The sequence below is a fragment of the Astatotilapia calliptera genome, chromosome 4 (assembly GCF_964374335.1).
Source record: "Astatotilapia calliptera chromosome 4, fAstCal68.1, whole genome shotgun sequence".
Lineage (NCBI taxonomy): Eukaryota > Metazoa > Chordata > Actinopteri > Cichliformes > Cichlidae > Astatotilapia > Astatotilapia calliptera.
In genome coordinates this window covers 20,256,877-20,397,106 of record NC_137425.1, presented here as the reverse complement: position 1 = coordinate 20,397,106, position 140,230 = coordinate 20,256,877, and the positions used below count along the sequence as shown (strand labels likewise).

Here is a 140,230-nt window from a genome sequence, read left to right as displayed (position 1 = left end):
GGTGATTTTGAAATCAATGTGCTCAAGTGTGAATATTTTATAAGCAATTATGGAATCGCACCATTTACTGGCACGAAGGCTGACGTTTATTTACACGGGATAAATTAGAACGTGACAGTTATTTGCAGGTAAGATGATTATATTTTTATCAAATATTGCCATCTTTAAACTAGAAGGTTATCCCGAGGACATGAGCTCTGCTGAGGCAAAAGGTCTGTTTAACAATTTTAAATTAAAGAGGATTTGCACAGAAATTTAACGGATATTTGCTCATCCCTTGCCCCAATGCATCACCTCTTCATCTTGGTGTTTCATGCACAGTCTTGCTGACAAAGCTGCACCTCCAGTTCTTGCCTTGGCAGAGGACTACAGTGTTAGAAGGTTTTGGGCAGGTTTTAACAAGGTTTCTGGCCTGACTGTGACAGCAGCAGTCCACGTGGTGACGTACACCATTTGCAGACACAAAATATATAAAGACTGTGAATCTCTTAACAGAAAAACATGAAATTAAATTGTGTTAAAATCAGCTCAGTGTTAAACAAAAACACTTTAAAAGATTTGTTACGCGGTCGTGCAGCAGGAATAGCAATCCTGTGATGTAACTGCACTATTGTAAAACTAAAATCTACATTAATCTGATTCTTTTTAATATGCAATGGCGATACTTAAAAGAAACGCTCCTTCTGAGGGCATAAACTGGGACTTTGCTTGTGTTGGATACTCAGTTTTATGGACAAACATTTGCCAGAAATGAAAAGAATTTATTAAATAAACACGGGATCCTTATAACTGCTCCAAGCGGCAATTCTTCCAACAACACCGGGACATATCAACCATTAAAACCGGACTAATTCTGATAGATAAAATAAAAACCTGATTAATAACACATCTGTAGCACTAATGAGCAGTACGGATGCTAGTTAAGCGCCAGATTAGACTATGTATTACAGCACTTTGCGTCTGCTGGTCACTTACCTCGATAGTTGGATCGTATTCATCCACAAAGTGGTTCTGGATGAGCTGGATGGTGAGAGCGCTCTTGCCCACACCTCCTGCCCCGACCACCACAAGTTTGTACTCGGTCATACCTGCAGAGAATGAAGCCAACAGGTGACCATTAAGACATCTAATAATTTGCCCCCTTCCTCACTGAGCTGACATGGCGAAGAAGACACTGACTGCCCCAGATTTATCGGCAGACATTTAAAGTCTTTCTTTTTTTCTTTTTTTTTTGCAAAAATGTAGAGTCGACTGAAATGATTACCAAATGGAGACATAAACTGCTTGGCTTACCTTTGTGAAGAAGTTATAACGGCGTAAAATGAAAACGGAGTTTTGGACTAGATAAATGAGATTAGCTCGCTACATAACGTTAGCCTGATTTCCTTGTTTTAGACACTTGTAGAAACACTTAAGGATGTGTCCAGAACTTTCTTATCTGACCCGCGCGTCCAAAAAATATTGAAGTAAAACTGTTGAGCCACTAGTAAAAATCAAAATTTATGTTATTAAATAATTAAAATCCCAGATTCGTTCGAGTTCCTACTTATTCTTCATTGTCGTTCATTGGAAGTAGAGCGTTTTTTCTTTACGTTAATCCCCGGGTGAAGCAGCCTATGAGACCACAGCACGAAGACTGACATCTTAACTGTCCAATCACAGCAGGGAACTGGTTCGTGACCTCGCCCAGAGTTGCTGCGGTCCAATTATAAAAAGGTACGGCTTAAAACGGGCGTGGTATTTAAAAGGCAATCTTCCTCGAAATGCTCACAAAGAGAACTAAATTTAATTTGAATACCGAACAATACAACGTTATACGTCCAAAAAACAAGTTTGAAGCAAACAGCAGCTTTGTAAATGCTCAAAGTGCTTATGGGAAGTGTTACGATATTTAACTCGGCACTATACAGTACATGTGTGGTCATTGCCCCCTTGTGGCCATATTGAGGAACTGCAACAGCAAATTAGTTAATGCACAATAACTATGTAATTATTAATACAGCAATTATTATATTAATAAAATCCTTTAAAAACCATAGTTAAAAACAGCAATATAAATAAAATAAAATAATAGTAATATGGGAATATTATTTTTATGTCTCCCAAATGACATTTGGATTTCGCAGACCTGTTGCAGTTCAACCTGGATAAAAACTTTTAATTTTAGGTTTATAGGGAGAGTTACAGACAGACAAGAACTGCACAGCCCACTCAACAAATCATCAAGTGGGATAGAGACACATATTCTTTTACTTGCCTTTAAAGCGCTTTACTTCATGCAATACCTTTCTTTAGGAACACTTAGATTTTTTTTTTCGATTTTTTTATTAGTGGTGTGTCATGGTGTTGATTTGTTTTACGTTTTATTATCTCGTCTTATTATCTATATTACACACCTACACAAAAATATTTTATTTATTTCTCGGGTAAAGCTGGGGGAGTCACTGCTGATTGTCAAATCACTGGTAGTAGCTATAATCATTGCTAGTCTTTATAATTTCAAAATTAAATTATCAAAGACAACCAGCAGTACCATGTGGCAATAACTTTTAACTGCTGGTAATCTCCAAAGTTGAAAAATATGGGTCTTCACAGCAGGTTGCTTTCCTGTCTGACATCCCCAAGGGGAATTTCTGTCTCTTGCAGGAATTGAGCTAGCAACCGTTTACTTGGTAAGCAAACGTGTGTTAACCACTACTCTATCCCTAAAGCTGGAGTCACTGAACTGGATTTCTAGCCATGTTTGTAGTGGCATTTAATGGATCATCTGACAATTATTTATGATTTGCTGCGTGGTACAGCTAGTCCAAGAACTTCGCACTAGTGGTTTCATATTTCCATGTTTTATATTCTTTGTTTTACACCCTTACCATCTGTAGTACAACCCCAATTGCACTTTTTTTTTTTAAATGTGACACTGTGTAAACTATGGATGAAAAATGGAAGGCAATAATTTGCAGATCATCACCCCCAAATTCTGAGAAACAAGAGAAATCTCTGTGTGCAAAGAACAAGACCAAAAGTCAAAGTTGATCAAGACCACAGGTTGCACTGCATTAAAAACAGGCATGATTCTGTCATTGATATCACTGCATGGACCCAGAAACACGTACAGAAACCATTGTCTTTGAACACAGTTGGCATCCAAAAATGCAATTTAAAGCAAAGAAGAAGCCACTGAAAGTGAAATTCTTTGTGGAAAACATTTGCATCTCAGACTAAAGAGGAGAAGGACCTCCAATAGTATGGAGTAACATTGTAAATCCTGTGGAATTACACATCTAGAATGGCATCATCAGTGCTAAAAGGCAGGCTTCACAGCAACATCCAGATGATATTCTTTTAAGGGATGTATGTTTCAGCAAAACAATGCTAAACCGCGCACTGCATCTATTTCAGCAGCATGGGTTCCTAGCAGTGTTGGTCAAGTTACTTGAAAAAAGTAATCAGTAACTAATTACTGATTACTTCCCCAAAAAAGTAATCCTGTTACTTTACTGATTACTTATTTTCAAAAGTAATTAATTACTTAGTTACTTTTTAAAAACACGATTTACAACCTGAATAGGTGATAAAGTGATAGATCTTTCAGCCCAATTCTACTTTTTCTGCATAATCCATCATACAAAATGTAATCAAATGGAAAAGTCTCTTTTTTAACTTGTTTTATCAGTTTTAATCTTTTAACTTTATGCATCAAGTGAAAATTTAATTATATGCAACATTCTGACTTGAATAAATTAGTTTAACATTGAAACCTATTTTCTACACATTCCAGCACATAAAATAAAATGTTTTTTGTGTTTACACTCAGTCTTTCAAATAGATGCAAGTAAAACACAGCAGAAAATAAATAATGTCAAAGACTCAGCGGTCCTTTTGCTCTATTTTCACCTGTAAAGCAGGAGTAGGGTAGGCGGAGGTTTACCCTGGTGCAGGTGTGCCGCGGTCAGTTGAAGAATCCGCGAGTTTCTCTGTGAGTTTCCCATTACGTTGTTGCGCACTCGGTGCTTGCTTGGAAGTTTAGGGGGTTTTTTTGGTGTAAAAAGAAGTTTTCTTCCCACGCAGTGAGCAGCGGACGCTAATGTTTTTGTCACTTTTTATGGAATCAAACTCAAAGTAAGGTCAGTACTTCCACGCTTTAAACGCCGCACGCTCATACTCTCTCCCACAATCGATATGATCTGCACACAGCTGTTGTCACTAACAACGCACTCGCTTACGTCACTGTCGTGAGACATTCTCGCAAAAAATCACGGTTTTAGTAACGCAGTAACGCAGCGTTCCTACGGGAAAGTAACCTAATTACCGTTTTTGCAATAGTAATCCCTTACTTTACTCGTTACTTGAAAAAAGTAATCAGATTACACCATCTTTGGTTCCTAGTAGAAGAGTATGGGTGTTGAACTGGTCTGTGTGCTGTCCAGATCAGCTGAAAACATCAGGAGCATTAAACAAGAAATACAACAAAGAAGATCCAAGTCTGTTGCATAGCTAGAATCTTATTTTAAACAAGAATGGGACATCATTCCTCATCTGGAAGTCTAGCAGCGGATCTTTCAGTTTCCAGATGTTTATCGATTGTTGTTAAAAAAAGAGGTGGTAAACATGGCCCTGCCCCAACCTTTTTTCAAATTCTACATTCAAAATTGCCCTATTGTGTTTGTTAAAATGGTACATGAGATTTTTTTTAAATAAGATTTGCAAATCATTGCATTCACTTTTCATTTACATTTTACACAGAGTCCAACCTTTGTTTTGGAGTCAGGGTTGTAGAATTTTGGACCTGATTATTAAAAATCACGAATCTTTACTGCCCTCTAGTGTTCAAAGCAACTTTTAAACCCTTGAGTTATGTCAATGTAGGCAATACTTCCGGTAAATTCTTTTCAAAATAAAGAACCAACTGAACCGTTAATAAAGGCGCTGACTGAGTGGATTTTAAATTATTAAAAGATGACGATGAAAATCGCTTGGGGAGATTATTTCAGCTCCGTTGGAAACAGAATGATTTTATAATTGTAACAATAAAAAATGCAGAACTCAATTCTTTCAATAGAGCAAAAATAAATACGTTATTGCGGCGAATCGTTAATTTTTTTTATTTTTTATTTACAAGCGCTTTAGAGGAAGCGGCACCGCACATACAAACAGGCGTGGACAGGCCCTGCCTGATCCATCATGCTCACTTCCCTTGTCTGTGACGTCCATGTTTCCCCCTCACTCTCCCACTGAGTGCATCTGCTGTCCTATCTAATCTTTGCCTAAAATCACAGCGATAATCCTGCATCCATCTGTTCCGAGAGAAAGAGAGAGAGTGAAAGACAAAGCACCGACAATCTGAAAACCAACACCATTTTAATGCGTCATCATGTTTTAGGTGATAAAATCCCGATGACACAATTGCACTGAAATAGTGACATCATCTTAAATTGCTTGAATTTTATTATACACAAGGTTATCTCACATGTACACTTTTTTACATAAAATATTTTCCATATATTTGCATTTTTAAATACAGATCTTTTCTTGTCTTTTTAAATTTTTTTTTTACACCAAATCCCACCAGATAACCACACATTTCATTGAGGATGGGAAGGAAAACATTGGAGCAGCCATAAACTGAGACAAAGAAGAAAAAAGCAGATCAAAGATACACTGATACAACACGCACAAAATGAACTTGTTCACAGTTATCATCATTCACGTCTTTAAGACTTTTCACTCAAAAAATGGCAACTGACCTTTTGCACTTTTTTTCTTGTAATTATTCGACACAGCAACACATTTAAAAACTAAACCCCCAAGTGAATCAAACACGTCCTTTTTAAACAGTCCAGCACTGCAGTTTTATCTCGCAAACATGACCCACTGAGTACCACCAACAGATGTACTGTCTGTCAGCACGAACAGATGCAGGAGTGGTGTGTGTGTGTGTGTCTGTGTGTACACAAGTCCAGTACTACTACAGATTACCTCGCCCGTATGTGACTGTACTCCATTTCCCAGCTGCCAGTGCGCTTGACAGGCAGGAAGCTGAGGTTCTCTACTCTTACAAGATATAAGTGAAGCTGAACTTCACACATTCTCTAATAATGTTCGCCTATCAAACTCTGTCTGCACGATTCACTGTGCACTCGCATGAAATTAGCCCCCCTGTGTGTGTTTGTGTGTAAAAGGGAAAATATGAGGGCTGGCACAGTACTGCACCACTGTGTCCATTAAATATGCTCACTGCACAACTTTTCAGCACCTGCACCCAACACAACAGCACACTTGCTGTCACACACACACAGACACACACAGTCGATCTGAAAAGCTTGGATTTACCCGCACAAACACGACTGATGTTGAGAGAAAGATAAGACAAGGAGGAAAAATGGAGGGAGAGGCTGCCAGAGAAACAAGAAAAGGCATAAACAGAAAGTGCTGGGAGGCCTGGGAGTGTTATAAATATGTACCAAGCTGAGGGAGACTATACACACTGAATAGAAAGTGGGAATTGTCAGATGATTACTGGCGACTGTGACCTGTAAGCGTGGCTGGACATGAGATGCAGTGAGAAACTGTAGGCGGCAAAGTCAAGCACACAGGTGAAGGGAAGTTTTACAGCTTTACACTCATCTACGTACGACTTTACAACACCTAAGCACCTTTTTTCTTTTCACTTTGATTAGGAAGTTTGAAAGTTAAACTCAGTGGCGTCGTGGCTGGTGGCGTCTGTTTAGTTTATCTGGGAGCTTTGAGAGCTTGGATTTGGTGATGAATTCTGCATTGAATAGAAGTGTGAGGTTTTTAAAACTGAGGCTCTGAAGGTGCTTTCCCAGCAAAATAAAAGTAAATGCATGACTCACACATAAAAAATTAAAAACAACACAATCCCAGTGGCTTCAGCAAGTTGCTATACAGGCCCACAACTCTCTCGCTCTTTCTGTCTCTCTCTCTCTCTCACACACACACACACACACACACACACACACACACACACACACACACACACACTCGCTTAAGTCCCGTTTGGGGTCGCATATCTTAACTCCCCCCCTTTGGGGACACCACTTTCTGTATGGTTTAGAAGCAAGCTGGCAACTCAGTTTCACTCCTCCAAGACCACAGAAATAAAAAATCACTTGAGATTTTAATTTTAAGCAACTTTTGTCCAGACAGTATTTTTACCTTCCCATTGGGGACTTGGAATGTTTAATGTCCCCTTTGGGGTCTTCAGCGATACACAGATAAAAAAAACTATTTTATGCCACTTTTGGGGACCTTACTTCCATTTGGGGTCTTCGGCGACACACACATACACAAACTATTTTATGCCACTTTTGGGGACCTTACTTCCATTCGGGGTCTTCAGCAATACACACATACACAAGTTATTTTATGTCAGTTTTGGGGACCATACTTCCCTTAAAGGCAATTCCTTCAAAGTACAATGTAATGTTAACTACCCAATCTAACAATAATCTAAACAATAATTAAGGTCTCTATTTATCTTGAAGAAATCAAAACTATGTCCAATGTCTCGGCCACAGAACAATTTAAATTTTTGACTGCATTTATTACTACTGTGTTGTTTTGGGAGTTTATATGCACATCATTAATGCAGAGAAACTTGGATAAAAAAAAAATCATCTGTACTATTGAGTGTTTGTTACCAGCAAATTGTAAGGCAAGAACTTTGCTTCCAAATATGTTCACTGGGAAGAAGTCCCTGGTCCCCTGTCTTCATCTTGATCCGTTTTCTTGTTCTATTGTGTTTTTGTTGGCTCCATACCTGACAGAAGAGACTCAATCTCATTGCTTGAGGAATCTGGATTTTGCAGATCAATTTTTTTTTACATTTCAGGCATTTCTCATGATGCTGCTTCAGCTTGGTTAGTCTTGAGTAGATAAACATCAGTTAAATAGGCAAACATTAGACAGTTAAACTAGTTTTTATATTCTATTTAAACTAAAAGAAATTTCTAATTTCACCTATGAATTGTTAACACAGATAATTTGAACACAATTACCAAGAGTTCATTTGATTTTCAGAAACTATCCAAACCTATCATAAAAGATTTAATTTAATTATTAATAAACACACTACTTTAACCTACATTAGAAGCAATCAAAATATCCTTTACATCAGGGCACCAATAAGTACAGTATTAAAGATCTGTGAGTGATAAGACAAGCTGTACGATTTTAGAATGGATATCTTAATTTTAGTTTTCACTGATGTTACGAGTAGATTTAACATGAATAACAAATAGACAAGCGACAATTAAAAACTGCCAAAGAAGATGACTCTTATGACTTCCGGGGACATTTCTAACAAAAATGCACTGCGTTAACCTGAATGAGGACAATCAAAAGGATATACATAAATGAAATTGAATTGATATAGTACCAGAGTACAGTGATCATTAACTGATCGTCATTAACGATCAGTGACCATTAACGGTTTTGTCACTGATCTCAAGGGTAGATTAATACTAAATACAGAAATATACCTCCATTTAAAAATTGCAAAAACATATGCAACAATAGTTATTGGTATACCTGACTCTTATGACTTTTGGGGACGTTTCTAACACAAAAACACTCCGCTTTAACGTAAATGGGGACATTCAATGGGAAACTTTCCTTAGGAAACTGGTTAATACAATAAACTCTGATTATTAAACATCTGCATATGTTAAGGTATGTGTAACTACTTTTCGGATGGATTTCTTTATCTTAGTCCTCATTCTGATTGGTATTTGTTCCGTATTATTAAATCTTAGACATAGTGAAGGTTTTTTTTTTAACATAACCCTTGCTTGAGTGTGGGGATCATTGATAAATTGTTTACAGACTTCATGGATAGATTTATACTGAAAAAGGGACATGATACTATTTTTAGAAAAAAAATCCCGCAACATATTCAACTATAGTCATTAGTATGCCATATGCTTATGACTTTTGGGGACGTTTCTAACACAAATACACTCCGCTTTAACCTAAATGGGGACATTCAATGAGAAACTTTCCTTAGGGAACTGGTAAATACAACGAACTCATTACACATACCTCAACATATGCATATGTTTCATAATGAAAACATAACCCTTGCTTGACTGTGGGGATCATTGATAAATTGTTTACAGACTTCATGGATAGATTTATACTGCAAAAAGGACATGATACTATTTTTAAAAAAATTACAAAGCATATCCAACTATAGTCATTAGTATGCCATATGCTTATGACTTTTGGGGACGTTTTTAACACAAATGATTTGGGGGATGGATTGCTTTAGCTTAGTCCTCATTCTGATTGGTATTTGTTCCATATTTTCATATCTTTGACATAATGAAGGATTTTACAACATAACTCTTGAGTGTGGTGATCACTGATAAATTGTTCTCGAACTTCATGTATTGAGTTATACTGAAAAAGGGACATGACACTATTTTTAAAAAACAATACAAAAACATATCTGACTATAGTCATAGGTATGCCGTACAGTATACTTATGACTTTTGGGGATGTTTCTAACACAAATACACTCCTCTTTAACCTAAATGGGGACATTCAGTGGGAAACTTTCCTTAGGGAACTGGTAAATACAATGAACTCTGATCATTAAACACATGCATATGTTAAGGTATGTGTAACTACTTTTCGGATTGATTTCTTTATCTTAGTCCTCATTCTGATTGGTATTTGTTCTGTATTTTTAAATCTTAGACATAATGAAGGGGTTGTTCTTTTTTTTTAACATAACCCTTGCTAGAGTGTGGGGATCATTGATAAATTGTTTACAGACTTCATGGATAGATTTATACTGAAAAAGGGACATGATACTATTTTTAGAAAAAAAATCCCGCAACATATCCAACTATAGTCATTAGTATGCCATATGCTTATGACTTTTGGGGACGTTTCTAACACAAATACACTCCGCTTTAACCTAAATGGGGACATTCAATGGGAAACTTTCCTTAGGGAACTGGTTAATACAATGAACTCTGATTATTAAACATCTGCATATATTAAGATATGTGTAATGATTTGGGGGATGGATTGCTTTATCTTAGTCCTCATTCTGATTGGTATTTGTTCCATATTTTCAAATCTTAGACATAATGAAGGATTTTACAACAATAAACCTTACTTGAGTGAGGAGATCACTGATAAATTGTTTGTTGACTTTATAGGTAGATTTATACAGAAAAAATGAACATGATAACATCTTTTAAAAAAATCCCAAAGCATATCCAACTATAGTCATTAGAATGCCATATACTTATGACTTTTGGGGACGTTTCTAACACAAATACACTCCGCTTTAACCTAAATGGGGACATTCAATGAGAAACTTTCCTTAGGGAACTGGTAAATACAACGAACTCATTACACATACCTCAACATATGCATATGTTTCATTATGAAACATATGCATATGTTGAGGTATGTGTAATGATTTGGGGGATGGATTACTTTATCTTAATCCTCCTTCTGATTGGTATTTGTTCCATATTTTCATATCTTTGACATAATGAAGGATTTTACAACATAACTCTTGAGTGTGGTGATCACTGATAAATTGTTCTCGAACTTCATGTATGGAGTTATACTGAAAAAGGGACATGACACTATTTTTAAAAAACAATACAAAAACATATCCGACTATAGTCATAGGTATGCCATATACTTATGACTTTTGGGGATGTTTCTAACACAAATACACTCCTCTTTAACCTAAATGGGGACATTCAATGGGAAACTTTCCTTAGGGAACTGGTTAATACAATGAACTCGGATTATTAAACATCTGCATATATTAAGATATGTGTAATGATTTGGGGGATGGATTGCTTTATCTTAGTCCTCATTCTGATTGGTATTTGTTCCATATTTTCAAATCTTAGACATAATGAAGGATTTTACAACAATAACCCTTACTTGAGTGAGGAGATCACTGATAAATTGTTTGTTGACTTTATAGGTAGATTTATACAGAAAAAAGGAACATGATAACATCTTTTAAAAAAATCCCAAGGCATATCCAACTATAGTCATTAGAATGCCATAAACGTCTGACTTTTGGGGACGTTTCTAAGGCAAGGCAAGGCAAGGCAAGGCAAGTTTATTTGTATAGCACAATTCAACAACAAGGTGATTCAAAGTGCTTTACAGAGACATTAGAAACAAGAACAAATAAAAAGCATGATTTAAAATTGAATAAAACAAGCAAATAAACTAACTAACTAGTTAACAAACAAACAAACAAACAAACAACAGTATATAAAATCAAAACAGATAAAATCAGAACAGTAGATAAAATCAGTAGTTAAATGTAAGTTTTGAAATTTAAGCTTAAAGTGTGGATTTGGTGCTTTATTCAAATGCAGCTGAGAACAGGTGAGTCTTCAACCTGGATTTAAATAAACTGAGTGTTTCAGCTGATCTGAGGCTTTCTGGGAGTTTGTTCCAGATATAAGGAGCATAAAAGCTGAATGCAGCTTCTCCGTGTCTGGTTCTGACTCTGGGAACTGATAAAAGACCGGATCCAGATGACCTGAGGGATCTGGATGGTTCATACTGGGTCAGGAGGTCATTGATGTATTTTGGTCCTAAACCATTCAGAGCTTTATAGGCCAGCATCAGAACTTTAAAGTCTATCCTCTGACGGACAGGCAGCCAGTGTAAGGACCTCAGAGCTGGACTGATGTGGTCCACTTTTTTGGTCTTAGTGAGGACTCGAGCAGCAGAGTTCTGAATGAGCTGTAGTTGTCTGACTGATTTTTTAGGTAGACCTGTAAAGATGCTGTTACAGTAATCAAGCCTACTAAAGATGAATGCATGGACTAGTTTTTCCAGGTCCTGTTGAGACATCAGATCTTTTATCCTTGATATATTCTTGAGGTGATAGTAAGCTGACTTTGTTATTGTCTTAATGTGTTTTTCTAAGTTTAGGTCTGCATCCATCACTACACCCAAATTTCTCGCCTGGTTTGTGGTTTTTAGATGTATAGATTGAAGTTCTCTGGTGACCTGTAATCGTTTTTCTTTGGCACCAAAGACTATTACCTCAGTTTTGTTTTTGTTTAGCTGGAGGAAATTGTGGCACAACCAGTCATTGATTTCCTCAATGCATTTACCAAGAGCCTGTACAGGGCCTCTGTCTCCTGGTGACATTGTGATATATATTTGTGTGTCATCTGCATAGCTGTGATAGTTTATTTTGTTGTTGTTTATAATCTGTGCCAGTGGGAGCATGTAGATGTTAAACAGAAGGGGTCCCAAGATGGAACCTTGGGGAACTCCACATGTGATACTTGTCTGCTCAGATGTGAAGTTACCTATTGATACAAAGTATTTCCTGTTTTCTACGTATGTTTTGAACCAGTTTAGTACAGTTCCTGAAAGACCTGTCCAGTTCTCCAGTCGTTTGAGTAATATGTTGTGGTCAACTGTATCAAATGCTGCACTGAGATCCAGTAAAACTAGGACTGACATTTTTCCACTGTCTGTATTCAGACATATGTCATTAAACACTTTGGTCAGAGCGGTTTCAGTGCTGTGGTTCTGTCTAAAACCTGACTGGAAGGCATCGTAGCAATTATTCTGTTTTAAGAAGTAACTGAGCTGTTGAGAAACTGCTTTTTCAATGATCTTACTTAAAAACGGGAGATTTGAGATCGGCCTGTAGTTGTTCATTTGTGTCTTGTCAAGATTGTCCTTTTTCAGTATAGGTTTGATTACAGCAGTTTTTAGTGATTCTGGAAACACACCTGATAATAAAGAAAAGTTGACGATCTGTAACAGGTCTGACTCTAAAGTCTTTGAGACCTTTTTGACACAAATACACTCCGCTTTAACCTAAATGGGGACATTCAATGAGAAACCTTCCTTAGGGAACTGGTAAATACAACGAACTCATTACACATACCTCAACATATGCATATGTTGAGGTATGTGTAATGATTTGGGGGATGGATTACTTTATCTTAATCCTCCTTCTGATTGGTATTTGTTCCATATTTTCATATCTTTGACATAATGAAGGATTTTACAACATAACTCTTGAGTGTGGTGATCACTGATAAATTGTTCTCGAACTTCATGTATGGAGTTATACTGAAAAAGGGACATGACACTATTTTTAAAAAACAATACAAAAACATATCCGACTATAGTCATAGGTATGCCATATACTTATGACTTTTGGGGATGTTTCTAACACAAATACACTCCTCTTTAACCTAAATGGGGACATTCAATGGGAAACTTTCCTTAGGGAACTGGTTAATACAATGAACTCGGATTATTAAACATCTGCATATATTAAGATATGTGTAATGATTTGGGGGATGGATTGCTTTGTCTTAGTCCTTATTCTGATTGGTAACTGTTCCATATTTTCAAATCTTAGACATAATGAAGGATTTTACAAAACTCTTGAGTGTGGTGATCACTGATAAATTGTTCTCGAACTTCATCTATTGAGTTATACTGAAAAAGGGACATGACACTATTTGTAAAAAACAATACAAAAACATATCTGACTATAGTCATAGGTATGCCGTACAGTATACTTATGACTTTTGGGGATGTTTCTAACACAAATACACTCCTCTTTAACCTAAATGGGGACATTCAGTGGGAAACTTTCCTTAGGGAACTGGTAAATACAATGAACTCTGATCAATAAACACATGCATATGTTAAGGTATGTGTAACTACTTTTCGGATTGATTTCTTTATCTTAGTCCTCATTCTGATTGGTATTTGTTCTGTATTTTTAAATCTTAGACATAATGAAGGGGTTGTTCTTTTTTTTAACATAACCCTTGCTTGAGTGTGGGGATCATTGATAAATTGTTTACAGACTTCATGGATAGATTTATACTGAAAAAGGGACATGATACTATTTTTAGAAAAAAAATCCCGCAACATATCCAACTATAGTCTATGCCATATGCTTATGACTTTTGGGGACGTTTCTAACACAAATACACTCCGCTTTAACCTAAATGGGGACATTCAATGGGAAACTTTCCTTAGGGAACTGGTTAATACAATGAACTCTGATTATTAAACATCTGCATATATTAAGATATGTGTAATGATTTGGGGGATGGATTGCTTTATCTTAGTCCTCATTCTGATTGGTATTTGTTCTGTATTTTTTAAATCTTAGACATAATGAAGGGGTTGAGTTTTTTTTAACATAACCCTTACTTGAGTGTGGGGATCATTGATAAATTGTTCTCGAACTTCATGTATGGAGTTATACTGAAAAAGGGACATGACATTATTTTTAAAAATACAATAACTGGTAAATAACTGGAACTGGTAAATACAATGAACTCTGATTATTAAACATATGCATATGTTGAGGTATGTGTAATGATGTGGGGGATGGATTGCTTTATCTTAGTCCTCATTCTGATTGGTATTTGTTCCATATTTTCAAATCTTAGACATAATGAAGGATTTTACAACAATAACCCTTACTTGAGTGAGGAGATCACTGATAAATTGTTTGTTGACTTTATAGGTAGATTTATACAGAAAAAAGGAACATGATAACATCTTTTAAAAAATCCCAAAGCATATCCAACTATAGTCATCAGAATGCCATATACTTATGACTTTTGGGGACGTTTCTAACACAAATACACTGCTTTAACCTAAATGGGGACATTCAATGAGAAACTTTCCTTAGGGAACTGGTAAATACAACGAACTCATTACACATACCTCAACATATGCATATGTTTCATAATGAAAACATAACCCTTGCTTGACTGTGGGGATCATTGACAAATTGTTTACAGACTTCATGGATAGATTTATACTGCAAAAGGGACATGATACTATTTTTAAAAAAATTACAAAGCATATCCAACTATAGTCATTAGTATGCCATATGCTTATGACTTTTGGGGACGTTTTTAACACAAATGATTTGGGGGATGGATTGCTTTAGCTTAGTCCTCATTCTGATTGGTATTTGTTCCATATTTTCAAATCTTAGACATAATGAAGGATTTTACAACATAACTCTTGAGTGTGGTGATCACTGATAAATTGTTCTCGAACTTCATCTATTGAGTTATACTGAAAAAGGGACATGACACTATTTGTAAAAAACAATACAAAAACATATCTGACTATAGTCATAGGTATGCCGTACAGTATACTTGTGACTTTTGGGGATATTTCTAACAAATACACTCCTCTTTAACCTAAATGGGGACATTCAGTGGGAAACTTTCCTTAGGGAACTGGTAAATACAATGAACTCTGATCATTAAACACATGCATATGTTAAGGTATGTGTAACTACTTTTCGGATTGATTTCTTTATCTTAGTCCTCATTCTGATTGGTATTTGTTCTGTATTTTTAAATCTTAGACATAATGAAGGGGTTGTTCTTTTTTTTAACATAACCCTTGCTTGAGTGTGGGGATCATTGATAAATTGTTTACAGACTTCATGGATAGATTTATACTGAAAAAGGGACATGATACTATTTTTAGAAAAAAAATCCCGCAACATATCCAACTATAGTCTATGCCATATGCTTATGACTTTTGGGGACGTTTCTAACACAAATACACTCCGCTTTAACCTAAATGGGGACATTCAATGGGAAACTTTCCTTAGGGAACTGGTTAATACAATGAACTCTGATTATTAAACATCTGCATATATTAAGATATGTGTAATGATTTGGGGGATGGATTGCTTTATCTTAGTCCTCATTCTGATTGGTATTTGTTCCATATTTTCAAATCTTAGACATAATGAAGGATTTTACAACAATAACCCTTACTTGAGTGAGGAGATCACTGATAAATTGTTTGTTGACTTTATAGGTAGATTTATACAGAAAAAAGGAACATGATAACATCTTTTAAAAAAATCCCAAGGCATATCCAACTATAGTCATTAGAATGCCATAAACGTCTGACTTTTGGGGACGTTTCTAACACAAATACACTCCGCTTTAACCTAAATGGGGACATTCAATGAGAAACCTTCCTTAGGGAACTGGTAAATACAACGAACTCATTACACATACCTCAACATATGCATATGTTGAGGTATGTGTAATGATTTGGGGGATGGATTACTTTATCTTAATCCTCCTTCTGATTGGTATTTGTTCCATATTTTCATATCTTTGACATAATGAAGGATTTTACAACATAACTCTTGAGTGTGGTGATCACTGATAAATTGTTCTCGAACTTCATGTATGGAGTTATACTGAAAAAGGGACATGACACTATTTTTAAAAAACAATACAAAAACATATCCGACTATAGTCATAGGTATGCCATATACTTATGACTTTTGGGGATGTTTCTAACACAAATACACTCCTCTTTAACCTAAATGGGGACATTCAATGGGAAACTTTCCTTAGGGAACTGGTTAATACAATGAACTCGGATTATTAAACATCTGCATATATTAAGATATGTGTAATGATTTGGGGGATGGATTGCTTTGTCTTAGTCCTTATTCTGATTGGTAACTGTTCCATATTTTCAAATCTTAGACATAATGAAGGATTTTACAACATAACTCTTGAGTGTGGTGATCACTGATAAATTGTTCTCGAACTTCATCTATTGAGTTATACTGAAAAAGGGACATGACACTATTTGTAAAAAACAATACAAAAACATATCTGACTATAGTCATAGGTATGCCGTACAGTATACTTATGACTTTTGGGGATGTTTCTAACACAAATACACTCCTCTTTAACCTAAATGGGGACATTCAGTGGGAAACTTTCCTTAGGGAACTGGTAAATACAATGAACTCTGATCAATAAACACATGCATATGTTAAGGTATGTGTAACTACTTTTCGGATTGATTTCTTTATCTTAGTCCTCATTCTGATTGGTATTTGTTCTGTATTTTTAAATCTTAGACATAATGAAGGGGTTGTTCTTTTTTTTAACATAACCCTTGCTTGAGTGTGGGGATCATTGATAAATTGTTTACAGACTTCATGGATAGATTTATACTGAAAAAGGGACATGATACTATTTTTAGAAAAAAAATCCCGCAACATATCCAACTATAGTCTATGCCATATGCTTATGACTTTTGGGGACGTTTCTAACACAAATACACTCCGCTTTAACCTAAATGGGGACATTCAATGGGAAACTTTCCTTAGGGAACTGGTTAATACAATGAACTCTGATTATTAAACATCTGCATATATTAAGATATGTGTAATGATTTGGGGGATGGATTGCTTTATCTTAGTCCTCATTCTGATTGGTATTTGTTCTGTATTTTTAAATCTTAGACATAATGAAGGGGTTGAGTTTTTTTTAACATAACCCTTACTTGAGTGTGGGGATCATTGATAAATTGTTCTCGAACTTCATGTATGGAGTTATACTGAAAAAGGGACATGACATTATTTTTAAAAATACAATAACTGGTAAATAACTGGAACTGGTAAATACAATGAACTCTGATTATTAAACATATGCATATGTTGAGGTATGTGTAATGATGTGGGGGATGGATTGCTTTATCTTAGTCCTCATTCTGATTGGTATTTGTTCCATATTTTCAAATCTTAGACATAATGAAGGATTTTACAACAATAACCCTTACTTGAGTGAGGAGATCACTGATAAATTGTTTGTTGACTTTATAGGTAGATTTATACAGAAAAAAGGAACATGATAACATCTTTTAAAAAATCCCAAAGCATATCCAACTATAGTCATCAGAATGCCATATACTTATGACTTTTGGGGACGTTTCTAACACAAATACACTGCTTTAACCTAAATGGGGACATTCAATGAGAAACTTTCCTTAGGGAACTGGTAAATACAACGAACTCATTACACATACCTCAACATATGCATATGTTTCATAATGAAAACATAACCCTTGCTTGACTGTGGGGATCATTGACAAATTGTTTACAGACTTCATGGATAGATTTATACTGCAAAAGGGACATGATACTATTTTTAAAAAAATTACAAAGCATATCCAACTATAGTCATTAGTATGCCATATGCTTATGACTTTTGGGGACGTTTTTAACACAAATGATTTGGGGGATGGATTGCTTTAGCTTAGTCCTCATTCTGATTGGTATTTGTTCCATATTTTCAAATCTTAGACATAATGAAGGATTTTACAACATAACTCTTGAGTGTGGTGATCACTGATAAATTGTTCTCGAACTTCATCTATTGAGTTATACTGAAAAAGGGACATGACACTATTTGTAAAAAACAATACAAAAACATATCTGACTATAGTCATAGGTATGCCGTACAGTATACTTGTGACTTTTGGGGATATTTCTAACAAATACACTCCTCTTTAACCTAAATGGGGACATTCAGTGGGAAACTTTCCTTAGGGAACTGGTAAATACAATGAACTCTGATCATTAAACACATGCATATGTTAAGGTATGTGTAACTACTTTTCGGATTGATTTCTTTATCTTAGTCCTCATTCTGATTGGTATTTGTTCTGTATTTTTAAATCTTAGACATAATGAAGGGGTTGTTCTTTTTTTTAACATAACCCTTGCTTGAGTGTGGGGATCATTGATAAATTGTTTACAGACTTCATGGATAGATTTATACTGAAAAAGGGACATGATACTATTTTTAGGAAAAAAATCCCGCAACATATCCAACTATAGTCATTAGTATGCCATATGCTTATGACTTTTGGGGACGTTTCTAACACAAATACACTCCGCTTTAACCTAAATGGGGACATTCAATGGGAAACTTTCCTTAGGGAACTGGTTAATACAATGAACTCTGATTATTAAACATCTGCATATATTAAGATATGTGTAATGATTTGGGGGATGGATTGCTTTATCTTAGTCCTCATTCTGATTGGTATTTGTTCCATATTTTCAAATCTTAGACATAATGAAGGATTTTATAAATATAACCCTTACTTGAGTGAGGAGATCACTGATAAATTGTTTGTTGACTTTATAGGTAGATTTATACAGAAAAAAGGAACATGATAACATCTTTTAAAAAAATCCCAAAGCATATCCAACTATAGTCATTAGAATGCCATAAACTTCTGACTTTTGGGGACGTTTCTAACACAAATACACTCCGGTTTAACCTAAATGGGGACATTCAATGAGAAACTTTCCTTAGGGAACTGGTAAATACAACGAACTCATTACACATACCTCAACATATGCATATGTTTCATTATGAAACATATGCATATGTTGAGGTATGTGTAATGATTTGGGGGATGGATTACTTTATCTTAATCCTCCTTCTGATTGGTATTTGTTCCATATTTTCATATCTTTGACATAATGAAGGATTTTACAACATAACTCTTGAGTGTGGTGATCACTGATAAATTGTTCTCGAACTTCATGTATGGAGTTATACTGAAAAAGGGACATGACACTATTTTTAAAAAAACAATACAAAAACATTTTCGACTATAGTCATAGGTATGCCATATACTTATGACTTTTGGGGATGTTTCTAACACAAATACACTCCTCTTTAACCTAAATGGGGACATTCAATGGGAAACTTTCCTTAGGGAACTGGTAAATACAATGAAATCTGATTATTAAACACACGCATATATTAAGGTATTTGTTCTGTATTTTTAAATCTTAGACATAATGAAGGGGTTGGTTTTTTTTTAACATAACCCTTACTTGAGTGTGGGGATCATTGATAAATTGTTCTCGAACTTCATGTATGGAGTTATACTGAAAAAGGGACATGACATCATTTTTAAAAATACAATAACTGGTAAATAACTGGAACTGGTAAATACAATGAACTCTGATTATTAAACATATGCATATGTTGAGGTATGTGTAATGATGTGGGGGATGGATTGCTTTATCTTAATCCTCATTCTGATTGGTATTTGTTCCATATTTTCAAATCTTAGACATAATGAAGGATTTTACAACATAGCCCTTACTTGAGTGTGGGAATCATTGATAAATTGTTCTCTGACTTCATGGATAGTTTTATACAGAAAATAGGGACATGATATCAAAAAAAAAAATACAAAACTATATCCAACTATAGTCACTAGTATGCCATATTCTTATGACTTTTGGGGACGTTTCTAACACAAATACACTCCACTTTAACCTAAATGGGGACATTCAAAATCCTGCAGTTTATTTATGTTTCTTTGTTTCAGAATAATAAATTAATTAATTAAACAAATAGCATAATATTCCTCTTTATAAAGCTTATTTATTTTTTCCGTTTCATTAGCCTCTCTTAATTAACAAGATAATCCTCATTGTTAGCTTGCACATGAAAAACTTAAGGATGCTAATAAACATCCTTTATTATTTTAGAATCATAAAAGCATAAAAAAAATTAAATCCCCTAAAATATTGAATGTTTGGTTCATTCAAACATCCCTTGATGTTTAATCCAAGATGGCTCTGAATGTGTAACTTATATGTGGCTAGCTTTTTCGGGCTAATTAGCTCGAATCTTTTTTTTCCCAAATCATCAAGGGCACATCTAGCAAGCCAGTATTAGCAGTTATTACTAAATAACTTTCTTACATTCAAACAGAAAATGCTGAAACTTGTCAGCAGAACCCTTAAGATTTAGGTATAAAAAACTAAAAAAGTTTTAATCACTTTTCATACCTTTAAAGCTGCTCTACATGCTGCTGCTTGCACACACCTCTATGGCTGCGATCAAGGCCTATGGTGACATAGAGGTCTTACCTCCCCTATCTTTAGGCTGTCCCTGCTCTGTGCCTCTTCACTCTCACACACACACGAACTCCAGACCTGCATTCATCTCTTTCCTCTGAGCCCCCCCACCCGACAGACATAAAAAACTCTAAACATTGCCCTTTGACTTACTGCCCCACCCCCACTTGCACACAAACTCTTTCCCGAAAGCACTCTGATTGTATGACACTAGTGTTCATTGTATTATGTTGTACATAGGACTTTTGTTTTGTTTTTATCTTTAAGGTTTTCACTGTACACTGTAGACCGTGGGAGCATTACAATTTAAAATTCCTGTGTATCATCTGTACATGTGGGTTTTCACAATAAAGCTGACTTTGAACTTGACTTGAGTCAAGCTCTGCACATATCTCTAAGACCCAGTCAACCATGCTACAGAAGCTAATCTTTCCCACTTGTATCCAGGATATAATTTTTTTTTCTGTCATGATCCATATGTAATGACCATTGTCTTACACAGTTTTTGATCAGCTCTTAAAGAAACTTTGGTGAGAATTAAGTTTTATGCCATATGCTTGTGACTTTTTATGCTTTTTAGGTATTAACATTGAAATTTAAATTTAGCTCAGCTGTTTCACCAAATTTTGGATCCCTGCACCATCCAACAGAAATTCAAGAAACATCTTAAATATTTTGCACTAAAAGTATCAAGAATTTAGAGTAATTTATGTCAAGCTGCAGTTCAGAAAGCAAATATGAACCTAAAGTGCTACATTATTTCATGCATCTGCTTCACATCATGCCAAATAATTCTTTAAAAAAATATTAAAACTATTTATATCATAATTACGTGAAATATGACTCTTTTGTATTTTCTAGTGTCTTCTTTACCCTTTAAAAATATAATCTACTAAATAGTCTACTGATTTCTATTATTTAGTCAAGAGAACAAATGTTTGTTTATATAAAACCATTCATACAGAAGAATGTTGAATAAGATTTTCAAAAAAGATCAATATATTAAAAGAAATCTTACACTTTAATAATATAAGGGTTAGGGAGAGGTAATACACACACAAAAAAATCCAAGATATGTCACTTTTGGGGACAGTGGAAATTCTTGCAATTTCACACACTTCCACTAGGGGCAACATAGAGTTATACACAGATTGCAAAAATTTTTGGGGGCAATGTCATACACATACACAAAAAATCTAAAAAATGTCACTTTTGGGGACAGGTGAGATTTTTGGATTAAAATATGTTTTAAAGCATGCTGAACGTTGTTAGAGGTAAATCTAATTGGGGACGGTGGTTTTGGTCCCCAAAGGTAGAGGTGTCCCCAATTGACTGGTGTGTGAGCTGACAGAAGTCCCCAATTTTGACACAAGCAAACTCACACACACACACACACACACACACACACACACACACACACACACACACACACAGGATCTCCTAGTTGCGGATACAGAACTCCTGACCAATCACAATGAGCATCAGCATCAGGATGTAAGATGAGTTCTGATGAAGATGAAATCAGTTTTTTTGTGTAAATTTAGCACTCTGCATGCACATGCTTGCACACGCACACTGTCTCTCTCTCTCTCACACACACACAAACACACACACCTACAGTGGAATGAATCTGATCCACTCTTTTGATATGTGCTGCTATAAATTTTAAGAAGCACACAGCAGGTCTGTTCAGTGACTCTCTTGCAGTCGTTCTCCAGAAACACCCTTCCTCTTTCATTTTTTTTATCTTGTTATTATTATTTTTTAAAACTTGTGTCACGTCAGTCTTCTATGTGAGCTCCTTCTCTATTTCTCCCCCGTACATGTAGGAGTTATATCCGGGCGGCTGCACATACTCCTCAGACTTATCCCAGTCTGTCACCCATCCTGACCCTGCTCCTCCTCCTCCTCCTCCACCGTTGAAACCAGCCCCCGATTGGCTTATGGCTCCGTACTGCCCCCCTCCACGGTACATCTCTTCTGTTTCATTGGCCAGTTCATCCTCGTCGATTATACCGCACTTCTCCTCACTTGTGTCCTCTATGTCTGCCCAAGGCTGCTTTTCTCCTGATGCAAAGAGTCCTAGTGAAGAAGAAAACAGATCAGCAATGAAACTGCGATATTTTAGAGATGCGTTACAAAACACTGTAGAGCCAAAGTCCTACCATAGAAAACCACTCCTCCATAATGAACAAGTGAGGCTATAAGGAAGACGTACTGCCACTCCTCACGCGTCTGAAATGATTCAAAAGGTATTTTAGCACAAGAAAGAGCAAGAACAAGTCTCCCTGGTGTGTCTTTACTCATTAAACATCTTGAGCTTTATGCTCAGCTTTGTTGATACACGTGAATGAGTCACCTTGTGTTTGGTCATGGCACCAACTATGAGAGGACACACCATTCCAGATAACGTTCCCACTCCGTTCGAAATGCCCATCAGTATGCTGGCATATCGAGGCGCAATATCCAAGTGATTGACATTAAACCCTGAGTGAAAGAGCAAAAACACAGAATGATTTTTACACTTAGGGGATAGAAAAAATGATATCATTTTTTAAAAACACATTTTCGTCTTAACGACGTTCACTTCAAACAGTTTAATAAGATAATGATCTAATATCTGTCTGTGTGTGAAATATAAAGCCATTTCCAGGTAGTAGCGGGCACAGCTTGTCATCCACAAACCAACTGGGGATGCCATGTCCATCTTTGATATACAGTCTATGCTGCCAATGAAAACACTACAGCTGACTGACAGACTCATGTTTGCAAATTAGGTCATATTTTAAAGTCCTATCAATGTCAAGTTTTATTCTCATTATGTAGCTTTATTGTAATCAAACTGTCAAAACTCATTAATTTTGATTGGTAAATTACCATTAAACAAACTTAACCTAGCTAACTAATATGGCAAATTCATTTACAGTCATGTAAATTGGAACATTTTTAACAGGATTTTATAATACTGTAAAAACCTTCAAAAGCAATAACATGAAATAACAATTTTCTTATGACTTCATCAGTCTCTCACATCAATGTGGAGGAATTTTGGCCCAACTGTTCTTTATAACTTTACAAAGTTAATTGTGATTCGCATCAACTGATTCATACACACCTCTCCTAATGTCTCACCACAGCAATGCTTTCAGGTTGAAGCGTGGACTTTGACTGAACCATTCAAGATCATTTCTTTCTTTATTTTTCAGCCATTCTGTTGCAGATTTTCTGTTCATTGTCCTGTTGCATGACACAATTTTAGCCAAGCTTCATCTATCAAACAGATGGCCCCAAATTTCACTCTGTATACTTTGTTATACAGAGGAGCTCGTGGTTGACTCTATGACTGCAAAGTTCCCAGGTGCTGTGACTATAAAACAATGGCTGGGATGAGTAAAGGGGAGATGACACACAACAAAATTAAATAAACCATTGTGCAGATTTCTTTGTTTTTAAATATTGTTGGAAACATTTGGGAAAATGTAAGTAGGGCAACACATGTCAACAGAATCTAGAAAATGTGTCATTTTCATACTTTTAAGTTAAAACTTTAACGGGAACTCAGTAGTTGAGCAGGTTAACACACCCCACGAGGCCTGGGCTTGATTCTGACCCTTGGTCCTTTGCAGTGTGTCTGCCCTGTTCTCTTTCCAGTCTCTTCCTCACTTATAACTATCCAAAACACTTGATTTACCGGTGTCCTGCTCACATTTAAAGCAATACTTAAAATTCCATTGTCTCTCATTAAACCTTACTATCACCTTCATGTAGCAACAGTAACACGACAAGTCAGGTTTTCGCCTTACATGTTTAGAACATAGATTACCTGAGATAGCAAATCCACTGAATCCCACCGCCAGGACCAAGAAGGAGATGGCAATACCCTTTGTGTGAGAGAAGCCCACCACCAGCAGGAGGGTGGCTTCCATCCCAAAACCTGTGGAAATTCCAAAGAAATCCACATCAACACAAAGGAATTACGAACACTAATAACAAACCCTGTTGTTACAGTCAAGGTAGTGCCAATATGCCGTAATTTTCAGTGTTTGAAGCTGTACACGTGTTTATGCACACGCTGATTTGACCTTTAAGTTGTGCTGAAATATTAATTTGCTTCTAATGCTGGCAGCTACTGCACTTTAAATATTCTAACTGCAAGCTGCTAAATGCCCCACAACTGACAGCATAGTTTCATATGTTTAATTTTAGGAGAACTACAGCATCATTAATAAGTTCATCTTTACACATTTATTTATTTATTTTTGCAATGCTTCTAATTTAGCTTTAATCACTGTGATGTGTCAGAAAGTACTGAAAGAATTGTTTAACTTTTTGCAGCCATTTCTGCAGCAAAAATGAAATGCTATTATAATTTCCAGCTGATAATAGGATGAAGTTTTAGTGAAATAATAATTTGTCAGTTTTCTGAGCCACGGTCTAAAGATATTTAAGAGCAGTTGGTTCGTAGACCTTGGTGCTCTGGGAGGAGTGTCAGATGACAATTGCAGAGTCAGAGAATTATGGTACCCTCATACCCATTTAATAGGCTCTGTTGGCCAACTAAGACGGTTCACCAGAGCTGTATAGAGTTATTTAGTTTCTGCTCATAAACCATAAGCCATGCTCTTATGTTTGATAGCCTCACCTCCACAGTTCATGAGCTTCCTGACGTTGGTGGTGGACATCAGGTTGTGGGTTCTCAAGTAGTCAGCCAACTGGCCCCCAATAGGCACGATGATTGTCATCACCAGATGGGGCAAAGCTGACACTATGCCCACCTGAAAGTCATGTATAGGAGAGGCAGACAGTGTGTACATGTGCGTGAAAAAGGCAAAAATAGTGTTTTTGGGGGGAAAATGAAGGGAGGATGATGAGATGTTCAAATTTGTCCTGACCAAGTGGGAAAATTACAGTTTTACTTGCTTTGACCCTACAGCTTGGATGCCATGCTAACTCACCTTGCTGATCTCAAAGCCAAAGACTTCTTCAAAGTAGGCCGGCTGGCTGATGAGCAGCAGGTAGAAGGTCCAGCTCCTGCAGAAGTTGGCCACAATAATGGCATAGACTGGCATGGAGGTGAAGAAGTGTTTCCACGGGGTTTTAAATTTCTACCACAAAAAGTAATAAGATATTAATGATATGCACCAACTCCACCAATTAAGAACTGCAGACTCAGCCAAGTGCATGGGTCTAAATACACATACTTGAAGGGGATTGAGAAATGATGCAGACTCTCCGATCGCATCTTCAATGTATTTCCTCTCCTCTGGTGAGATGGTGGGATGGGCTGCAGGACTCTGGTATGACACCAGAATCCAAAACAAATACCAGAATATCCCAAAGCTGCCTGGGAGAGGGAGAGAGAGAAAGAAAGACACAGACATAGGAGACAAAGAGAACATTTAAGAGAGAACGAGAATTTAAAGGAGTTGTGGAAATTTAAAGAGAATCAAATAGTGGACATTTAGGGAAATTTGCATGAGCAGTCTTGGTGAGAAAGATAGTAATAAAAGTAACATAACACATATTTGTACTAACCATAGACATAAAATACAGAAGGCCACCCAGTGTATTGCACCAGTATCCCAGCTAAAGGCATGGCCACCACTGCCCCAGCATAGGATCCTGTTAAGACAACACACACACAAAGAAGGCACAAACCCTGTTTATAGCTTTCTTTCTTGCACTCAACATGTTTTAGATCCATCATAGTCTTTTTAAACTCTTAAACGTTAGATGAACTTCTAGCAGTTTCATCACAAACGTGTCTTCAAACCCACAGAACCTGTGCAGACATTGTAGATACTGATCTGTGAGGTGACAGGAAGCTGACATTACCACAAAAAGCTGTCGTGGCTAATCGACTTCGCTCAAGAGGAGGTGCCCACTTGGCCCAGATCCCATGACAGGCTGGGTATGATACGCCCTAAAGGATAGAATACAGTCAGGGAAACACCTGTGCATGTGGGAATAGTCCTACACAGAGTCCAGATGTGGACAAAAACTCATATTTACCTCTACAAGGCCCTGGCATATCCTGACAAGTATGACGCAGCTGTAATGGCAGCGAGCGGCAGATGGAATCAGCATGTTGAGCGTCGATGTGGCCACGATGGCAAAGCCGAAAACTCTTAAAAACACAAAGGACAGTAACACTGGCATCAGAACATAAAAAAATCCCAATACATCCCAATACTGGCATTTTCTATGAATGCTGGTTCAGCTGCTTTGCCTCTTACTGTTCTGATTCAAATTATTCTTTTTTCCACACCTAGCATGTATGCAAATTCAACCAGATCTGACACCATAAATGTGGAGATATTAACCTGTTTGCTGCAAATTTTTGACATATAAAGCCACCCGGGATTTGTGTGACGATGTAGCCCCAGAAGAAGGAGCCGTGAATCATCCCCACTGTCTCTGGATCCCAGGTGAACTGTGCAGCCTGGAGAGAAGAAAAAAATTATATGACTTTAGCTCACTTCACAACAGAGGAGATTACCTTGAAAACTTAAGGTCAAGGGCAACTCTGGTTCATCATCCCCAACCACAAAGCCCACGAGTTGGATGTCCCTGATAAATACATTAAATAGAACCAATGGTTCAGTATCTTGCTCAAGGATACTTCGACGTGCAGACCTGAGTAGCTGGGGAATCGACTAACAACATTTCGATTGGTGGATGAACTGTTTTAACTCCTGAACCACAGCCAAGGCAAGCTGGCACAGAGCTGGCCTAGACTGCAGGACTTTAGAAAATTTGATATCACTACACAAAGTAAAGTTTGTTTATCAGCAGTTAAGATGATGCCAACATCAAAACGCCTTAATAGAACTTTTCAGCTTTAGTCTAATACTCTAATACATGACACTACTTATTATGACTTATCAAGTCATTTAAAAAGTTACATAATTACAAAATTTTATTCTTCTCCAACCAACTACATTGTAAAAGGGATAGCCTCAATACAACACACTGCATACTGTGATTAATATAAACCATTAGATATAGTCCAATGAAGATTTAAAGTGATCCCACAGAAAAAGACTTAAGACAGTAACTTTCATTGGTACTGTGAAAATACTGCATGTTACCTGTGTTCCAACACAATTATTGCAGATGTGGCTTAATATCAAATTCATAAAGTAGGTCAATAAAGGCACAGAAGTTTTAATTTCTCTTCTGCTACTCACCACAAGTACTTCCTTGTTGCCTTTGTAGACAGTATGATCATTGACCATGCTTACAATGGCCACACCTAGGTTGCACCTGATGCCAAAGGAGATGCAGAAGCCCAGGCCAGACAGGATGGCGATGATGTACCGCCGGGGCAGGCCGAAGCAGGTGCAGTCCACCACAGGCAGCTCCTTCTCCTCCACCAGCTCAGGACGACCCTCCGCCGACAGCTCAATAGTTTCTCCATTTGGCTGCCGTTTCTCAATCAGCCTGATGGGAGACAGCAGAATATGTGTTAGGCTTTTGGGGTAAAAGTGAACAAAATGGTGCAAAAGACAAAATTCTGTGTATTATAATGTGCTGCAATGAAATCGATGCCTCGGTGATCTTTATGCCTAGCCTCACAGATGATCTGATCTAACAAATCAAAGTAAAACTGCAAAAAAAAAAAAGCAGGAACACAAAAGTGTGAGCTTCCTTTAGAAAGGAGCTATGAAAGGTTCAGTCTCCAGCTTCCATGCTGACATCACCGGCAGTTACCAGATTATTTTGAGCCTGTGACAAAGAGTTTGCATCTTTTCTTCATGCATGTTTTAAACTGCAAAGATTTTGCACTCTCTCTCTCTTTTTCCTCCTACAAACGCACTCCTCCAGGCTGACATCATGCTCCACACCGGGGTCACGCCTGACTCAGCACGTCCCAGTGTGTGGAAGCAGCTGTCACAAGCCGAGGAGCTACGACAGCCGCGTCGTCTCTGCTTCAGGATCCAAGGAACCTACTGGTCCTCTCACTCTGATAGTGTCCTCACCACTAAATGCCTTCATTTTTTATGACATCATTCAGCCGAATCTGCTTAACAAATTAGCATTATGTTTAAAACTACAAAAGGAACTTTTGTAGGAAATCAGCTTTTAAGGAGTTACACTTTACCGAGCTGCAAAGACAGGGGTGCAAGTGTCTAAAATGTGTTTGCTTGTTTTTTAACCGCTTAAAATCCCATGGTTTTAGCCCATGTGAGGTGATCTGCTTGTTTTCCAGGCTATTGTTCAGTTTGTGTGACCATTTTTGTAAAACAACATGTCGAGCATCCCCTCAACAGAAGTCATACAGAGAAGTCAGAGAGCAGCCATCTGTGTATTACAACCTTCATACTCACAACAAAAACACACACACTTCCATCAGATTTAAGTAAACAACACCTACAGATATACATTAGACAAAGTGTCACCATTTTTTCTGTGAATGTATATATCAGTGTTCACTGTCTGTTAAATTTGAGTTCGCAGCAGAGCGAATCATGTGTCCGCCATCCACTTTCCATTGAGGTGATCCAGTTAGCCAGTGAGCTGGAGAATCGTGCACAGAAAAAAGCACAATCAACACGGGGGTCAGGCTGGCGAGGTGACGATGGTTGTGTTTTAAAGATAGCGTTTCATTGGAGGTCGGGGCTTAAACAAGGTTAGAAAGCAAGTGTGCAAAGTCGAGACAAGTCAGCCTCTGATGCTGATTAATTATTGACCTTTTTTTTTTTTTAGATAAATTATTTACTCCAGCTTTTACACCACAATCTGCCACCATTTGTCCGTCTGTCATCCACCGCTGTCATTATATTTATTTTAGTTATGCGTGTGAATTCCACTCCCTCCCCCTTTTGCACACAGCACACTCTGTATAATCTCGATATGCATCCATGCAATCTGTCAAAAACAAACTAAAACGCAAGACAAGAAGACAGGTCAGTGCAATTACGAGTATAATTAAAACTGCCTACATAAAGAAATATTCTACTCTTCAGTAGATAACAGAAAACACAATGGAAAGCAACATTTTTGGAATTTGTGAGAGATTAGAGAGGCTGCATCCCATCTCCCTCCCTCCCTCTTAATCTGTCACTACACTAAGATTAGGATTACAAAAATGATTTACTTCCGGAAATGAATATGGATGGACAGACTGACTCTGCTGGGCACGATTCAGCACGTTTCTCCCTCTATCACGGCACGCTGTTGAGTTCATGCTGGTCATGTTTTTTAGTCCTTCTGTAACTCAGAAAGCCTTTTTCAGCTTTTGCGTCAAGCTGCAAAATTTCAGGTTGTTCCTCACCTGTTAGTTAATGGTCTACATTTTTATAGAATGGCCCATCTGACTGACTTGGAAATGGGACCATCATGTGTTCATTGCTGACCTTTCACACAAAGTGTCCTGACCTAAGGACGTGATTTGCAATGTGTTTCCCAGTGGATCAAATACAAGAAATTAAAAAACTGCAACCAAATCCTGGAAGCATTGAAAAGGGCGACGCACGACAGAAGCAAAGTCGTGCACATAAATTTGTTGAATCAGTTGTTCACGCTCCTGCCGCTAAACAAATGTGCTGACTTGTCCCCCCGCGTGGAGCTCCTCCCTCATAGTTGGTGAAGGCTGCAGGAGAATCCTCATTAAACCTCAAGACAGATTGCAGCTTGACACCTGCCCATATGCTAAGAGCTAACGAGGTTACCCCACAGCAAAAAATGGTCGTTAATTACAGATGCTTTCCACTAAAAGGCAGCCTCACCCCCTGTGTTCGTGTACAAAGCTGAAGCAAGGGAATTTCCAGCTTAGAAGCAAAGACTTAAAAGATTCTTATACACAAACTTCTTACTTCTTAACATGCTGACTGGTAAAATTTACCAGCTCTGTGTTGAAGAAGAGACACAGGTTCACAATACTGCTTGCTTCCACTCATCTGATGGAGCTGATTGGTCTCAGCTGTCAACAATTAATGAGCAAGCGAGCATGAGCAGGCAGGAGTCCTGCGACCTGGGGCTCTCTGAAATATCATAATTACAATAGTAGCAGGCTCAGTGGAGGCACACGCTTCAAACAGAGCTCATGATTTTCACCTAGACAAAAGAAGCAAAGTCCTAAAACCTGTTTAACCCCAGCGTGAAGACTTCAATACCTCTTGAGTTTAACTGGTGTAAGGTGTTACACAAATTTGATTATATATTAAAAGTATGTTATATGAAACTCCTTAAAACAATAAAAAAATAAAACAGTTGTTGCTAAACTGTGAGTGTTTGTAAGCACACTTTGATTCTGTAATATTCTGTCAGCTTTGATAAAATCACAGTGACTCTCAGGTGACTCGGGGCCTTTATTAGACTCTGTATTAAAATCACCAATTCACAGAGTATTCGGTGTAATCCTCTCATATGAGGATGATCGAGACTGAGAGTGAGACAGCGAGGGAGTAAAAATATTATATAACACCAGACACCCTGGTGATTATTTCTCCATATTTGTGAGCTTAAATTGATTCTTGATTTTATTCCTTTTCTTTTTCTTCTTTTTTTTGTCTCATTTCAGCATTTTGGAGCACGCAAAGTAGCTTAAAGATTAGATTTTTACTTTTTCTCCGAGCACTTTGTAGTTTTAATAGTGATTTTGTTGTTGTCCCCCTCCTCTCCCATCCTTTGAGAGCCTCTCGCTCTCCCTGAAGTGAACAGATTGGGTCTCGGTGGGACTGTGTCACCCAGGGAGACACCCTCCTCCCCATCCTGTCACACCACTTTTTCTCTCTCTCTCCTGCTGACACACACACACACAGACACACACGTTTAACAGTTACACGTGTGACCTTCATAGACGTATTATCTAAATACTCACACAGTATAACTCAGTCGCAGTATGAGTGCTGTCTCCACACACACAACACTTCTCGCTACATTCACCAGAGAACAACACTTCAACAATGAGCTGCACGGGGTCGTAATATGATAATCGAACCACGTGTTAGCTTACATTAAAATATTTCCTCACAAACTGAACAAGTGAAGCAGACACTAAATGCTGAAATCGACAGCATGGACAGCATCGCTGCCAAAAACCAGGCATGCTGAGTCGTTGCAGCTGACTCTCCAAAGTGGCACAGCTATTGTAGATGAATCTCTGGTCATCTGTGAAGACTGTTTCACAAACCTGTGCCCATGTTCCACACAAAACAACAGAGACAGATGAACGGATAAAAGATAAGAATAGGAAACACAGAAGTGTCTCAAATGTGGACTTGGTGTCTTGTAAGATTTTGCCTTTTGTGTTCAAGCTTGAACCTGCTTTTTTCCTTAGACATAGCTTTATCAAGACTAACAGGAAATCCATGACAAAGACATCCTACATATGATACAAAAACTAATGCTAAATGCTGGGATTAAATGATGGCATGCTTTCCTCCCTGTGCTTCACCACAAGCAAACATATCAAATAATTATTTTTTCGCTTCACCGTTATTTGAAAATTTTATTCAGAGCACTTCTGCAATGACACTGAACTGTAGTAGCTGAAAAATGCACTCCACTGCAAGTAAGATGGATTAAAAATGGATTACCTGTCATATTCTGTATTGCCTCACATGTAGTACAGCACAGCCTCTCATTGTGTAGCCAAGCAATCCTGCAGATGCATTTAAAAGTCTTTTAATAAATCGAAGCGAGGCATTTTTATGATAGCGTCTTTGGGGTACTATTAGTAACTTTTGCACACAACCCAAATTAAAACCAAGAAGCAGTTGTGTGATTATATTTCATGCAGAGCTGTGAGAATAGCCAGATTTGGGGGATCCATCTGGAAACGTTATAAAAGAGCAAATAATGTAAGCAGAGATGTGGAGTGACCTTACAGCGCTGAAGTTTGTGCTTACCTAGTGGAGTTTAATATAGAAACAGGAGATGCATTCTGATGGAGAAAATGTTTAAATAATAGATGAACTCCTGGCTGCTTTCATCAGGAGGGATCACGGTTTTGTCTGTGAGGTGGTGAGATTGCACGCAGACACACTCGTCTGCTTACACAGTGCAGGGATGCCCAAGTTTCACCACGCATTCACACATATACAGCTTTATATACACACATGCATACACAAAACCATAACACACTGCTCTCTTATTCTTTGGCTGCACTTGACACATGCAACCGCATAAAACCACGAGGTCACGCTAAGCTGAGGAAACGCCCACTAAAGTCAACCTGAATCCAATCCAACACATTACATCTCTCATGGAATCAGCTGTGGTGATGATGCGCATGTGTGGAACAGTAAGAGAGAAACGAGACAGGCATGTGTGTGTTGATTTAAGAGACCCCAGTAGGCTGAAAGCTGCTGGTGTCTCAATGGATGGAGGATGAGGAAGAAGGAGGAGGAGGCAGTGGCTGGAGGAAGTGACATGGCTTGCATGGGATGGAATGAGTGGGAGGGGAGAGTTTAGGGATTTGCATGGCTCGACAGCTGGACTGCAAAAACAGGCTATTTCAGGACAGGATTTATACGTTTGGTTGCTACCTCAAATCCTGGGAGAGCCAAAGCTTAAAGCAATGGTTATTGCATGAGGTTCTATGATTGTCTTTAATCTGCCTTTTTTTTATTTATTTATTTTTAAACTGAAATATTATCAGTACATCAATCTGTGTAGCAACTTTCACACTCATGTGTACTTTATTTACACATATGCAGCACTTTGAAATGTTCATAATCAGAGAGGATTATGAAGCTTTCTTTTCTTTTTTTAAAATAAGTACCTGCATGCACCTCCAAAGACATAAACTATGTACCATACAGGCTGCAGCAGTGACATAGTTGTCTTTTTTATATCGACCTTTCTTATTTATTGGTGCAACTAACAATTATTTTCAGTCTCAATTAACCTACATATAATTTTCTTAATTGATGGCAACAACCAATAATCATTTGGTTTGTATTGTCAGGTAGGAAAAAAATAGATGTGGAAAAACACAGTTTCAAGGAAACGTGTCCACAAGGTTTTGTGTGTTTTATCACGCAGGTGATTATTAAAATAACAGTTTATATGCCTGTCACTCAAAACTCAGCCTGAAATATTAAAAAACTTTAGAAATTCACACCGTATTTCAGTCGTTTCTATTCATTTCATTCATTTAGTATAATCCAAAACACGTTTTCATAACAATTAAAATGAAATCCTTCTTTCGCTTTAAGACGATCAAACAAACAAAAAACTGCAAATCATTTTTTAAGTCACATTATTTAAAAGAGAAAAAAAAACATACGGCAAAAACAATTTGGAGCGCAAGAAATGTAATTTATACCGGGAAACTAAAGATTTAAACTTTCCGGTTTTATCTGGCCAGCGCTTTCATTCAGCCTGGTCGTGCCAATAACGCACGGAAACATTATGTAACCAGACTTTCTTCTTCTCTCCAACACCACTTTGAGCCTCACAACATCGAACAAAAGCGCAAACAATAAAAAAAAAGCATAAATGCAATAAAGCATCAAACCACAAAGAAAGAAAGAACAAACACTCTTTTTCTCTCACTGATAACTTCTGTAACACTATGGAGTACCCGTTATGGGCTTCTGTTACAGCGACGACAGTGTGTCATGTTTTTTCCTCCTAATAAACCAAATTATTCAAAATATTATGGATTTCATCCATTATAAAACACTTCTCCTCTCACTTGTGACAATCAAAACTCCCTACTGCGCAAACGCGGACTTCTGTCGCTATTTTTTGTGAAGGGTTAAACCCAACACATTCCTCTACAATTAAAATAAAAAAAGAACCAACTTTTTAAGTGTTAAAAATTACTGCTTGGAGGAGAGCGAGATGACGGATGCACCAACAGCACCGCCACCAACAGCACTGATATGTGTTGCAAGAAAAAAGGCGTAAAAACGCGCACAAATCCGGGGTGAGTTGAGAACATTTGAAATATCAGTGTACCTGTGAATTTTCCCCAAAGTTTTGCCCGCGACCGCCTTAAACCTGTCTGGTCGGATCTCCATCTTTGCAGCTCCTTGACCCGGCCGGTGTGCTGATGTCCCGTGCGCCCTCCTGTCCTGCCCGAGCGCGTCTCTCTCTCTCTCTCTCTCTCTCTCTCTCTCTCGCTCTCTCTCTATCGAGCACAAATCCCTCCTTCACTGCACTGCCCCCTCCGCTCCGACAGGTGTAGGCCTTTCAGGCTCCGGGCTTCCTTGTAAAGGGATCGAAAGCCTCTGGTCGATATGGACTCTCGAGTTGGGTAAGATTTCGTTTATGCTTATTCCAAACAGGAGATATACTCACTGTTGCCCTTAGCGATAGTGCAGGAAAACACGAATAAATAAGATGGTGGAATATGATGTCTTCTCTGTTTTGTGCGTGTGGTGTAAAAAAAAGTAGCAGGGCTGATATTGTAGTACTCTTTCAGCAGGTTTCTCACACGTGGATTAAGTTCCTTGTCCCAAAATCTATGAAAATCTGAATTCATGTTCATCTGGGGTGTTTGTCACCACCACAGGGAGACAGTGGAGATGGAGCCTCAAGCTCAAGACCCCTTGATTAAGACAAGGCTGAATCCATGTCCAGGAGAAATGCCACCTAGCATGTTAACATATGAAATACGTCTTCTAATCTTTCTCTGTTTTTAATTTATCTTTATGCTCGGGATATTGTTGTGTTCACCATGAAGTCAGTTTATAACACTGATCGATCCACAATTAAGTGCTTTTGTGTTGCATGTATGTTCATATATGAAGTATAGATAGATTTGTAAATTTTAATATAATATTTAACATTTCAAGGTTAAAGGGCAAAAAAATGTTACTAAGAAGGCGTGCAAAATATTTGTGTATTGGCCCTATTAAAAACCTAAACAAAAGTGCTTGTATGAATGAGGCAAGTTGTGTGAAGTGCTTTGAGTACTCAGAGTAAAAAAGTGCTATATAAGAACCAGTCCATTTACAACCCACCCATGTTTAGGTATTATTTTCTTGACCAAAAAACAAATGAATGTTTGTGGATCATAATAGAGCAGAGAATCAGGCTGCTGCCACCTAGAGGTTTATTAAAATACAGTAAAAATACTGCTACACTGCACATTTTTTGTGAACACGTAAAAACATTGCTGTGCTCTTATGAGGTAAAATGATAGAAATACAAAAATAACCAAAACCAAAAAAAAGTAAAAAAAAACCCTGTCACATTTCAAAACCAGCCTAAATCATTACAGAAATATTCAAACACACACACACACACACACACACACACACACACACACACACACACACACAGTTACTCAAGGCAGAATGCTTTTTTTTTTTTTTTTTTTTACACTATGATGATCTCATAGTTTAATGTTGAGCCAGGGTCTACAAACACAGCAAAGAGACTGAGCTGTTAACCAGACGGTGAGCTCAGGTGGAGTGAAGGAAAATGTTTTCCTAGCCTTCAAAACAGCACCACCCGTTACTGTGATCACCAGTAAAACCTTTAATTGGGAAAAAGCTGGTGGGAGTCCTTCATCAAACCACCTGATCAACAGATTCCAATGTGAAGAAAAGAGAACGTTGGCATTATTTTGACAGATTTAAAGTGAAATATATACAATATTTCTATTCATGATATTCTATAAATATTTACAAATATGAAAATAAAAGCTTTGTTTTTGCAGGCCAAAAAACATGTACATGGACCACTAAAATTCTGAGCTGCTGATCTGGTCTGTTCAGTAGCACAAAATTTTGCAGTGCACAGGGTAAGCTATAGAATGGCGATAAGCTCGCTTCTCTTCATTGCAGCCAGCACATTCTTCTTTAATAACTTATGGACGCACAAACTGACTCACTGACTAGCACACTTAGACATACAGACACATAAAAACACATACACATGAGCATACACCAACTATGTCATTCAGGAGATACAAACACCCACATCCAGCCATCTGCCATGACCGGTTGTGGGTGAGGGGTGGGAGATAGGATTTAAAAAAAAGTTCACAAAATCTTTTGAATTTTTTTTTCTTTATTATCTGAAGTTTTTATTTTTCGCTGACTAAAACATTTTTTTTTCACAACTAGTTTTAATTTCCAGTTTGGAACACAGATAACTAAAACAAAAGTTTTTATAGTTTTCAGTTCAAGGCAGAAAGCTGTCTCAGAATGAAACCTTTCATTGATAAAGCTAGTTTGCAGTGAAGGTTGTACGTTTCCTTTTTTTTTTTTCTTTTTTTTTTTTTAAATTGACATTTTGGAATCACTATACAAAACCATCAACTTCAGCAATTTGTCAGTACATATATATATATATATATATATATTTTTTTTTTTTCTTTCTATATTTAAACAACTAAAATATCCATACAATAAGAATGAAAGAAGAAGAAAAAAAAGAAAAGAAATAGAAGCAAAACAGGAAACAATAAATAAATAAAAAATACATAAGGAAAAAGAAAAAGGAAAGAAAAATAAATAAATAAATGTAGGGAGTGTGTTTTTGTTTCCATTAATGTAACTAATATTTCCTCTAGTCTTCTAGTAGTTAACAAAGTCAAAATCTAAAGCAAAAACTGGCCTGCGTTTTTTAATGTAGTTCATCCATTTCTTCCATCGTGATACAAACAGGTCCCTCTTGTAGTTCACATCTGCTGTCATTTTCTCCATTCTGTAAATGTCCATTGTGATGTTCATCCACATGTTCATAGTTGGGCTCTCTGAAGAAAGCCATTTTTTTGTGATGGCTTTTTTGCCTGCTGCCAGTAAAATATTAAACAAGTATTTATCGTTCTTTGTCCATCCTTCTGCCATAAGTCCAAAAAATTGAGTTTTACTTTCCAAAGGTAAATATCTTCCAAATGTCTCTTGTGTTGCTGCATGTATTCCCTTCCAATAAGTTTTAATAACGTGACAGTCCCAGAAAATATGATAGTGATTTGCATTTGTAAAGGCAGAATGTTTTCATGCAAATACATATTAGTCCTTCAGCTAAAAAAAGATCCCATAAGCATTTTTATGAGCTGCTGCATTCACCAGACATGAAAGTAGTGACTGTCACCAGCATGTTGCATACGTTTCCTACTTTAAATCCTTTCAAAAACACAACTGTTTGTTTTATTGTTTATGTACAACTGTTTCTATCTTCTGAACAGCAAAGCTGGTTCAGAAAACAAGTATAGGGAGGCACTAGGAGGATGATACAATATAAATACATAGTTAAAACAACTTCTCAAAGGTTTACTGAATATAAAGACATAAAATCCAAGGATAACGCTGTTCATGGCTCTGCTTGCTTTAGTTTTTTGTCTTTGTACTTTTCTTTCTATTTGAATTTTGTCCTTTCTCAAACAACTTCCTTCTGACCACCATGCTCACACCCCCGTGTCTTGTTCCTCCTCCTCCTCCTCCTCCTGGGAAAGGAGCCGGTAATGTTCGTTGCCCACCGACAGGAAGGCAGGCCTGGGATGAACCTCGTCTTCCCTGAAGTGGACAGGTTGGAAATGGGAATCTGGCTGCTCGGTAGAGCTGCACTTGGTGTACAACTCGCGACGCATTTCCTGGCCAACTTCAACCTGGGAGGGAGTGCTACGGACCCAGCGGTTCTTCACTAAGGAATAGATGTAGCTGACAGGTACAGGCAAGCTGGCAAACACTATAAGCATGATGATCATAGCCAGGGCCCAGCCAGGGTACTCGAGAGTCATCTCAGAAGCCTGAAGAGGCAGAGACACAGAGCTTAAGAGTGACAAACACCGGCAGAATTACCTTTGGCTGTTAGATAAATGTTTACTTGTGGGATTAAAAGGAGCTATAAAATTAAAAAGATAAGAGATGGTTAAGCAACTCGTTACCAAAAGCATAAAAGTGCAGTTAACAGATAAGCAGGTTGACGCTACAAAAATGGCTAACTTCACTATTCTTATGAAGAATAAATACAGAGATATTGTTGTGCTATGTCACAGCAGATGAATCCAGACATAAGTATTTGGATCGCATCTTGGTGTGAGTATAACCACTGCACAGCTGTGCCAATGAAACCACACGCTCTCGTTTACTGATGATTTTGTTACAAGCTTCAGAATGAACGCTCACTGGAAAATATGTCACCAGTCAGCAGGACAACAATCCTAAACATACAGGGAGTCAATATGATGCAGAAGGACAGGTGATGATGAGGTTTAACGCTATAATGTCAGATGAGTTTTTCAGACGTCCACATCATCAGCGTATTTGTTCTTCCCTGCGTAACTGGAATAAACTGCACAAAAATGCCATATGTAGAATAAATATAAACACTCTAGTTCAGGATTCCTAAGGTCAATGTTATTGTCTGACCAAGTGAATCTCCTAATATCAGTATAAATTAAGCACTTTCCATTTGTTGAGCATCACAATAAAGGAAATGAGAATCCAGAACATTGAGATGGTGGTTGCACTGAAGGTCTGTGAGATCATCAGAGTTGATACAAAAAAAGTTTCTTTTCTACTGTTTTGGACACTGTGCTAAAACCACAACATCTTCCAGCATTCATATATGTGTTACACACATGCATATAGTGTGTACTGTGGGTCAGGAGGTTGTCTACTGAAGTGGAGTGGGATGTTTGATCCCAGATTGTCCAGTCTTCAGGACAAATACAATGAATTCTGACTTTCTCCCGATGTATTCATCAGAATGAGTGTGAGTGTTTGGGTGAATAAGGCTTGTGTTAAAAATCACAGTGAGTGCTCATAGTAGAAAAGAGCTATGCAAACACCACCTGATATTTTAAAACGGTAACTGGCTATTTGAAGTTTAAAATCATGTGATTTGATGAAAAGTTGAAGTCGAACATCTCACCGTGCTTTGATTCCAGGCGGTGTACGTGGGCCCTTTGAAGACCATGCGGAGCAAACTGGCTGCCAGAAGACTGACCATCGCCAGCAAACACACATATTTCCAAAGGTACTTGTACACCACCGGAGGGCGCCATTTGAGCATTATTTCAATATCATCCAGAAAGCTGCAATAATCAAAATGCTTTTCTTAAAATGCATCTTTTCAAAAAAACATATAAAGACAAAAAAACCTGTGAAAGTCAGAGATAACGTTGCTTACCGATCTGTTCCATAAACCCACGCCACACTAATGGTTTCAAAAATGACCACAATGACCAAAGGCAGGGTTGCAGAGTAGTCATCAAACATGGTCACAAAATAGTTGCCAGAGCGCTGAGTGAACAGTAATCCAATAATGAACCCCAAAGCACAGCTGGACACTAAAAGACAGAAAACATTTAAAGACCACTTCAAAGACAACAAGACTACATTTATCTCCCATAGTACACCACTGCAGTACGAGAATCTTGCACTTTTTTGGTTTTTATGTAGTTTTATTTAAGAAAAAAATAACAATAAAATACAGCAGCAGAGTTTGAACACATGTCAACTGATGTTCAGTACCCGTGAGTAGGGTTCGGTGATGCCCCAAGAGGCTGAAATTGTCCATGAGAGGTGTGAGGATTCCCTGCATTGTTCCAAACATGGTGCTGAGGCCCAGGTTGAGCAGCATGAGGAAAAACAGGGCGGACCAGAAGGGACTAGCTGGGAAGAAGGCCATCACCTCAGTGAATGCTATGAATGCCAGGCCTGTCCCTTCGACACCCTGAACGCACACAAGATAGTAAGATAGTGGAAATACGTGGGAAAAAGCAGATCCACTCAGTCTAACAGACAACAAATGTGTGTTAACTGTGATGCTGTTTCCAGAGCTAATCTATTCCAGTAAATTACCTGTGCACCTTTTGCATAACATGCTCTTTAACACAGAGAATAGGTCTTTTCTTTTTAAATAAAACAAACACCGTGAGATAACATGACTCTTTGTACATCTTGTCCTGTTTCTTTAGTATCTCCTTCTTTAGTATCACAGCTTGCTTTCATTTTTCCTAGAAAACCAGCAAGATACAATTTCCAATACATTTTCATTGTCTTGCCTGCTTGATATTTTATAGCACCTCCTAGATTCTTCGTAGGTCCTGGGAACATCGGCGCTCGGCGCTATAATTGTTACTGAAATGTTCAACTTTGATTTTTGTAACCGATCCAGCATCTTGTGCCTCGTAGGACACCTGCAGTTCTTTCATTTATGCAAAGTTGTCTTTAAAACACTTTGTAATCCTGGATGAGTGAAGCAGCACATTAGAAACTCAGTTTAATACCAGTGACTGCTCTTTATTATTGGACATACCTCTTCCTATAATGTATTATAATACAGACCATATATACATAAGAAATCTCAGCTGTTGTCCTAATTTTCACGCATGCTTATAGATGTGTATTCCCATCTTGTTACCGTTTACACGCCACTTGTTCCAGTTTCTTAGATCCCTTAAACTACTGCAAAAACACTACTGTTTTTTTTGTTGTTGTTTTTTTTTACCTTTGACATGTTGACGTTTTAAACTTTGTGCCTCAAGTCGCTTGTTTTTAATCATGTTGTGAAGCAAAGCTGTTGTTATTAATATCTCAAGATTACCTTATTCATCTCCTGCTCCAGACTGCAGTCAGTGATTTTAGGACCCACCATGGAGCTGTAGAGATGGTACCACTCTCTGTATTCAGCTAAAGTCACAGTGCTTACATCTGTCATGTTGAACCATGGCCACCAATGCTGGTTAGATCCACTGGACGCCAATAAGTTTAGTACACTGAGATTTCTGAAAAGGTTAAACACAAAAATAATAATTAAATCTAAGATAACCAATCAAACAAGCAGTCCACCTTAAGATTGTTACGGCAGTTTGCCAATCTAAAAGTGCTCGCTAGTTGGATTTGAATTACCATTTCAATCATGCACAGACATACGTACTCAGCCACACAACGTAGTGCAATGTTCTTGGCACGGAAACCGAGCACGATGAAAACCACTAGAGAGGCCAGCACGGATGTCATGAAGTTGATGCAGGAGACCATCAGAGCATCCCTGTGGCAGTTGTTGTGGACTGGATTGTAGGAGGAGTACGCGATAACAGAACCATAGCCCAGGCCCAGGGCGAAAAACACTTGTGTAGCAGCCTGTCGCCACACCTGCACGTTACCCCAGATCTCCAGCTGCAAATATGACAAAATAAAAGCATCTTTAGGTTTACATTCTTTCGTCAAAGCTTAAAATGTTTTATTATGGTTTTTTTTTTTTTTGTAATCACTGAGGTGTTTGTCTTTTGTTAGTTAAATGAAAATAAAGAAAAGATGTCAAGAAAAAGGAAGAGAGAGAATATTGCTTACCTTAGGATAAAACATGTAGGTGATTCCTTCCAAGGCACCGTCCAACAGTAATCCTCTGATCAGGAAAATAAAAAGCACCACATAGGGAAAAATGGAGGAAAAGTACATCACCTAAGATTGGGAAAAAGAAATGGATAATGATTTCAACAGTGCAGCATTTTGTAAAATATGATCATTTGCTTTTCTCAATCTCACTTCACTATTAAAAATTAAAGTTTACCAGTTTACCTGCCAAGCACCAACCCTCAGGTTCCTCAAATTGCATACTTTTATTTTTAAACTTAGTAATTTGAGTGCATACCCAGCAAACACGGGTATGCACAGCACCAAAAAAACTGAACCGTAAATGTTAGAATGTTTATGGTGTTTTCATGTAAATATTGCATCAGCCTCTCTTACAAGGTGAAAAACACAGATTAGAGTATTGCAAAAAATTTTCTTTTTATTTATTCACAGTAACAGTCGCTTCAAGGTGGTTTTTTTTTTTTTTTTTTGCAAGGCACAGACATGACAATAATAAAAATAACCCCAACAATCACACGGCATGTATGTGGTTTGTACCTTCCTATGAACAAAGACCATGGTAACTTGAATCATCATTGTGGTAAACGTCCACAATGCAGGTTCAACTTTCATTTTGGAGTGATTTGTATGGGCTCAAAATGTGGTCATAAATATTTTGTACTTGTAAATCAGTTTTGTACTTGTAAATCAGTTTTGTATGTGTAAAAAAAAGTTGTGTGTGCGTAAAAAAGATTTGCATGTGCAAAAAAAAAAAAAAATTGTGCGTGCGTGAAAAAGATTTGTATGTGTAAAAATAAATAAATAAATTGTGCGTGCGTAAAAAAGATTTGTGTGTGGACTTTGCCAAAAAAAACCCTGCAAGTTACAAGTACGAATTTTGACCCTATTTTTCTTCCTTTAAGCTGATTGGTCAATGTCATGTCAATCACAAATTAAACAATCCAATCAGAAAACAGATGGGTTTGGCTGTCGGAGGGGAACTTTTTTGAACTGCAGGTCCTTGAAGGGTAATCTCTATATAAATATCTGATAGCAGTTAGGTCCCCTTACTTTCAGCTGCTGTTGAAAGGATAAAGTTGTGGTATATCAGTGGTTAGAAATAACATTATTACTTTAGGATTAATTTAACACAATGTCAGGGCTGACCCGGACCATTGCTGTGAGTCACAGTGCGCAGCATAAAAGTCCTTTCACATCGGATGCAGGATGTGCTGCTAATGCTAACTGCTAACTAAAAGCAAAGGATCCAGAATTTGTTGCGCTGGCTGCTGGGCTCTGTGGGTTTTTGCAGCAGCTCTACCTGTACTAGATGCACCTGCTCCTTGTCGTTTTTATCTCTGACTTTATGTCCTCTACAAGAGTTTCTGGGTTTTTTTGCTAGTTCTTCAAATGTTCAATAAAAACATGTATGCTAATTCATAATGAAGAAAGCTTTGTAATGAAGACTGTCATTTCCAAAACACTGCCCCCCCTGCGGTCCGCAGCACTGTTGAAAAGGCTGTGGAAGTCCCTGTATTAAACACGTAGTCCTGTGACACAAAAATCACCAAACTCGGACGACCACAGACTGTTTTCCTTCGTGGTGATGAAGGAAAACGCTGGGTTGGCATGTAAAAGGGCATTTATTCCCTTCAAAGGCCTGCAGTTCAAAAAAAGCACCCCTCCGACAGCCAAACCCATCTGTTCTCTGATTGGATTGTTACATTTGTGATTGACATGACATTCACCAATCAGATGAAAGGAAGAAAATAGGGTCAAAATTCGTACTTGTAACTTGCAGGTTTTTTTTTGGCTAAGTCCACACACAAATCTTTTTTACGCACACACAAATCTTTTTTACACATACAAATCCTGATTTACAAGTACAAAACTGATTTACAAGTACAAAATATTTATGACCACATTTTGAGCCCATAGGATTTTCCACCATAACTAGACATTGAGAAAAGGCTGTCAGCCAACAGTTATCAAATGTCAACATATTTACTGGGTAAGTGCAACATTTGGCTCAAGGTTATACAGCCAAATGTAAAACTGTGGTTGTCATCTTAGCCATTCTACCCAAGTTGATCACACAAAGCGCCTCCTACTGCAACTCTCATTCACACAATGCTTTTACCTTTGCTTTAACACTTTTTCTAACATTCACAGAGATACATCAGGAGCAACTCTGGGTTCATAATCCTGCCAAGATTACCTTGACATGAAGCCTGGAAGAGCTACCAACATTTCGATTTGTAGACATCCTGCTCCATCCTGCTGAGCCACTGTGAGAAGGTCCCACTAAAAATATTTCTGCCCATTTTGGAAGATGCGTTGTCAGTGCAGGTGTCCATGTTTAAGATGGCTAGCTAACATCAGCAGCTTTTTCCCAGCCATTGATTTTGCGTGTCTGTTTCTTAGTGTTAATGTGTACTAAAATGTTATAATCACTGTAGAAGATTATAGTACTGTCAGATACACAAAAAGTTTAGAATAATTGAAAATGCAGTTACTAATTTCCATCGAATACATTTAAGACAAGCTGTCAAGTAAGCACAGTGAATATATGGAAAAATACTAATGTAAGTGGGAACATGGCGTGTCTGAGCCCGCGCTGGAATGGTAGCGCTGGGCAGGATGGCTGCTGTGTTTGCTTCGGATTACTCCTCACCCCCCACCCGACCCTGTGGCTTGTCACGTGTTCCATAATGTTGTGCTGTGGACATTTATGTGCTTTTTTGTGCAGAGGAGTTTTTTTATTTCCTGTTCTCATGCTGTCCTCCCACAGGAGCCCAGCATGAGTAGAGGTCTCTTTTTTTCTCTTGTACTTTCCCATTGTAGTGTATATTTCAGTGTTTGTTTTCTGTAACGCTACGGATCTCCAACCTGAGGCAGAAAAGGGGCGAGCTGCAGCTTATGTTTAACTGAGAGATAACACTAACATTAACACAAACACTTTATATTTGTGTGCTACCGGTGGGACTGGTGTTCATGTACCTTTGCAGAAGACTTGATGCCCTTTATCATTGCCAAGGCAACAATTGCCCAAGCAGCCAATAAACAGCCTGTCATGATGGGGTTAAACTCTCCAGATTCTTCAATGGAATTTGTGATGTTGAGAGCTTTCCGAAACCAGAAATACGACGTTGGGGAGCTGCCTGCGCATTCTTTCACTGTTGATTGAGAAAAGAAAACACTGTAGGCTTCATCAGACATCACTTCATTTCACTCGGTCATGTGATTACCTGTGTCATTGGAGGTTACATTCGTTGGACACTTCTCCCATGGCAGAGGATACTGAAAGGAGTTACCCATGTAGAACAGGCTCCATGCAATGATAACGTTATAGTACAAAGCCACATAAAAACAGACCTGGGGAAGAAGAAAGCATTTATATCAATAAATAATCAGTATTATTAATCATATTATTAAAATATGCTGCAAATTGTTTGCAGCTTCAGTGTAATGCTGTGATTTCTTTTATACTTGTAGCCTACAAGTAAAGGCTAACCCAGGGAATGTAGCCATAAGGTTCGACATTGACCTTAACAATGACAAACAGAGGTTAGGTCTATTTAAAGAAAAATAAACACGCTTTATAAAAACCACAGGCTATCTAGTCGTAGATTTCTGTTGTGTGTGCGGACAAAAACGTTCTTGGGTACTCTGTGTTTTCCCCAACTTGTTACGCAATCAACTGCCAGCACAGACGCACAGCACACTACCTTTCTCATGTTACAGCATGGGTGTGCGTGAGTATATACACACACATGCAGCTTGGCTAAGGTGTTTACAGAAAGGTGATAAAGGCGGTGACACGTGATGCAGGATTGGGGCCAGATAAGTGAAGGTGAAGAGATTAAAAATACTGACCCCGGTGCTACTTTTGAAACCCAGACTTGGAAAAAGCAAGTCAGCTGTCAAACAACAGCAGCCTTATCAGAACACACATGTACATGAACGTAAACAGAAAAAGGTCTCAGACAGAAAAAAAAAGAAAATGCTCACCATGCAGCTGGAGTAGCCGATCCCTCCCAGCTTTGGAGAGATGTGCTTCCATACACCAATGCTGCCCTGTCGAATGCTTTGACCAGCAGCCAGCTCCATAAAAAACAGTGGAACTCCCACAACCACCAAAAGAAAAACATACAGCAGCATGAAGGCGCCTGGAAGGAACAAAGGAGGAGATATATTTTAAAGGCAAACCCAAAGTCACCTGTAGTTCCAGAGGGAAAAAAAACTTTGCATTTGCACATGTTACAGGCAAACACAGTCTAACTAAGCACATTAAAAAAAACAACAGTTTTTGGCTTTTTTTTAAACACAAACTCATAATTTGCCATTGAAGCTGGAAAAAATAAGCAAATTTATATGTCAGCAACCTCTCTAAAAGATGCTTGGAGTCTCATGTTCTAACCAAACATGCTGCATGCATGTGTTGTAAAGCTAGAAATAAAATATGGTTTAGAGTTCTACTCTTCTCTAGAAAGAAAAGTCAGTTTCACACAGTGACATTCGCAGGATCTCGTGTGCTCGTGTGTAATTTACGTTGAGCAGGCTAACCACATTATTACATTAATGCATGTAAGGTGAACTAGCAAACACCATCATAGCTACATGCGGCTGTCTTCTTGTTTGATGGCAGACACTCCCTTCACCCTGGCCAAAAAGGCTAAAATGACCAAAGCAAAAGTGGAAAACAGTTAAACATGAGAGGTTTTTGGACAAAGTTTGTGTTTTTTCCATTGTTTAAGCACTGCTTCCAGCCAAGAGTGATACCATATATGCCCCATAGCTGCAGAAAAGGCTAACATTGTTATCTTTTTACAAAAAACAGCTGAACATGAGAGGTTTTTGGACCAATTTTGTGTTCTCCATGTTGCATTGCTTTGGCACCAAAACAGCTACTAAGTTAATAACTTAAACCTGTAAGTTAATCTTGTCTTAACACTCACCACCTCCATTTTGATGGCAGAGGTATGGAAATCTCCACACATTCCCTAAGCCCACACTGAAGCCCACCTGGGCTAGCACATACTGAATCTTAGAATCCCATGCTGGACGGTCTCCGTCGTCTGTCGCAGCTTCATCGGGACCATCCACAGCTGTGAGCTGAGTTTGGGACCGGCCTTCTTCCATCCAGGTTCTGCCCTCGCTGCCGTCCAGCGGAGGCTTTTCTGTCTTGTTATAAAGAGAAGAAGTAATATGATGAACTAAACCGATTATCAGTTGAAGCTTCATCCTGACGTGTAAGTCTGCACAAAGTCATTGTAGTTATGCTGAGCAAATATGTGTGGCAACAGACTACTCTGTGCACAAAATTATGTAAGGAAAGAATTAAATTATGATGGAAGAACCTTTATCACAAATTTATCAGGGACAACAAAGAGGAAAAGCACTTGCTGTTATGTTGTTATGTTGTCATGTTGTCAAAGGTTATATCACTACTCCTTATCAGTGTGAAAACACACAGCAGTGAGACAATGCATTACGTAATCCAACATTAAGGCATTATCTTTACTCTAACTCGTCATTCTCCCATCACTACGTCAGATGTATAAAGAAATGCTAATGCAGACACTGAATTTCCTACTGATGCTCTTTTACGTTAAAGTCATTCAACTGGCATATTTAGCACTGAGGTGAAGGCTAACTGTGACTGACCTTTCAAAATGCTTCATCAGTACACCCAGGTGTTAGCAATTCATTAGCAAGACTGACATAATGGCAGGTTTAAATGCATATAGAATGCATAAATAATGGATGTGTGTTACTTACTGTGCTCTTTCTTATTATGAAATTATCCAGATAAAAAACTTTGTTGCATCACCTCAATTCTCTTTCATTTAATGTAAACACCAGGGTCATGGTGTGCATTTCAGGGGGAAAAAAAGCATTCAGCTGAATCACCGCCACACTGAACACTAAATGTCAGCTCAGATGAAAGTGACGGATCCAAAATGGCTTAACACAAGCCAAGCTGGCTTCAGAACATGACCTCTCCTGGTATCAGCTGGTTAGAATGGAAAATTACAAGACCCAGAAAGAGTTCATGGCTGTTCAAAACACACGGCCGGATAGGGCAGGTGATTTCAGAAATATCCATGCCCACATGCATAGAGTGTGAGACTGTGACAAATATATGCATGCACAAATAGAAAGGAGGGGAAAGTGGGGCGGACAGAAGCCATACAGTGATGTGTGGTTGGGAGTGGGAGGGAGAAATCCGCTGGGAGGTGTTAGGCTTGCATTGGTTCATACTGTGGGTGGTGCTGAGGTGCATGGGTAAACCACAAAGTGGGTACAGTTGGTAATAATATAGGAAAAAAGTTAGGGTTAGGGCTATCAGGGTATGCTGAACAAATAATTAAAAAGTCAACAGCTTGATTAAGCTTCAAGGATCCATGTGTTTGAGCTATAAACTATACTGAAAAAGTCTGCTTCACACACTCCTGTGAGTTCATTTGATCACTTACCTTAGAGCAAACACACTTTTCTATAGAGCTGAAGTGACTAGCAGATTATTTGATTGGTCAACTCCTTGGAAAATTTAGCAGTACATGGAATATACTGTTATGATTTACTTGATTATTAAAAGGTGACCTTAACATTTTTGAAGTAGCATAGGATCATCTTGTCTGAGAGCAGAACAAAAGGTAGCCGGCTTCCAAAGAGGAGCTTTGAATGTCCTTCAAGAAGAGTGGAGAAATATTCCTGAAGACTACTTAAAGAAATTACAGATAAGGTAAAATATGAGAACTCAGACTGCGTTGATGAATAAAGATGGTCATTGACTGTTAAGCTCATTAGAATTGTACAAACTCTGTTTTTGCCTTATAAACTGTACTTCCATGTATGTTTACATGTTTCAATAAATCACTGCAAATACTTTCTACTAGTGAAACAAAGAAATGAGGTTGGCTCAAGACTTTTACACATTACTACATCTCTCTAACATCAAAACAAGTCATCGGCATGAGCCTGCAAGTACAAGTTGATACTGTTCAACTCTTCAGTGTTTCACTGTCTTTGCTATTATGAAACCACAAGAACATAACAAGTCTGTATTAGGTTTTTTAATTTACTGAAAAAGATTATCAATATATACACATTTGACAAATGAGAGGGTTTTGTATTTGTATTCAATGGTTATTTCCACTTCTGGCTGATATGTTTCTAATTTTGAACACATTTTCCCACTTTAAAATACATAATGCAGTGTCTCTCAAAATAACTACTGGGTTTCTCCCCCCTTTCCTTTTTGCTATACTTGGTTAACCCTAATTGTCCTCCTTTCACCAACAAACCCCAACACACACACACACACACACACACACACACACACAAGCACACACAAGCACACGTGCACTGGTTGTAAATTTGTGTCTCCTGGTCAGTGAGCATCTGTCCCAGGAACTGTTTGGGAAACAAGGAACCACTCTTCTATGTTTCTACTCTGGATAAAATCATGCAGCAGTGGTTCAGCCGTCCCTAAGGTGTAGAATTACTCAGTGAAGAAGCTCGATCATGACAGCCACATGTGAGACCAACGTACTCCAAATCAACGCCGGCAAGACAAAGGAGATGATCATAGATTTCAGCAGGAAGTCACCCCCTACAACACCGGTGAACATCCAAGGGAAAGACATTGAGATAGTGGACTCTTATAAGTACCTGGGTGTTCACCTCAACAATAAACTGGACTGGACTACAAATACAGACATCCTGTATAAGAAGGGCCAGAGTCGACGCCACCTGCTGAGGAGACTGAGGTCCTTCGGAGTCTGCAGGACTCTGTTAAGGACATTCTATGACACTGTGGTAGCATCTGCCGGGGGAGTGGATGCAGGGACAGGGACAGGAGCAGGATTGACAAACTGGTGCGGAGGTCTAGCTCCGTGCTGGGATGTTCCCTGGAGTCTGTGGAGGTGGTTGGCGAGAGGAGGATGTTAGTAAAGCTGACATCCATCATGAACAACCCACATCACCCACTGCATGAGTATGTGAGTGGGCTGAGCAGCTCCTTTAGTCAGAGACTGAAACACCCTCGCTGCAGGAAGGAGCGCTTTCGCAGATCATTCATCCCAACAGCAGTTAGACTCTATAACTCCTCAATCACGATGTCATAAGTCACTGGACACTGTGAACATCCACGGTCACCACTTCATGCATAATGGACCTTCCATGTGTATGGACATGTGCGGGTATATATGTATGTATATGTATACATATGTCTATTTAGTGTATACATGTGTATGTGTACATGTCTATAAATAGGAATAGTAGTGGTACAATAGCTATATCAAGCTATATAGTTTATGTCTTCCATATTTCCAACCATATCCATAATCACATACTGTGTATGCTACCATTGTATATTATCTTTTTTCATTGATTGTACTTATTTGTATTTTTGTATTTCCTTCTGATATCTGTACCTGAGCTGAGGTGATGCAAAAATTTCCCCGTTGTGGGATAAATAAAGTCTTATCTTATCTTATCTTATCTTATCTTATCTTATCTTATCTTATCTTATCTTACATGTTGCTATAACCAAAACTGTAATATGAGCATGACAATTTTCCCTGAATGCAGCTGGCTTTACCATACAGCTTATCACATAAAGGGTTGTTCATTGCTATTTATAATTCAGTTTGAGTAACATAGAGCTATAGATGCTCGTGGCTCCATTGTAAATGTCCAGTTTAAAAACTGATGAAACTGGTGATTAGGATGCTAGAGAGCAGCCTTTCATCTCGGAGGGCGTTTGCATCCACAGATCAGATAAAGGTTTAAGAGCTGTGGCAGATTTTATCATCTGTCCTCAAAGTTTAAGGGACTAAAACAGACACAACCCCCAAAACAAAACAAAAAGAAGATAAAGAGAGACTTTAAAAAAGTTAATGACTGTATATTTGGCTGCAGCTTGCTATATGCAGCAAACCATACTGTATGTCACTGGGTTTAAGTTTGGTTGTGTAGGTGCTGCTCAACATATAAACAATGAGTGCATTCTTGTGTAAGAATGTATAGGGGGGCTTAATCATAGTGAGGTAGCATACAGCCCTAACGCACACATGACTCATTACATAACTGACAAAGGAACCAGCCAGCAGTATGCAGTGCAAACAATAGTAATAACAAGACCCGTTTTTTCGCTGGAAAAAAAAGTATGACTGAGATTAGAGCTCACAAAGCCACACTATTAAAGAATAACAGTCGAATAACGATGTGCTGTGGACATACCATGCTGACAGCACGGTCCCACTGAGGAGTAGAGTTTCCAGCAGTCCTGGTGTTAGTTTCTCTGCTCGTCTTCCCACAGGGCTTCTTTTAAAATAGTTTCCTTTTCGTTGTTTCTGATAACAATCGGGGTAGCAGATAAAATTTATACGGGGACAAAAGCCTTGACCAGGTTTGACAACTTGCGGACACGTTTACGAGAGCTGGAACAAACCGTGGTCAACAAGTCAAGAAGAAACGAAGGAGAGGAGCTGAGCCAATGGGAAGACCGAAGGGGCTGAGCTGCCCTTCCCCAAAATGGGAAGCGGGGCTTGACAACACAAGAATACACACTGCTGCTGGATTACTGTGTGGAACCTGCACGGCTTGACAGTGAGCACACTGAACTCTCACACTTGACTTAATTATAGGCTGCAGTCATGCGCAGAAATAAAAGTCATTAGTAGATTAATTAAAGCTCAGCCAGAGAGCGCAGAAGAGTGCGCCGTCTGTGCCTTACTTTACGCACAGAAATGCACAGAAATCAACAAGTGGCTCATAGTCAGTGTGCATTGGGAATAACTCAGATACTAAACTGCAATACACGGGGTTTTGTAACGAAGCTGTTTTGCGTGAAGTCATTAGCATTTGTAGTTTAAAAAACCAGCGGGGGTATAGGTTTTCTGAGAAATATTAACATGCTTCAACAGTGCTACTTGAAAAACAATTAGATTGTCACTACAAATAAACAAAATTGTGGGCTCTTTGCATAAAAATGGGTACCGATATTAAATATATATGACATGGATTAGGATTAAAATAAAAACCTGTCTGTGTCCACAAAGCCACTTACGGTATAGTATTATGAATCATTTTTAGTAGTAGAGTAGCTGCACTCCCCCTGGTGGAGAAAATGTGTCACAACGACAACTTATACCAAGTCACCCAAATGGTAATCCACTGACTTGAACGTTGTGGTTCCAGTAGTGCGATTAGAGGAGCAATGAATCAGAGCGGTAATTCAACTGAGCATATTCATGAATCCATAAAGGGAAACATTTAGGCTCTTAAAAGGAGATAAAGCTCATATTTACCTGTTCACATGTTGAAAAGAAAAACAGCCTATTAACATTTTTTAAGGGATAGTTTCATTACATTTGTAATGAAACTATCCCTTAGATAGTTTCATTACACAGAGATTTACACCTCTGTGTAGGGACAGAGATTTACACACTGGACATCTTTGTACTGAAGGAGTAACCATGCAGCTAGAATGCACATTATAAGTGCTCTTCTGCAAGGCAAAGCTCACAGCAGGATAGTAAATCCTAAACTAATTGTACAGCTGAAAATGTCTTGTATTACTCACTATCACATGCAATAATAGATGGAAAGTAAATCTTTTTTTTTAGAACAGCCTAAATGTGGAAAATGTCCTGTTGGTACACATGCTTGAAACTGAAAGTGATTGTTGTTTTCTGGCATGAATTCACATTTCAGTGAAAAAAAACAAAACAAGCAAACAAACAAAAACAAAAACTTTGTTCTTATAGGTTGATCTAATCATCACATTAGCTGTCAGTCAGGAAAAGACCATAGGATAGTTTGTTGTGGAAACCACATGGGACACAGTGTCTTTAATCACCAACGTCAGATCACAGAAAGCATCAAACACAGAGTTGATTCTATGCAACCTCGTGCAGTATCAACATGCTGTGCAACAGCCAGGTCAGACATGATGAAATTAGCTGAAATGACCAGCTGGTGTCACTACATTACAGCTTAAAAGGCCTCTGTTCATTTTCTGCTGCATGCCTACCTGCGTAAAGTCAATGTGGAATCCCTTTGTGCTCAGAAATAAAACATTAACCTTAGGGTTGTATTTGTCATCTTACATTTTGTTGTAAACCATCAATATTCACCTTAAGGTTGATAAAGAACCTCAGCCAAGGTGTGAGAGCTAAACAAGGCCTGGTTGAGTTAAGCCTCAAAAGTTGTTTCCTAAAATGTGATTAATTGCAACATTATTCTGTAAATTACAGATTATCTTTTTCAGGCATTAATTCTTTCAGTCATTACACACCAAGTAAAAATTGTGTATAGCGAATGGTTAATAAGTGATTCACTCTTTAACTATTCGCTTTGGTTTCCATTGGGTAACAAGAACCCAAGAAAGAGACAACTAGAATAAATAAATAGCATCCTGGATATTTAATTTATTCTTATTATTTTTGTGACTGTGCGATTAGCAGGTAGAAACTAAAGACAAGTTCATGAATACAAAGTAAAAGGACAAATAAATTAGATCTTTACCAACAGCTTTTATGGTGGCTTTGGCCTCGGCTCAAATGAAACTTAATTTCTCTGAATGAGTGGAGGTGGTGTGCTTGAGTAAGACTGTGCTACATTGGTGAGAAAGAATGCAGTGCGGATCGCGTTAGGCTCTGGGCATAAGCCACAGGCAGTTGTTGGTTGAAATACCTGTGATAAGGAAGGAGAAGTTCACCAAGATGCAGAGAAAGAATCTCAGGGAGGGAGGGAGAGAGCCAACCTCTGTATCTGTGTGTTATAGGAGGGAATAAAACAATGCAGTGTGACTACGAAAGGACGCCAGACTTGTTTTTCTTGTTTTGGCACATCCCAAGGAGGAAAGACATCCTCTCGCAAAACAGCCAAACTCACTACAGTCACTTGAGCAGGAGGAGTGGTGTCTTTACCCCGGATTCAAACACGCGAGACACACCAAAAGGTACGTTGATGTATGTCGGTTTAAAGAATTAGCTTGTGTAAAGTGTATGTGTGTGTGTGAGAGAGAGAGGGTGAGAAAGAGAAAGAGAGGGGGAAAAACAGAGGTAGGAACTGAGAGAGACAGATACACCTGTTAGATCTAGGACGGCTATCTTGTGTCAGTAATGTTTCTCAGAGGAGTACATTTGGGGCGGTGTACAAACAGGTGCTCAAAACGTCAGTGCGTGTATTTGCTTGCTGTTAATTGCATGAACTGCTGAAGGAGAAAGGCAGAAAGATGAGATGTCAGGATAGAAAGCTACTGTATGACCTGTAAAGGACAGCCTTTTAAGAAAAACTGAGCTGTGGTGGAGTTTCTCTGTCGCGCTTTGATTGTTGCATCATCTGCATACCATCTGGTATCTTTTCCTGTAGTGTACCTGTCACTTACCTGCATGTGAACATGCCAGTATGCACAATGCTGAATACTCGGCATTCTTACAATCAGCCTGTGGTATGTGCCATTGTTGTGCTCTTAATCATCTTTTCTTTTTGATGTAATGGGTATAATTAATATGACGCCAAGATGTCAGGCAGGCAAAGTTAATGAGAATCTTTTATATCATTGAAGACTAGTTATCTACATGTGAACGTTTAAAAACGCTAAGGACGAGAGATCAAATATAACAATTCAAGTGGGACAAGAAAGGAGACATAAAAAAAGGGTAAATGTCATTGCTGTGCTACCAAAACATCATTCCCCATTCTGTGTATATTACATTGAATTCTGTTTATGTCCACGTGAAACAGATGTCAACATCACTTCCATCGGTGCTCCCTAGAAAGCCTTCAGGTGTCCGAGTTATGGTCCTTAAAGGACAGCAGGAGCTTTCTGATGGGGTTCCTAACAAGTCTGGCAAAGGTACACTCCTCTCCAAGAATGTGGTGTTGGCAAAAACATGTGTTTCCATCTTTTGCATATGCTTTTTGTAAACTTTGAATTAATGGCCTTGTTCTATTTCTGCTCAGAGAATGGTACCAGTGGGGAGTCGAATCAGATCCCTCCACTGAATGCAGACAGAGAAGTGGTACGTACTCATACGCCTCTTTTTTTGTATATATGAGTGGGTACAAACAAGACTTGGAAATTATCAACACAATCAGAAAATCACACACATATGAACAATAACCCCAGATTTATTATCTAAACTTTAGAAACAGTAAACCGATGTGGTGTAGTGTTCTTTAAAATCAAAAACAAGCGATATGATGAGAGCCTCGTGTGTGAATCATTCCTCAGGAGATTATGAACCACTGCTTTGACGATGTGGAGCGATTCATGTCGCGCTTACAACAGGCGGCAGAAGCCCAGACTGTCCTCAACCAAAGGAAAAAGAAAAACGAGAGGAAGACCAAGAAGGATAAAAAGACCCAAGAAGGTGAGGACCTCGACAATTTCTGACCAAAATAAATGACTTATATTGGAAACAAGGAAACCTGTCTCTTCGAGTGATACCGAAGAGCCAGATATGTTTTGGATAAGGTTGAAATTTAAAATGCAGGTTAGCAGATGAAAGTGAGCTTCAGACATGTGGAGGAAGGAGCGATTGACATTGACTCAATATTTTACACACTGAAACTCAACAGGCAGGATGAAAAAAAACCAAACATTCGGGTAACGCAGAAAATTCCTGCACATCGTGAGAATGTCTAAGACACAAGGCATGCAAGTACCTGAACACGTTTATGCACTGCTGTTTCTTCATATAGCATGATATTATTATGTTTTATATTGGGCACAATTAATGTCTGAGTCTGAGTCACTAAGTATTTCTCTTTTTGTCTAACTTGGCAAACTCATCTGGGTGTTTCCTAAATTAACACTGGGATGGACTAAAGGAAGGCTCTTATTAGTCATTACTTTGTCTTATACGAGCACTTGCTGTGACAAGCTAGAACAAAGGTCATGGTATGTTGTGCTTCTAGTATTTCTGTTCATTTCTACTTTTGTTTTTCAGAATTTTCCCCAAACTAAAGTGTTAGCATCCACATGATAGTCTGTATCATGCTCCAGATATACTCCGTTCAGTTCAATTTTATTTGCATAGTGACCAAGAAGCCCACAATAATACAGAGAAAACAGAAAAAAACAATAATCAAGTGACCCCCCCACCCCTCCCAATGAGCAAGCACTTTGGTGAAAGTGGGAAGGAAAAGCTCCCTTTTAACAGGAAGAGACCTCCAGCAGAACCAGGCTCAAGGACAGGGTGAAGGCTCTGCTTCCCATTGTACTTTTAAACACCATAAGAACCTCAAGTAACTGAGGAGCAAAGTGCTCTATTGGGGTGATATGTTAATATTTGGTCTTTAAGATAAGATGGGGTCTGATTACTCAAGACCTTGTATGTGAGTAGAATGATGTTAAACTTGATTCTAGATTTAGTAAATGTATCGGTAAAAGCAATACTTGTACGCTGTGGTTATAACAACCTTATGTTTTATGTCTATGGTGTATATATTTTGCTGTTCTGTGTGCAGATGGTTTGTTGACCATGAAAGCCAGTCCTCCCCCAGAAGAAGACTTTGTGAACATCTTTCAGAAAATCAAGTACTCCTTCAGTCTGCTGGTATGATTAGACTACGTTCTATTTAAGCATAAAGAGATTTCTTTGATAAATACAAAAAACAAAATTGATTTTTTTCAGGACCGCCTGAAGTCATATATCTCACAGCCCAATGCCCCAGAGCTGCTCCACCACATCTTTGTGCCTCTCAGACTGGTGAGACCTCATTTAGTGCTTTTTCTTCTTTTCCTCTTTCTTTGATCTTTACTGTAGAGACCTCTCTCTTACAGATGGTGAATACCACTGGGGGGCCAGCATTAGCTGCATCCATCATCAGTCCTGCTTTGACCAATGGTGGCGTTAAACTGCTCCAGGAACATCTGACTTTAGAGGAAAATGAGCTGTGGACTTCACTGGGGACCAGCTGGACCTCACCCAGGTGTGTGTGTGTGTGTGTGTGTGTGTGTGTGTGTGTGTGTGTGTGTGTGTGTGTGTGTGTGTGTGTGTGTCAGCTTTACTAGAGACTGTGCACAACACGGTTTTAATGACAGGCTCGTTCCACTTTCTCCAGCTCCCACCTCGGTGTGACTGTTCCTCCGTATACACCTGTCTTTCTGGATGGGTGGAAGCCTCAGACTCATGACTCTACTGGCCAGCCTTTTGAAGATCCCATCGAGCTTCAGCACAAAGTAGATGCTTTCAATGAAACCAAGCAGAAACAAAGTCAGCAGGAAGAAGCTCAACAGGCAGCACAGAGCCCCAGGTAGGCCACTGAAGAAGTGTAAATACATACAAATAGAGCAAGACATTATTATGGTTTCATAGCAGTTGTGATTGTTTTTGTGGAGGCTGTATTCTTACTGGCTAGAATCAAATCAGTCAAATGCTTTTAGTGGCAAACCATGATTAAGATTACTGATATCTGGCTCCAATTTCATGTTTATTTTTTTTATGTTTTGCATATCTTTTAAATACTATCTGTTTTTCAGAGACGGAAATGGACATGCGCATGGTGAGAGCCATTACCGCTGCAGTTACGACTTTGTCGCCAGAAACAGCAGTGAACTCTCTGTGCTAAAAGGAGAAACACTTGAGGTACACACCCTGAAATATGGGTGGCGATCTGAATACAAAAGTAGAGTTTAGATCCAGGAGTACGTCACACAACTTGGCTAATGAGAGTCATCTTTCCGTAGGTGATTGACTCATCAAAACGCTGGTGGAAGTGTCGGAACAGCTATGGCGAGATAGGATTTGTTCCTTTTAACATTTTGGAGCCTGTGTCTGCTCTGAATAAGATGGAGAAAGATGGCTCAGTGGTGCACAGGGAGTCACAGGTATAAGACGACACACAGCTACACAAATACACAGAATTTTATTTGTGCCACTGCCTCAGAAACTGTACATACTGTGATTTCTTGGCTAATGTTGTCATGTAGTTTTTGTTCATTCCTGCTTTTTTTTCCACAACAAAAGGCAGGTCCTGTCCCTCACTCAAAGCGCTTCTCATACACCCCATCAAGCGGGGGTCCCACTACAGCAACCCCAGCAGTGCGACCTCAAAGCATGGTTTTACCATCTACAAGGATGCAGGGAGATGAACCTGACAGAGGTAAATGAATATGGGCAGACAGAAACGTCATAAACACATACAGTGGGGCAAAAAAGTATTTAGTCAGCCACCGATTGTGCAAGTTCCCCCACTTAAAATGATGACAGAGGTCAGTAATTTGCACCAGAGGTACACTTCAACTGTGAGAGACAGAATGTGAAAAAAAAAAATCCATGAATTCACATGGTAGGATTTGTAAAGAATTTATTCGTAAATTAGGGTAGAAAATAAGTATTTGGTCACCTCAAACATGGAAAATCCCTGGCTCTCACAGACCTGTAACGTCTTCTGTAAGAAGCTTTTCTGTCCCCCACTCGTTACCTGTATGAATGGCACCTGTTTGAACTCATCATCTGTATAAAAGACACCTGTCCACAGCCTCAAACAGTCAGACTCCAAACTCCGCCATGGCCAAGACCAAAGAGCTTTCGAAGGACACCAGGAAAAGTATTGTAGACCTGCACCAGACTGGGAAGAGTGAATCTACAATAGGCAAGCAGCTTGGTGTGAAAAAATCAACTGTGGGAGCAATCATCAGAAAATGGAAGACATACAAGACCACTGATAATCTCCCTCGATCTGGGGCTCCACGCAAGATCTCATCCCGTGGGGTCAAAATGATCATGAGAACGGTGAGCAAAGATCCCAGAACCACACGGGGGGACCTGGTGAATGACCTGCAGAGAGCTGGGACCAAAGTAACAAAGGTCACCATCAGTAACACACTACAACGGCAGGGAATCAAATCCCGCAGTGCCAGACGTGTTCCGCTGCTGAAGCCAGCGCATGTCCAGGCCCGTCTGAAGTTTGCCAGAGAGCACATGGATGATACAGCAGAGGATTGGGAGAATGTCATGTGGTCAGATGAAACCAAAGTAGAACTTTTTGGTATAAACTCAACTCGTCGTGTTTGGAGGAAGAAGAATACTGAGTTGCATCCCAAGAACACCATACCTACTGTGAAGCATGGGGGTGGAAACATCATGCTATGGGGCTGTTTTTCTGCCAAGGGGACAGGACGACTGATCCGTGTTAAGGACAGAATGAATGGGGCCATGTATCGTGAGATTTTGAGCCAAAACCTCCTTCCATCAGTGAGAACTTTGAAGATGAAACGAGGCTGGGTCTTCCAACATGACAATGATCCAAAACACACCGCCCGGGCAACAAAGGAGTGGCTCCGTAAGAAGCATTTGAAAGTCCTGGAGTGGCCTAGCCAGTCTCCAGACCTCAACCCCATAGAAAATCTGTGGCGGGAGTTGAAAGTCCGTGTTGCTCGGCGACAGCCCCAAAACATCACTGCTCTCGAGAAGATTTGCATGGAGGAATGGGCCAAAATACCAGCTACTGTGTGTGCAAACCTGGTAAAGACCTATAGTAAACGTATGACCTCTGTTATTGCCAACAAAGGTTATGTTACAAAGTATTGAGTTGTATTTTTGTTATTGACCAAATACTTATTTTCCACCCTGATTTACGAATAAATTCTTTACAAATCCTACCATGTGGATTCATGGATTTTTTTTTCACATTCTGTCTCTCACAGTTGAAGTGTACCTCTGGTGCAAATTACTGACCTCTGTCATCATTTTAGGTGGGGGAACTTGCACAATTGGTGGCTGACTAAATACTTTTTTGCCCCACTGTATGAAAACTAAGAAAATTGACACGTTTTACTATTTCATGACATTTGAATTTGATGGCAGGAGCACATCTAGAAAAAAGTTGGTACAAGAAATGCCTGGAAAAGTAACCGGTACTAAAAAGAAATAGCTGGAGGAACATTTTGTAGGCAAGGCTAACTGGCAACCAGTCACAAACATGAAATAAATCATCTATGAGAGGGTATAGTATCATCAAAAGATTCAGAGAATCTGGAGAAATCTTAAGGGACAGGCTGAAAATCAAGTTAAAATATAGATTTGTGAAGTTTGCAAATCACTGGAATATGTTCTTATTTAAAGTTTTCAATCTTAAAACGTATTTAATGGTTTTAATATAAATTTAAAATGTTTTTTTTATTATAATATAAGATTTCTGCTTTGGAATTTAAGTTGCTTGGTATTACAAAAAGAACACTTTGTAAAGGGGAACGATATGTTCATATAAATATAACTTTTACTTTAGTTTGATATGTGTAAAATGTAATTCAGCAAAGGTCTAGTATAGATTTTTATTTCAGCTGACTAAAGTGTTTTTCATAATCAAAATCATGATGTTTATTGCATTATATGACATGAATTCCTGCTTTCACATAAATCAAACAGGCAAGGCTCATAGTTGTTGATGTTAAGCAATAAGTGCAACTCCAGCTACAACTGTACAGGTGTATATAAATGCAGTTGTTTTTCTTCTTTGTACAGTTCTGATAATGAATGATGAGCTTCTACAAAGGATAGCCCGGAGAAGAGGCTCATTTAAACAGACAGCTGATAACTCTACACCTCTGAACTATGACTCTCCATCTTCTGAGGTGGCAGCCTGGCTTACTGCCAAAGGCTTCAGCGCAGTGTGAGTACTCCACAAACATATTTGTTCATATTAGCTAGAGTTAGTACTCAAGCTCCACTAAGGAATAGCATGTTTAAACATGCTGTTTAATTTTTATATTATATTGGTTTTGCGCATTAGCACTAGCACTCCTGCTAGCCAGGAGATAAATGTGTGCAATACTGCAGATGTAGGTTTCAAAAACCCTGAAGTTGTATAAGGATTAAAATAGCTTAAGTATTGTAGCTTTACTGTTTATCATAGCTTTACTGGGTAATGAATTGGACTTAAAAGTCAAGTTCTTCTTTAGAAATTAAAAGGTGAATATTAAAAATAGGATCTTTTTCACAGTGAAAGCACAAAAATGCTGATCTTGTAATTCATTCCTGCTCAGCACTGTTGAGAGCCTGGGAATTTTAAACGGAGCGCAGCTGTTCTCCCTAAATAAGGAGGAGTTTGTTGCAGTGGCACCAGAAGAGGGTGAAAATGTTTACAGCCAGATAATGGCAGAGAAGACTCTGCTTAAGGTTTGTTCCCTATTTTTTTTTTTTATCTGGATGTACTAGTTTGTGTGTATGTGTGTATTTGCAAAGATATGCTTGGGTGAGTGTTGAGTCATTTGTTTGCTCAGCCTTGACTTATGCACAGACTTACATTATTGCCACTGCCCCAAACTGATTAAAGATTTACAATGGCAAAAACGTGAGCAATTTCAAATTGAATGCACTCCTGTATAAATTAGTTTTTAAAATGTGGTCATAGTTTCATTTAAGTGGAAGTAAATGCCAAACACAATCTATTTGAAGTATTTGCAACATTTAAATATTTACAAATGAACATACCTATTCACAAATTTTGTCAACAAAACTTAATTGGGGTAAGAACATTTGTCAACTTGTCTATTTAAAAAAAAAAAAGAAAAAAAAAGGAAGATTGTAAATCAGAGCAAATTTAACTAGTAAAAAAAAACAAACTATCCACAAGATAGTCCATGTTTCTGTGTCACATGTTGCCTATACTTGGTGTGGGTGGGCAGCTTTTGTGATTTTTCTTGCTTTTAGTAAATAGACTTCATAAACAGATAGTTTTTGGTGATGTGTCTAAATCTGATTTTCTTTTAAAAATATGATCAAGAACTTTAATTTCATTAAGAAGTGAAAACAAATTATATCTTCTGTCCTCCCCAGAATGCACAAAAACTTTAGAACTGGATGCTTCGATGGATCCAAGAGTTAAAGATTAACTCACAAAGAAAGAGTGATGTATTGTAACAGAGTTAAAATATCCTTTAATACAGATGTGACATGAATGCTTATTTGATATAGAGGTAATGCTCATATTTTAATCACAGAGTCTGCTAATTTATCAACAAAAACAACAGATTTTAGAAGAAATTCTATTTAAATACTCTGGGAACCAATTTGTTGTTGTCATCTGGTTTTTAGTTTGACATGTTTGTAATCTTCATGCAGGCTTAATTGTATTCCTTCCATGCAGTGCATGATTTTTTTTTTTTTTTTTTTTACAGCTAACATATTTGTATGACAGTAACCCCCCAACCTAAAATATATGCTGTCTTTCAATGCTTATAACCCTGAAATACCATAATTTACAACACTGAGATATATATGTGTGTGTGTGTGTGTGTGTGTGTGTGTGTGTGTGTGTGTGTGTATAAAGATGGCTAGCATATATATATATATATATATATATATATATATATATATATATATATATATATATATATATATATATATATATATATATATATATATGAACTGTATTTCATTATTTTGCTTGTTGTTATATATAAATTATACATAAAAAGATGGCAATTGCATATAGACTCCTCACTTTAATACTTAAGAAATTTTGAAGCAGTGCAAAGAGTTAAAACATGATTAAAAATAACCACGAGAAAGCGATACTACAAATGTAAACTCACATAAAAACTCTGATACCTGATAGCAGTTAGTTAACATTATGGGGGAAACTCTTGTTTAATTTCTTGAGAGGTAGAAAGATTATTTCATGTTTTCAGTTAAAAAAAAAAAATGTATCACAAAATTTCAAATCACATATAAAGTTGCACGCACACGCGCACACACACACGCGCGCGCACACACACACACACACACACACACACACACACACACACACACACACACACACTCTTTGTTAGACCAAATGCATATAACTATTAACCAGAAACAATGCACTCATCAGTCACAAAAATCAAGACCAGCTGTCTAATATTGTAGACCCATTATGATACAAAAACAGCTCTGATCAGTCTTCTAACTGGACCCTGTAGTATCAAGCACCAAGACATTAGCAGCAGATCCTTCAAGTCTTAGCCTAAAAGGTTGTATTTCTGTGCGTTAGACTCGTTTTTCTGGCACGGCCCACAGATACTCAATCAGATCATAATCTGAGGAATTTGGAAGCCAAGTCAACACTTCGAGCTTTCTGTCATGTTCTTCATACCATTACTGAATTATTTCTGCAAAGTGGGTAGATGTATTACTCTGCTGGAGTAGGCAGGCACACTGAAAGACTTGCAGATCAAAAAAAAAAAAAAAAAAAAAAAAGGTAGAGAAACATTTTTTGCCCGTGATCGTTTTGTGTTTCTTTGTGATCCAAAACTCACATCTGTTTGTGTGGACTTTGTATCTCATTATGGCTGTTTGCAGACTTTACAGCCATTCTGCACCTAAACATTGCTCTCTATTTGCAGAGATTTTCTAACTTTTTGGTTGTTGTTCATTTTTCTTTCTTTGAAAAGATAGTTACCTTCATGAATGAAGCAGAAACTGACAAGCAGAGGGTCTAGATCAGGAGCCGCTTAGCCTTTGGGGTACCTTAAGTGCATGCCCAGTAGTCCCAGTCAGTATTTTTCCATGGCTGTAGCTGGTTGGTGTATAGCAATAATAATCCAATGCTAAGACTAAGATGCCTACTGTATTATATGTACATATGCGTAGTTGGTATTCTAAAATCTCACATTTGCTTTAGCAAAAATCTTTTGATTCTTAGTGCACTTAATGAGGTAAATTACTTAGAGAGAGAAACTGTGGTGGCACTGTCATTAGGCAGCAGGAGAAGAGGTAGTTATTACTGATTCTCACTGCCTTGAACTGTCAAGCATCTTCAGTCCTCCATCATGTTGCCCTGGTTGCAGCATTCCCAGTTCAGGAGATCCTTTCCCTGAAACCACAGCTGGATCTCCCGTCGAGCACCCTCCAGTGAATCACTGGCATGGACAACGTTCCTTTAAGTGACCAACACACATGGTTACTGTACTGCCACGTCATAAAAGCACATACAGTGGGGCAAAAAAGTATTTAGTCAGCCACCGATTGTGCAAGTTCCCCCACTTAAAATGATGACAGAGGTCAGTAATTTGCACCAGAGGTACACTTCAACTGTGAGAGACAGAATGTGAAAAAAAATTCATGAATTCACATGGTAGGATTTGTAAAGAATTTATTGGTAAATCAGGGTGGAAAATAAGTATTTGGTCACCTCAAACACGGAAAATCTCTGGCTCTCACAGACCTGTAACGTCTTCTGTAAGAAGCTTTTCTGTCCCCCACTCGTTACCTGTATGAATGGCACCTGTTTGAACTCATCATCTGTATAAAAGACACCTGTCCACAGCCTCAAACAGTCAGACTCCAAACTCCGCCATGGCCAAGACCAAAGAGCTTTCGAAGGACACCAGGAAAAGTATTGTAGACCTGCACCAGACTGGGAAGAGGGAATCTACAATAGGCAAGCAGCTTGGTGTGAAAAAATCAACTGTGGGAGCAATCATCAGAAAATGGAAGACATACAAGACCACTGATAATCTCCCTCGATCTGGGGCTCCACGCAAGATCTCATCCCGTGGGGTCAAAATGATCATGAGAACGGTGAGCAAAGATCCCAGAACCACACGGGGGGACCTGGTGAATGACCTGCAGAGAGCTGGGACCAAAGTAACAAAGGTCACCATCAGTAACACACTACAACGGCAGGGAATCAAATCCCGCAGTGCCAGACGTGTTCCGCTGCTGAAGCCAGTGCATGTCCAGGCCCGTCTGAAGTTTGCCAGAGAGCACATGGATGATACAGCAGAGGATTGGGAGAATGTCATGTGGTCAGATGAAACCAAAGTAGAACTTTTTGGTATAAACTCAACTCGTCGTGTTTGGAGGAAGAAGAATACTGAGTTGCATCCCAAGAACACCATACCTACTGTGAAGCATGGGGGTGGAAACATCATGCTATGGGGCTGTTTTTCTGCCAAGGGGACAGGACGACTGATCCGTGTTAAGGACAGAATGAATGGGGCCATGTATCGTGAGATTTTGAGCCAAAACCTCCTTCCATCAGTGAGAACTTTGAAGATGAAACGAGGCTGGGTCTTCCAACATGACAATGATCCAAAACACACCGCCCGGGCAACAAAGGAGTGGCTCCGTAAGAAGCATTTGAAAGTCCCGGAGTGGCCTAGCCAGTCTCCAGACCTCAACCCCATAGAAAATCTGTGGCGGGAGTTGAAAGTCCGTGTTGCTCGGCGACAGCCCCAAAACATCACTGCTCTCGAGAAGATCTGCATGGAGGAATGGGCCAAAATACCAGCTACTGTGTGTGCAAACCTGGTAAAGACCTATAGTAAACGTTTGACCTCTGTTATTGCCAACAAAGGTTATGTTACAAAGTATTGAGTTGTATTTTTGTTATTGACCAAATACTTATTTTCCACCCTGATTTACCAATAAATTCTTTACAAATCCTACCATGTGGATTCATGGATTTTTTTTTCACATTCTGTCTCTCACAGTTGAAGTGTACCTCTGGTGCAAATTACTGACCTCTGTCATCATTTTAGGTGGGGGAACTTGCACAATCGGTGGCTGACTAAATACTTTTTTGCCCCACTGTACCTTCATAGGCTTTAATGTTAAAAATCAGTTTTATGTCACAAATATCAGCACACATAATGAAATGAAATAAAGTCAGGTTACCTGCTGACATGGACGCTGAAATCTCCTCTGACTGTGCCCGCCTGGGCTTCAGTTGGGTTAGTGTGTCCTACCATTTTACGTGATGTCTGGACTACATTGGGCCCCTCCCATACCTAAATAAAAGTAAAGCAGCATGTGTTGGCAAGACTGATAAACCTACTGAAGAACTATAACAAGAATAAGCAGAAAAGTAACAAGGAGAAAACCAGGAGTATCCTCGAAAGAGGCAGACAGAGGAGCACTCACCATGACCACCACAGGCCCTGAGGTCATGTAATGCTGCAGACTAGGATAGAAGGGCTTAGCTCTCAGCTCACGGTAGTGCTGAGACAGGAGATCCTCAGACACCTTTCAAACAGAGACAGATTCAACAAGAAACTTGCAGATCACACACACACACACACACACACTTCAAACTCTTATACCTGCACCATCTTCAGGCCAACCAGCTTGAATCCCCGCTGCTCAAACCGGTGAATTATTTGCCCGACAAGACGGCGTTGAACTCCATCTGGTTTCACGGCTATGAGAGTCCTCTCCCTCACATCTGGAAGACCTGATGTGAGCAGACACAAAAGAGGAGCAATGGTTGTTAACCATACTGCAGGGAAGACTATAAAAAATACCAAACTAAAGTCTGCAGGTGTCTCAGTTTATAAATGTGTGGTATTTATCATATCAACATTTATCATATCAACACACACGCACGCACAGACGTGCATTTGTGTGTGTGTGGGACACAACGTCCCCACAACACAATAAACTAACGCGCGCATGCGAGTTTGCACCCCTAAAACAGACCAACAACCCTCACTGAACAAAACTGCATATGAGAGGTATGGCTTTTGTTTAGCTACAGAACACACAGAATAGAAGCTGCACACAGCCCCTTATGAATGACTGCACGCTATCAATTATTCACACGTGACTATCCACGAGAACTGCAGTCTCCTTGCATCTTTAAGACCGGCTGTGACAGCGAAATACAGCGACACCATAGCGGGCTGGATGGAAGTCTGGTTCTGGCACAGAGGTTTGGGTGTGTTGTATGGGACTTGCGTTTTGTGTGTCGGTATTGCGCACCGTTTAACTTTTGTACCCCTAACCTAGTTCCAGTTCATGACCCGAGCTTTTGGCAAGCAAGTTTGTTTTCCCAAATGTGCCCGTTAAGTTTGGGTCAAATAAACTTTGCCTTGGACTCTGCGCCTTGGACCGAGTCTAACAGACTAAAGTTTGTTAGACTCGGTGCTAACAGAAATCTTTTAAAATCGGTTTCGACAGTGACAGTTTGAGTGTCATTTTCACTGTGTAAAAATCGCGTATTCAAGATACTGTGCACATTTTTAATTCGCAATTCATGAACATTCACTTAAAAACATAAAATTTGCATCCAACTGCTTTAAATCGCCACTTCTTAGCAAACGAATCGCGTAAGTTCTATCTGAAGGACTAATACTTATCTACTATGCAAAACATATGGCTTTACTTAGCAGCTGGTACAAAATGAGTCACTTACTTGATTTGTTTCTTCGCCCGGTAGATCTGTATCCACCCCACAGCTGAGAAGGAAAACCAGGTAACAGACCTTTTGTGGATTCTTGAGTCCTCCAATAAAAGTGTTGGAGAAGTCTGTTAAAAACGCGCAGCTGCAGCATGGCCGTAATGTGACGTGCGTTTTATCAGCCTCTACTGAGTGAAGTCAACCCTCATCAATAAAAACTCACGAGTGATCCCTCTGTGCGTCTCTCCTCATTGTCACTCAATCTGAAATTTAACTCCAGTGATGCCAGACCTGTGTTAGTTCTCCGTACACGCGTGCGTCACTCAAAATCTCCCTTCGCTTTCAACCCGATGGATTTCAAAAGAAACACTTCCACGCATAAATCTTATTTAGTTGATATTTTCGCCTTTCTGCAGGTGAAATCCAGCTCAGTTTAGGAGCTGAACACTGATCTTGCTCTTCACTTTGCCCTTTTTTTGTTGAAAATGTGTATTTCTAAATAATAACAAAACACTTAGGAGACGCAAAGCAGAAGCAAAGATATGTTAAAATGGCCATTTTATGACCATTCAGCCTCCGAAATGCATCTTTTTGTTGTTTTAAAGTAACATCTGTACTTGCCAGATGTCTGTTAGTCATTCAGCCTCCACAACTCACATTTGCAAATCTGTGATTTTCTTTAGATCTGGCACTTACCGCAATTTACAATTGCAACTGTTAGGTGGTATTTCAACAAAAATATTTAAATGACCTGTGGATGTAACTAGAACTTCACTGAAATTAAGGATTTGATCAGCATCAAATACAAGCTTAACAAATTGGATATACAGGGCTGTATGAAAAAGTATTTGTCGCCTTCCTGGTTTCTTAGTTTTCTGAGTATTTGTCACTCTTTCATATTTCAGTTTATCAAACAAATTTTAATATTCGACAAAGATAGTTCAATCAATTACAGCAAGTCGTCAAGGTCTGAAGCAGCAAAGCAGACTCAGACGGTCACACTACCACCACCATGTTTGACTGTTGGTATGATGTTCTTTTTATGAAATGCTGTTCTAGTTTTTTGCAGATGTAACAGGACTGAAACCTTCTAAAAAGTTCAGGTTTCTTTCTTGAGTCCACAGAATATTTTCCCAGAAGTCTTGGGTATCATTAACATGGTTTTTGGTAAATGTGAAATGAGCCTTAGAGTTCTTTTTGGTATTCTTCTTTGAACTCCTGTGGAGGCTTTTTTGCCTGGACTCTTTCTTATTGTTGAATCATGAACTAGATGTTGTTCTGGGTTATATGTGAACACCTGGACGAGTCGTCAGTGCACTCACCATTCACCACTGTTTCAAATTTTCTCCATTTGTGGATAATGGTGTCATGTGCTGCTTTTTCTTTGTTTTTTTGCGTATCTTACTTTGTCAGACAGGTTCTGGTTAAGTGATTTCTTGATCCAACAGGTCTGGCAGTAATCTGTCCTGGGTGTGGTGAGTGAAACTGAACTCAGCTTTCAAAAAAAAAAAAAAGAAAAAAAAAAGGAAAAATGTGGTTAATCACAATTAACTCATGGTTTGGATAACTTTTTTCCATTAATAAGTTAACTCATGATTTAAAAACCGAAATCGGGAAGGGGAAACATACTTTTTTCCTGTCACAGCATATCTCAGTGGCAACAGGTCTTATGGAGTGATGAACTCACTTTTGAAAACTTTGGTTCAAGTCATTTTCAGTAATATAGAGGTGGTCAGGATAAATGTACAACAGTGAATGTCTAGTCATTTGTAACATGGTGAAAGGGTTGAGGAAATTATGAATGCAGAAAAGTAGTCAGATTATCATCCAACATGAAATACCACCAGGCAACAGCTTCATTAGTCAGCATGACAATGATCACAAAGGAGTGTAGCAAAATCATACCTGGATAGAAAAACACAAAATGGAGCACTTAGATGAGACATGGATCGGCCTCTCCAGAGCCCAGACTGCAACATTACTGAAGCAGCGTGGCATCATGTTGAAAAAGGACAGGAAAAATGCAGCCAACATCCAGAGAAGAGCTTTGAACGTGCTTCAAGAAGCCTGAAGAGAACTATTCCTGAAGACTAATTAGGTACATTACAAGACAGCGTGACTAAGAGAGTTCATGGTAAATGAACTGGTTCTTATATAGCGCTTTTCTACTCTGAGGACTTAAAGCACTTTATACAACAAATTCATTCACCCAATCACTTTTTTTCTAAAGTGTTAAGTGCTCCGTATCTAACATCCAGACACTTTCACACTCCGATAGATGCATCGGAGAGCAACATGGGGTTAGTATCCTGACTGGAGCAGAACCACCAACCTTCCAGTAGCTGACCTGCTCTGCCACCTGACATACAGCCACGCCAATACAGACAGTGCAGACGTATAAAGTTGGTCATATTGACTTCAGTTTTGTTAAAATTCCCTTATATGTGGATTTATATTTGCAGATTTTTCAATAAACTGCTGCTCCCTTTAAATTTTCCTAAGAATCATCTTTTTTGCAGTCTAGGCTTGACGCTGACTAGACTGCACGGTACTAATCAGCATCAAGGTGAAATTTTGTAACCAAAATCCTCTCTTATCAAACTGAGTGCACTTGACAGAGTCCACTAAGCAGTCACATTTAATGTAAGCTTAGGATACACAAAGCCAGACAACATTAGAGCCATGTCTTTGCTGCTTGAGTTTGTGACATCTTTTCATAATTTATGAAAATGCACCATTGTTCTTTTCCACCTTGTACATGTGAGTCTGCACATATTTGTCATGTGATTGATTTTATGTGATGTCATGTTTCAAGGCTTCTGTTGGTTTTTTTCTTAGAGTTAAGACATGTTCTGCCTGATCCAGTGGATCAGAAAGGGAACATTTTTTGCATATTACTGTCATGGCATGCCACACATGGTAAGCTCCACACCTCACCACCTGTTGATTCACTTTAGTTTAATTTACAGTCACTACTTTAAAATATTCTATTTATTGTTCAATATTGTTTCTTTATTAAATGTATTTATTTTTCCATCACACCTTCCAATGTTTATATGGCGTGCACACATATTAACCTTGCAAGGTCAAAGTTCTGTTTTATGTTATATTAATACATCTTTCTTTGTTTGAGTTACCTGGGGGTTGGCTTCTCCTGTCTGGCAAAAGGTGTGGCAAAGGGCTGCCAGACCTGAAGTACCACTGACAGCCTAATTGGATTGCACCACATGCTTCATTGCCTGGGGGGTGTTTCATGTTTGTTTCAGTGTTTTGTATTAGTTGGTTATATGGCAGCCATCTTGTTTTCCCCCGTGTGTGTCATTTGGTTTAGCTAAACCGGTATTTAAGTTCCCCTGTGTGTCATTTCAGCAGGTCAGTTTATCATAGGTTTGTTTGAGGTTTTGTTAATTATTATCTTGAGTTTAGTCTATTGAGTTGACCTCTTTTATTGGTCTGCCTGTTTAAGTTTTGGCTTTGTTAAATATGTTTTCATATTTTTGGGTCAATAAAACCCCTTTGTTGAATTAAAACCACCTGTGTCCTTTATGCTTTACTGCTTGGTCCCTGACAATTACAAATAAACAAAAAATAAATAAAAAGTCTAAAACATATTCTACAGTAGATGACTGTAGTGAAATAAAGGAAAACATAATCTCTAATAAAAAAAATTCTCATTATGAATACTATAAGATGACCAGCAGAGGGCACAGAGACCAGCCAAAGGTTTTATTAAAAAAGCACTTTATTATTCAAGCAGGTTTTCTCTTTTCAGAATGGAATGATATGAAAGATCTTAAGTTGAGAGTCTCTCTCCTTTGGAGATTAAAAAGGCAAAATGAATAAAAGCAGACATTAAAGAAAACTAAAACAAAACTCAAAATGAGTTGAAAGTGCTCTGTCCCAGCCCAGCTTTGTTGCAGAGGCGTGGGAAAGAAGGCCTGGCTCAGACTGCTCCAGGTCTGGGCAAAAGCCAAATGCAGACCAGGTTTACATTTCTCACCAAACTCATTGGCAATTCACAAGGAGGGCACTGCCTTAAAAATAATAATGTGCCAACCTTCTACAGTAGAAATCAAATAAAAACATCAGCAGCATCCTCAACCTCCAATTACCTAACCGAACAATGTGTGTTGCTCCATCCTATTACTTTGAAAAGGTGGAGCACAGCTGAATTGGAGGAGTGTCGGGGAAAGTGGTCAGCACAGGCAGTCCTGACGGTATGTGGAGTGGTTCAAACAGTCATCGTGCTATAGCTTGATGGTGCCAGTGGGCAGGCTGCTGTTGCACAGTCTGTAGTAGCGAAGATCGTTCACCAGCCGCTGAACGCTTTGAGTGAACGAAGGCAGGTCCTTAGGAAAGAGGAGAAGGAACAGACACTAATATTAATTTATGAAAGAAATGCACAAAAACATGTCCAGTAAATAGATACAGCCATGACTGATAGAATAGTGAAGCTATAATATATAGGTTTTCCCCAAAACCTCAACAACTCCCACCCCCTAAACCACCTCGTTTCACACGAGGTGCTGAAATACAGTATTCCCTTGATTTACACAGTAAGTGAAATTCTGCTAAATTTGAGTGACATAAATTTACAGACTGATGTAGTGAGCCCACGAAAGGTGAACCATAATGTGGCGCGGGAATACTGTAGTCCAGAATTAATATTCCATTTCAAGCATGAAATAGCAGCAGCAGGCTGAGAGTGTGCATCATCACAGAGACCACCACAACAAGCTATTTCTTATACACACAGTTAAAGATTATTAGCTTTTAATTAATGTGTGGAAACTGGTGCCATCAAGTGGCTACGTCTTGTTTAAATAGACCAATCAGCAGACATTAGGTAAATGCACGCACAGACTGAACTGGCTTCCCTACCTTCAGCTAATTTTTGTAGAAATGGATGAACAGGAAGTTGGCTGGCTCCACTATGGTGGCTCTCATTATACCTAGTATGTCAACATTAATATACAGCAGCACGAAGGGTGTTTATTTACTTTGTTAGACTTAGAGGTTGGCGGATGTTCACTGTGACTGATGTGAGGGCTACAAACTCATGTAAGTTCGAAGAAAAATAAGGGAGTAGTTTTGCCTGCACAACCAGAAACTCTGAAAAATGTCATTTATGCACATCCACACATGAAAAACAACCCAAAAAACAAAACAAAAAACAAAAACAGTCCAGAGGAGTGGTCTTATCAGACAAATTAAAACACCTGCGTGTTTTTATAATGTTAACTAATTATTTACTGTGCAGCCAAAGTTTAACAGAATGCAAGGAGATGGGGTAGCAGCAAATAGCAGATAAGCTATTACAGTTCTAAAGAAAAAAAAAAAAGACTAATTTGATTTCTATGTACAGCTGTTGGAGCAATCTAAGTATTGTTGCCAAATTATTTGTGCAACAAGTGGAAATTCCTGTGTGTGCCAACAGCCCCTGAGATATATTTACCCATATTAACCTATTGGGGGACAATAACTTGCAAGCCCACAGAACAACACGTGCAGCATTTTTTTTTTAGAAAGTGCCACTGAACTTACCTGTTCCAGCTTGAAATTACGTGCGAGAACAGCTCGTTGGCTGCTGTCCACACCGTGGCAGCCATTGAGGAATTCCGGCATGAAGGCCGAATAAAAGGCATCGAAGTCAACAGAGGCCATGTTGTAAATGGCGAGGGTGATTTCCTCCTGAAGAAGGTCGTGACTTTTGTGGAGAAGGACTTGCAGCAGCACATTGATGAAGTGGAAGAGCATTGAGGTCCGGAAAAGCTTCTGAAAGACCCACAAACACACACACACACAAAAAAAAAACGAAAATGAAAATGAGAGTAACGTTAGTATGTGTTATAGAATTCACACATGTGGACGAGGGAAATGTGTGCTGCCTTAGTTTCACTGTGCAAGAATTGTGATGTTGGGACCCATTCACTGCTGCTTTAATTACAGATAATCAAAATAAATACATTAAATTAATTTAAACCTACTTATTATTAGAGTCACACTAACTAGTTAGAAGGAATGCCAGTTGGTTTGGCTTAAGATTTCTGTAAATTAGAAACTGTGATCCAAAAAAATTACTGTCATACTATTAACATCTAAAACAGAAACAAAAATAGAGCGCACTAGTTCCACCTTTTGGAATTAACAGGATGTTACATGTTAAATAAGGAGCCACATTTCATTAGTTACGTATAATCTCTTATTTGGCCGAAGGTAGAATCTGCAATGTTTTTGTATCCACTGTATAGATCATTTGACTAGCAGCAATAATTACTGTCCAGTATCAAGTCCAATAAATTGTATTTAGACCACTAGTTTCAATTCTAAAGCTGAACTTACACTGATGGCTCTAACAGTTAGTTTAACATTATTATGAATATGCTGCACTTGCAGATACACAAAAAGTGAAATCGGTGCACCATTAAAAACCTGAGACTGTGGCAGACTACTTAAAGAGAACGGGTTTGTTTATGCCCTTGCTCCTAAAAATCAACGATCCTGACAAAGTTGAACTCACTCTGTGGTATAACTTGTGCTTGCTGTTGAGAGACTCCAGATAGCACAGATTCTGCTTGAAAATGTGGATATCAGGCTGCAGGAAAGACTGTCCAAAAGCCTGGAAAATATCAGCACACGTCAGGAAATTTAGTGGGACGAGATTCAACAATATCAATAATCACCTCTCCTACAGCTGACATTACAATTATAAGTTCTTTAAACGTCACATTACAAGGATTAGGGCTGTTCTATATGCATGAACGCACCTGCATGGCAGCTGTGAACTGGGCTTCATTTTCCATTGTGTCTTCTGAATCTCCTCTTTGGACACTTGTTAAGACTGAAGTTTTAAAGAAGTACCTCCAGTTTTGGTGAAGTATTTGGTATAGCAACTCAAACATCTCGGCCTTGATGTCTGGAGAGGATCGCTGTCAAACAAACCAGAGATTCATCCATTCATATTTTAGTAAGGTACAGTATGTGTAATTTCTTAAAAAAGAAGTGATATCACAGATGACATTTTAGAGCATACCCACAAGTCAAACAAAACAGTGATGCAACTGACCTCTGCCACAACTGGGTAGACCTGCTCCATGCACAAAGAAAGGATGCTGGGTAGGAAGGGCTTAAAAGCTTGACCGGGCTCTTGCACCACCACCTGTAGGATTTTCAGGAACTTCTGCACCACCCTACACCCTGCACTGCCCTCATGCAAAATACTGGCTGCCAGCTGCTCCCTAGAGCAAATGAAAACAACAGAAGTTACTCAGTGTTAAGATGACGTAAGATAAATGTGACTGCAACAGGTGGCTATTGTTTGACATGACGTCTTGAGCTAGAAGCTTTTTTTAACCTGGTGAACATGCTAAGAAATGTGTGGATGATCTGTCCTGTGAAAGCAACACCCATCTGGACTCGTAACGCCTGGAACAACGTCAAGAAGAAGGCCAACATCTCATCTGTCACATCTACGAAAGAGAAGTGACAATTAACAAAACTGAAGCGATTACCTAACATGTGGATCTGGTATGGTGTTACATGAAATTATCTTGCATGCAGTGGTTAAAGTTAGATAAAACATCTTCTGCAGTATTCATAGTAATCAGCTTTACTGTGGACTTTAAATATATGTGAGTGAATCAAGCTGAAATTCTAGATCAGTGACAACAAAAGTCTATGCTGTGGCCACCAAAGCCTTTTTTTCCACTAGTGCCTACTCGGCTCGACTTAGTTATTAGGGTTTTCCATTAGATGGTAGGTGCCTGGTACTTTTTCAGTACTTACTCAGCCGAGGTGCTAAGGGAGTTGACTTGATTAGAAAATGTGACGTCAACAGCCTGCATGCCACTGACTGGCCAGGGAGTGATGTTGCCGAGTCACGAGAGTGACTCCTTATGCTGGGTTTACACTGTGCGATTTTTGGCCCATTTTGAGCAGATTTTTGAGTCGTGCGACCTTTTTGGCGATCGGCCTGATTTTGACCTTCATCGTGTGTTGTGCATTGTGTAGTACACGTGGGGTAACGAGAAGCGATTAACACCTCACGACCAGCTCCTGATCATCAATCGCTTGGTCGTGAGGGTGTCACCGCAGCTTCTCACACTGCGCACGTGCAAACACAAATGTCAGCGAAAAAGACGGAGTAGCCCAGCAGTGCAGTGTGTGATCTGGACACAAGCGATGGAGGCACAACTTGTAGAACTATGGCAAGCTCATCCGAGCCTTTTCGATGTGGCCTCACAAAATTATCACGACCACAACAACCGTGAAAATAGTTGTGTTACGATTTGGGGTTTGGCAGTGTATTGTTTTAGGCGTTTTGTTTTGGCGTGACTGTTATGTGTTTCCTGTTTTACTTTGAAAGTCTGTGTTATCTTAGTGTGTTCAGTTTACGTTTCCCTGTCTCGTCAGTTCTGAGTTGCCCCAGCTGTGTTTCCCTCTTGTTGTCCATTTCCTGATTACTCCCTCTAGGTATTTAAACCCTGTGTTTCAGTGTGTCATAGTCGCGACCTTCCCCTCATTGTAAATAGTTTGGTGTTTTGATGTAAATAAATATCGTATTTTGCTTTAAAGAAAATAGCTGTCGATACTTTCGTTTGGGATTTTTTTTTTTTGTGTAAGCCCGTATTAGTCTTTTTTTATGGGTTCGCCCTCCTTAAGAGCAGTGAGCTTGGGGGCCTTTTTCCCTTATTTTTATTTTTCCTGTGTTGCACGCCGGTTGCCCAGGCCAGGGTGTAACAGTTGGATCTACACTGCTGCTCAATCACAGCTGCCGGATCAATGTTTTTCATTAGCAATTTAGCAAAGTTGATGGTGGTGGTGTGCGTGTCTGTGTGAGTGAAAGACAAAGAGAGAGAGCGAGCGACAGAATTTCTGTTATAACCTTCATTTTATGGACGCACAGTGTGAGCACTCGGGTCGCATCAGAGCATCGGGCCGTATAGTGCGAGACCCTGCATCGTGACCTACGAACTTCTAACCCCTGCGAGTCAATTGTGCAGTTTGAGCAGAAGCTGAATAACGCGACTGAAAAAAATAAAATAAAATAAATAAATAAATAAATAAATAAAATAAAAAATATCGCACAGTGTCTGCCCAGCTTTAGCAGCAGGCATACCATCGCCTTGATGTCATCCATTGTTGTGTTGCGTTTGTGTCACAATTATGGGACTTCTCCCATTAAAGATGGGCTGGGTTGAGATAATAGCCTGAGTGAATGTATAAAAGATTTCTTAATTTTGTAATTATGTTTGAAATCATCATAAATATTTTAGATTAAGTATTTAAATTTAAAAAGGCGATCAAAACCATGAAAAAAAAAGCCACAAGCTTAATTAAAGTCCATTTTTGATTTGGACTGTGTTTTTAATCTCAGTACTGGCTGTTGGCTATCATGTGGTGAAATGAACATATTTTATAGAAAATTAGTGTCAGCAGTAGAATACAAATTAATCTGTAAAAACAAAAAAGAAGGAAATACTGCATCTTAGCACCATATGCTGATTAAAAGGTGTTTGGAAGGAAAAAGTTCAAAAACTTGTGAATGTGCTGTGGCATTAAGACTGAGAATGACCCAAACCACAGATATTAAACTGACCTGGCTGCTGAATAAACACTGGAAAATGGGTGAGGGACACTTGGACAGACTCCTGAAGACTCTGATAACAGATCTGACGTGACTTGGTGGATTCACTGGAGACACTGTCCACTACGTCTCTGAGCACAGGCAGAGTCTGCTGTATGACTGCTTTGACTACACGAGAGAAAACATAATTAGGTGGACAAAAAGTGACTCAGCATAATAAAATTAAAAGAGATAAGGAGTTACGAAACCTAAGTAAATACTGACTGTCATTCAGGCCAGGCTGCCGTGAAGTAATGTTCACTGTGCCTCTTAAGATACGATATTCTCGAGTGAGCGCAGCCAGCAGGCTGGCGTGGTTGCTTGAGCGTGTCTGCCACTGTTGTTCACTCTCTGGTAAATTTGGCCAAGGAAGCAGCAGCATATTGGATAAAGCCCTACACACCAACATGTGAGCCTGTACGAGAAGATTACTTCATTTACTTCATGTTCAAGGTCACACAGAAAATTTAAATTGGCGACAAAATTTTAAACAAATGTACATATTCACATTGTTATGCTGTGATTGAAACGTGATACTATATAATGATTGATGGAAAATAAAAGTACACTATTTACCTCCTGGGGAAGTCTGCGTGTCTGATTTTGTGTAGTAATCAGGTTGAAGATGTTTTGAACAGCTGGCAAAGTGACCAAGAACACAGGCCTCACTGTAGAGGTTATGGAGACCATCAGATGGCACGCTGACAGCATCAACTTTTCAGGTACCTGAACATTTAAGTGTAAAAATTTTTAAACAGACTAGAAGTGGAAAAATATATTTTATAGCTTTTTAAATTTGCAACATTTTGTTATAAATACAAGCTAGGGCAAGATAAACTGTATGGATCAGATGTTTCAGATCAGCTTAAAGACATCATGCCTCGTCCCTGTACCAAAGACGCCACGTCCCAGTGGCCCCCAGGATTACAGGCCCGTGGCATTGACCTCCCACATCATGAAGACCCTGGAAAGGCTCATCCTGGACCAGCTGCGACCCATAGTAAGACCACACCTGGATCCCCTTCAGTTCGCTTATCAGCCTCGTCTCGGAACTGAGGACGCCATCATCTACCTGCTCAATCGTGTCTACACCCATCTGGATCACTGTGAGGGTCATGTTTTTTGACTTTTCCAGTGCTTTCAACACCATCAGGCCGACCCTCCTGGGTGATAAGTTAGCAGCGATGCAGGTGGATGCTTCTCTGGTGTCCTGGATTGTTGATTACCTGACAGGAAGACCACAATATGTACGTCTCCCACAGTGTGTGTCTGACAAGGTGATCAGCAACACAGGGGCACCACAGGGGACTGTCCTCTCCCCCTTCCTCTTCACCCTCTACACCACAGACTTCAGCCACTGCACAGAGACATGCCATCTTCAGAAGTTTTCTGATGACTCTGCGGTGGTTGGATGCATCAGCAGGGATGATGAGACAGAGTACCGGGCTGTGGTCGACTCCTTTGTTACGTGGTGTGAGCAGAATCATCTGCAGCTCAACGTGGCAAAGACCAAGGAACTGATCGTGGACTTCAGGAAGACCAGGAAACACTTGACCCCTGTTTCAATTCAGGGGGTCAGTGTTGACATTGTGGAGGACTATAAATACCTTGGAGTACACATTGACAATAAACTGGACTGGGCTAAAAACACCACAGCACTTTACAGGAAGGGCCAGAGTCGTCTCTATTTTTTGAGGCGACTGAGGTCCTTCAACATCTGCCAGAAAATGCTGAGGATTTTCTATGAGTCTGTTGTGGCCAGTGCGATCCTCTATGCTGTTGCATGCTGGGGGAGCAGGCTGAGGGTCGCAGATGCCAACAGACTTAATAAACTAATCCGTAAGGCCAGCAATGTTGTGGGGATGGAGCTGGACTCCCTCAAGGTGGTGTCGGAGAGGCGGATGCTGTCCAAGATAAAGACAATGTTGGATAACACCTCCCACCCACTCCATGACATGTTGGTCAGTCACAGGAGCTCGTTCAGTGAGAGACTGAGATTACCGAAAAGCACCACTGAACGACACAGGAAATCATTCCTGCCTGTGGCCATCTCCCTGTACAACGCATCCACTTAACACACTGTTTGCTGCTACAACTACACATGTTTCTTTTCCAAATATTTATTTATGAGTGACTTATGTATGTATGTATATATATGTATATATTGTACTATTCTTAGTTAGTGTATTGTCTGTCTTGTCTTAATGTTGGTTTAAAATGGAGCACTGTAACAAAAAATAATTTCCCCCAGGGATCAATAAAGTATTCTGATTCTGATGATTCTGATATATAAAAACTGTGAACATGGACTGCATGTTTCAAGCTTTGGTTAACAGTTTCTAAATTATACTTCTTCCTTAATTTTTAAACCACTGTTGCAACATGAAACTTACTGTGTCTGTGACATGCAGTTTCTTATAAACACAGGTTTACTTAAGTCAAAGATTCTGCACAAATTCTTTCTAAAAAAATTTTCTAAATATAAATAGCTGATTAGTTAAGGCTGGATTTGTAATATGCTTGACATTGAAGCTACCTTGGTTGTGATGAGCGGGCTACTGGCGTCGATGGCAGACTTAATGAGGTTGATGAACTGGCTCTGGTTTTGACTGTGGACTTCACTGTAAAACTGTGCAAGCCAGTGAGAATAAGCTTGCAAAGCAGCAAGAGCCTGTGCATGTCTGTAACAAATGAAACCACATACGCACACAGAGTTAAAACACATTTCTTACTTATACTGCTTACCTAATTTGCTAATTTGTGTAACTTTGACATGTCTAAAGCCATGTTCGTGGTAGCATTAATTGTATTTGGCACACAAAAACTCATATCTTCTGAACATAAAACACTGAAGCCAGAGTAAAAATATTCTGTCATTTTATTATGTAAAACATGAGGTTGCTCTGAATGCAAGGCAACTGTGCAGCAAGGGCGGCTGTCCAGTGTCCACAACATTTCACACAAACCCGATAGCTATTCACACGCTCAGCTCCCTGTTCTCTTTTGCATGACACTGTCTTTGACTCCATGAGTCTTTCATTTCTAATGGTTTGATCACATATAAAATTTTACTGTTCAATGTTCCTTTAAACATGATACTCACACATCAATGAGGTCTGGTTTGAGCACAGAAGGCACAGCAGTCTCCAGGTCATAGAGGCTGGTCTGGGAGCCATAACAAGTCACTTCCACCAATCTTAAAAAAGAGGCAAATGTTCCTTTTTGATATTTTACTCATTCCTTAAAACCATCAGTTAAAATATGAAGAACTCAGAATTCATACAACCAAAGAGCAACTTAAATAAATCACACACACAAAAAAGAGAAGGCAATGTCAAGATAAGATTTTGTAATGCTGGCGACAAAAGTCTGCAACACTAACAGCGTACATTTTTAAATACAAACATAGGATTCGGAGGGGTTTGCTATGAAGAAAGATTAAAGTTAGGAGGCTACATATGAACTTTTGCTAGTTAAGCTATAACGCATTAAAGCTTTCTTTAAACCCTTTAATATTTAAATGTATCCAGTTTAAGGTGGATCTATCGTCTTATTCGCAACACTGATTCATTGTACTGTTATATTATTTATGTTCTTTATACATTTTTAATCATCTTGATTGATAACATCTCTGATTGGAGTAAGCAGAACTAAAAGGGAACTTCTTTTTTTTTTTGCTGAAGAAGTGTAATATGATGTGTTAAATCACCCTTTTTAATCTGAGCGTGCACAGAATCTGAAGCAGAAAGCCAAGCTTAACAGAAAGTTGATAATCATTAACTCAAACTGGAGTTTGAGGTTTTGTTGAACCAACTAAAAGCAAACAAAGTCTGGCTATGTTGACCTTGATTTGTAATACACGCTTACCTCTCTACCACAGCCAGGGCGTCACTGAAACGTGCAGCAAAAATATCTCCAATGAAATACTCAGCCAAGCGTCCAACAGCCTGAAGTAGGGAGCTGAGGTCCCTGAGAGAACAGTGAAGTCGGCGACAGTCGTTCTCAGCAGTGATATTTAGCCGTCGACCTAGATAAAAACAACAAAGAGACAAGAAAACAAATGTTACAGGATCGATCTAATATTTTAATCTACAGAAGTGATGTCATTTTTGAGTCGACATAAAAGCAATGTTTTTTCCCCCATCAATAAATTGTACTTACTTGTGCCAGTAGTCACAATAAACTGCTGTAAACCGAGGTATACGTCCAAATTTTCTTGAAGAACTGGAAACTTTAGAGCAAAAAGAAGAATAAGGAGGAAATTGTTACATGTACTAACACCCCCACATTATTATAACCTCAGAACTCACAGGCAACTTAAATCATTACTAAAAGACCTACTCAATTTTAAGGCAGCAAGTTCAAAATAAAATTTAATTCAGTTTTATAAAAAGAGTTATAAATAAGTATAATAAAGCCACAATTATCTTCTTTGAAATGATGGTGGTATTGGTTTTCGTGAATGAGATATTCTCATGACTCATCGAGTGATGCTGCTACCAGCCAATCGGTGGCATGCAGTCTGACAACGTCACATTTTAGGTACTATTATGACACTATTACACTACTACATTATGACCTAATGGAAAACCCTGAAAACCATGGCGAGTCAATCCGAGCAGGTACTAATGAGGCTTAAGACACCTTGGTGTGTATTTGATGACAGTTTAACCTATTAATGTACTCCTTTACAACAAAATTTACAATGCAGAACAGAAAATACTTCATGCCATCATTGTCAAGTGATTTCACTGTTTAAGGAAACTACACTGTGCTGATAAATGGGTCATCATGAGGTTATGAGCATTTCTGCTACTAGATTTTCCAAATCTAAAAATAATAAAGCTCTGATCTGGTCTATTTAAAACGTCTCTAAACTGCCTTACAAAATACAAAAGGTGACACCAACAGTGATTTCTTACCAAAGTAGAGAATGCATAGGATGGGAGCAGCTCCATCACCTTGGCAACCACCTCCAGACTCTGACGCAGGTACCTTTGCCACTCAGTCTGTTGCTATGGTTACAAAACGAAGCAGAGTAGTCAGACACTGAAGATAAAACCATTTCTTTAGTCTGTACTTATGCTTAAAGCAAATTTAATGCTTCATGTGGCTACAAGATAGACAGATAATATGAAACAGTGCAGATGATATTTGTAATAATTTTACATTATTAAATGTTCTTACATCATCATCCAGAGTCTCGTCGTCCAGCTCTTCTAACTGGGCTTGATTGCATCTGAACTGTATGCGATTCAGAACTTCCCTTAACAGAAGACCTAAGGCATCTTTGTACCTGCCCAGTTGGCACATGAATACATTACACAACAGCAACTTCACACTCAAGAATGAATGACAAAATAGGAAATCATTAAATCAACTTTAGTTCTTTGAGTGTTTCTGTAAATATCTCTTGAGCGTCTTACCTATTCAGGACACTTTCTCTGTCTGGTAGCCTGCTTTTGATTTTCGTTGTTAAAAAATCCAAAAACACACTCCAAATGTCCAAACAGGCAAAATAGCCTTCATGGGTGGGCTTAAAAAAAAAAAAAAAATGTGCATGAGAAGGAAGTTTACATAGAATCTTTAGCTGCATTGCATGAACGTGGAAAAGGTAATCATTACCTGGTTGAAAGTGTACTTGAAAAGCAGGGCAAGAAACTCTACAATAGGAAACTGAGGACTTGACTCAATTCGCCTCAAGTGAACACTGACAAACAGACGCAGGAAGTCTGTAAACTTTTCCAGGTAACTGCAAGATAAGAAAGGAATAACTGAAGCAAAAAGTCGGGACATACATCTTACATTTAAAACATGAAATATTAAATACAAAATATATTTGGTCTAAATGGTCAACAATATTATTACTTATCAGATTAAGTGCAGCATGTAACTTGATCATAATGTTTCATAATCCTGCAGATGCAATGTTTAAGGGCATAACAATGTGGCGCATGTGTCTGACCACTCATGAAAATTTACAATGTCACAGATGTGTCTTAAAAAAGCTTAATGAAAGAGACACAGGTAAAAATGACTACATCTAGTATAATCTTCAAAATAAAATATATACAACTTATCATCCTGCAAGCAGCCTATTTAAATAAATATATATATTACATAAGAAACTAGGGCTGTGCGATATGACCAAAATCTCATATCCCGATATAAGAATTCTATCGTCCCGATAATGATATAAATCACAAAAATGTAACATTTTCTGTAAATTCTGTGAATCTCGGGCAGCTCGACTTGCGGGAAGTGTTTCCAGCTGCGCGTCATGTAGCTGGAGTCGAGTGTTTTAACCGATGTATGAAACGATACATTTTTAGACATAAGTTGTAAAGGCTGCCGTTTTCTTTGTGAGTATTTATTACATGGCGTGCTGCGGGGAAAAGCCTGTTCTAACGTTTGAGTCTAAGGTTTATTTTTTAGCACCTGACGGCTCTTTTTTTTTTAAAGCTCTTTCACGTGATTCAGTTTATTTTGAAAAGTCTCAACAGGATCTTGAGCTTTATTGTGAAAGATTTGTGGAACATAAACAAACGGACACGGAATGCTGTTACTGTCGTTGTTGCTAACCACAACGCATAAAAACAGGCGCTTGTCGGTCCATAGTGTGGTTATATTAAATATAAGAGAAAGAGAGAACTTTAAGAAATTAATATAGCCACTACAGTGACCATCAAAACGGTGAAAAAAATATTACCGTAAACAGTTTATTTTGCGACACCACGAAACAAACGATAGCGTAAAATGAAACGATAGATGTTTTTATATCGTCATCCGATATACATCGTTATATCGAACAGCCCTATAAGAAACTAATAGATATTTGCAAAAGGAAACATTCTTAACAAAGACCAATAGGGATGGCAGAAACCCCCCCAAAAAAATCAATACATAAAAATAGGACAGACAAAAAAGGGAAAAAAAACAAAAAAAACAAACAACTTAAAATAGCTGACTGGTCTTTGTACTCAATCTCTTCATATTCTGCAACCCATCTGAAACTTGTGGTGCAGACTGCCAACATATTATCATCAGTCTGAGTCCATGTCAATAAGAACAACTCTGGCTGCCAGCTGGTTGCATTCTAGTTAAAAACCATGAAACACAAAGGTTGCTAAATGCAAATTTAAAGGTTAATTAGGAATTTTCTGTCTATGAAAACAACAACAGATACACGATTTTCAATGATTTATCACAGTTAATTGCTGTATTATCAGAAACAGATTGCACATAATTGCCAACTTGACCCCACTCAATTGCAGACTGACTCCCATCTTTTATGGCAGGTTTTAGAGACAGTGTTGGTATGACTGACAATCTCATAAAAAAGTAAGATAACTTCTTCCTGATTGGGTATTGACAAAGGACAATAATGAAGTTGAAAAAAGGTAATAAATAAAAGGTAATAAATAACAATATTGGCCAATGCAATACTATTGCAAGTAAAGTTATGTGATAGTGTCATATTGTAGGGTGCGACCAAAATACCAATTGGTAAGTGGCAATGACATAACATGGAGGGAGAATGCCGCTGATACCTGTGTCATAGGGTAAGTAAATGGCTGTACAGAGTGAGTTTGCTCATGCACCAATGCTCTGGTCAAATTAAGAATTGAGCCATACCTCTCATCAAGTTCCTGTAAGCGGCTCTTGATTGTATGAGCATTATTTTCTCGTGTCAGCCTTTGAAGAAGAAAGAAGGTCTGCTGGAACATTCGCAGCAAGTACTCCTCAAAATCCATTGGCACGCAGTTCTTTGACACCAGTTCATTGACACAGGTCATGGCAAGTAAACCAAGCCGGGCCCGGTCCACCTTGTTAGCCTCGTTTTGCTGTCCGTTTAGCTCTCCTCCATTTGATGTTGGTGGCATTGTCCCAGGATTAAGCTGTCCATTTGAGGAGGAGGAGTTGGAAGAAATGAAGGAGTCTGTCTTGGCCTTTGGCCGAAGATCACAGCCAAATCGTGCAAAATGGAAAATGGATGCCAACAAGGTGGGCGTAATACTTGTAGACAAAGGGATCCAGCTGAACAGGTGGGCCAAGCACTCCAAAACAAGGCAACAGAGCTGATGACTCTCATTGTCCAATGCTGCCATGGGCTGACAAAGCAGTTTTGAGTACTGGCTACCTTGAAACAAGCTGCCCAGCAATTCCACTGATTCAAAAACACAAAATGTTATGGTTAATAAAGAAGAAACAAACTCCTGTTTCACAATTTTAAGTCTTTCCCATTTTAACCATTGAAAGGGACAATTCACTCACTGCTTTCCCCTGAGGTGGGTGAGGGAGGCGGTGTAGAAGCTATGACACTGTGCTTGTCCCAGTATGTCTCCAGAATTCCTGAAAACAAGTACCCAGTTACTAACACATACTGAAAGATGTCTGATTTGTCATGTTTGATCCTAAATAAAGTTAGCAAACCTTATTATATTTTTTATATAGTAGTACTTTACTCTTAACAGTACACCTGCATTTACTACTGTCCTTTCCATCCTTTGAAACGTGGCATATTAAGATCCCTCAAAAATGTTGCGAAACTGTCTGTTTGCTAGAACATAGGGACACCTCTGAATCTTCCAAAAAAACAAAACAAATATTAATTTGTTGCAGGGGGACAGGGAGAGACCCCTGTTAAGTAGTACTAAGAGTTCACAAAGCATTAAAGGTTGTCCTCACCGGTCAACAGTCCAAGCACTGTTGGCACCTGCTCCAGCAGCAGTTTGCGGAGCTCCTCTTTCCTGGCAACACTCAGGTCTTCCCTAGGACATGCAAGCTCTTCTGATGTGGTTTTTAACATAACCAACCCCAGTGGAGCCAGAGCCGGGGACTGGATCAACTATAGACAGGAGATTGATGGACACACACACACAGTTCAAAAAGTTAATTTTATCAACTACCTAGTGACCTACCTAATTCTCCAAAATACTTTCCAAGCTGTTTGGTTAAAAGCCTGCTGACAGACTTTATAGAAGTTGGTTAACAGATCAGGTTATTTCGTTGTGTACACTTAAAGCCTAACACAGCTGTTTTAGAATAAAACAAAAGGACCTTTATTGAATGTAATTTCCCTTTACAGAACAAATGCATTACACATACTAAGTTTGGCTGTTTAAGGAGGCATTGATTAGCAAAACACACCACGAGACAAGATGATATCAAGCTCTAGTTCATGTGGCTTACCACTCTGAATGAACAACTTAATGCAGAAATCATTTGGGTTTATTTCAGATATTTCATGAGATTAAAACAAAAATGTATTTTTCTTGGATTATAACTGAACTTCTCTATTTAAGACTGTGCCACTTCCTCAAAACATCTTTGTGCAAACTTAAAATGCTGACATAAGTACAGCAAATTGATTAAAAACACAACAACAACAAAAAAAAGAAAAACAAAAGACAACCTCAAAGGAAATTGGAATAAATGTGACCAGAAGGGAAGAACAGAGACGGGATATTTTTTAGGACTACTTCAAATTACACAAGAACATATATATGTTCCATGCAACAGAAGCTCTGGTTTTATAATGCAACTTTTGTGTCTTCATCAGCTTCATTTCATTACTTAACCCTTCCACCAATAAAGATGACCTCCCCTGTACCGATAATGACAAGTTTTGACACTTCATCAGTATCAAAGATGTGGTTTGATATTGAGAGACCACCCTCACTAACTTTTGTTGCAAACCAAGTCATTTTGTTCACTAAACAGGCCTAAAATATGACAGACACCACTCAGGTCAGAAAAACAGCTTCAAGGGTTACTCCTTACCTGAAGGGTGTTTGTAAAGAAATCGTGGTAGAACATCGGCCAATCCTGGCGACCAATGTCTACAATGACTTTACAAAGCTTATTACGGATAAAATAGGGCACAGATTTGTGCTGAGCAAGGAGGAGTTTGGGAAGACAGCTGCGAATCTCCATCTTGTCCTGGGAAGCAACTCCAATCCACATCTTGTTTACCAGGTTCTGAAAATTACAATTAGCAATCAACTGTAAAACATGTGTACAGATGACAAAAACATTTATACAAACATATGCAGTGCACTTCCACAATGTCTTAGGCCCATTTTATAAGGGATTATTTTTTCCCCACCCAATCTGTGCACAGAACTCCACAATGACCAAGGAAAAATATTTGTCAATTTATTGGAAGGACCCTTCACTTGGGTAAAGCACCTTTGCCAGGTATAGTATCTCAAATCGTCTTGGGGAAGATCCTGCAAGCCTTTTACATTTTAAAACATTTCTTTCGTTATTGGAGGAATTTTTATTGTTGAACCAATGATGGGGAGCATCAGTGCGCAGGATTTTCAGGTCTGCTATGTTTCCCAAAGCTACTGCTCTTTCCCCTCTTGCTCAATTACATTTATAAATCACCAGCCTGAAAGCCAACTACACTCTGGAAAAAAGGCTTTCACTGAACAGGGCTGCTCATCATTTTCCAGCATCGATCTGACCTTCCTGACCATCCACCATCTAAGAAAAACACCATCCCATCATGCTGCTGCTACTAACAGCTGCCTGTCTTTGGTTCCCTCCACACAGTGTGGCAAAACACACTTTTTGTGTTCCACGAACCAGCGACCTGTCCAGGGTGTACCCTGCGTCTTGTCTTATGAAAGCTTGGACAGGCTTCATCTCATTGCAGCCATAAACTGGACAGGCAATTAGGAACAAATGGATCAGACCACAGGATTTTGCTTCCGTGTTCTGAGTTGTTCAGGTGTATTGGGAAAATTCTCAGCCGTTTAGTGAGGAATAGTGGCCACTCTAGTGATAGACTGGTAAAATGTTGTAGTTCCTAACAGCTTTCACTTAAGAATCAGAGGTTTCAGTGCTCTTGACTCCTGAATGAAACTAAGGTATTTTTATCTCTTCTTTTAATTGCAACCCCCTCCAGCTCTCACTAGACTTGAATCACAGCTTGCAGGAAATTCTCTAAATCTCATAGCTTGGTTTTAACTCTAACATACACCACAGATAGTGAGAAAGTCAAGGCTGATGTTTTCAGTTCTAAATTATGTTGAATTAAGGCACAAGTCCCAATCAGCTGTACAACAACCCCACAACCCACGGATAAAAGTAGGATGTCATATGCAAGAAAGGGAATACTTCAGTAAAGGTTTTATATTAAATAAAAGATGTAATCCATTTAAGATTAGTCTGAAACATAATATAATGAGGTTAAAAAAAATTAAGCATTTCAGATATACATTTTAAGTTAAAGGCAGTTTTTAAAGGGCACTTTATGCTCATTCTTTCATTCTGTGGTAAATTTGCTACACTTTTAACTAACTTCACTTGCAGAATTATAAAAAATGAGGAAACAGGAAAAGGCCATGAAATACATTCTTGTTAACATACGCCTCTTCTTGCAGTATGCATTTATTAAGTATCTAAAATTATCTGAAAACAAAATGTTGAAAAAAAAGAAGAAGAGAGAAAGCTCTTGCTAGTACTTTGAACTGAGAACATGCATCTTCCACCTACAGGACTTACTTCAAATACTGTGAGACTGTACATCATTACATACTCATTCCGAGTATTGGAGAGGAAGAACATGCAATGGCGCCACGCTCCAGTCTGCTGTGCAAAGTTATTCAGCAGCTCTTCTGCAGAAAAAAGGAAGTAAGCATGAGCTCTCACAGAAGTAGTTCAATACTAGCACCTCGCTAGCAATCAGACTGAAAGTAATGCGTCACAACACAGGAAGTGGATTTAAAAAACCAAGAATGCAAAAGATTAATGTTTTTTATAGAAACAAAACAATTTTAGACCACCTTAAACATGATCCTGACACTCAACAGTATCTCTGTATTTATAGATCCAGACTATTCAAAGCAGAAATATACTATCGTTTAAGAATTTTAAGGATAAGGGCAAGAGAGTTTCACATAGAGGAAACTCTACCGTTCATCTACATCAAAAGACAAAGGCTCCTTTAGCTTTCTTTTTTTTTTTTTAAACCAAGAACTGAGCTCTACAAAGGTTTCCCTTTAATAAAGCACATAACAATTTTAAAGTTAATGCATGTGCTATGAGACATTTTAAATGGTATAGAAATGGTATAGTACTTCTGGTAACAATTAGCAAGGGCTGGTACCGATTAGAAATGTTTAAAGTTAAGAGTCAACTAGCCTCGCACAACATGAGCACATTGTGGTCAACCTATCCACAGATATGAATGACAGACCAACATTCACCAAGAAATGCATTGATTAGGTTCCTTTTTCCATATTTAATTAAACATTTTTAGCTCTTCTTTAATTACTGTAGATATTTTGAATTTATTCAAGAGCAAAAACAGGTAATCACACAGGAAATGAGGAGGAGTGGTCAACGTGCATGAAACGTTTGTACATTACTGTGGATGATTATGGGGTAGACACATTAACCCTCAATTACACATTCTTACACTGCTCTGTGTCATTTCCATTTCAGACCAGCCTGATGGGAACCTTAAAATACTGCATCATGGTCATACTTCTTAAGTGTACTGTTTTGCAAGACCTTACTTACCGATTTCTCTTTTTCGCTCATTAGTTGTGCAGCTATGAAAGAACTCCGTCATCAGCCCCTCTAGTGCGCGCAGCGATGCCTCCTCTGAAGCCTAATAGGTAATAGAAAGTAAAGTACAAACAACATGAGCGATCCATCACCATATAGAGCATAGAATCACTAAGTCTTTAGAGGAATTCCTTTGTTTTTTGTGTACAATCGTGGTATAACCACTCAATCGTGCTTAAATACAGAAAGAGAGTCCTCATACACATGTTCACACATAGTAAAGAGAACAATACACTGGCATACAAGTATCTTGTTCTTATAGCCAATTATTACACCAGCTTGCTGTTTGGTTAAAGCACTTAGTTATAAAAGGCAACAGCACAGGCTTAATCGTAATATAGTTTGGCACTACCCTTGTTTTCTTATGTGGATGAAGTTGGGCCTTGCCTACCGAACGCAAGATAGCATATCGAGATTTTAGCCCCTATGCCAGGCAAGTCTGAATTCCACAAATAAGCCACAACTTGCCGAGACTCAACACTAGTCAAACAAAATATTCGGTTTTGCAAGATGGGCGTCCTGTGCCGTAAAATGGCTTTAAGAGCTGTCACATCCTGTGAAATACCTGGCCTCAGAACCGTTAGATAACAAAAAAGGTATACAGGTATAAGTGCATACAACGTATCCCCATACGCTGCCAGTTGTATGCTAATGTATTTATCTTCACTAATGACAGATCTTTATATTCAGAAGTAGAATAAAGAGTTAAGCTTATCCATTGCGTTAGCCCTCAGCAGGAAGGGAGGAAGAAAGATGAACAACTGGATAAATACCAGAGTTTAAATTATACTTACCATGTTTAGCTGGCTCGGATGCTGTCTTCAGTTGACTTAGTCGCTGGTTAATTACAGTAATAAGCCAACATTAGTTACCCAGTTAGCCAATCGTGCGGCTAACATTAGCTATGGTACTGCTGGCTAACGTAACCGCAAAGGGTTATCATCATGCTCAGCTCGACTGCTTAAACTGATATCTACATAAAACTAGCTAGCAAAGGCTGGCCTCGCTGACTGTGCTTTGAATGTATATATATATATATATATATATATTTTTTTTAACCTTGCTCGAATAAAGCGGTTTTCGACTACCAGGCATAAAGACTTGACATTAAATTAGCTATGCCGAGCCCAGAGGCTAGCCGCATTGCAGCTCAACGCTAATTCCACCGTTAGGTTGAATACAGAAATATAGTTTTGTCAGCATCTAGCCGACACCACGTAAGTGTGCAGCTTTAATTAGCGTTTTGTGTCAGGCATTTTGATGTTAAATTACCCAGTTGCTAACGCTGCAGCGGATGGCTAGCCAGTTAGCTTTTCTAGAAGGATGAAGGAATAATTTTCGTTCGCTAACTGTCAACCGCAGACATGCTCCTGTGTCCGGACACGACAGTCTCGATTTCTAAAGTCAAATCGGGCTTTAAAAACGCACAAACAAAAACGTTTACAAATCCGCAACAACAATAATTATAAAATGCTATCAGCGACCGTTCCTGTCATTCCCCTTCTCGGTGCTTAGGGCGGCTCAAGAATAAAGCTAGCTTGCAGGTTTCAGGGTCTCCATTGCAACTTCCTCTTTTGCTGCAAACAACCCAATCAGCTCTGTCAAGTCACTCACATTAAGAAAAAACACAGTCTCCGGTTATAGCTTTCAAATTAAAACACTTTACTGTTAAATAATTCAAAGTTATGAACAAAGGTAAAATGAAACGAATGAATTTACTCTAAAAAAAGACCTTCATATGTTTCATGTTGTCATTTCCCCTAAAAAGCCTTATGCAAAATGCTATTATAATACTGTGCTTCTGCTGAAACCTGGCTCGCCCACACAAACATACAAATACAGGAATTTGCCTGGCTTTCAAAGAAGTAAGGTTATATAAACAGGAGAAGGACCATTGATAAAGTTTGCACTATATCTTATATATAACAGATAGTTATTAGCACTTAAAACCCAAGATTGTCATATACAGGAGAATTGTATTCACTATACAGGTAAAGGTGAAAGATTTATAATTTACATAAGAATAGCTATACATGCCACAACCAGACTATTTAACACTATATTGGAAAGTGAGAGGATGTCTGAGGAATGGATGTGTACTGGTACAGATATTCAAGACCAATGGTGAGTACAGAACTGTAATAACTAAATAGGGATAAAGCTGATTAGCCATGCCATTAAGCTATGGAAAAGAGTTGATGGAGCTAGGTTATTTAGAGCAACAGTATAGCTCCATGTCAAGAAAGAGCACTACAAATGCGACTTTTGCTTTGAGTGTTGATGGAGAAGTACAGAGAAGGTCAGAAGGAATGGCATTTTGTCTCTATGGATGTGGGTTAAAAGTGAAAGCACATGATATAGGGTGCCAAGAGAAGAACTGTGGTACTGCATGAGGAAGTCAGGAGTGCCAGGGAAGTATGTGTGGGTGGTGCAGGACACTGAGGACAGGCTGGAGGCTGGAGAGGTGGAGGTATGTTCCGGAATAAAGAAAATTAAAGTGAAATAAAAGCCAGTAGAAGCAAGACAGAACACGTGTCTGAATGACAAGTTGACATACCTCCATTCAACCATCCAAAGCGATGGACAGAGCCCAACAGAGGCAAAGAAGAGACTGCAGGCAGAAGTGGGTGGAGACAAGGGTAAGGGGTGATTTGTGACAGAAGGATAGAAGCAATAGTGAAATTCAAAGTATCAAAGATAATAGCTTTGGTGTATGGTTTGGAGGAAAAGGCACTGACAAAAAAAACTGAAGAAAGAGCTGAAGATTTTATGCTTTTCACTGGAAGCGACCAGGATAGAGCTGAAGTTGAGATGTTTAGTAAGAGTGTTAGAGGCAAGGTTGACATGGAGGAAGACCACAGTGAAGATTGATAGATGTAGTGAAGAAGGACATGCAGACGGTTGATGTGACAGAGGTGGATGCTGGGGATAGAGCAGTAGCATCGTTTGTTTTGGCGACCCCTAAAGTGAGCAGCCGAAAGAAGAACAAAACACTAGAGAATGGAGCAATGTATGATTATTTATAACACAGGATAGATGCATGCATGTATACATAGATAACATTTATAAAGCTTACTGTGTCATACAAGAATACAGCAATGCATATAGTACAACAACTGTGCTGTTGTTACTGCATGGACACTTTGGATACCATGTGCTCAGTTACTTGAAGCCACATTGCACACACAGAACATTTTTGCCAGCACCAAGCACCTTTAATCTACATTCACAGAGCATTTACACTTTTGCTACTTCAGAAAAGCCTGCTGCATTCTGGGATTGAAACACTTCTTTTAAGTCAAATATTACACATACAACAAAGAGTTAAAATAATGGTATCAAAAACAGAACGTTACTTACAGCTCTTTATTATATGGGTGGCAATGCAAACTCCAGAGCAGATAAATATTTAAAAGTCTTCCCTTCTTAGATGACTAACTGACTAATAATTAGCCAGTCTGTCGCAGTGCTAACACAGAGACACAGGCAACCATTCACACTCACACTATGAATTAATTATATTACTTAGTTTTTATAAGTACACCATTATTCAAGCTCTCTGACAGGATTCTCTCTCTGTTTGTGAACACAGTCCCCGGGCCACAGAGGAGTAAAGCAACAGCAGCATGTGTGAAATATCCTGCTGCAGATATTGGAAAAATCTGTCACATTTCAGTGAATGTGATTTATGTCATAAAAGCAGCAAATTAATAAAAGTCCATGTTACAATTGTAGGAGAGCAAAAAAATAAATAAAATAAAAAAAATATATACATATATAGGGCTTTGGTTAGTTCACTGTAAAAGACTCTGTGGCTGTGAGGTTATTTTTGTTGACAGTGTGCTGTCTTTGTTCTTGCACGCTGTATGCCCAAGCTCTGTCCACGCCATGTCCCTCAATTATGCAAGGTTTCCAGTCAGGAAAGGGAAAACGGCCTGCCACCACTAAGGCATCATCAGGCAGCTCGGCCTCTAACTTCTCCTGCAACAACGAAAGCTGCAAACACAAGAGAAAAGCTAAAATTACGGCAATACTTAATAATAATGTTCATAAAAATTATCTAATGCCTGCCAATAATCCACTGTACCACATCTATTTTTATCCTATGTTGGATGAACCCAAAATATTTTTCATTCTTTATTTCCCCATTATAAACAGTTCATAGCTCATGTATATGTTCACAATATTACTCACCACACTAGGAGCCAAAAACACAGTGACATTCTTGCATTTTGTCAAGTCCACCTGTGATGAGATAAAACGAAGGATATAAATAAGTGAACAGCTTTAACAGTAATTTTGTTTCAAGCAAAATAAATCATTAAAAAAAACAAAGCATTTGGCTTTCCTGAAGCATTTAGTTACATAAGTATTAAATGTCACATTAATATGAGGATAAAAAAAACCTTGGAAACGTTCATAAACATGCTTGGTTACTTACAAGAGACTTATTTATTTATTTTTTGTGAAGCAATTCTGCAAATTTGCATGCGAGCATCACTGATACCACACGCAAGTGACAAACCTTCCAGAGGTCTTCTCGTCGATACGATACTTTTCCATGATGCCCTGCTCTCCATGCATAAAATCGGGCCAGGCGAACAAGCCAGGGGTTGAGCTCATAACCGACAGCAGGAATGAAGCCATGCTGATGGGCTTCCAAGACCTTAGGAACACATCGAAGCCCTGTTATTTATCAGTGCAAGTAAAAAAGCAGCCCAAATATGTTGTTTATACTTACTATACGACCATCACCAGATCCTAAATCCACAAGACCTCCCTGTCGACCTCTGAGAAGGGTCATCACATTTTGTACTTGGGCTCTGCTGGCAGGAATGTAGGGAACCTGGGAGAAATTTCAAAGAGCTAAAGTAAAAATGAGTGATGCAAGAGCACTGCTATATAAAAAGTTATTTCAGACAACGTAGACAAACCTGTAGCTTCAAGGGGACTTTTCGGAAGCCAGGCTGGAGGATTCCTGCCCACATGGCATATACAGCAAGCCCAGTGCCAGCGGCTATCTGAGCAACACCCCATCCTCCAATGGGCCTGGACTTCAACTCAGCAATAACCTCATCTGGTGTGTCATCATCCATTCCTCCATGCAGGATTTACATAAACTCAATTAAAAGAACACACTAAAACTCGAAAGCACAACATTGTGAAATATTTCTTCTTTTTGTTCTACCAAACAAATACTTTTTAAAATTATTAGTATTTTGCAATCAGAATTATAATCTGAATGTGCTGTTGTGCCAAACGCATTTTGCTTTTTCAAGGTGTGAACTATAAAATCTCTAAAGGCTCCTCTGTTAATGTGTTTGTTTTATGCTTATTTCATCATTTTTACTTGTGTTATTTCAGTTATTATATTATATGTAATATAGACTAGTGTAAGCTGACAGACAGAAAAAAAAAGGCAGGGGGGAAATAGGAGAAAATATAATAAAAGGACAGAGCTCAAATAGAAATGCACAATGTATTGCTTAGATGAGGATGCAATGACTCAGACAGAGTAGATGGTGTATGGATAAAGAAGAAAATCCCAGCAGCACATCAGTGGACATCATGCTAATTTAAACAAACAGAAGATAATCACCAAACAAACAATTATGATTCAGTGTACTACAAGTCTTAAATGTCTTGGGTGTCCTGCACCGAAGGTTTTCAGAAGGATTCGTTTGTTTTTATTTAGTATTTATTGTTTGAAAGCATTTCTCTCTTTTAAATTGTTATAATATGGCGGAAATCTGTCAGACGCAATGTTTAAACGTTCAGAATGGGTATTACAATACAAACACACCACTTTGTGAAGGCAGTCATCCCAATGTTCCGTAAACACATGTACCGAAACCTCACAGTGTCACAGGAAAGTTTTTAAAGAGATTATTACATGTAACTACATATAAACCTTAAGTGCAAAGTTTTTCTAGGACTTAACAGTCGTACATTTACTGACTTATTTTACATAGATGGTTTAAATAAACAGTCACAGTGAAAATACCAAAAAAAATAAATACATTTTAGGTTATGCTGAGTTTTCGCAAACAGCTGTGATTTTATGCTGTCTGCAGCAGTCTTCGGTCAAATCCACGCCGTCTTTACAGTTTATCAGGTTACGCTGTCTGCTGGGAATAAATATTTATGTAGTATCGGAGGAAATCATTTTGCCGTGCTCCTATATATTCAAAACAGAAAAATCTCAACAATATTGCAATAATTAACGTGAAATACCTTCTTGACCTGTAGAAATGACAACGGTCAAATTACACCGTGGGACCAGTCCGTCTGCGAAATAGTCCGTATAGCGAAGAGTTTACGACAGTTCCGGTGCAGTTACGCTGATAGCTTCCACAGTAACATGTTAATTAAAACCTGTTGTTAATTAAATGACTGGAGTCATTCAAAACTCGTATAACTGCTCATGACTACAGAAGGATCTAGCACGGTTACAGAAGGTGAAAAGTTTATAAATTTATTTCTAAAATAAATTGTCAAATATTGCCTCATTTGAAAATCTCAATAACTTTGCCATCTTTTCTCTGGAATGACATCCCTTTCTTTTGTCTGTCTCACAAACAGTATTTCAGTCATAAAAGTAAATTACTACTCCACATGAATCCATTTTAATCATACTATTTTTATTTGAAATACGATTTAACAAAGATATACAATGGCAGTTAACAAAATGGCATTCACAATATTTTAACACTCAAACACCATTAATATCCTTTTTGATCACTGTTATCGCCATATAAAAAAAAAAACCAGTTAGATTAATTTTGTTATGCTTAGTATCAAAACATTAAAAAACAAACAAACAAATCGAACACTTCCTGGGGGGGAAACCAGACTCATCAGTCACTGTCTGCGTCATCACTGATGATCCCCTGCAGGTTGGCCCATTCTGACATTTTCCTGCGACCTCTGTGGGTATTGTTTTCCTGATCACTGTCTGATTCTGAGTTTAGAGTGCGCTGATATTCAGAGGACGGACAGTCCTGTTGTTTCTGACTTGCTGAGGCTCCCCTGCGTGTAGGTCGACCTTGGAAGAAACCATATTAAAGGTTCTGAATCGCAACATAACTGACGCTACTGTCTACACCACTTCAGTATTCACCACAAGATGAGCATTGTGCATTTCTCCACATAAGCAGGTAATAAACCAAAGCTACAAGGTCTAGGATTCCCATCTAAAAACAAGGAAACGTAAAACTATTCAAGATATTTTTGCAGTTGTTTGCGTATCTGCTCAAAAAATATAGATTTAAATTGTTATTAAAATCATCATTAAATCAGATTAACAATAAGCATAAACAACAATGTCAATTTGTTTTGCGTTAGTTGCATCTTTTGAATCATGGTGTCTACAGCGCTGTATTTGAAACAACTCTGAAGGAGTCATAGTATGACAAGAGAGCTGGTTACCTTGTGTGGTAATGATGTTGTTGACATCAAGAGCAGCCAGTTCTTGAGCTCGCTCTCTCTTCATTCTGACCTTTTTACATTTCTGAATAGTTGGCTGACCTGTGTGGAAGACAATAAGCTTTAGGTCATCAAACTGCGTAATGAAAAAAATTCAAAATTCAAACTGTCAACAATTAATTTTCATGTTTGTTCAATACGGAAACAACTTGGCTACCATGTGATGACCCTGCTGTTGAGGGAAAAAGCCAATGTTGTGACATTTCCTTAAAGCCTCAAAGCCTACGCAAATGTAACCACATAGACTACAAAATAAAACCAGATAGTTTCTATCTGCAGAATCACATGGACTCTAAAAATGTTTTAGAGTTAGAGTATATAAAAAAAAAAGAAGTTCTGTTAAGACGATTTGCCCATGTGGTTCAATTCAAAAATGAGGTTTAGTTTTTTTCAGTTTATGGAGCAAACCTGGGAACTTTTTATATGTTTCTAGAGATAGGGTGTTAACTTTTAGTTTTTTGTTTTGGGGCTCCTCTATCAAGCTCGAAGAAACCCCTGGCAGTGTTTGGTCAGTGGCTAACTTTAAGTATCTATGTGTGCTGTGATTAACGATTGATCGCTGGCAACTATATTAGATAAAACGGCTCACTGACAAATCATCTAATTAGCTAATACACTCAATGCATTTAGGCATGTAGACATGGTCAGGAAGATCTGCTGAAGTTCAAACTGAGCATCAGAATAGGGAAGAAACATGATTTAAATGACTTGTTGTTGGTGTCAGGTGGGCTGGTCTAAGTATTTCAGAAGCTGCTGATCTACTGGGATTTTCCTTCACAACCATCCATAAGGTTTCCAGAGAATTATCCGTGAAAGAGAAAATATCTAGACAGGAAATTCTTTGGGCGAAGAGGACTTATTGATATCAGAGGTCAGAGGAGAATGGCCCGATTGTTTCAAGTTGATAGGAAAACAACGGTAACTCATGGTTTCACTCTTTAGGGTTGGGTAATTGCTAAAGAATCTAAATCTGCAAATAAGCCAGAATGCATTTCTTCATTTTTATTTGACAAAAAAGGGTTCCTACTCACCATGTACACCAAGCTCTTCAAGCTCCTTCTTCAGAACAGCCACCTGGGAGCGGATGGAGCGGCAGTCCTCCAGCAGTTTCTTGTAATTTCTCCTCACGCCGCAGAGGGCAATGTAACGTTTGAGCCTCGCCACTGATTTGTCATCAGACTGCAGGATGAAGCCGAGGAAAAACAAGGTGTGAAAAGAAAAAGATATTTTTAATAGATCTTCATTACAGCCTCACATTATATAGTTTTCAGGGTTATCTCTCTTTTAGTCTAGTTTTGCAGATTTGATTGAAAGCAGCTAAATAAACACAACTATAAAACTTTACTCAGTATTGTGTTTAATTAAAGGATCAGATACATCCAGAAACAAAATAATTCAGGTTCTCCTTTGTAAGATATGAAAGAATGCTTCTGTTGTGTGCACCACCAAGTACAATACAGATTAAATGTGTGTTAAAGTTTAGTTTTGTCTGACTCTCACCTTTGGTCTTCTGGTGCTCTCATCTTTCTTCACACTCTTCTTCATCTTCTTTTTATCAGTCTTATTTTCTTTTTCATCTTCCAAAGAAGGTAGTGATGAATCTGAGTCTGGGTCACTGGTTTTCTTTTCCACTTTTGTATCTTCTGCAACACATCAGTAAATCATAACTTAAGTGGACTAGTACTTGTATAATGCTTTTCTATACTAATTGAGCAGTCAAAGTGCTTTCTTACCACAAAGCTCACTCACCCAATCATAAACAGTCGCTTTTTTCCTACCCCTAAGTGCTTTTAATCTAACGTTTACACACTCACACTCCAATAGATACACTTGGGACCACTCACGGTTCAGCATCTTGCACTGAACCCCACAATTCTGTACAAGCTGGGGAATGAACCACCATTTTTCCAATTAACAGACGATCCCAACTCAGAAACTCCACATATCAAGCAATTAAATATTGTGCCAACAAACGTAATAAATAATTTTTTTTTTTTTGCATGATCACCTTTTTCACTGTCAGAAGACTCGTCACTCTTAATTTTGTCACTCGTTTCTGACTTGCAGTCTCCAACTGATTCGTTTTCTGCATCACTCAGTGGCGTTTTCCTTCCTTCATCTTCACTGCTGGTTCTTGTCTCGACGTTCTTTCTCACCATTTTCTTTGGACTGTCACTGCAGTTGCTTTCCTCACTGAGTTCCTCATCAGAAGACTCGTCACTGTCAATTTGACGATTTTCATTTCTCTTTTGTTGTGATTTTTTCACCTCTGGCTCTTCACCATCAGCTTGAGATTTGGCATTTTCTTCATCATTGCTGCTTTCTTCACTTTCTGTTTTGTTGTCCTCTTGAGCCTCAGATTCTGTCATTATTAACCCACAAAAGGACATAATTGTATAATTTACAAAGAAAATATATTTGAATTGCAATCTTGAAATGGTCAAATACACTTGCCTTTACTTCTACTAGTAAGTAAAAATACTGCATAACCATACAAATCGCTTAAGGCTCTTAATTCATGTTGGCTTGCCCAGTTTTGGCCTCCTGCTGGGTTACAAGTTAGCTAACTTACAATATGACCAAAAAGGAAGTTGATGTTGAAGGCAGACAATTTCAAATGAGATAGAAGAGTCAGTAGCCTAGATCTTTACTGAACACAAGCAGAGGTCTGTGTACCCATTTATCAAAGGATCATTTCTGTTTCCATGTTACATCATTTGTGCCATCATTTTGAAATAAATTGTAAAACAGGGTATTACAAGCTGGCTGCAGGGTATCCTTTCTGCAGGTCTGTAATCAGGACGCACTCGCAAGGTTTGGGTGCTTTAGTTGGACCAAACTGCATGTTAAAAAGCTTCATTTGCTAAACGATGTGCACAAACTGTATATGTCTATAGGCTTTCATTTCCCAGTGTTGTCCTTAGTTAAAATGAATTAGACACTACTGACCTACCTGATGATGAGCTTGAATGATTATTTCGTGATTTCTTTGCCCTGGATTCATCTTCACTCTCACTCATGACCTCATCATTTCCATTTTCTCTCTTCCTTTTGTTCTGGGGCTTCTTAGTCTCTGAGTCACTTTCACTTTCATCATTATCCTATGAGGAAAATCAACAATTATAAAGATGATAACTATGGAACTAAAATGTAAATGTAAAAGACTGATAGACGATTATTTTATGTATTATATATATACATAAATTCTGATCTGCCACAAAATTAAAACAACCTGCAAAACAACAGATAAATCCCTCTCATACTACCAACTATGAGACAGGACCTCTGTTACACAGGGCTATTCTGTTGCGTCTTGCACGTGGATGCTGGGATTGCTTTTGATCCTGTAGATTGCAGAAGTGATGCTCTCTGTATGGGCTTGTTTCAGTGCATATGGGTGCTTCCCAAAGGGTTGATTCTATTCTGGACGTCCGCTACATCGATGTGAACATGAAACGCGAGTCTGATTCTTCTGCCAAAGTGTGGGCAGGATCTTTTATATTTGCACACACATGATTTCATTTTGAATTTCACTGAATCCGTGTTTTTTGAATGTGGCACAGCTCAAAAATTAAGCAAATGCTTGATCATCTCTGCTTGATGGAATCAGGATATGAGGAGTTTGAAGGTAGCCAAGTTTGAGGGATTGTACTACTAGAGAAGGGCTCTGCAGTTGGAGAGAGCTGTTGCCATTGGGAGATGGAGTAATGTTTACATGAATGATAAATGTCAAAATAAAAGCCACATGAGGACCTAAGGTTTCTCAGCAGAAGTTTGCACTGTCTGTGAACGCTTTAATGATGTGGCTGATCAGTGTATATCATTATCTATACGGAAAAGCAAAAACAGGTACCTGCATTTTCATCAGTTCCTCTTGCACCACCTGTTTCATGAAAGTTTTTACTTCTGGACTTAATGAGTCACATTTGTTGTGTGCCTGATATCTCTTTTTTAAAATTCCCAAGGTCAGCGTGCTGGAATAAAACAGCAGAAAGATTACATCTGTGAGTGGCAGGAAGGCTCTCATTTACAGTAACTGTCACATTTGAGGTTTAGGCTTTTGAACACACTGAAAAATACATCTAAAAACGGGAACATCCTTCATAACAGCCTGGCACTAATCGATGCCTGCGAGAGAAGCTACTTGCACTTTTTGCAAAACTATAATATTTAGGTTTTAAAAACCCAAAATGTCACTGAAAGATCGATACGCTAGCATCAGAAAACGTCTGGAAGGAATGAAATCAATAATAAACAGAGAACTCGTTAATATAATACTTTTAAAATATGTCCCATCTTCTCAGTCGTAAATGGCACATTTGGGGTTGATTTTTACTTTTAGAACGGACAACATGCTGCTGGCTGGAGTATTCAAACAACTCAGCTACATTAACCGAATCGCATTGATTTCAGTTTAAGTAACCGAATGCTAACTAAAAACGTTAGGCCCATGTCGTTTATTGTTAGCACAAACACGTCTTTAATGCTTCCACTGTACCTTAGGTCTGCCTCGCCACGGAGTTGACCACACACGAACCTGCGGATACCTGCTGCCTCCTTCTCCGACACCATCCTAACACACGCTGGAAGATTCTTTTTGGCGGCGACTCCGGGACCTCCGCGCGTAATGGGAAGTGACGTCAGATACACCACGCCCCTTCAGTGTAGTAAACAATTGAGAGAACCACAAAAAAGTTTCGTACCAGTGTTGTGTTTTGTTAGTTTTATTTCTAAGTTTTATTTTTATATTTCATTTGGACTTTTTAAAAAAAAATTCAGTTTATTTGCAGTTAGTTCCTGGAGTGTTTTTGCTCGTTTCAGTTTAGTTATTGTTTCGAAAATGTTTAGTTTTATATAGTTTTTATTAGTTTCTATGTTAGTTTTTGTCTCTAGTATTAGCTGTTTTAGGGCATAGGCTAGAGCAAAGTTTTAGTAAAATCACTACAGATATTACCACAGAAACAGAAATTTCTTAAATCAGCTGACCCCCAGTCTTGCAGCTATCCAGAGTCTCAGCATGTTCATCAAATCCTCAGATTTTACCAGATTAACAAATACTACAACTAATTAACTCCATTTTTAAATTAATTTTATTCTATTTAATTTTCCAGCATCATAAAACAGTTTGTTAGTTTTAAAAAAAAAACATTTATCCTTGTTTCCTATATGTGATGAATGTGCTGTAGTTCTATCTTAATGTAAGATAAAAAACAAAACAGCTGTAATAAGGCATACAATCCTTAGTTTGTTGACCATGGCAATATGAAATGTATATGTAACCAATTTTGTTGAATCATGTCTTTCAGTTTTTATTCAGTTAGTTTTCAGGTTTTTCTTTTTGTTAATTATCGTCTCTCTTTTCTTGTCTATGTGTGGAGCTGTTTGCATATTGTTGGGAAGGACAATACTAAATACTGGGGGCTGCTAATAGCTAATAAAATTTGTACTTTCCATTATAATTTCACTTTATTCTAATACCAAATATATCCCAAATACTTAGTAATAGAAGGCACTAGATAATAAGATAATTTTAATTTATAAAAGCAAATAATAATGAATTATCTAAAAGATTTCCCCCCCCTTTTTCATTTTTTTCTCTTTATATGAGAGTTAACTGGAGCTGTTTCTGCATTGTTTTCAATACAGTAATGACCAGTCAGACTGTACTGGTGTTTTTAAAACTAGAAATAGAAAACCTTAGAGATGTTCCACAGATGTAGTAAAGGAGGACCTAAAGAGGGGACATTGTAACACTGGAAGTGAGCAGCCCAAAGAAGATGATGATCACCCACCCAATGAGGCCATTGCCCAAATGAGAGAAAGAGATTCACTCTGAAACTAATATGTTTGGCTTTTGCACATATATTTAATTAAAGTCAGCATGGTAGTTTTTATGTAATATTACAGAAAGAACATGTTATAAGAAAGTCTGTTTTGTAAAGTATCTTAGAAATAAAAGGGGCAAAAAACCCAAAAAACAGCCCAAACTAGATTTCAGTCATTTATTGAAATATTTCCATGACAACTATTGGACGGAAATTACATTAGTGCATATTTCAAGATTATTTTATAAAAGATCTGAGTTACATATTGCTCTCATTCAGATTTTCCAGTATTCAGAGTGATTAGGGTTACACACTAGTGAAGATTAGAAAGACAATCCTCTCCCTGAGAGAACAAAAAATACAACCCAGTACACACACCACTTTTGTCATCACTATATGGCCAAAGAAAAACAACATAAAAGAAACAAAAAAAAACCCAAAATTCTGTAGTTTAGTTTAAGACAGAAGAAGTGAAAGTCTTATGGCTCAGAACAAAATGCAAAATCCAAGAAATGGTTTCGGTTCCTCTTGAAAACTTAAACTGAAATGTAAGCTTACAATTTATTCATTTACAGGAGTAAATTCAAATTTTGAGTGCAGAGAGAGTGCAACGTACCTTTTCTGAAATTAAAACTCGTTTGAGCACGAGTGAACACAAAGACTCAATACAAAAGTTAAATACCAAATAATAAATTAGGTTCATAAATTAATAAAAAAACATCTTGAAGCAACAGCTGTAATAACATAAATAAAGAAAACTGAGCTTCTCATCATCTACAAGCCTCCCCCCCACACCAAAAAAAAAAAAAAAAAGGCTACTGTGTCTTATTCCAGTGTTGCAATATCTAGGCTCAACTTCACCGTCCTCTGTCCATCAATGTTCGGCAGCATCTCACTCCAGAGGAGAAAGGGGAATAAAGTTTCACAGCCTGCATAAACTGACACAGTGTTTCCTACAAGTCACACACAGAAAAGGCTGCCTGTGCATGTCATTAAAACCCACATGGACATTAGGTTGTCTGCTCTAAGATAAAGATGGGAGGACATTGGGTTTTGAGGACTATTCAGTAGCTTGCAGGAGGTTCATTAACCTCTGAAAAGTAATGTCTACGCCAGTATCAGTACCAGTATTTCCCATCGAAAGACTGTACACACGTTGTTTTCATGTAAACAAATGCATTTTCCTTTCCACGCACACTCAGACCTAAATTTACAAATCAGTCATCAGCCAACATTTCTGAAAAGTCTGAGGACATTTAATGAAATTACGTACCAAACTATTGCTGTCATCGAAGACGTGTTTTTCATTCCCTTAACATTCAAAAAACAAACAAACAAAAAAAATCCCAACAAAGTTTAAGTCCCTTTCTCCTGCTTTGTTTTGACATTTTTAGTCCTTATACACAGTTTGCTGACCGTGGCCTCTTTCATCATGCATTATGTGTCTCCGTACGTGGATCCGTCGTACTCGTCTATCCCCTCCCACGGCACCCTCTTCCTCTGACTGACCAGCTCCCAGCGATGAACCGGAGCCTCTTGAATCTAAAAGGTGCAAGCCTCCTGGTCCAGATCCTCTGTTGTTCTCATAGATGAGGATATTGAGGGTTTCTTCAAATATTCGGGCTTCGGGAAACTCAACCTAGAAGCACAGGTGTTTGGGAAAGGTCACTGAATATTTATTTGCTCTGTACAGCAACCTGAAAATGTGCTTATTTGTAATAAGCATATGTTCAGGGCATAAGCCCAATATAAGGTGTTGGTACAGGAATAAGTTTAAAAAACATAATTGCATATCACTGTCATCCAACCACATGCTTCCTGCCTCTTAACGTAGAAAGCTCAATAACTGACTCCAGTGGGAGGGTTTTCTCTTCTTTGGATTTACTGTAGGTTAATTAAAAGGCTGCCATCATTACCAGACAGCAAGTAAGTGTATTTCTCAAAAATGTTGATCAAATGCTTTAATATTTATTAAACAATGCTTACTTTGGTCTGCTTCTTCTCTGTAGCATAGACAATGGAAGTGCAGCACACTTCAGCAATCTTGCGGCCTTCGCCATAAAAAGACCAGCAGCAGATCTCATCCCCCAGCACGTCTTTGACAAACAGGACGCGGCCATTAAATCGCAGCACGAGTTTGTCGAACAGTTCAATGTTCTTCAGCAGGTTATCGTCAGAGTTGCTGGACACAGCAGAGCAAGAAAAAGTAAGCGTCTATGAACTTTGTGGCTTCATTATCATTTTAAAAATCCAAAGATCTTACCTGGTGTATGAGTATTTGTTGTTTCCTCTGTTGTTCTGCAACTTTACTACTGGCTAAAAGAGCAAGAAAGAGCAATATTATATTAATAAGAGGGTACGTTTAATACAACCTAAAACGAGACAAACACTTAAACTGTCTCTTTCTAGTTAACAGTAAGTGAGGAGCCTTAAACCAAAGGGGTCATTTCAGTAGAAAACACACTGCTGGTGAACAACACAATAACAACAAAAATATAAGTGCAAGCATCTAGTGCAGGGGTCAGCAACATCTAAAATGAAGATAACACTGTATATATTGTTTTTACCTTTATGCTTTGTGTGAACAACTAAGGTGTATTGCTTATGAAATCCATGAAGTGCTACAGAGAAAATTACATTTTATTTATGTAATTAACACATTTTGAACTCTTAAAGAAATATAACAAAAGGAAAGACACCCAGCTGAACTAAAATGATCCATGTAGCAAACAAAAACTGTTGTGAGCCGCCCCCCTTATATCACCTTTGGGCTTTTGGAGCCTTGACCTGACTTTTAAAAAAAATAATTGGAAAAAAAGCACTATGCTGCTGAAAAATGAAAAATACTGCCTAAATATGTATTTTACCAGGTTAATGTGTGTGGCCGGGTGTGGTCTGCAGCACTGCTGCAGGGGAGGCGGATGCACCTGAGTGGCACCCGCAATCACGCCTCGCCGCCTTAACGTCTGTGTTATCTATGCTGTTGTTGGTATATGTCGGGCTGTGAAAAGCTACAGCCGGCTGTGTGCGTACAGCAACCGTTTTGCGAAAAGTGGTCAATAAAGAGATGCTGAAAAGCGTGTTCATGCAAACATCGTCGGGTCTGCCGTGATATGTTTACAATGGGACTTCTGCTCCTGAACCTCTGCACAAAGCGTATGCAAATCGGGGCTGTACTTTCAGCTTTACGCAGGACTGTAAGCTGCCATCTGTGAGGCGTGAGCGGTGTTTGTTTTTAACATAGTTCACGGTGGAGAATAGCTGCTGACAATGTGGATCTGAAGATCGATAACTGGCCTACCTGGGGTTGAAAGTCTCGATAAATGCACGGCGTTTCTGCGGGTATACCGGCTTCCGCGAGTGTGACGCTTATTTTGAGCAATGAAAAAAATAATAAAATTTTATTTTATTTTTATATTTCAATGTCACAATAATCTTCCAATTTAGAACTACAAGTTAAAAAAAAAAAAAACTAACATAAATAGAATACACTTCAAATTTATTTCCCCAAACCACCCGGAGCCGCACTATAAGGACTAAAGAGCCGCATGCGGCTCCGGAGCTGCAGGTTGCCGACCCCTGATCTAGTGCTACACGATCAATTTCCTACAAACGTATTGTGAAAGTTTCTGGACACAGAAAAGCTTAAGGGCTTTTATTTTGAAACTCACAAAGGAAATGCTGAGTTTCTATTGACAAGGTAATGCTGTAATTTGTGAAATGGGAACCACACTCTTTACACAGATGTTTTAAGAAAAACAGGTCCGTCTGTAATATAAGAGTGCTTCAGATAAAGCCCTGCTACCTTCTTTAGTTGAGAAAAATAAAAGCTCTTTTTTCAAGTACCAGCAGTGTCTGCTGGAGCCTGTAACAATCTCAGCTTTTTTTCTTATTCACCAAAGTAATACAATACTATACTGGGCCCCACCTCTTGATTTTCTTCTGAAATATTTTCTCTCCTAGATAATCCACAATCAACAGTCTGTTGTATTGTTGAAAAGTGGAAGCATTTAGAAACCACAGCAGCTCAGCCATGAAGTGTTAGACCACATAAAGTTTCAGAGCGGAGGTTGCCGAATGCTAAGGTGTATAGTGAGTAAAAACTGGAGAGCTCAAAACCTCCTCTGGGATTAACATCAGCACAAAAACTGTGCCAACCTGTGTCTGGAGCTTCATAGCATGGGTTTCCAGGGGCGTGCAGCTCCTGTAGGTTTAATGTAGCACAGTGCTTACAACTTATACTTACAAGCATTTTAAGCTTGAATATAATTACTGTTGTGTTTTGTTTTTTTGATCAATATTTTTCTCTTGTGCATCTTTTTCCATCTCCTGGCAGGGCTCTAGAGTGCGACTAATTTGGTCACAAATGCAACCACATTTTTCAATGGTGCAACTAAAAAAAAAAAATCTTTGGTCGCACCAGTACGACTCTCCGTGTGGTCATCAACAGACACACATTATGCCCCTATTGGACTAAACCAATCCAGAATCAGAGATAGTAAGGGGCGGAACCTCTCTGATTGGCCGTGGTCCAGTTGAAAGTGCAGTTGGAAGAGGGAGGTGAGTAGCTTGAATAAAGCGATATTGATTCATTAAATCCTGAATCGACTTTTAAATATAACTGTGTTTTGCCAGAAATGCCAGATTCTCAGATTAAAGCTCACAAAACTATTTCAACAACCACCAAACAGTAGATGAAAGCAGGTACACGGATTCCACACAAAGACGTAAACACAGAGCGGACCCGACGCATCAGAATCAGTTTTCTCTTTCTCACCCGCACGTAGACGGACACGCTGTCAGAGCTCAGCGATTCTGATGCGTCGGGTCCGCTCTGTGTTTACGTCTTTTTGCGCTGATTCTGAGCTGCAGGTTTTGTCTCCCTCCAACCAAAATTCACTGAGCCAGCAGCAAAAGAAACAGCAAACTACGCTTCACATTTGATAAATGTCGTCATGAATTCCCTCTGACTTTTGCTGTTTTGCTTTACACACTTCATGCACAGCTCTCTCTCTCTGTGTACTTCAAGAACAGTTTCCCGTCTCAAATCTCTGTTTTCTGCATTATTCATTGGCTTATTACCCACCAGTCTACCATTTTTTTTTTTTTTTTTGAAACAGCGGCCACTGTCTTTTTCTTTTCTTTTTTTTTTTTTTTTACTTAAATGACCTCGGACAAGAAAGCTGCTGTTCAATACTGAAGAAACTTTTTAAAATTATGCAAAATTGCAGAATATTTTGAAGGTTATCTGCTATAAAAAGCCAGGCCAGAAAAATCTCCTTCATGTTTTTCTGTGTTTTATTCTCAGTTACTTTGACACAAAGGCTTCAGCTGTGATGTTCACAATTCTGATGAAGTCTCACATCTATCAGTACTGATAAATGATCAGAATTATAATATTTCTGACGTCTGAGGCAAAATTGAATCAAATCAGGACTTTGAGAACCGGAATCGAATGGATTACAGAAATCAGGGATGATACCCAGCCCTAGTGAGTAGCCTAAACCCGACAGAAGTGGATGTAGCTGTGGGTAATAAGAAAAGTTGAAAAGAACTATTGATAACTTTTTTGTTAAGTTAAGGCTTGATCAGTCTGAAATTCACAGCCAGTGCTCTGACACAGAGCCATCAATCTTTGAACGTTGAAAAAGCACAGTGTATCCAGAAAACACATTATGTGCTGCAATAAATGCACTGCCCAAATGTTCCCTCTCCTCACTGCCTTTCAGCAGCAGGCAGCAGCAAACAGGTCGTCAGAGGAGGCCGATGTGATGATTAAGTTTAACATTTTCTACAATATTGCCAAAACACTTTAAGCACAAGATTGTGAGTTAATCATTTACAAATGAATATTGTCTGTATGGACTGCAATTTCCCCCCCAAAAAAGTGCACATGTAAAACTGCGGTGTTAAGTGATGCAGTTGAAAAATTTGAGTGCGCCTAACCTAACCGTGCGCCCATGGCAAACAGTTAGTCTAGAGCCCTGTCCTGGGTAACAGTAACAGCATCAGTCACTAATATTAGGCATTTAAGAAATGTTTAAGAAAATGACTGATTCCAAAACATTAAATACTACATAACTATCTGCCAGCACTCAGCATCTCCAAATTGCATTCACAAACAGCTAGACAGTCATTACATATGCATCCAGCTTAGGGGCCAATTGATGAAGCTTGAATTAAATTTACCTTTCTACATGTAGCAATCATCCTCTGTTCTTCTTTGGCTGAGGTGATCATGGGTATGCGGCATACACTTTCAAAGACATCCTTTTGTTTCTGGAAGTAAAGAAAACGTCAAAATTTGTACATGTTTCATTTTATTAAAGTCCACAAAAAAGATATCCACGTGTTTACCTGCATGACACCGAGGCAGTGTTGGACGAGTCCCTGGACCCGGTAGTACTGGGCCTCTTTTAGAACTTCATCTAGTTCTCTGTGGTCCTCCGGAAGTGGTACTGAGCCATCTCGAAGGAAGTTCAGAACCAGCTCAAAATGTCGACCAGATCTATCCAAAACTACCCACCCTGGAGCAAAACGGAGAGTAATTTCAGGAATTTTAATTCAGGTTATTATGCTTATATTATATTTACTGAGGTAGTCAAGAGGTCCCTTTAATGTGTTAGCATAACAGCTAACAAAGAGGATACAACATAATTCAATATTTACCAGCTTTGCTTTCAGAGTCAACGTTATTTTGGTGGGACTTTTAAAACAGTAGTATGGTTAATAAGGCATACTCTTGGGACTCTGACACATACAAAAATGTTTTAAAAATAAAACAAAACAAAACAAATATTCAGAATTCAGTGTTGGGTTTATATTAAATGACTACTGGAGTTAATTAAGACAAATGCGTTGCAAATGCGTACAATATGATGTACAATATGATGTACAAGCAATGATTTGTACATATTTGTTGCACCCATGCGCGCGCTTTTTCTCCCAGTATTCTGTGGGAGGGGCAAAAATTCCTGTTCTGATGTTGAAAGTTGCCAACCTCTGCACTAGGTGATCAAAACTGTAGAAGCAGCCATTCTTGTGAATTGTGGACAACCTCGTAGATGGAAAGATAGATGGATAGATATAGAAAGAGAGTATAGACATATACAAAAGACTATCTCAGTAATAAATGGCCTTTTTTGGAATTTTGCAAATTTGCACATGATGTGAGTGATCGTTCATTTATTCATTATTTTGTTTTGGTTGTTATAAATGCTTACAAGATGAAAAGAACGACAACATGTGAACGCTGCAGAAGTGTAAACAACTTAAAGAAAATAAAACCTGACAGCTGTATTTACCAATAAGTGATGGATATGAGGTTAACCCATCAGTATTGTAAGGATTTTGGCTGAATTGGTGCAAAACTGAATGACTTCCAAAGTGTAAGACTTTCTGTTCAAGCCCATTTTTTTTAGGTCTCCTCACGTAAAATAAACCCTACACCTTCTATACAGTGCAAGTCTTGGTGACAGGATACTGCAACAGCCGTTTGACACAACTTCCGTTTTAGATTCTGCTTAGAGAATACACAGTAACTGAGAGTTATCATTAAATTCTGGAAATAAGTATAACTAGGGATGGGTATCGAAACCCGGTTCTTGTTGGCATTTTTGCAAACGATTCCCTTATCGATTCCAGTCGCCCCGAATGACGTCACCACGTTGCGGAGCTTCATTTACCTGGCAGGAAACGTGGCGCCTAAGCGGCTCAAAAGTTTGGTTATACTTTACTGGAACGGATGACAACAGGGCAACATGCAATACTTGCAAAGTAGAGATTTCATTTAAGGGAGGAAACACTATGAATATGCAAAAGCATTTTCTCACAAAACACACGATAACCTTAAATGAATGTCGTGTTTTTAATTCCGCTCCGGACTCGTGAATCTCAACCCAGCAGCAGCGGTAACGTTTGCACGTCCTCTCCCGTTAATGCAGCAGGTAAATGATCAACTAACAGTGCATATTATGTTAGCGCAATCTGGACATTACTGGATATTCTTGTGTAATTGCTACAGAATAATTTATGGTATACTTTGTTATTGCTACAGAAGAATATTTATTTTATTATTTTACATTTACATTTTTTTCTGGGGAACCTGTGACACCCCATTGAAGAGCTGTAGGCTGTGGATCTCTTAAGATCTCACTGTTGGGTTTGTAAGGCCATGTTACTCCTAAATTTCTATCTTCTTCAAAAAGAAGTTATGAAACAAAGTTCTAAGCTAATCGACCTTAGTGTTCTCCTTTTTTTTTAAAAAATAAGAATCAATAAGAGAATCGATAAAGAATCAAACTGTTAAACAGAATCGAAAACTGAATCGTAATCGTGAAAATCTTATCTATTCACATCCCTAAGTATAACTGCATAAAACCTTGCCTCAAACTCTCAACATCATGTTAAAACTCCTGATATCAACAACACAGTCTTCAAAATCTTAGTGCTCACCAAAGAGATACATCCACCCACCTTCTGAGTCTATGGTAACATCAGTTTCTCCATTGCACATGCTCCGCAGCAGGCTGTCTTCCTTGCTTAATGTCTGGATGGTTGTATAATGCAATGAGCCACCAACATTTAACTTGATGTACTTGCTCCCCAGCAGACCCTGGTTCCTGTGCTCATCTGTGTGAAGGCAGGCAGGCTGGGAAACAGCGGACTGGGCAGAGTCGGCAGCATGACTGCCGACTGAAGCCTCAGCAGACATGGGGTTGAAGGGTCACTTTCTGACTGAAATACACAAGAGTCTTATATTATTTATGCCACTGCTGATAATTATCCTATTTCAGCTGCTTCTTAACTGAGAGTAACATAATAGCTCTTAGACTTTAGGAGAATAGCTTTGTATCTGAGCTACTTTCTGCTTTCTTTCTTCTTTCTGCTCTGTAGCTGATGTTATGATTATCTGTGTCTATAGAAGCCACATATAATGACGAATATAAAAAAAAATTCAAGTCAGAACAAAGTGCACTGGGAAATGGAGTAAGTGCTCATGAGGGTGTGAGCATAAGTAAAATAGATAGACCTATTAACTTAACAGGGTTATTATAGTTTTATATTTTCAAATTACTTTTCATTTAGTTTTAATCTTCGAAAAAATTGTATTAGTCTCTGTTTGACATCTTTTTAAGTAATATTGTATTTAGAGTAAATGCCAGATGCAACATTTAAGAAAATAAAAATATTAGAATAAAAACACATTGTTTTTTTCAAAGCAGTGTGGGTGAAAGTAGTGTTTTTTGTTCGTTTGTTTTTTAATCTTTTTTTTTTTTTTTTTTAAATCTACTTAACTAAAATATTCCTTTCCTCATATCTAGTTTTAGTGAACTATAATAACCTTAATCATTAATCACGGTGGGGAATTTAAAAAGAGTTTCAGCTGATCTTTGTGTTACTATGACATTAATACACCGTGTGGGTGTTTAGATTTCTTTTTTTTTTTTTTTTTTTTTAAAAAGGGCCAAATTACAACTGTCACCAAACCTCTAAACCTGTACTAAAATCACATCATTTTCTCAGCCACATCCACTTTGTTTATTGTAATGATTGATTTTGAACATCTATCAGGACAAAACATTAGGATTAAATGACCATTTTTTCCCCAAACAGCAAACTGATTCAGACTAGCCCTTTTTACATAAAGCCCTGAGGAGTTACTGACAGCCATTGATTAGACAACATAAACACTTTCAGTCACATGAGGCACCTCAAATGACACCCCTGACTGACGTCTACTGTAATATGACAGCTGCTGACATATCGGACTATTAAACTGAAATTACACTGAGCTAGCTCATAATAAACTGTACTTACCACACTGAACATCCAAAGGTGTTAAGAGAGTGAACCTATCTAAGCTAACAAAACTAAAAATATAGCTTTAATTAGCCAGCAATCGTTAATCAACTAGCTAGCTTCTGTAAAGAGGCCAGGTGAATTTACGGCGCAGCTAACATCTGACGCCTCATTTTAATCGCACAGCTAAAGGAACGAGGCTAACAGCAGCTAGTCTACTCCGTCACGCTTTAAGCTACTAATGCTCATTTGCTCTGTACCGCTTAGTGACCAAGAACGCGAATTCCACATCCACTCCAATTTCACTGTTGGGCACAAAACTGCAGCTAGTATGATAAGCTAAATAGGTCAGTCGGAAGCGAAACTAGACATCTTCTTCCGCTATTTTCTTCTTCTACTTTTAACCGATCTTTGAATCGAATGACTGCCACCTATCGAGCAAGTGGTTAGTGCTTACACTAACTTGTTGTAATAGACTACCACACATTCATATTATTCTCTTTTTAACAGAACAACAGAATTTCTCTAAAAATATATTGAAATTACTATTTCTTTCGGGACCGGTGAGCGTCTCTGTTATAGCCGAGCCTTAGGCCGTGTATACACTGCCATCTACTGGTCACAGTGAGGAACTGCAACAATACAATATCCGTTCTGTTGTTTGCTCTTCGATGAGTTTTGAACAAAGACATGGTAGTGGGTTTAGGTTAATAAAAGTGATTCTAAACTGCCTGTAAGTGTTTGGTTAGTGGATGGAATGATTGTTTTAAAGATGTCTGTATTAATCTCTTTAACCTGGGCCAGTGACCAGCATTTGTTACACTGCAAATAACGGGTCTAAAATATAGGTATGCTCATAAACATGATTATGGTACTTGGAACACTGATATATACCAAAAGGGAAGTACAATGCGTGTTCACTGGACACTGACAACTGGGTCTGACTCAGAGTTTCAGGTCTTCCTACAATGTAAAACATTCACATTAACAAATTCAGATCTATAGTTTTATTTTTCACAGACTATAACACCACATTCTCCTCTCTCCAGGAGTTGCAATGCAACTCAGAGACAGTGACAGGCCACTTCAAGTTGCACACTATGTACAAACATACCACAACCTGAGGGACGAAAAATTACAATGACAGACTTACAAAGCTTACATGCTGTATATGTATAATTAATGTGGATAAATCCAGTGTTAAAATAATCACATAATTGTTTTTGTGTATTGACATACTTTTCAATATGGCTTATCTTATAAGTCAAGAACATGACCAATTTTAAATGAATAACCCATAAAATTAATATCACTATTTCAAGACAATTTCTATATTAAAATAATGAAATTTAATGAAACTGGTGAAAGCTAAAGTATTGGAAAGCTTTATATTGTGTTTCTCAGTTAAAAACTTAAGTTGTATTTCTTACTAATATGATTAATAGACTTCAACATTTGTGTATGTGTAAATGTGTTGTGATCACAAGCAAATAACTGCACATTTCTACAAGCTGACACCATTCAACAGAGACTTTATTTCCAGTTCAGCAAATAATTTACTGCCTTCCAAAGAGTGTATTCATATATGAAGCAAAGAAATGCTACTGATGATAAGAGAATAATTAAATCTACAAAGATCAGAAACAGTCTCCAAGATCCTTTCATTTGGCACAGTGAATGAGACTACATTCACTTTTCAAACAATCATTTGTAAATCAACACATAATGCATCACAGCAAGCAGCCAGATTTGTAATTGTTTTTATCAACATAGTGCATACAACATCAAATTTGATAACAATGATAGCTGTCAGTAACTATAATGGTAATGGAAAGATTGAGCATAAGCAATATAATTTACAATCAGTGCATGCTCTAAGCATAATGACATTCATGTCCTCACCTTTTTCTTACACGTCATGTCGTGTGGCGTCGGGTGATGATGCACTCGAGAAACAGCGAAGAATAAAATAAACACTGCCTTTGTAAACACTATTTCAACAACAGATGAAACACTTAGAGACATTAAATAATTTAACATTATATTTTGGCACTGAATTTTCATTATATGTATATAATGAAAATATATAACCTCCCGCCACCATGTATAAGTGTGTGTATATATATCTGTATACGAGGCTTATATATTTATAAACCTCAGTCACTATTAAGTCAGATATTTACATTCATTTTGTGTGTGTGTGTGTGCACGCACGTGTGTATGAGAGAGAGTGTTTTGCACACACGAAGAAAAAGTAAAGAAGAGAAAATCACTTTTTTTCCGGGATAAAATCAAACAATTCTTTCCCTGTACTGTAATGATGTACGAACCGCTTTAAAAATACAAGAGAAACACAGGATGTATTATGATCTCAACTTTTGATTGTTACAAATAAAGTATTGCCAAGTTCTTTAATGTTTGGCCTCATTCTGCTTTTACTAACTAGACAAATCCATTTCCCTTTACCCTTCCCCGCTCTCCAGCTCTACTCTCGCTTTTTTGTTTTTCTTTGTTGACAATTTCTTACCCTTTATAAGGCACCGGTCCTAATGATACAGGATGAAATAGGACTCACATTTGGCAGACCACCACATCAGTGCAGAAAATCAGAAGAAATCATATCCAAGGTGAATAAACCAGATATTACAGTGATGGTAAAACAGAAACATAATCCAGACTTTAAAAGGGGGAGTGAGACCTTATAATACAGAGGAATTTGTCTTCCCAAAGAATTGAATCATTCGGTGGTTTCAAGACCCTTTCTCCACTAAATGGACACTTCGTACTCCCGCGTATCCTGTCGTCAAAGTAAAAAACACAGGTAAGTAAAAAACTTTAATGTTGGATATGGTGTTGACATATCCTCACTGGACACTTTATTAGGTACAACTTACATTTAGCATACTTTGCTTTTAATAAGTGGTTATTTCAGTTACTGTCACCTCTCTATTAGACCAGAGCTATTTTGGTGATGCTCGGCTTTAACTTCAGCAGGTACTCTTGACCATGTCTGCTTGCCTAAATGTAGTTGTGCTGCAATATGATTACCTGATTCAATACTTGTGTTATCTAGCAGCTGAACATCTGTACCTAATAAAGTGGCCGGTGAGCATGCACCTTGAATGCACAAATAAAATAGTCATTCAGTCAGATCTCTATTAAAATCAAGTGGAATAAATAATGTTAAGCAGCACCTTCCGTGTACTTACCCCTGCTTCATAAAGGGGGTTGTTGAAGTCTGACTCGACTGTGATGGGACTGTAGGAGTGCGTGTGAGAAAGAGACTTCCAGAAGTGTGGCTTCCATTCTAGTCTGCAGATGCTGTGAAAGACAAAATGCAACCACCTCCTTGAACTATTCAGTGCACAGGTCATTAGGAACTGAGGTGGAGAACATTTGGAAAGCAGTGTTGTAGTGTCTACACTGCAGATGTGGAAATACTTACTTTGTGTAGTACATGTAAATTCCTCCAATGAGGAGGATGACCAGGATGATTGGCAGAATTATTGCCAAAGCAATGTTCTCACTCAGGATCTGATGGGATGGCTGGAATGACTGGGAAACTGCACACCAATCAAAAGTGTTACATTAGTTTTTGGTTTGGTTATGAGCCTAAACTGTCAAACACAACAAAAATAAGGTGCTAAATCACCACATTTATATGTTATATTTATCAAATCAAAAAAATACCAGGTGCAATTGCATTTAAAATTAAAATCCCATATGTATTTGTTTTAAAGAGCATGTTTAAACGATGTATTTAAGAGAGAGAAAAACAAAACAAATTACCTTCTAACTTGTGATCATCCAATAGCTCCTCATATGCCACTTCAAAATAAGAAAGAGATAAAATATCATATTTTTAAACGTTCAGGAGCTCAATGCTATATTTTTATATAGTTCACAAAATAATTGCAGGTAACTAATAATTTATAAAGTCTGAATCTAGTCAGTTTAATCTTAATACAACGTTTAAAATAAAGATCCATAGTGGTGAGCTTCACCTTTGCAAAAGGGCGGCGGGCTGTTCCACTGAGATGGATGACCGGGAACACAGCTGATGATGACCTCACCGATAAGTTCGTAGCCCTCATAACAGAAGAATCGCAGAGTTTCTCCAGCTTGGTAGGTGTGCTTGTAAAGAGTTTGGTAACCATTGTCGGGGACTCCAGGGTTTGGACATGGGTCATATTTTACTGTTCGCGGCACACAAAACACACAGAGGACAGTCACGTACGTGCAGCTGATTCAAAACATGCAGAAATAAGCTTCATAAACAGACGAGGTCAGCTGAGTGCAGGAAGGGCACTTACAGACACACTTTGGGCTGCGGTCGCTCCATTTGGGGGTACCAGTGTCTCGTCCGTAGCAGGAGATTTGGCTGGGACCTTCCAGCTGATAACCCTGGTTACAGGAGAAACGAACCACTGTACCAACGGCAAAGCCTGTTTCGGGGCGCACGGAGCGTGCTCCGTTTACCACCTCTCCTGGGTCAGGGCACTGCTGTACTGTAGGGGGCAAAATTAGATTTATAAACTACTGGACACAAACAATATGAGGTTATTATATATGACTATGCTACAGTATATTTCTAACTAACTAGGCAGCTGATTCTCTTTCTTGTGACAGTACTTTCTTTGAGTATATGACATGTTTTGGACTCAACTCGAGTCCAAAGCAGATGTAAAATTTAAAGGTGAGCTCAGAGGTCAAATGTGACTTATTTTAAATATTTAATTTAAATATTGTCAACGTACAGAAAGTATTCAACGTATACTTTCTATACGTTGACAATACACACCATATTGTAAAAATAATAGTTCCTAAGTTTTGCCAAATCTTCACTAATAAATGACTGAGTTGACCTTGAAGACCTTTCTGGATATAAGCCAAATTTAAATAGATTTTTAACATGATTCTACATCTTTTTAAAAAATCAGAATTCATTCAAAACCTTTCAAGCTACCATGCTCTTCATATGACTCTTCAGGTGAAAGCTTACAACCACATGTAACAAAGTGTCAAACCATTTCTTAAAAATAACACAACAACAAAAAAAAGGAACAAAAAAAGAAAAAAGGAAATTTATTTATTTATTTTTTATTTAACCTCTAAGAAACTCCTAAGAATTACAAAATGTTGAATTTTTCCATAAAATTAGGACTACACCCTGGTAAAGATAAACGTTCTTCTAAAACCATCTACACTATTAAAAGAGCCCCAATAGTGGAAAACTGTTAGGAGAAGGGAAGAAAAGGGAAGAGGACTTTTAAGAACCTTCAGAGAAAATCCTGGAAATGCTCTGCGAGTGATGAACTACAAACAGTTTGCATAATCTGGGTTCTCCCTCAGAGGGCTTGGCTCTTTTTCACACTGTTCGTCTTACCCTTAACGCAGGTAGGCGGACTGCTGCTCCAGGACAGGTCCCACTGGCAGGTGATTACGTCAGAGCCGCTGATGTCATACCCCGGCTGGCACTGATAGGTCAGCACGCTGCCTCTCACGGGGGAGGAGTGGGATGAGCTGATCCAGCCAAACTCAATATTAGGAAGGGTAGGGCAGGTGTCATTAGGTTCGACCTCTTCATAACACAGACAGAGGAGCAATTCAGTGACAGAAACAAAAGCAGCTGTTTGAAATCTGTTTCCTGCTGGCAGCAGCCCTCATTCAATTCAACTCAGTTCAACTCAATTCAGTTTTATTTATACAGAACCAAATCACAACAACACTCACCTCAAGGTGCTTTTAATTGTAAGGTAAAGACCCCACAATAATCCACTAGATGACTGCTTGTGAGCAAGCACTTGGCAACAGTGGGAATAAAAAACTCCCCTTTAACAGGAAGACACCTCTGGCAGAACCAGCTCTTCATATTGACCCTCTCCATATTGTATTGTGTACTTTTACAGTCATGAATTAGTGCACTTACCACGATAATGAATGAGGAATCCCTGACTCAGGATGAAGCTGGAGTCGTCCAGATCGCTCTGAAACTGGATGGCAACCTCAGACCCCCCTGAAACAACCTGGAAACGCTCTTTGGACCCCAGGTACTGGCCGATCACGTGGGACGTGAGATCACGCCCATCAAAAATGGTCAGCACATCAGTGTGACGGATATTTAAACTACGGAGTGAAGAGAAGAATCACAGGAGAAATAAGCTTTTTTATGTGTTGTATTCTTTTTTCTAATACATATGTTTTTTCTTGTTTGTTTGCTGCTTTATTTTTAATGTTTTAAAACAATTTTCACATGTACCATGGATACAAAGTGTAACTTGAATTAAAATATAAACATGATCATGATTAAAGACAACAGTAGAAAACCAAGACCTGTGGGACATTCGTGACGTGAATTTGATGCTAATTGAATGATTTTTCTCTAATACTCATTTAATTTATTGTCAGTTCAGTGTGCTGTGTGCTGTAACTCTATTACTTTAAGGGAGAAATTAAATTAAGCACATTTATTAAACTACAATTACCGCTTTGTGCTTGTGTGCCTGAGCCAACACACCAAGGTACAGTTCATATTAATGATTCCAGTATGAAGAATAATTGGAGTTGTTCCTCATCTGAGTTAAGAGCCTAGGGAAAGAGGACGCTGTTTGCTGTATGGACTGTGAAGCCTCCTGAAGCAATTCTTTGATTTGTGATATAAGGTTATATAAATAAATTTGATTTGATTTGATTTAATTATAAAATGGAGTCTTTCTGTCCCTGTGCTCATGTAGGTTTCCTTCAGGTACTCTGGTTTCCTCAAGCAGTTAGTTAACTGCAGTTAACAGCTAATTCTTAATGGGCCTTATATGTGGATATGAGTGTGTGTGGCTGCCTCTCTGTGCCAGCCCAGGGACATGTCCAGGGTGCACCCAAGCAGCAGCCTCTAAGGCTAAAAAAATAAAGTCACTGCAGAAGCTGGTTTTATTTTCGACTTCTCACCTGAGGGTGACTCCAAAATATGAGTCATTTCCCAGTGATTCCCATGTTCAAATGTTCAGCTAAACAGCATTTTGGCCTCTGTGGATAGACTACTAAAGCTTAAAGTTAGGGGCGCAGCTGCTTTGACTGACAGGTGTGCTGACACGAGCAGCTGTAGCCAATAGCTGGTGCCTTTTGGGGCATTTTTAATGAAACGCCTGTCAAACAACATATCCTGCTGCTGTACACATTGTTTAAGAGTGACTGTGTTTTAGTATCTATTATTTAAAAATGTCAAAGAAATCCCCCCCTGATGTTCCTGAGATATAGTGTTTATAAGAAGCAGATGAATGGATGTCTATATTTTCTTTTACTGAAAAAAATATGTCTCAGAGACATAGTTCAACAGCATGTGGAGATTTTTATATACTGTAAATAATTAGAAGCTAATCTAGAAGTTTAAAACATCTAAGATTGAAGATACTAACCTGCCTGAGATTGGGTGGACATTTTTAAAATATTGAATAATTAAACTCTATAGTACATAAAGCATCATGCGGTCTAATTTATTTTTAAAATGCATTCCAAATACTAAAAAGAGACACAAATTAATCACTCACATCTGGACATCCAGTTCAATGCGTTTCTCCTCGTTACCATGGATTTGCCACACACAGTCTAAGCCCTTGGAGTAGCTCTGGGGCCAATCAGGAGACAGGATGGTTCCAGACGGCTCGGTCAACTCCCCTCCGCACAAAGCTTATGGGGCAGAACAAAGGAGAGAAACTGAGGTGAGGATGCAGACTGGGAGACAGAGAATGATTAAATTGTAGCAAGGAAAAGTAGACATTAAAGAAATAAAAAGGAAATTGAGAAGACACGAAATATTAATTTGGAGAAAGGAAAAGAAATAAAATTAAACTTTAAAAAACATTTGCAGAAGCAGGCTAAGCACATGCTTTTGTAATCATTTTGTTCACTACACATACTATTATAAGAAGGCTTAATGCAAACTGTCATTAGCTTACTTTCAGTCTTTTAAGGAATGATGGCTTTGACACTATTACCTCATTACTTCACAGCAACTACAAATGTAATACAAACAGTTCAGAAAGTATGTCAGTAGGGAAGTGGCTACTCAGCAGCACTTCTATTTCAGTGTAAAGCTGCTTTCAGCTGCTCCCTCACTCTGGGTATCTCCACATATTTGATTTGCAAGGCACCGGATACCGCAATATTGTTTCTGACACAACCACAAAGGGATCTGTCTCCTCCCAAATTGAAAACATGCAGCGTTTTAGGCGAGTGTGTGAACGACTCCATGATGGAGTGCAGTTCTACCATTTCCCCTGTAAGAAAACGCTCAGTTTGTGCTAGTGCTGGCTTCACGTAAAATGCCAGCACTAGCTTCACCAAATCCGAGGCATTAAACTGTGTTGCTGCACAGACACACGTCCAACTATAGTTATGGAGGGAGTCCAAGCTTTCGTTCAATAAATGTGATAAAAAAAAGAAGATGCAGAATGAGACTTACCATCCTTCACACACACATACAGGATGGTAAGTCTACATTTGCAAATCAAATTCAGTGAGCGAAAAACAAGGATATGAAGACCTGGACTAAACAACCATAACTTTATAACAGGCACATGGATGCCAATCTCCTGACATTTCCTATTTCACCTTTCTGGATCAATATTTATACAACCTACTTCTTGGTTTCTGTAAGCAGAAATAAAACACAGCATTTGGCTTTCAGAATATGTCACGTTAACGCTTAGATAAAACTCTGGCACCTGTGTTTTCAGCCAGTCCCTGACCCGGTGCAAAATCTCTGCCAGTTTTAAATCTCAGTTTTCACAGCATGCTGGCAGATCAGCAGATGACACAGTCAATGTGGCTACACATGGCATCTCAAAGCTTCAGACGCTTATCTCTGCACAACTCGCCCTAACTATCAATGAATCAAAAAACATTTTCTTACGTCACGCTAAATAAGAAATAAACAACAATAAGTAAAGTTTATATTTTTGTTTCGAAAGATGCTTTACAGTATGAAAGGTTTAATATTATTATACTGAAAATCAGTAAACAGTGTCAACATTACCATCTTCTCTTGCAACATGAAACCGATGAATCCTTAAACGTACCTCTGCACACAGGTTCGCTGTCATTCCAGTGAGGGTTACTGGGATCGACGCACTCAATGGTCCCTGAACCTTGTTCCATGACAAAGCCTGGAGAACAGGTGAAGGTGACGGTGGTTCCCAGCTGATACGTGATGTCACTGCTGCTGAAGTTTCCATGAGGCATGTAGGGCTCCCAGCAGTGCTCATCATCGAAAGCTTAAAAAGGACGAAGGAAAAAGTAAACCACGTGTGCACATTTATAAAGATCACAGAGTGTTTCCTCGTCATGGCATTTGATATTCAGGGAGCTGTTCTCCTTCTAGATAAAATTAAGCAGCCATCCTCATTTGATTTATTGGGGAACTTTTCAGTTTCAAATCTTGGCTAGAAAAAAGCCCAGGTGTAAAAGGCTAAGAGTTTCAGCACTGAGCCGCTTCAAAGCCTTAAAGTAAATCCCACTGAAACGTGGGCAGACTAAGCATTCATGTGGCTCATTATGCATGTCTTTCCTGAATTATCAATAATTAACAAGGGAAAGGCTTTACTGAGATTTAACAAAATCTCCAAGAATCCATTTGCATGATTTCTGGCTTTTTTCTCAGGCACAATGCTGACCTGTGTACCATATATTTCACAGAAATTGGGTCAGAAGGATGCTCTACTCTGCTACCATCTTTTTGTTTTGCTGAACCCGGGAAATACCTAATGTAAGCAAAAAGGATGCAGGCTCTCTCTGCTCACCCTCATATCGCAGCGCCAGCAGCAAAGGGATGGAAGAAGAATCAGCTGTGAGCTCCAGGTACAGTGTGGAGCTCTCGCTCAGCAACCCACGTTCTGGGACGTCATCCATATCTGAGTCAAAAAGCGTCGGAGCCAGGGAACTGTTTCCACTGCGCACAATTAACCTGAAAGCAACGAGCCACAAAGACGCCACAAAGGTTAGCAGGAATGCACAGGCTGAAGGCGGCTGAACAAGTCTTTTGCTTTGGCTACTTTTTTATTGCAAAGTGAAAGTGTGCTGCGAGAGACTTTGCCTAGTATTTTGAGAGATTTTAAAAATTATCTCTAAACATATAAATCTTCTCGCACAATGCAAGCACATGCACATTAGTCCGCCTGGTGACTGAACTGCTGTCTATCTCTGTGTTAGCCCTGTGATCGACTGTCGACCTTTCCATGGCGCCCTGCCACTCGCTCTATGACAGCTAACCCCCTGTGACCCTGAATCAGATAGAAAAACGGATGGATTGATGGATGGAGAGATGGATGGATGAATGACCTTCAGAGAACAAGCGTAGGCAAAATAAAAGGGAAAATAGCAAATTTCTAAAAAGTTTTTTTTAAATTATTATTGTATGAATCCGGGAGCTTTATCTATGACTTAAAATAGCAACTGAATATTAAAGTGAACCTGCTGATTTTATTTTCTGCCACACACATACTGTTACAGTGCTGGATGCTCATATTAAACAGGGCTAAAGTTTCAAATAATGATACCAGTGAATGCAAAATGAATCCTCGTGATTCCAAAGCTCAGGCTTTAGACTGCATAAAACATTGGTTTCCAGTGTTTCTTTGATACTCTATATGGTAATGGCAAGCAAAGGATTTTGTTTGCAGAAGCATGAAGAGAGACAAACAAATCAAGAGAAAGTGGGCTTTTACAGAGACAGGAGCTTGTTTCAAACAGAGGACGAACTTAAAGGCTACACAAATGGCCAGCGTAAAATAAACAATAAGGAGTGTTTGTAACTATGAGAAAGCCAGTATAATTGAATCCTCGAAAAAAAATATGAAGCTAGATACAAAGCACAGTTGGTAGTTTACTCCTACAATTGATATTGGAGAAAAACAAATGCTAAACACAAAAATGTAAAAAGAAAAAAGAAAAACTTGTTATCAGTGTTGTACTCAGTGATCTTTTTAAATCAGAGGGCATTCTTCATGTCATACTCTGCGATATGTGAAGTGGTTAAAACGCAGGCTTACTTATCATCATCTTCATCCAGTGCAATTCTCTCAAAGTGTAGGTGGAGTCTGTGTCCCTCTTTGGCTTCTATTAACCAGTGACAGCTCAGATTATTTCCATTGCTGTGGTTGCTTACTGATGGAGGCGGTGGGGACAGTATCCGTCCCACAGTCGCATTACGAATCCACCCTCCGCAAGACACGGCTGAGAGAAAATGAAATCCATTTAAATGAACTCAAAGCTGACCAGGTTTAAAACAACAGAGTTAGCAAAGAAGATGAGGCAGTGGGAAATTTAAAAGAAGTCTGAGTCAGTTCACTAACCAACACACTGAGGCTCAGGAGTGCTCCAGCGTGGCTGCGTCATGTTAACACAGGTCGCCACCTCATGCCCGCGGACTTGAAAACCTGGATCACAGTGGAAGTGTGCCTGACCTCCAGGATGGATGTCTGTCACTGTCACTCCACCGCCCTCAGGAGACATTGGGAATGGGCAGGACAGCAGGAAGGCTGTTGATGAAGGTTAACAGTTAAACTCTTTAGGGGTCGCCACAGCAGTTCCTCTTCCTCCATCTCACCCTATCCCTAGCATCCTACTCTGTCACACCAACTGTCTGCATGTCCTCCTCCGCTACATTAAATCTTCCTCTTTTCCTCCTCCCTCGCAGCTCCATCTTAATCTCCATCATCTTTGTCCAATAATAATAATAATGTATACTTTATCGATACCCGTGGGGAAATTACTTGTTTTTCTCTGCATTTGACCCATTCATTCGGTGAAGTAGTGGGCAGCCACTAAGCAGGGGAGCAGTGTGTAGGGACGGTACCTTGCTCAGGCATACCTCAGGGTAGCCGTTCGGTGGATTAGAACACCCGACCTTCCGATTATGGGGCGATCACTCTATCTACTGAGCTATCCCTACCCTACCAATATGTCCACTGCGTATGTCCAAACCAGTTAGCTAAACATGTAATGCAGATCTTTTTCCTCTATACTGTCTTTATTCTTTTACTTCTACTGTGTACGCTCTGCACGTCTCTTATTCATAATTTTCTTCTGCCATTTACTCCAAACACATTCTAATAAGTCGTCCATCAGGTGGTGATCTTTAAGTCCTCAGATATCTGTTATGCTATCATCATCACGTAGCAGAATAGAAACAGAAACAGACAGAGATGTCCAAGGTGGCGCGACTGAGCAGGTGGCTGTCTCGTCACCTGCACAATTATCAGCTATCATCACTGGTGTTGCTTTTAACAAGATGCCACTGACACTTGGTATTCACCTTGAATCTTTTCATTCATTTTAATCAAAAGCGTAAAGCTCAGAGTTTCCTGGCTAAACAAGGCAGGCTTTAGAGAATAAGCGATGCACATGAAAATGTGCAGGTGAGACATTCTCATTTTAAAACTCAAAGGACAGTGACTAAATTAAAACCTGCAAATTAAAGTGAGAGAAACATCTACCATGCTTCTGTGGTTTCACTGTGTATTTATGAAGCTTTTTATTCCAGCCACATAACACTTTACCACATTAATGTTACTAAATAAAGGTAGATAGAAAGAAATAAAAATGTTCTGCTTATCTTATGAAAGAGGTTGAGTTACCTTGATAGTGGAGGCTGAACATGCCATGGTTGGTCTGACGCAGACTGCGATAGTGGATGTAAACCTGATTGGTTGTACTACGAATCACCTGACCCTGTTTCATCAGGGTCTCATTGGCTAACAGCTCTGGTCCTGATCTGCCGTATCCCATGATTGTTAGAGACTCATCCTTGGAAAGGTTAGCCTTTCTCACCTGGGGGAAAAAAGAGGACACCTCTTTTGTCTGCTGTCGTTATATAAACTTTCCTGGTAGCTTAGCAGCTCATGAAGTGAATCTGCTGACATACTATACAACCTAAACTAACTCACGATTGTCTGTACAATGTTTGCAAATGCTGCACTTACAAAAAGAAAAGCTGAGTCATGGAGTCTAAATTAAACATAACAAACACTTTCTGACAAATTTATCAACAGCAGCATGTTGGGCTTTTTTTTTTTTTTTTTTACAATAAACTGCTTAAAAATAGCTGGTTAAGATGTTTATGAATTTTAATGCACATTACCTGAATTTCCACTCCGTAACCTGCGTACACAGTAATGCTGTAGGTGCACTCCAAGGGGGAATAAGATGAAGATGTTGTGGGATCTGGAGACTCAACAACATCCTCCATGGCTAATAAAGTAGCGTTGCATTGAACTGTAAAACAAGAGGGACAGAGCAGGTGAAGAAGTAGGAAAAGTCTATGATTCAGAAAAGCTGTAGCAAACTTATATACAGGTTTTATACTATCTGCATTTTCTTTCTCAACTGGTATCTTCACAGCTAGTGAAAGCATTCTTTGATCATGACTTATTGTCAGTATCCCAGAGGATGCAGTGTGTGTCGACTGATTAGCCTGATAGAGTCTAGATGCGACCTTGTTGCACTCCAGTAACCTGCGTTTTGGAGGAGAACTGCAGAGTGACTTCTGTAAGTGAAAATGAGAGAAGTTCCAGCATCTTAAGATCTTTTATCAAACTGCAACTCCGATGCCTGAAATGAGCAGCCATATGGTTATCAATAAAAATTTAAATGTGTGCAGAGACCAACGGGATTGCTTAGTTTATAAATGTGGTGCTGGGTGTTTATGATTGCAAGGGTCTGCTTTAATGAAAATTAAATTTCTAATTTGGTAAAAGGTGATTACAAAAGCACTTTAATCCCACACAAAGGGAAAATACTCCTCTTCTTAAGATGTAAAATGTGAGTCTGAAAGTAGGCGAAATGGATGATAAGGTGGTGCAAGTTATCAGCAACAGTACATCAGCTGGTTTAGTAAATATTAACTGACATTAATAACAAATGCAGTGAAGCACTGGCTTGGGTGACACATAATATGCTGGTTTCCCTTGGCTTAAATAATTTTATTGACTGACAAAAACCGCTGCTACGCATCAGTAAAATCAAATTACTGACGACCACTTACACAGAAATGATCTCTGGGGAGGAAACAGGCTTCACAATCTATTTGGCAAAGACTGAACAGAAACAAAGAAGGGGTTGCTCGCTGGGTAAAGGACTATAAAAACCCCACTAAAAAGACGGCATGTGGTTTTTGGCACCTTGTTTAATGCAGCCATCCTTATGTAGCCTCACACTTAATGTAATGTGATTCTCAACTCTTAGCAAGAAAGCGACGGTTTTGGGAAGGTCACTTCTGAAATACATGCGTTACAAATTACTAGTTTAAAGTGCAAATAATAGTGATTCATTTAAAAATGAATCTAATTATTACAGTGACTTATTTAATTTAGTTACTCTTTGATTACTTTTCTGACAAATGTTTCGAACTGAGCAGGAAAGTTGTAGGCGGCAGCTGAAGCCCACTAAAAGGTATTCCCGTCGGACTATACAGCAACCTGATTTGTCGACTGTTTGCAGGGATGGCATACTCAGGTTAATTACAGCTATGCACATTCAAATGGAGCCCCTTTTGAATGTAATCATATATTTTTCTTAGTAACATTTATTCTAAAACTGAAACATCTCCAATTACTCGCCAACACCAGAAAGCAAATAAGCCCATTACCCAGAAAGCTCAAATGTGCGATAATGTTGCAATAAGCAATGAACATGTTTGACACCTTTGCCAGGCTCCTCGAGAGATGTTTGACAGAAGGCTGAAATCCCAATTAACACTAAAGACCCAATAAAACCCCGAGAGGAAGCAGGTGACAAACACACTCTCTCTTTGTGTCTTTCACACACACAAAAACACACGTCTCACAGATTGTTCATCTTCTGTGACATTTCTCTTCCCACATATGGTGTAAATCAGCTGACCTCCCTCCTTCAGCTCATTCAAATTTCCAAACTCTTGTTTGTGCTGTTGCTGTATGAATCTCATCCATCTCCAATAAGAGTCTCACGGGCACCGGAGCCCACAGAAGTGCATTTCTGACTATCATTTGCACAGGATGTTGGTGCACTCTTCACCATCCTGTATCAGCATGCTTGCCATGAGACAACGATTTCTTACAGGTGCTGTTACCAGTATTTCAAGGTTCACGGTTGCTTTTTTCAGTTATTTCCATGCTCACCAATTACTTTTTATTGCATTTATTTATTTTTTGCATCAACAATGAGAAGATAAACAGTAGAATTAGACTTCATTATTAACACTAGTCTGGTTACAGGGAACACAGTCAACACCAATAACCTCCTTCTAGATGCAAGTCCCCTTTGTATACTATAAAGAATAATTCTCAAAGTACTTTGTACCGACGTAAACATTTAGAGGTTTTTTTTTCAGTGTAATTAAACTGACTTGCTAAGCATAAACTGTTTTTGTGGAGTTATTAAACAAAACTAAAATTAAAATGTTAAGCTACTTTCAGCTGCTCCCTTATTCACAAGGGTTCACCATAGAGAGCAGATATTTGGCAGCTTTTTACATCAGCTGCCTTTCCTGATACAGCCCAAAGGACTTGTGACTCCTAAGCATCAAACTGTGGCTCTTTCACTTTTCTGGCAACTGTGTAAACCACTAAGGAGCCACTAAGTTTATTTTGCGTGTAAGTCTCAATGAGGCTTGTCTGGGAAGTTCCCTGTGAGCCGCAAAAAAAGAATGGAAATCAGCTAAAATATCATGTATGCTCCTTCACACTGAGTTGCTCTATGTTTGCTACATTACGCTTACAGTTTAATTGCTCAGGCTGAGTGTTATTTGCCTTCGTGTCAGAATAGAGAAACTGTGACACTGTGAGTGTGGAGCTTCACTGAGGTGGGCACTATCCCTGCGATGGCACAAACAGGAGTGTGTGTTAAATGTTTATCATATCATCTAATGCATGCCAAAAGTGAGTAACTAAACAATTTAAATACCAAAAAATGACTTATTTAATTTGCAGTGTGCAGGTTTCACATCTTATTTTTTTTCAAAGAATCACAGATCCAGTCAACAAGGTCTCTGTTATCCTCTGTGAATGACATAATTATATATTTTTTAGAAGGGGCACTTCCTGGATTCAACCCATTTCTATTTGAGGTGCTTAAATAAAAAAAAAAGTCAAGGCACTCCCTGTGCAAAATAAAGCTAAATTTAAGCCTAAATCTACCTTCCTTACTTCAAAATAAAGGCATTTTGATTTTATTTTTAAACCTGAGTGCCTTTTTACAATATTCAAGCTTATTTTTTATTAGTTTGAATCATCAGTGTACATCAAAAAAGGAGCTAAGTGGAGGAAAATCTTTGTCCAGGATTCAATTAGGAACAGGCTAAGAGCATCTCTCCAGATTTTGAGACAGAGGATGAACAGCCTGTTTATCCAGCTTTTCTTCACTGTCATTCATTCCTATACTAACCATCAGATACAAAGATACACAAGCCCTTGGAAGGCATATTATTGATAGATCTGGCTAAAAAACCCCGTCTGAAAACAATCTGGGCTGGTAAACCAATCTGTTTTTGCTTTGCTTTGGGATTACTGAAGAGCGACAGAGACAACAGGTGGCCCCACTCTCAACATCAAACAGGTAAGTAGGAGTACACTTCATCAGCCTCTTCTCAAGTATTCAGTGTATACACTCATTCCTTTGTGTCACGAATCCTGAAATGTAGAAACAAAGGAAGCACAGTATTGCTGCAGGAATTAGACCACAAACATGCACAGATGTCTGCACTGACTGCACTTCTATTGTTACTGAAAATGGAAAAATATTCTCTCTTTAGCACTAAGCTAAAATTCCTTATATATAAAAAAATCTATGGATCTGAATATGTGTCATAGCATTACTTTACATTATCATTAGTTAAATGCAAAAGTTTAAGCATGAACATTGAGTCACTAAAGACTGTTTAAAAAAAACAAAAAGTATGTTTACATTTACCTTGTGTGGCAAAATCTTCTTGAAAGTGAAGCAGGGAAGTTGAAGTTGTGATTGGATTCAGTAGAAACTTGCAGTTGCTGTGGATCATCACATCGCAAAACAAACAAGACTCAGGGGAGGGAAGATGGGAAAACACAATTACCTGGCATGTGCATTGTGGTTATGGTGGTTGTGGTAATCAGAGTGGTAGTTGTCTCCTCCTCTATGGGTAGCGGGGACATGGTATTCCTCGATCCCTTTTGGCTAGCAGCTGAAGAGGAGCTTAAAGCTGTTGTCAGCAGCCCTGGTGACATGGCAGTGGCTGTTGACTCAGTCTGCCCCATCCTGGGTGCAGCCTGAGTCGGATTGGTGGTGGTACCTGCAGAGTCCAAGAGTTTGATTAAATGTGTGTCATTTCCAATGTACAATTACTATAGCTGCATTAATTAAACTATATAAAGAGCATTATTAGTGTACCTGTGTCTGCAGAAGCACGTCCCAAGTATTCCTTACTCTGCAGGGCAGCATGGATCATGTCGCCCAGTGGGTAGGAGTCTGGGGGGGATGTTGGGGGTGTATCAGGCTCAGGAGTCATAAAGCTCATCCCTGGAAGAGGCACAAAGTTAGTTTTTGTTGTTGTTGTTGTTGCTGCTGCTGCTATTTACAGCAAAAGGGAGAAAAGACATTATTTTTCCTAAATATGCAAGAAATAAAATATCTCAGTCCACCATGTGTCTGCTGTAACAACACACATTTAAGACCACATACACACACAAACATAGACTGTTACCTGAAACTAGGTGGATCACTGTGACAGACAGCGTCACAAGGCGAGTGAACCCCATGGTTATGGATGACCTGGGAAGGTTAAAATGAACGGATCGATTAGTAAACTGTCATGTGATCATGTAATTAGGCGGCTGCATTTTGTAGGTTACTGTAATGATTATTATTAGCTTATGATGGCTGCAGGAGGCTTATTCCGCAGGAGTGGTAATGAATAACAAATTGTTAATCACAGCAAATTCGGTCGCAATTCAGCACATGTTTACATCACAGGCCACTCGGATCGGAACATCACCGCGATACCGTAAAATCTCATCTCAAAAGCCATTTCGTTTTATAAAGCGTAGAAGCGTAAATGTCTATTTATTAAAGGCTGTTGTTACAGGTGTTGATGTGGAGAAGAAATAAACCAGGTAGGCCCACACGTCGCACAAGGTATAAGGTTAAATATTCAGCCTTCCCTCTGCATTTTCTCATTCAAATCTGCAACAACATGCCGAAAATGCGCTATTCCAAAAAAGCGAGCGAGCCTGTGATCGCTGCTTGCCCAATTTGAACATGATACCTGTTCACAGCAATGTGTGAAAAAAAGAGGAAAAAAGGAAAAAAAATAACCTCCTCTTGCTATTCGAGGCGTTTCCTTTGGTGAAAATGCCAGCTTGGTGTGTGACAAAATGATGGGGCTCTGCGAGGCAGCTTCTCTCGCACCTCCCTCGGCCCTCTTTTGTGCGGAGGACGATTTTTGACACCAGTCATCGCTACCGTGAGACCAGCAACCATCTCAGCAGCGCTTAAACGTGCCTACCACTTACCTTTGTCTTCCAGGCGGCGTTTAAGTATTCTTTATCCTGGCAAGTATCCTGTTGCTTTAGGCCGAAATACGGCGGGCTTTGCGCTGGTGAGATGCCCCTGGCTGGTTACCGTGTGGTTGACGCATTCGGCTATGATGTGAGGGCATTTGCGTTGAAGCGCCAGGTGCACCCTAGCGGCGAAATGCTGTAACTGCAGAGCGCCGCGAAGCTCCCCACCACATTTTGTCTGTCAGCGGTGGAGGAGCTGTCCACCGACGCGGTGCTGAAGTGCGTCCCGACACAGCGCTGCGTTGTAGCCTTTATCAAGGTAATCTGACAGGGACGGGAAAAGCGGCACGGTAAATAGTGTATGTTTATTCATTTAAAGGCCTGCATGTGTCGTACCGTGTGCATGGCGAACATTTTCAGCCGCCGATTCTTGGAATGGGTGGATGTTTGCTCCAACATGGAACACGGGCAGTAAACAAGCCAGCCGAGCTGTGGGGGCTGGTGCAGAGGAAAAAAACAAAAAACAAAAAAACAAAAAACCAAAAATGTATGCTGAAGCATGCGCAAATCATGAAACACATTTATGGTGTACGTCTGTGCTGCAGCACGGGGTGCTTCCACTACATGTGAGGGCTAAACGAATGTGCAGAAATATGACCAAACCCCGACACTTTGTTTACTGAATCTTCTAAAGACACACACACACACACACACACACACACACACGCGCGCGCGCGCGCGCGTATATACCCCAAAAGCCAAATGCAACAGTTGCACTAGTCATGCAATACTAATATTTTAACTAATGGATAAATATTGAAACATAACATAAAACTGTTTCAAAAGTTCCGTGAATTCAAAGTAAAAGCTAAACTTTGTAGTCACAAGACCTAGCCTGCAGTGAAATCCACAGCTAGTTTGGGTCACAGATCAGGTCTTATGTAACACCATGTCAGCCTCCAACTTAAAAAAAAAAAAAAAAGGGGGGGGGGGGGGGGGGTAAGTGACCCAGTGATCCAAAGCTACATGTCCACTCTCAAGTCCACTCTGACATCGACCTCAATCCCCATGGCGCTGAACGGGGATTACGATAAAGAAAATAGGTTGGGCAAGGACGGTCTTTTGTTTGCTTTGGACTGCAAGAAAAACAGAACTGTGGGAAAAATCTTGTTGTTTTGTTCCATAAATTAAAAAAAAAATACACGAATCCACTTTAATTAAAAACATAACCATGCAAAAAGTGCAAGTAAAAAGTACAAGTGTGATGGCATCTGTAAAACTCCTTAAATTCATAAAAGAAGTAAAGTAGCAATAGAACTTTGCCAAATTACACATGTTGTATTATCTCTCAGTCTGTTTCTATTTTATTATTTCAGTGTCTCCCAAAATTAAAGGATGCACTGGTCAATGAACACGCTTCCCTTGACTCCGTATATGGAGTTGGGTGTACAATCACTGAGCGGCCTTCTGTGGACTCTACTGCTTTTGTTTCTTTGGCACTGTTATCGGATGGGCTCCGATCTGCCAATCCCAGGCCATGCGCATGCTGGAAAGCTCAAGTCAAGCTCAAGGAGGTCCATGATGTCCCGTAGCGGTAGCTGTATTGGAACAAAGTGCAGTGCACGATCCAAGCTGTCCAGGAGCGATCAAATTAGTCCCTTTATTTCCATGGAAACAGTGGAAGACGATGAGCAGGGACAGGGCTACCTCACCCCAGTGCTGAGTCATGCCTTGTTCCCTGCCCAGGCATCTGCAGAAGCCAAGAAGTTGTACACAGCCCTGCAGCAGTATGCCAAACGCTACAGTTGGGTGGGCATGGGCCGCATTCATAAGGGCCTCCGCGAGCAGGTATGCTTCCAAGTGGACTGCAAGAGTTGTTCCACAATGGTTTAAGATTTACAGCTGCATTCTTGAAGCCAAAAAAACCAAAAGAAAACTCTGCCAAGAAATAATCACAGCTTTTTCATTTGTCTCACTTTAGGTCAGACTGAATGATCACTCTGCTATACAGAAGCCTCATCTCTTCTTTCTGCCAGATGTTCCAAGTGTGCCTTTCTTCCCACGTGACGCTCATCGACATGACATTGAAGTCTTGGAAGCCAACTACCCTGCGATCTTGGCTGAATTCCAGGCTGTTTACCAGAAGGGCATTGACTCAAAATTAGGCTGGACCTGTGTAGGACCAAAGGTATGCAATAAAATCCTTCAGGCCAACTGGGAGAAAGTGATATAATGCACCATCCAAAAATAATTATCTGTCATTCAAAATACCATGGAATGAACTTGGTAAGTCCTGGAAATCTACTACACTTCCTGAGATATATTTTAGTATGATGGCATTTTTCTGATTATTCATTATTTTTTCACTGTTTTTTTCTTTTTTTTGGCTCATAATGTACAGTTGTGGTCTCTAGTTTACTCTCATCAAAGACATGAATGCCATGTTAATTTGGGACATTTAATGATTTATCTGAACTGTCCTTTTTCCAGGGTGCCATGTTTGTACAGCACACATGTTTAATGACTAAAAAAAACAAGAACTGGGTGCACAAGTTTGAATTTATTTTGGATCTTCTCTAATCCACAGCATAAAAAGTATGCTGACAGCCTCAGAGTAAAAGTGAAATTTGTTTAAATCAAGTTGCACATCAGTGCTTTTGATTGCCATTAACAAGCTTCTGACAAAATTCTGGCCAGATATTTGTCTATTCGTCTTGGTAGAATTGGTAGAGTAAATTTAAACAGTTTTTTCTGGCTTGGACCCAGTTTTGTGACTAAATTTCAGTCGAGTTCAAAGGTGTTGATTTTGGAGCAGGGAATTCTTTCTAGCTTGGCACCCTCTCAGTTCATGGCAATGTAAAACTGGCTTCATCTCATCTGAGGGTGGCAGTTTGTGCCTACTTGGCAAAGTGGTGACACATCTGCATAACTATTGTTCTGAGTATTGGTCAGTCAAGCTGTAGCTGGTTATTATCACCAATGAGAAGTCAATAGACCTGGACCTTGTCATGTTAAAGGGGATTACAGAAGCTTCAGCAACACGTATTAAAATATTAAAGTGAGTACTTGTATATATTTGAGCCCGTATGCATACTTTTGTGTGGATTAGATAAAATCCAAAATAAATTGAAATGTGTGGACCCAGTTCTTGTTTTCTAAAGCAATTAAAGATGTGTGCTGTAAAATCATCCCACCCTGGAAAAAGAACAGTTCCAAGAAATCATTAAAATCCCCAAATTACTGACTTCATGCCAACGATGAGTGGATGTAAGCTTGTGATTGGAACTGTTAGAAAAAAAAAGATCTGTATCAAATGTTAAACATGGACTTTTATCTTTTTCAGGGCCAAGCTGTGTTTCCTTTGTACAGCGCTGGTGTCTCTGTGGCAGGAAACTGCCGTGCCTGTCCCTGCACCTACCGGACACTTCTGTCTTTACGTACTTTTATAAACAGCAACTCATTGGGATCAGCAGGATTTTGGCTGCTGGGCCCTGGAGCAACTTTGGGAAGCACATATGGACCCACTAATACACGCCTGCGTTGTCATCTTGGTATGTAATGGACTTATAGTTATTGTGGATAATGGAATCTGTTTATTCTGTTGTAACTATCCACACTACACTAATACATGGATTTATCCTCCTCAACCTAATGACCTGTTTTTATGATATTTACATCAAAGTACACACACACACACACACACACACACACACACACACACACACACACACACACACACACACACACACACACACACACACACACACACACACACATACACACACACACACATATACTAGTTTATCACCTGTAGGACTTGACTTCAGGGTATGTATGTGTGTGTATTGCAGGAACTACCTCAAGTTATGTAAATTATTAGTTCATTATAGATAATGCACTGTGCGAGCAAAAACAAAGCAGTATTATTGGATTTAAGATTAAAAAGGTGGAACTGTTTGGGTGCACATAATAAATTGTTGTCAGACTTCGCTGCACTATAGAGAAATAGAAGAAAAAACAGATTAAATACTAAACCATTGCATAATGTAATACTTCTCTGGTCAGGGTTGAGGTTCAGTTCCCTCTCGTCATTTTTGTAATGTGATCCATCTGGCTATAATCCTTGCTGCTTTAAATAAAAACAGGGTTGGAAGCCATGCCCTTTTAAGTAAAGGGGAAAGCATAATGCTGTGTTTTTAAAACCAAAGCTGAAAGACAGACGTCGCTGTTGTAGGTCTGCAGACTCCACCCCTGTGCGAGCTGGTGGTGGGAGGGGAGCCTCAGTGCTGGTCAGAAGGACACTGCCTCCTGGTTGATGACTCCTTCCTTCACACTGTCTCCCACAAGGGTCAGTGAGTCACAAATGGCTTTGACAAATGAATTAATTTGTGATCTATTAGCTTATTGCATTTATTAATTAACATATGACCAAATGTTAAGATGTAAAATGTGGTGGGTAATTAAAAAAAAAAGATTCCTGATCAATTTTTATGAATTGTTTTAGATAAGTATAAACAGCTATTACATTTTTTAAATGCTAAAACTATATCTCCGTCTCCTTTGAAAGGCCCTCCAGATTCTAGACCCAGCGTCATTTTAAGTGTGGACCTTTGGCATCCAAATGTGGCTGCAGCAGAGAGACAAGCCTTGGACTTCATGTTCAGCCCTGAACTCTAAAATGTTTTTGTTTATCTGTGTACTTGTATACAACATGAAGAGATGCCTTACATTAGACCTGGTAGTCCTGGGACATGCATCTCATTCCAGTAAATTAACCGCTGTGTGAATCTGCCCCAAGAATTACACAAGCCATGCTTTCAAGTGCTGTTGGATTTAGGGTCTACACCGAGATTTACCACATGAATGCATTACATTGTTGTTATAGGCTGGATGCTAGGCCACAAACTAAGCATCACTTGAAAGCACAAAGAGCAGATCCAGTGTTAGCAACTTGGCATCATAACTTTATGCATGTGAAAACTACTGGAGTTTATTTTCAACTGTTGATGCATGTGCAGATATGCTATGGGAATGATTCAACCAGAAAAACTGTGAAAAAAAAAAGATAAATATTACAATTGTAATATAAAATGATTTTTATTTTCCAAAATTATTGCCAAAAATATTTTGACTAATATATACTGTGGTTCTTTCTTTCCCTACATACAGTCCTCTGTGTATGCTTGTATATTTCTATCTAGAAGTGCTTTCCTATAGTTTTGTTTATAACTGATTGCCCTGCAGTGGTTTACATATTATACAACATATAGTACTGTGCAAAAGTCTTGATCCATCTGTCAGTTCTTTATATTTTACTAGGAAAATGGGACGAAGGTGCAGTGATTTATTGAAACATATAAGAACACACATGATAATTCAGTACATAAGGAATTGTAAAAAATAGAAAATACAAAACAGAATTGTAAAATTATAATAAGCTTAAAATTCAATACTTAATATAAACATGTTTATTCTTTGTAATAATAATAATAATAATAATAATGATGATGATGATGATGATGTGTGGCTCAAAAACTTTTGCACAGTCCTATATGAGGCTTTTGTCAATGCTGTTTGGAAATCAAAAACCAAATAAATGATCAAACCATTATTGTCTTGCTATATATAATCAGTCGGTACCAAGGGGCCCAAATATCATCTGGATGGACGGATGTACAGATGGCAGTATGCGTCTATGCTTTTATGCTGTTTACAAAATTCTGACCCACTATCTTAATGTCACACTGGAAACTGAGACTCATCAGGGAACATTTTTCCTGCGCAATGTAGTCTCAGTTCCCTTTTTTCAGCTGACAGGAGTAAGACTTACTGTGGTCTTCTGCAGCTGTAGTTGCTTTACAATTACATGTTATACATTCAGAGATGCTCTTTTGCATACCTTGGCTATAAGAAGTGGTTATTTAAGTCACCGTTGTCTTCCTTTAAGGAGTCTGACCATTCTCTTGTGACCTCTGCCATTTTCAGCTGGAGAACTGCCGCTCACTGGATATTTTCTCTTTTTTGGTCCATAGTCTGCAAACCTTAGACATGTTTAGGTGGGAAAATCTCAGTGGATCAGCAGTTTATGAAATACTCAGACCACTGCATTCGACACTAACAACCAGGCCACGGTGTAAGTTCTTCATGACAGTTTCTACATGCCTAAATGCAATAAGTTGCTGCATTGAATATTTGAATATTCTTATTTGTATATATTTCAAAACTTAATTATTTAGGTGAAAATAATTATTTAGGGACATGGGCAAGTTTATAGTCTAAAAAAAGGTATGCAGTCTAAAACATATCACACAAACACTTTAATGAATGTGTCTTTTAATTCAATCATCATACTGAAACACATTTCCAATCATTTAGGTCATTTAGCCCTTTTTTGCTTCCTTTTTTTAGTCGGTAGATAAGAATTAGTGTGCCGATTTTGTCTTATCTGCCATCTGTTCCTGTGAGGGTCCCATGATGGGGATTACACTGACTGAACTAATCCATCCCAAAGAGGCAGATTATTCCCGAGACTGTTTAAATGCAGTTGTATGGGAATGATTCATTCAGCAGGGGACATTTACTGGGAAGAAATAATGAAGCTTTCACAGTCATTAGCAGATAGTATAACAATTTAAAAGCAAGTAAAAGAAGATTTTTTTCAAAATGAAGAGATATGAAGTAAAAAAAAAAATTAATTAAACTTTATTAGTAAATATTTAAAAATAAAGTTAAACCTATATTGTAGAGATATTTGTATGCCACTAATGGCATATTGCAATATTATTAGTCATCCAGTCAGAAAGAATAATTAAGTAGTTTTTTTTCTGAAAATGTAACAAAGTTCTATAACACACATTATTTGTCATTACCAGCCTTGATATTAGTCTTTAGAAACTCAACCATTACATGTAAGTCTGAAAGATGAAAATAGCCTTTGTCACATGCAAGAACTCACATGCTGTTCTTTTGTTATGCAACAGAATTAGCAACTAGAGGGATTTTCAAAAGTGAAAGATGTCTAATATGGAAAGTGGTTGAAAAATAAATCTCTGCTTACTATCACTGGGAGTCTGCTGTTTGGAAATTACATCAGTCATTGGTATTCAACTGTTCAATTGTTGAGAAAAATTTCCAGTAATAAATAGAATTCCATGGAAACAGCCGTCCTTCAGAGGTTTATTACAGATTTTTCAATCTTGACTTTGAAGAGAAAAGATGCTGAATGATTTTTACCCAAGTCATCGCTGCAGAGAGAAAAATGGGATACAACAACTTCAACCTTTACACAACCTGCAGTCTGGAATAAAATATTTTTGAGAATACTGTCTATTTGCCATAACAGGCTGATCATAGTCCTGATCATAGAGGAAATAACTTCAAGCTGTGACTGTCAGTAAAGAACATATCACCCATCCCAGAGTAACATCTGTGCCCTGTTCTTCTTTTTCCCAATACAGCTGAGCCTGACTGAGCTCATGAGAGCAGACAGCAGACAGTGGAGACACAACCAAAGAGCAAAACATTACAACAACATGTATAAATAATACTCATCATTCAATAAATATCACATTTTTTTTTACACATATACAAAACATTGTATTAATTATGTTAATTTGGTCATGGAAAATGATGATTATTAATTTTTGTAACTATTTTGTTTCAGATATTAATTTAAAGGTGCCAAAGCAAAAAAACCAAACAAACAACAAAAAACAAAAACAACAAAATATATATATATATTTTTTACAATGGTGCATCTCTACCACAATCATCACATATGTTTTAATTATCTCACATGTCACAGAGCAATAAAGAAACCTAATCTCTGATGTTTTATCCAAATAAGGCAAGAACACAGCACCACTTAGACTACACCTCCTGTCTGGTGATTAGCAGTAAAACTGGGGAAATGCATGTATCTGTTCAGGGAATACAATAATTAGCATGTCAGTAAACTCCACTGCTAAGTTAAACTGCAAATCAATGACCTTTTGTAGTTTGACATGAATTGCAATCCTTTTTCTGAGCCAAAAACAAGAATTTCAGCTAAACATGCAGAACTAATATAGGTGAAAATGTCCAGGAAGGAATTCATGCAATGTAAATCACTTCCAGCATGAAATATCGGTATGCACCGCAGCCCACCAAGTCTGTCCAGATCATAAATTAACTTAATATACTGTAGAGTTGCTATTTTTAATATTTTATATTTATTTATAAATTTTAAAAATCAAACAATGACACAGATACAACCTGTCATTTTTTTTAACTTGGACACGTTCAGGGCATTAAGAAAGAAGGGGACAAGTGACAAATACACAAAATCAGGTCTGGCTTTCTAGAGCTAACAAATTTTGACAATAGCAAATCCATAAATTAATAAGTAAGATTTAAAAAAATAATGAGTGCCACATATTCTAGCAGTGATGCAGGAGCCCATTACCAGAAATTACAAAATAACAATAACAGAAAACATAATAAAAATACATCTGCTCCTTTCTTCATTCCTTTGTTCTCATTTCTGTGACATCATTTTCACAAACTCTGTAAAGAAAATAAACATAGTTTCTATAAGCTATGTTCTTCTTGCTCCATAAAGCTACAAATATTTATTCATTCTTATGTAAATGTTGCAGCCTTGCAGCAGCATTATTGATGACATAGATTTGCCAGCAAGATTGAAATATCGGTAAATACGTGTGTAATAAGTTTTTCTACCGAGGACTGTCACAGTATTAGGAAGACAAATTTTGAATATGTTTTTGTCACAACAACAAAAGCTTAAGTTAAACTAATTTCCTTTTCCTTGAGGTGAGTGTTGTTATAAATTGGCACTATATCAGTTAAAACTAAGCTGAATGCACAACTTCTTCTTTCTTTAAGTTTCCTGTTTCACAGTTATAGTAATAGTAATATTATTATGTGAGGCAACACAAAATAATATAAAAAGTTGCTGTAAAATGAAATTATTTTTTGTGGTCTGTTTGTTTAACTTACCCTCAAAGTCAACTGTTCCATCACCATTGTTGTCAGCCTCCTTGACCACTGCATCGATTTCATTTTTGCTGGTTTGTTTGCCCAACAACTTCAACATAGCATGTTTCATCTCATCAGAAGTGATAGCACCATCGCCATCTAAATCAAACTGCAGAAAAGAGGAAGAAGCCATCCAAATATTGCAAACCTTTTAGAGTTCTGCTGCATGAGTTTCATGCTCTAACAAAGTTTTTTAAAGTAAGTTAATGCACTGTCCACCATGGGGTGCCAAAGACCACAAAGTGAGTCAAAGGTGTGCTTACCTCTTTGAAAGCATC

General features: G+C 38.6%; 12 protein-coding genes and 1 long non-coding RNA gene across 20 annotated transcripts in view; 3 read left to right on the top strand and 10 right to left on the bottom strand.

The window, feature by feature from the left end:
• LOC113020994 (GTPase KRas) overlaps positions 1-1,595 on the bottom strand; it is a 4,073-nt gene extending 2,478 nt beyond the window's left edge. The window contains exons 1-2 of the mRNA XM_026165337.2: positions 1,294-1,595; positions 976-1,088 (exon numbers count right to left, since the gene is read on the bottom strand). Coding sequence (XP_026021122.1) covers positions 976-1,086 — 111 coding nt within the window. The 5' untranslated portion in view covers positions 1,087-1,088; positions 1,294-1,595. The remainder of the gene's footprint in view (positions 1-975; positions 1,089-1,293) is intronic.
• A 20,505-nt stretch (positions 1,596-22,100) lies between these two features.
• slc17a7a (solute carrier family 17 member 7a) lies at positions 22,101-34,824 on the bottom strand. The gene is made up of 13 exons (XM_026165332.2): positions 34,667-34,824; positions 27,943-28,195; positions 27,076-27,194; positions 26,765-26,879; positions 26,588-26,675; positions 26,288-26,374; positions 25,954-26,096; positions 25,708-25,857; positions 25,395-25,527; positions 24,576-24,686; positions 23,112-23,239; positions 22,918-22,987; positions 22,101-22,834 (listed from the first exon to the last, which is right to left on the bottom strand). The coding sequence occupies exons 1-13, from the start codon at positions 34,726-34,728 to the stop codon at positions 22,542-22,544; spliced, it is 1,752 nt and encodes a 583-aa protein (XP_026021117.1). The 5' UTR covers positions 34,729-34,824; the 3' UTR covers positions 22,101-22,541.
• A 16-nt stretch (positions 34,825-34,840) lies between these two features.
• LOC113020990 (uncharacterized) lies at positions 34,841-45,059 on the top strand. The gene is made up of 4 exons (XR_003272254.2): positions 34,841-34,964; positions 38,118-38,329; positions 39,555-39,643; positions 44,140-45,059. It is a non-coding gene; the product is annotated as an uncharacterized LOC113020990 (long non-coding RNA).
• On the bottom strand, positions 35,749-51,467 carry slc6a16a (solute carrier family 6 member 16a). 2 transcript variants are annotated; one of them, XM_026165328.2, is made up of 12 exons: positions 51,217-51,467; positions 46,926-49,890; positions 45,979-46,136; positions 45,216-45,342; positions 44,968-45,143; positions 41,965-42,075; positions 41,549-41,790; positions 41,216-41,396; positions 40,141-40,342; positions 39,797-39,956; positions 39,539-39,701; positions 35,749-38,411 (listed from the first exon to the last, which is right to left on the bottom strand). In XM_026165328.2, exons 2-12 carry the CDS (start codon positions 47,209-47,211, stop codon positions 38,070-38,072), a joined length of 2,148 nt encoding a protein of 715 aa, XP_026021113.2. In that variant the 5' UTR covers positions 47,212-49,890; positions 51,217-51,467; the 3' UTR covers positions 35,749-38,069. The 2 variants fall into 2 exon arrangements, with proteins under 2 accessions (XP_026021113.2, XP_026021114.2); XM_026165329.2 differs by having other exon boundaries at positions 46,926-47,151; positions 51,217-51,466.
• A 2,333-nt stretch (positions 51,468-53,800) lies between these two features.
• eps8l1a (EPS8 signaling adaptor L1a) lies at positions 53,801-62,200 on the top strand. 2 transcript variants are annotated; one of them, XM_026165327.2, is made up of 14 exons: positions 53,801-53,941; positions 54,730-54,841; positions 54,949-55,007; positions 55,220-55,358; positions 56,458-56,546; positions 56,625-56,699; positions 56,774-56,922; positions 57,055-57,246; positions 57,473-57,578; positions 57,680-57,820; positions 57,960-58,095; positions 60,459-60,606; positions 60,980-61,112; positions 61,773-62,200. In XM_026165327.2, the coding sequence occupies exons 2-14, from the start codon at positions 54,730-54,732 to the stop codon at positions 61,788-61,790; spliced, it is 1,497 nt and encodes a 498-aa protein (XP_026021112.2). In that variant the 5' UTR covers positions 53,801-53,941; the 3' UTR covers positions 61,791-62,200. The 2 variants fall into 2 exon arrangements, with proteins under 2 accessions (XP_026021112.2, XP_080156505.1); XM_080300379.1 differs by lacking the exon at positions 53,801-53,941 and adding an exon at positions 54,368-54,433.
• A 360-nt stretch (positions 62,201-62,560) lies between these two features.
• Positions 62,561-67,414, bottom strand: nme4 (NME/NM23 nucleoside diphosphate kinase 4). Its single transcript, XM_026165325.2, has 5 exons — positions 67,114-67,414; positions 66,023-66,153; positions 65,844-65,945; positions 65,598-65,710; positions 62,561-63,856 (listed from the first exon to the last, which is right to left on the bottom strand). Exons 1-5 carry the CDS (start codon positions 67,250-67,252, stop codon positions 63,736-63,738), a joined length of 606 nt encoding a protein of 201 aa, XP_026021110.1. The 5' UTR covers positions 67,253-67,414; the 3' UTR covers positions 62,561-63,735.
• A 3,408-nt stretch (positions 67,415-70,822) lies between these two features.
• xpo6 (exportin 6) lies at positions 70,823-90,905 on the bottom strand. 2 transcript variants are annotated; one of them, XM_026165324.2, is made up of 25 exons: positions 90,578-90,834; positions 90,100-90,142; positions 89,258-89,348; positions 88,238-88,350; positions 86,507-86,704; positions 85,412-85,571; positions 84,998-85,075; positions 84,359-84,890; positions 82,349-82,475; positions 82,150-82,259; positions 81,911-82,019; positions 81,646-81,738; positions 80,885-80,954; positions 80,591-80,750; positions 79,827-79,919; positions 79,260-79,404; positions 77,300-77,449; positions 76,949-77,138; positions 76,697-76,852; positions 74,453-74,567; positions 74,165-74,336; positions 73,866-74,027; positions 73,619-73,717; positions 72,643-72,873; positions 70,823-71,447 (listed from the first exon to the last, which is right to left on the bottom strand). In XM_026165324.2, exons 2-25 carry the CDS (start codon positions 90,100-90,102, stop codon positions 71,346-71,348), a joined length of 3,459 nt encoding a protein of 1,152 aa, XP_026021109.2. In that variant the 5' UTR covers positions 90,103-90,142; positions 90,578-90,834; the 3' UTR covers positions 70,823-71,345. The 2 variants fall into 2 exon arrangements, with proteins under 2 accessions (XP_026021109.2, XP_080156503.1); XM_080300377.1 differs by having other exon boundaries at positions 90,100-90,905.
• A 1,401-nt stretch (positions 90,906-92,306) lies between these two features.
• On the bottom strand, positions 92,307-95,698 carry antkmt (adenine nucleotide translocase lysine methyltransferase). 3 transcript variants are annotated; one of them, XM_026165321.2, is made up of 7 exons: positions 95,540-95,597; positions 95,326-95,433; positions 94,240-94,403; positions 94,047-94,151; positions 93,831-93,971; positions 93,500-93,550; positions 92,307-93,301 (listed from the first exon to the last, which is right to left on the bottom strand). In XM_026165321.2, exons 3-7 carry the CDS (start codon positions 94,399-94,401, stop codon positions 93,095-93,097), a joined length of 666 nt encoding a protein of 221 aa, XP_026021106.2. In that variant the 5' UTR covers positions 94,402-94,403; positions 95,326-95,433; positions 95,540-95,597; the 3' UTR covers positions 92,307-93,094. The 3 variants fall into 3 exon arrangements, with proteins under 3 accessions (XP_026021106.2, XP_026021107.2, XP_026021105.2); XM_026165322.2 differs by having other exon boundaries at positions 95,326-95,430; positions 95,540-95,575; XM_026165320.2 differs by lacking the exon at positions 95,326-95,433 and having other exon boundaries at positions 95,540-95,698.
• A 227-nt stretch (positions 95,699-95,925) lies between these two features.
• Positions 95,926-101,447, bottom strand: hirip3 (HIRA interacting protein 3). Its single transcript, XM_026163709.2, has 8 exons — positions 101,289-101,447; positions 100,644-100,764; positions 99,744-99,891; positions 98,799-99,152; positions 98,291-98,433; positions 97,822-97,969; positions 96,734-96,832; positions 95,926-96,350 (listed from the first exon to the last, which is right to left on the bottom strand). The coding sequence occupies exons 1-8, from the start codon at positions 101,360-101,362 to the stop codon at positions 96,163-96,165; spliced, it is 1,275 nt and encodes a 424-aa protein (XP_026019494.2). The 5' UTR covers positions 101,363-101,447; the 3' UTR covers positions 95,926-96,162.
• Positions 101,448-102,778: 1,331 nt separating this feature from the next.
• On the bottom strand, positions 102,779-112,788 carry kctd13 (potassium channel tetramerization domain containing 13). Of its 2 annotated transcripts, XM_026165319.2 has the most exons (7): positions 112,435-112,788; positions 111,091-111,351; positions 108,973-109,142; positions 108,805-108,894; positions 104,879-104,931; positions 104,602-104,797; positions 102,779-104,254 (listed from the first exon to the last, which is right to left on the bottom strand). In XM_026165319.2, exons 2-7 carry the CDS (start codon positions 111,326-111,328, stop codon positions 104,006-104,008), a joined length of 996 nt encoding a protein of 331 aa, XP_026021104.1. In that variant the 5' UTR covers positions 111,329-111,351; positions 112,435-112,788; the 3' UTR covers positions 102,779-104,005. The 2 variants fall into 2 exon arrangements, with proteins under 2 accessions (XP_026021104.1, XP_080156502.1); XM_080300376.1 differs by having other exon boundaries at positions 111,091-112,769.
• Positions 112,789-113,931: 1,143 nt separating this feature from the next.
• sez6l2 (seizure related 6 homolog (mouse)-like 2) lies at positions 113,932-131,081 on the bottom strand. 2 transcript variants are annotated; one of them, XM_026165314.2, is made up of 19 exons: positions 130,929-131,081; positions 130,121-130,188; positions 129,808-129,936; positions 129,494-129,709; positions 125,546-125,679; positions 125,043-125,235; positions 123,759-123,944; positions 123,456-123,639; positions 122,208-122,371; positions 121,488-121,682; positions 119,958-120,096; positions 118,346-118,542; positions 117,803-117,997; positions 116,730-116,924; positions 116,421-116,612; positions 116,206-116,244; positions 115,862-115,979; positions 115,626-115,737; positions 113,932-115,213 (listed from the first exon to the last, which is right to left on the bottom strand). In XM_026165314.2, exons 2-19 carry the CDS (start codon positions 130,173-130,175, stop codon positions 115,184-115,186), a joined length of 2,673 nt encoding a protein of 890 aa, XP_026021099.1. In that variant the 5' UTR covers positions 130,176-130,188; positions 130,929-131,081; the 3' UTR covers positions 113,932-115,183. The 2 variants fall into 2 exon arrangements, with proteins under 2 accessions (XP_026021099.1, XP_080156501.1); XM_080300375.1 differs by having other exon boundaries at positions 116,206-116,248; positions 116,422-116,612.
• A 43-nt stretch (positions 131,082-131,124) lies between these two features.
• asphd1 (aspartate beta-hydroxylase domain containing 1) lies at positions 131,125-136,525 on the top strand. Its single transcript, XM_026165315.2, has 6 exons — positions 131,125-131,235; positions 132,293-132,764; positions 132,898-133,104; positions 134,260-134,467; positions 135,151-135,264; positions 135,484-136,525. The coding sequence occupies exons 2-6, from the start codon at positions 132,312-132,314 to the stop codon at positions 135,591-135,593; spliced, it is 1,092 nt and encodes a 363-aa protein (XP_026021100.1). The 5' UTR covers positions 131,125-131,235; positions 132,293-132,311; the 3' UTR covers positions 135,594-136,525.
• Positions 136,526-138,070: 1,545 nt separating this feature from the next.
• The window catches only part of cabp5b (calcium binding protein 5b), a 4,158-nt gene continuing 1,998 nt past the window's right edge, over positions 138,071-140,230 (bottom strand). The window contains exons 4-6 of the mRNA XM_026165312.2: positions 140,216-140,230; positions 139,914-140,061; positions 138,071-139,460 (exon numbers count right to left, since the gene is read on the bottom strand). The exon at positions 140,216-140,230 is cut by the window's right edge and continues 95 nt beyond it. Coding sequence (XP_026021097.2) covers positions 139,432-139,460; positions 139,914-140,061; positions 140,216-140,230 — 192 coding nt within the window. The 3' untranslated portion in view covers positions 138,071-139,431. The remainder of the gene's footprint in view (positions 139,461-139,913; positions 140,062-140,215) is intronic.

What these genes read in the sequence shown, in the direction of transcription:
- slc17a7a (XM_026165332.2), bottom strand. Translation starts at nt 34,728, where the DNA reads ATGGAGATCCGACCAGACAGGTTTAAGGCGGTCGCGGGCAAAACTTTG. An exon ending in CATTTCTCAATCCCCTTCAA is followed by an intron (nt 25,858 to 25,953) that starts GTATGTGTATTT and finishes TTTTTGTGGTAG; the next exon opens with AAATTTAAAACCCCGTGGAA. An exon ending in TTGGCTTTGAGATCAGCAAG is followed by an intron (nt 25,528 to 25,707) that starts GTGAGTTAGCAT and finishes CATGACTTTCAG; the next exon opens with GTGGGCATAGTGTCAGCTTT.
- slc6a16a (XM_026165328.2), bottom strand. Translation starts at nt 47,211, where the DNA reads ATGAAGCTTCAACTGATAATCGGTTTAGTTCATCATATTACTTCTTCT. An exon ending in CCTACATGTTTTATCCTAAG is followed by an intron (nt 41,791 to 41,964) that starts GTAAGCAATATT and finishes TCATATTTGCAG; the next exon opens with CTGGAGATCTGGGGTAACGT. An exon ending in TCACCGAACCCTACTCACGG is followed by an intron (nt 39,957 to 40,140) that starts GTACTGAACATC and finishes TCTGTCTTTTAG; the next exon opens with TGTCCAGCTGTGCTTTGGGG.
- eps8l1a (XM_080300379.1), top strand. Translation starts at nt 54,383, where the DNA reads ATGCCAGTATGCACAATGCTGAATACTCGGCATTCTTACAATCAGCCT. An exon ending in ATTCTTACAATCAGCCTGTG is followed by an intron (nt 54,434 to 54,729) that starts GTATGTGCCATT and finishes CACGTGAAACAG; the next exon opens with ATGTCAACATCACTTCCATC. An exon ending in TAAAAGGAGAAACACTTGAG is followed by an intron (nt 57,579 to 57,679) that starts GTACACACCCTG and finishes ATCTTTCCGTAG; the next exon opens with GTGATTGACTCATCAAAACG.
- nme4 (XM_026165325.2), bottom strand. Translation starts at nt 67,252, where the DNA reads ATGCTGCAGCTGCGCGTTTTTAACAGACTTCTCCAACACTTTTATTGG. An exon ending in CGGGCGAAGAAACAAATCAA is followed by an intron (nt 66,154 to 67,113) that starts GTAAGTGACTCA and finishes TGCTCACATCAG; the next exon opens with GTCTTCCAGATGTGAGGGAG. An exon ending in TTGGCCTGAAGATGGTGCAG is followed by an intron (nt 65,946 to 66,022) that starts GTATAAGAGTTT and finishes TCTGTTTGAAAG; the next exon opens with GTGTCTGAGGATCTCCTGTC.
- xpo6 (XM_080300377.1), bottom strand. An exon ending in CCTATGCATTCTCTACTTTG is followed by an intron (nt 80,955 to 81,645) that starts GTAAGAAATCAC and finishes TTTGCTCTAAAG; the next exon opens with TTTCCAGTTCTTCAAGAAAA. An exon ending in TATTGTGACTACTGGCACAA is followed by an intron (nt 80,751 to 80,884) that starts GTAAGTACAATT and finishes GTTTTTATCTAG; the next exon opens with GTCGACGGCTAAATATCACT.
- antkmt (XM_026165320.2), bottom strand. Translation starts at nt 94,401, where the DNA reads ATGGATGATGACACACCAGATGAGGTTATTGCTGAGTTGAAGTCCAGG. An exon ending in AAGTCCCCTTGAAGCTACAG is followed by an intron (nt 94,152 to 94,239) that starts GTTTGTCTACGT and finishes AATTTCTCCCAG; the next exon opens with GTTCCCTACATTCCTGCCAG. An exon ending in TGTTTTTGGCTCCTAGTGTG is followed by an intron (nt 93,302 to 93,499) that starts GTGAGTAATATT and finishes TTGTGTTTGCAG; the next exon opens with CTTTCGTTGTTGCAGGAGAA.
- hirip3 (XM_026163709.2), bottom strand. Translation starts at nt 101,362, where the DNA reads ATGGTGTCGGAGAAGGAGGCAGCAGGTATCCGCAGGTTCGTGTGTGGT. An exon ending in TGAAGAGCTTGGTGTACATG is followed by an intron (nt 96,833 to 97,821) that starts GTGAGTAGGAAC and finishes TCTTCCACACAG; the next exon opens with GTCAGCCAACTATTCAGAAA. An exon ending in CAACATCATTACCACACAAG is followed by an intron (nt 96,351 to 96,733) that starts GTAACCAGCTCT and finishes GTTTCTTCCAAG; the next exon opens with GTCGACCTACACGCAGGGGA.
- kctd13 (XM_026165319.2), bottom strand. Translation starts at nt 111,328, where the DNA reads ATGTCTGCTGAGGCTTCAGTCGGCAGTCATGCTGCCGACTCTGCCCAG. An exon ending in AACAAATACTCATACACCAG is followed by an intron (nt 104,798 to 104,878) that starts GTAAGATCTTTG and finishes TGCTGTGTCCAG; the next exon opens with CAACTCTGACGATAACCTGC. An exon ending in CAGAGAAGAAGCAGACCAAA is followed by an intron (nt 104,255 to 104,601) that starts GTAAGCATTGTT and finishes CTGTGCTTCTAG; the next exon opens with GTTGAGTTTCCCGAAGCCCG.
- sez6l2 (XM_080300375.1), bottom strand. Translation starts at nt 130,175, where the DNA reads ATGGGGTTCACTCGCCTTGTGACGCTGTCTGTCACAGTGATCCACCTA. An exon ending in ATTGAACTGGATGTCCAGAT is followed by an intron (nt 118,543 to 119,957) that starts GTGAGTGATTAA and finishes TTCACTCCGTAG; the next exon opens with TTTAAATATCCGTCACACTG. An exon ending in CCGCAGCCCAAAGTGTGTCT is followed by an intron (nt 116,613 to 116,729) that starts GTAAGTGCCCTT and finishes TGCCGCGAACAG; the next exon opens with TAAAATATGACCCATGTCCA.
- asphd1 (XM_026165315.2), top strand. Translation starts at nt 132,312, where the DNA reads ATGCACTGGTCAATGAACACGCTTCCCTTGACTCCGTATATGGAGTTG. An exon ending in ATAAGGGCCTCCGCGAGCAG is followed by an intron (nt 132,765 to 132,897) that starts GTATGCTTCCAA and finishes GTCTCACTTTAG; the next exon opens with GTCAGACTGAATGATCACTC. An exon ending in TCACACTGTCTCCCACAAGG is followed by an intron (nt 135,265 to 135,483) that starts GTCAGTGAGTCA and finishes CTCCTTTGAAAG; the next exon opens with GCCCTCCAGATTCTAGACCC.